This window comes from Neovison vison, chromosome 3, assembly GCF_020171115.1.
Source record: "Neovison vison isolate M4711 chromosome 3, ASM_NN_V1, whole genome shotgun sequence".
Classification (NCBI taxonomy): domain Eukaryota; kingdom Metazoa; phylum Chordata; class Mammalia; order Carnivora; family Mustelidae; genus Neogale; species Neogale vison.
Window position 1 is genome coordinate 39,027,245 of NC_058093.1, and position 144,179 is coordinate 39,171,423.

Consider the following 144,179-nt stretch of genomic DNA (forward strand, 5'->3'; position numbering starts at 1 on the left):
AATGTTACATGAAGTAATGGTAGGTCTTACAACTAGGGTGTGCTGGATTTGATGAAATACGGTATTTCTCTTTTTCTGGATCAGCAATCATGTAGGTAAAGCCTCTGGCATGGGACCTGAGCATAATATAGATTCAAGAAAAAAAAATGCTATTTTAACCCTATTACTTCAAGATATTAAAAAACATCTTCAGAGTCTCTGTGCATTGCTTGACTCCGTGCCTCAGACTCTGTATGCACCTTAGGATGAGTCCTTTCAGGACTTGGCTGTCTGGCTTTGCAGGTGGGACTGGAATTCAAAGCTAGAAGACTGGGGGAGGGAAAGGGCAGAGGGAATTAAGCAAGAGGAAAAATGAAAGATGAAATATTAATTGATCACCTCATTGGAACCTTACAAAGGTGATTAAAATGTAGGAGATGCTCGTTCCAAGCCTGGGAAAGGCAAATGATGAAGCCTAAGGACTGATTCTGCAAGGAGCAAAGAACGGCCAGAACAAATCATCCTTAGCCTCGGAGAACCAGACCTGAAAGACTCAAGAAACCATAACTTTGATTATTATAAGGTTGTGAGCTGAAAATGTACAACTTTTTCTTTTCTTTTTTCCTTTTAATTGAAAAGATAGAGACCATTGCTTGATGCAAAGCTCCCTATTGATTTTTAAAGAAATGGAAGAACACTGTTAGGTCCCTGGCAGCAGATCTGGAAAGAATGTCTGATTTTGACCTCTGGCTCAGAATCCAGCTGTTTCCCCCACTTATTGCCCATCACCCCAACAAACACACACATATGTGATTTGCTCAATTTGGATTTTATCAATTTTGGATGAATACTTGATTTTAATATTTGAATGTTTAGATTGGTTTTTGAAATGTTTTTGTAAAAGGATTTCATTACTTAATGGAGTAGGGTAATATTTACAGTAAGATCAAGGTTTGATCTGTATTGATCTGGAGGAGTTCTGCAGGAGGTCAAGTGTTTATGGTTTTGCAGGTCCCAGTTACAAGAATCAGGGAAGGACATTAAAAAAGAAGATAAATAAGCTTACCAAGACGTTTGTGTAAGTAGTGACTCAGGATGTTTATTACTGGGGGGAGAGTTATTAATGAATTACTCTAGGAGTAGAACTGCCCATTGTTGTGTTACCTTGATGGCTGAATAGAATTCATTTGAAAATGCTCCATTTTGCTTATGATTAACTATATGATTATATAAGTGTGGCAAATTCTGCTCAAGAAAGTATACAGCTGTATGACAGAATTAAATTCAGAAAATACAGATCATACAAAAATGCAGAACTGAGTTTTTGATCATAAGATAGCTTGGCAAGTAACAACATGTTTATAAATAATGTCTATGATGTCATTTGTCCTTTAATTTAATCAAGATGCCTTTTCTTTAGAGATAATTTTTGTCAAAACAGTCTGTGATGGAACTTACATTTGAAACACTGAGATGGAAACTGGGCTGTTTTGATGTAATTTTAATTGAAAACATTCCATAGTGTTAGGGTTAATTTGCTTGGTACTTTTGGTGGGGGCACACAATGATTATCAGCAAACTCAATGGGATTTTATGTTTTTAGCAGTATCTCATCTACCCATAACCTGGCCTGTGTTCTGGAGTGTTTTGTGGTGAAATCACCAAAAAATGGGGCTGGCCAACAGGACCCTTGGGGTCAGCCCAGGCTTACCGCACAGACAATAGACACTTAACGAAGATATTACACTGTTGATACTTTATATTTCTTGAAAGTAAGTTTTATCTCTTAATTTGAAACTTGTTTACTGCTTAGTCAGTACCTATCTCTCCTCTGGTTCTAGAAACGGCTGAAAGGGGCTTTGCACGGTGCTGGGGGTGGCTGAGAGAGGGTGCAGCGGCTTTGGAACCATACAGCCACAGGCACTGGGGTGGGCAGAAGCTGCACCGAGACTGTGACTACAGACATGGATCGTCAATGAAGAAATCAAGCTTCAGTTTGATAAATCTGATCTGGGCCATCTCCAGCACATTTTATATGCCTTATGTACCATTCCTCAGACACTGTGACAGTACAAATAGCATCTTCTGCTTGATCCTAAAATAGCTGGAGATACTGCAGCTCCTTCTTGGGGGTCCCTTCTGGCAAGTGGAGGCCAAGTGCCAAGTCCATCCGCTGTGTCCTACCTGCACCAACCCGGGCACGTGTCATGGAGTGCTGTCATCCAGGCTATGCTTGGACTGGAAAGAGCCTATCTTCTGCACCATTCTAGGTCTGAACAATCCTTTCTGGAAGGAGTGGGACTAAGCCACAGTGGCTGGCAGCTTCCCCGGGTTCTCTTCCACTGTAGCAGAATCTTGAGAAGGCTGAACTCCCCCAAGGCTGCTGCTGGAGTGTCGGGCTGGATGGTCCTGGTCCCCGGATCCTTTCACTTCTTCCAGAAGGTAAGCCACTGCACACACTGGCAGAGGTCACTGATCACCCTTCTGTGGGAGGGCAGGGATGCCCCTACTGGCTGGGGCTTATCCCACCTGGCACCCCAAACTGGTTTGTTTGGTTTTTTTGTAAGGAATGAACTGGGCAGAAGACAATGGGTTAATAGAGCCCTCCCTCTTCCTGCCTTCCTGACCAGCTCAGCATGCACTGCCTGGGGTGGGCCAGTGGCTTCCTATGTAGGTATTACAGGCAGTCCTCTTACCATACCTCCCTCACAGGTACACACATTCATACTTATGCTCACACAGGCTCATTCACCTGTGTGCATTTCACACTCACACATCCTCACTACCAAATGGGCAAACCATCCAAGGGATGGGAACCATGCATGGCACATTCCTCAGCTTAAGAGATATGCTCTTTTGCATCTACCCCTGCCAGCCCCCTAAGGATAATATCATTCACCAGGAATTAAGACCCAACCCTCCACCCTTAAAACCACAGGCAGAGAGGATCTGGCTACCTATGGGATTTCAGGTACTATCGTCTTTGTCATGACAGATTGCAGAGTGTCAAAGAGCCTTCTGAACTCTGGTCCCATACCAGTATGGACAGCCAGCCAGCACAGATGAGTCCCAGCTACTGGGGCGCCTCCCTGCTGCTAAGAGTGTGCCCACCAGCTCCTCAAATGCTACCCATAAACCCTGCTGGAAACCCGACCTAACCGCAAACCCTTGGCTGGCATCCCCCCCCCCATATATATATTCAAAATACTTGAGGTTAACTTGACCAGGTTTCTGTAATCAGCAAACCTATTTGAATAATAAAAATTTTCTGTTTACTGTAGGTATCCCAAACTCACTTTTCCATTACCACCTTGTCAATGGACCCCCTTGACATGAAAGGACTATTATTTGGACCCCAAAGTGAGCAAAAATTCCTCAGGAAACCATGGATTTGCTCTCTTCTGCCCTCATCCAAAGCTATCCTAACTCAGCCCACCCATGTCTGCCTGATGTAGAAGCCTCCCAACCATGTATACGGGCCCACCATGTTGCTAGGAAACTTCTGCTCTTACGCCTGTTTTTCATAGACTCCAGTTCTGTGTGAAGCCAATCCATGTCCTGGGGCTTCATGGCTTGGAGAGACAAACTCAGTGGAAACAGGCATTGGTGGGCCTTGAAGTCTAACCGCTGTGGATGGAAAGAACTCTAAGAGACAGGCAAACTCAGTTCTGGCCACTTGGAGTAGACACTGGACCTTTAGTGATTGGCATTTTCAAACAACTAGCCTAGGTAACCACTCAACAAAAACCATGTCATACCATCCCAAACCATAGGAGCCACTGAGGGCACCCTAACTTGAGGAAGATCCTCTATTATGAAAAAAATTGTAGCTATGATCAGACACCAGCAAAAGACTTGCTGTTAGTCAGCACCCCCTGGACCAAGTCCTGCATCATTCTGTAGGGAGTTCCAGGGTGCAGAGAATAGGGGAGACTTGCTCTACCATGGAGACCTCTCCATCATGTTCCCTGAAAAAAAGCCAGAGCACAGGTATGGATTGCTGCCAGGATGCCAACACAGAAGGATCCAGATGTCAGGTCTTCTGGCAGAACATGCTTCAAAGTCAAGGTGAGGCCCAGAAAGACCCTGAAGCCTTCTTTATCCATCTCAGATATCAGGACCCCCTGAAAAACTGGACTCTGTGATGATCTTGACCTCTTGAATTGCTGGTGTTATGGAAGTCATCATCCAGACCACAAGTGTGATCTCCTGGACCAGTTCCGCTTCCAGCCATCATAGTCGCTACTCGCCAAGGTCGGGTTCTAATCCACTGGGCCTCAGTTGGCACCTCAATTCTGGAGGCATAGTTCAAAGCTTAATATGTGCCCAATCCCTTTTTCTGTCCCTTGTTTTTGTTTTTAAAAAGTGAGCCTAAAAATCACTCTTACATTGCTATACACGGGGCTGATTTTCAGCCAGAATCCATCCTGCTCAGTAGGTGCTTGTGTAGTTCTAGTTGTTAAATATTTTTAATATGACCACTGCCTATACGTCAGACATGACCTACTCTTTGCCTCTGATGAGTTTTCTGACTTTGCCAGTCTTTATATGACCCAGAACACACACTTTGCACAGGAAGTTCCAATTTCCAGCACTGTGAAATGTCTCCCCAGTCCCAGACCACGATCCACTGGAGGACAACACAGAGAATGTGCAAGGACCCTGAGAATTCCCGGGGAGCCCCTGGTTATCACTGGCCCTGGGGACCTCACTCTAGACATGCTTGCTTCTCTCAGGGGACTCAGATTCTGGCACGTCGGAGGAAAACCTACCACAAACGTCTAGAGCCTTCAGGCTACAAGAGAGATAACTGCACAATGGTGGCATCATCTGGATGTCTCACCCTTCTCAGCGACATGTCCCTGCTGCAGTTGGGAAGGCCACTTTCTGGTTGCTGTAAAGTTGCAGAGGCAGCGGCTCCTGTCACATGCTGCCTTCAGACACCCCTGACTCTGCACATTCTACCCAGGGAAGTGTGGCCTTCCCTGCCTACCCCCACACTCCCCCAACAAGAAGAGGAATAAGAGGCGTCAGGGTTGGCTAAAGGCTTACATTTTATTTATTCTTTTTTTTATTTTTATTTTTTGGCCGGTCTTATCCCCTGGACTTTCTCTCTTTGGGGCCTCCCCTCTGCCCCCCACCCCAGCTTATAGATCTGCTCCTGGCATTTCTAACTTTCAGTATCACCCTTGATCTTCATAGTGGCCACTCGGACAGCTCCCCAGACCTGAGTGACACCTGTGCTCTGCCCGGCACCTGTCTGGGCTGGGACCTCAGATGTCACAATAGCATTTCCCGTTTTGGGAGTGTGTCTATGCCTAGCCGAGCTCAGGAAGATGTCAGACTGATTTCTTCCTGTCCCCCTTCCACAACTCCATGAGGACCTAAGGTATCTGGGGCCACATGTCCTTCTCTCAGTTCACTCATGTCTTGAGCTATTGAAAGGTGGATGCCCACAGGGTTAAGTCACGGGGGGCTGAACAGAGCCTCAGGGCGCATGTGGTTTTGCCTCAGGAGGACAATCAGGGGTGATGCACTGGCCGCCACCAAAGGGGGGGGGTTCTCCCTGGAGCTGCGACAGGCAAAATTCACCTGAAAATTAAGAAGAGAGCTTTGGGGTGCCTGGGTGACTCAGTTGGTTAAGCATCTGCCTTCGGCTCAGGTCATGATCCCAGCATCCTGGGATTGAGCCCCACATCAGGCTCCTGGCTCAGCAGGGAGTCTGCTTCTCCCTATCTCTTTGCATCTGCATCGAGTTCATGCTCGATCTCTCTCTCTCTCTATCTTTCTGTCTCAATAAATAAATAAAATCCTTCTTTATTCTTTATTCTGGCTATTTCAGTAAAAAGCACGTTAGTGAAGAACAACTCAAAGGAAAGGAAGGAAAGAGGCTTGGAATTTTACAGAGGCAGGTAAACAAGGGGGCGATCTTGGAGTCTTATGGGAGTCACAAGAAAGGATGGAGATGAGAGTTCTCTTGGAAACACTCAGGGCAGTGTGGTCCTTTGTGGTTAGCTGGTTTTCCATTTCCATTTCCGCCACAAAGTAGGGGAGGAGAGGTTTCATGATTGAGGCTGCACAGGGCTCAGATGAAGTTCAACATTGTCAGAACCACATTTTGTTCAAGAAGAATATTGTTACTGAATAACTCAGAGGTGGTCATTATACTTCCTGAGTGGGATAAAGCAAGGCCTTTTAGGAAATAGTCCCTCCAGGATTCTCGCTGGAGTCGTTCCTGCAAAATTGGTGAGCCATCTCTTAAGAAGTGGGGCAAAGGTCGGTGGTTTTAAGGTCCTAAGGATTGGCATCTTAAAAGAGGGATGCCCCAAATAGAGAAATAATGCTATAGAAATTACATCAGAGTAAGGAGCCAGGAATTGAACCTTGAGAATTAACCAGTCCAGTGGATTCCAGAGGTCCAGAGAAGAAAAACCCAGCAATATCACTGAGTTGCTTGAGGCCAAGATGGCCATGCTCTTGGTGGCATTGTCCAAAGTCTTCAAAAGCACGTGCGACCCAAGCATTCTGTCAGACTTCCTTAGTGACCCAGCAGCAGCTGGTTCAGGGAGAATTCTAGCCCATGCATGGTCAGCTGCGGTGCTGGGTCCGTTGAGGTTAATGCCAAGTTATGGGGCGTGCTTCAGTGACAATCGCTCTAGTCTGTGGTTGACTGCCCGTGCTTTCGGGGAAGCATCAGAGGAAAACAAAAAAACTATCTGCACATGACAAAATAAAATGGCTGTGGTTAACCTATTACTGACAATTTTCTGTTTTTTTAAAAAAAAAGATTTTATTTATTTGAGGGGTGCCTGGGTGGCTCAGTCATTCAGCGTCTACCTTCAGCTCAGGTCGTGATCCCAGGGTCCTGGGAACAAGCCCCACATCAGGCTCCCTGCTGGCCCGAAGCCGGCTTCTCCCTCTCCCACTCCCCCTGCTTATGTTCCCTCTCTTGCTGTCTCTCTCTCTGTCAAATAATAAAATACATTTAAAAAAATCTTCTTAAAAAAGATTTTATCTTGTTGAGAAAGAGAGAGAGCACAAGCAGGGGCACAGCAGAGGCAGAGGAAGAAGCAGGTTCCCCACTGAGCAGGCAGCCCAATTCAGGGCTCGATCCCAGGACCCTGAGATCATGACCTGAGCGGAAGGCAGAGGCTTAACCGACTGAGCCACCCAGATGCCCCATTGACAATTTTCTAAAGTGTAGGATCTCTTGGGTGTTCATAGCAGAAGCAGGACAACTGACAAGCACATTTGGTCATTTACAAGGCTATTAATCATATTAAAAAATAAACTTGAGGGGCGCCTGGGTGGCTCAGTGGGTTAAAGCCTCTGCCTTCAGCTCAGGTCATGATCTCAGGGTCCTGGGATCAAGCCCTGCATCAGGCTCTCTGCTCAGCGGGGATCCTGCTTCCTCCTCTCTCTCTCTCTCTCTGCCTGCCTCTCTGCCTACTTGTGACCTCTCTCTCTGTCAAATAAATAAATAAAATCTTTTAAAAAAATAAAAATAAAAAAAATAAACTTGATTCAGAAAGCCTTGTAGACAAAATATTAACACCATGACTAACTCTATTTTCAAAGAGGAGCAGATATTATACCTAACTTATAAAGGTAGATGCTTAACCAACTGAACCACACAGGCGTTCCCAGAATAAGTTCTAAATATGTACATATGAATATAACTCCACAGTTAGGTGATAGGACATCAAGTGGAAAAACTGCCTCCCCCGCACCCCCCAGAAGATGTTAGATTCAAATGAAGGAAGTTGTAAGTGAGTTACCATTTGGAGACCCTGCTGACTTTCTGACTGACAACATCTACTATGGTTGGCTACTCTCAGCTACAGCAGTGCCAAGAAACGTCAGGGCCAGTGAGGGCATCGGCAAAGCTCTGGCAATTTCCCACACAACGCACAGTTCTGGAAATCTGAATGCAACTACCTATTACCTATTTGACCTGGGACAGGCTATGTCGCTTCTCTTCCTACACGACTCATCAATAGCAACTGTTAGATAAACCCAAATATTTCCTAGCATTTCTCTTCTTACAAAATGAAAGAACAAATCATGTATGTTTTTTCCTTTGGGAAATCTCAAAGACAGTGGTAGGTGCAAAAGCTATCACTCAGGATCAATTTGGGGGCAGGCAAAACATCAAAAGTTGTCAGGATATTTGAATAACTGAATGAGGCAGGATCCCGCATTCCTGAGAAATAGTACTTGGCTACTTATTTAAAATGACAATAAAGGATTTAAAAAATAAACAGAAAGGGTAACATGATTGTAAAGATTCGTAGCTCCTTCTCAAGAGAGAGAATTTTGCTCTTTTTTACATAATCAAGGTCATCAGAAAGTCAGCATAAAGCATAGAAGGTACTGGTAAAGCACACAATCTTTGTTACCTAGGCAAACTAAGCAGAAGGTAAATAATCATCTAACAAACTCGTATTCATTTCCTATTGCTGCTCCAACAAATTACTGCAAATTAAAGAGCTTAAAACAAACTAAATATATTATGTTATAGTTCTAGAGGTCAGAAGTCCACAATCAGTCTCAAAGTTAAGATGTCAGCAAAGAGAGCTCTTCTTGAAGACTTCAAGGAGACAATCTATTTCCTTGCCTTTTCCACCCTCGAGCAGTCCTTTTCACTCCTGGCTCGAGGCCACTTCCTCCATCTTCAAAGTCAGCAGCACTTTATCTTTCAATGTCCTTCTGCTTCCATTGTTATATGGCCTTTTCTTCATTCTGACTCTCCTGCCTCTCTCTTATAAGGACCCTTGTGATTACACTGAGCCCAGAGGGTGATCCAGGATAATCTCCCCCATCTCAAGGTCCTCAATTCAATCTGTAAAATTCCTTTTGCCATGTAAAATAGCACATTCATGGGTTCCAGGGATTGGGTTGTGGCCATCACTAGGGGGCCATTGTTTCATCTACCACAAACTTCTTATGAAGGGCAGACCAATAATTTTCTCATTTTAACAGAGGAAACCAAATTCTAGTTTCCCATCAACCCTACTGGATGCCAAAGCTCTTTTTGAAAATCTTACAAATAAATCCAGCCAGCCAGCTTTAACCATAACAGATAAAATTATCTTTTCTAGAACCTTCTATAACTTTCAATATCCACCCCTGTGGAAAATATACATTATATGTTAATAAAAAAAAACTTTCAATATCCATTCCAGTTATATCCTATGCTTTCTTGTTTCTCATTCAAACAAACCAGCTGTTTTCCTTTAGGACAAAACCACTCTTTTTCCTTAACAAAAAACATCCTGCATAGCTCAGTTCCCAAAATTCCCCCTTATTTCACTCAGACCTCTCTCCTCTTTTTTCTCTATGGCAAAGAAGAAGCCTCCTCTGTTTGCTCATAAAGCCTCTTCCCAATGGAAGGACCGCAAGGTATCTGATAATTTCTCCTTCTTGCACCTTTAGCTTCTTCTTTAGTGGTTCCTTCCCATCAGCATTTAAACATGCTCATCTCTGCTCCCCTCAGGCCCTCACTTGACCAGCCCTTCTTCTCCACCTTCCTGTATTAGAAGTGCTACCTGTGCTTATTACTCCCATACTTTATCTCCTATTCACACCTAAACCCACTGCCATCTGCAGGTCTCTTCACCCATCCCTCCACTTGGTAGACCTCTCTCCAGGGTCAACAAGAGCCCCTTCCATTGCCACATCCAACTGATGCCTTGTATTACTTGATCCCCCAGTAGCTCTGGACAGTTGCCTAGCCTCTCTCTGGAAATGTGCTTGTCGTTTTCCTCCTGTCCTCTGATGGCTGCTAGATGGTGTCCATCTGAGCAAACAGCCCTATTGTCTAACCAGGCACTCATGTCAAAAGCCTGCTTTTCATCCTATGGTCTCCCCATCTATATCCATCAAGTCACCAAGTACCACCTTCTAAAAACTATTTTTTTTTCTAACTGATTCATTCCCCTTCAAGGCCCCTGCCACCACCTTAGCTGAGGCCCCGTTTTTCCCTCGGCCGGATGAAAACAGCCTCTTACTGATCCCACTACCTCCAATCTGGCCTTCTTCCCATCCGCAGTGTGCAGAGGGTCAGAGTGTTATTTCTGAGAAATACAGATCTGAGCTCACCATTCCATGGCTTCAAGTCTCAATGCCCACTCCTCCCAACTCACCCCCACTGCCTTTCTGTTGAAACCCAGCCTACTTAGCTGTCCTGGGGACCTTTGATTATCTTTCGAACTTTATCTGGTGCCAACTCCCCTCCTCAAATCCTGCCACTTGTAACGACAGGGATGGACCTCAAGGGTCCTCCACTAAATTAAATAGGCAGAGAAAGGCAAATACTGTATGTTCTCACTTAAATGCAGAATCTTGAACAGCTGAGCCCTTTGAAATGGAGAGTAGAATGATGGTTGCCAAGGGTTTTGGATGGGGGAAATGGAGAGATGGTCAAAGGATACAAACTTCCACCTACAAGATAGACAAGATCTGGGGATCTAATGTGCAGCATGGTGACCATAATTAACAATACTGTATTATACATATATACTTGAAAGTTTTTAAGAGACTAGGTCTTAAATGTTGTCACCACACACCCAAATCATTATTCGAGGTAAAAAATGTTCATTAACTGTATTGTGGTAGCCATTTTGCAATACACACGTGTCTAATCATCACATTGTGCACCTTAAACTTACATACGTTATGTGTCAATAATTTCTCAATAAAGTGGACGAAAAAATAGCAATAAAAAATTTCTGGGGCGCCTGGGTTGCTCAGTGGGTTAAGCCTCTGCCTTTGGCTCAGGTCATAGTCTCAGTGCCCTGGGATCAAGCCCTGCATCGGGTTCTCTGCTCAGTGGGGAGCCTGCTTGCTCCTCTCTCTCTGCCTGCCTCTCTGCTTACTTGTGATCTCTCTCTGTGTTGAATAAATACAAATCTTCAGAACAAATTTCTCTTTTAAAACTAAGCTCTATATCTGAGCTATTCCCATGCACTTCCCTAAATTTACCATGCTTTCCTGTTTTTATGGTGTTTGCATGATTTTCCCAAACATTTATCTCCATCTTCAATTCAATGGCCTAACTCTTACTCATGCCCCATGTCTCAGCCTTCTGTAACTGCCTGTTTACTTGTGTGTCTCTCCCGGACTCCAAGATCATTGAGAGCAGGGACTCTGCATTGTCCAACGTCTCATTACCACTGCTTATGTCCGGTAATTATGTGTTTTCAAAAAGTATTTGTTGAATAAATAAGGTTTCAATGAGATTTAGAGCAGGTCTGGTGTGTCTGAGGGAGTGGAAAGGGTAGGTGGATGGGTGAAGCAGTTACCCAGGAAAGTCACAGATGTCAAGCTTCAAAGGTAGAGTGTGGCCACTGCAGAGACCAGGGTAGGGCCAATTAAGTGGCTGCTGAAGTGGAAAGGAAGTGAAGGTCACCAGGGAGGGTGATATGAGGGAACTATGGTCCAACATATTAGATGAGTGGCACTAATGTTGCCCGGGAGAAGTCAGGCACTGGGTGGGGTGGGGAGGAAGCTGTGAGTCAGGCTTCAAAGTCCTTTCACAGATGGTGTGATGAAGGGAGGGAGGTGCCTTCCTCTGATGATCCAACTTCAGTGGAGGAGAGGAAAGGAAATGGAAGTGAAAAGACATTTACACAGGACCATCACTGATTGGTTTTCCTTGAAGATGAGGACCCCGCCTTAGGACCCTGAGATCTGCGGATGCTGCACTAGAAGGTGGGGGTGGGGGAGGCCCTCTGTGAAGGGGGTTTCAAGATGAAGGGGTAGAGGAATTTCTCAGAAAGAGGTTGTGCCTACAAATAAATACATTAGTGGAAAGGACTTTCCAGAAGGCTCCATAGAAGGACGCAGAGGGTGTCTCCCAGCATAAATTCAAGCAGTCAAATGTCATGACGCCTTCCACTGGGCTTCAGAATTTGTTACAAACCCTGGCTCCAGAAATTTCTGCTATCTTGCCATTGCAGTGGCTTTATCCCAGTTAAGAGATTAATCTGGAATCCTGATCTGACCCTTAAAACAAAGGAATCAAACCCCTGCATAGGGGATTATCAACCCCATGCATTCTTTTATTTTTTGGGGAAATTGGTTCCTCAGTTGTTTTTGTGGAATGTGAGCACACTAAAGGCTTCCTTTTCCCTTTGGGCCTACAATTAAAAGGAACTCTTGGCTTTACACACACACACACACACACACACACACACACACACACATCGCTGTGTGGTAAAGTCCTTATTAAACAAAGTTTCAAACTCAGATAAAACTTGGTAGTCCTCACACTTGAGACTGCCGGGCACCTCCCTTCCACCATTACCAGAGAAAAGCAAAGAGACAGCTCCAGGAATAAGCCACTCCCCAAGCCCAGGGCTTGCTCTGGATTTCTTGTCAGCTTATGTCTCTCTGAGCAGAGACAGCCCCTCAACAGCTATGGCTCTTCTAATGAGCTTCTAATATGCTTGGCATAAACTATCCTTGGTTAGGATGGACTTTACTTTTAACGTGCTGCCATTTCTTGTACCTGTTCACTAACAAGGTTAGTCTAGTTTTCTGTGTGTGTGTGTGTGTGTGTGTGTGTGTATACTAGATTAACTGAGGTTTGGCATCAAGGCTATTAATAAGAGTAAGACTAATCAGCATCCTCCCCATCCCACCCTAACTTGTTGGAAATGTGGGATAATGGACCACCCCCCCACCCCCACCCCGCAGGCCAATGCAATCAGTAACTGCATTTCGACAAGATCTTCCCAGAATGCCCGTGGAAATCATGGTCTGAGAAGCTGCCCCAGGCCTTGCATTTACTGAGAACTGTGCCTCACATAATCTCACTGCAAGCAACCTTGCCTCTCCCACCACCAGGACCTCTTTCTTTCCAGCTCACCCCCCTTCCTGTGCTGATTCCAACAATTTCTGCCCATCATTCCATGGATTCCAGCAGGTTTACAGGGACTCTCCTCTACCACTGCCCCCACCTCCTTGGCTCACCCCCCCACCATCTGGCTTGGATTCAACAGCTGGTCATTGTACAATACTACTTCCTTGCATATACATAACTCTCCTTCCTTTCCCTTTCTCTCTCCACAAAAATAACCCCAGTGGAATCCTACTCCCCACCTTCCTTTGCCTGCACCTGCTCAGCCAAATGTGGCCAGTGAAACACAGAACCACACTGATGACTGATCCTTCTTTACACCTTCTCCTCTTCCCTCAAGTTTCTGACACCTATTCCCTCTCCACACTCCAAACTGATGACCTTGCTTCCTGTTTCCATAAGAAAATAGAAGCTCTCAGAAGGACAAGTCCCCACATTCTGGTACCTCATCCATCCAGCTCCCTGTCTCTATGCCCACACCTCGTCTGCCCTCTGTTACTGTCTGTGAACATCGGCCTTGCTGGTACCTGAGGTACCCTAGTACCCTTGCCCTCTCTTCTTGCTCACTCAAGGATGGCTTTCCAGAAAATGTCCCTCCGCCCCACATACCTTCATTATCGAATTTTTCCTCGTTACTAAATCATTTCTATTGGCACTTCCATTCTAAAAACAAAACAAAATGAAACAAAACAAAACAAAAATCTGCTTTGAGCCTACATTCCCCTCCAACTGTCACCCTGATTCTGCTCCCCTTTAGAGAAAAACTTCATGAAAAAGTGGTCATGGTCTCTTCCTAGAGCCCCATTCTTTCTAGGTCTCATTCTTTCTAGAGACCATGCCAAGCAGGCTTTCCCACCTCCTCTATTTCAATGGCACTTACCAAGGCCACTAGTTACCTATGTGGTAACCAACACCAATGTCCAATTACCAACACTAGCCTTACTTGAACTACTGGCTGCATTTGGTGGCACAAATCCATCCTCCATCCTTGGTCTTCCAGCATGTAATGTTTCCTTCTCACTGCCACCCTGGCTCCTTTTCGCAGAATGTTTTGCTGGGTCCTTGTTATCTTCCTGTCTGACCTCTCAATATCGGAGGGTCTCGGGCTCATCCCCAGTCCCCGCACTTCACTAATACTCCCTAAATGACCTCACTGAGTCCTGAGATTTTACCTATTCTGTGGGCTCCCAAAGTTCTGTCTCCAGCCTGGACCTCTCCTCCACACCCCAGATTTCTATATCCAGTTTCCTAGTCGGTGTCTAACAGGCAGCTCAAACTTAATATGGCCCCAGATGTATTGAGTTCCTCCCTTCCTGCCTGCTTGTTTAAATCTTCATTTCACCAACTGTATCTTCCAATTGCTCGAAAAGCCAAAAACCAAAAAAGTTTGGAAATCAGCAAGAATCTGTAAGCTCTACCTTTTCAATGTGTCTAAAACTTGACCACTTCTTTCCTCTTCCACCGTTACCACCCAGGGCTGAGCCTGTCTTCTCTTGACGGGATTATTTCAAAGACCTTCTAACCAGTCTCTTGGCTGAAACCCACAGGCCCTTCAGGCTGGCCTTTACAGCCTTTTGAAGGCTCAGACCAGGGCCTTTCTCTGCTTGAAACCGTCCAAATAGCTTCCCATCTCATGCAGAGTGAAAACCATAGTCCTCACTTTGTTCTGTTTGGTTCCCCCTTCTCTCCTCCTATTTTCCCCTCTCCCCTCCCTCAGTGCGCTTGCCTTGTTGGGCTTCCTGGTGTCCCATCTCAGGGCCTTCATCCCTGCTGTTCCCTCTGCCTTTCCATACAGAAAGCTCACAACCTGCTTTCTTCCCGTAGCTGCTCCTGGTAGGAGCGCTGTAAATAACAGTGGCTTCCCTTCTCTTCCCTCCTTAGTCTGTGTTGTTTGTCTCCATAGCACCAGAAACCACCCAATGTCCTATATGTGTTGGTTTATTTATTGGCACGTCTCAGGAGCGGGGACTGCTTTGTTCACTGTCCTGCCGCCTCGAATAGCGGCACACAGTAGATGCTCGAAAATACCCGGTTCAATTACAAATTAAACCAAAGCAACAGAGGGAAACAAAAATATGTATGGATGGCATTTCTACGTAGCGGACTCTGCTGCCTGAGCTTTGCGATGCATTATCTAGTTCATCCTCATAAGCCTATCGTCCTGTATTGCTATACGTTGTGTGTGTGTGTGTGTGTGTGTGTGTGTGTAAAGAAACCTGGCACAAAGACATGAAATAATCCATTGGAGACCATATCGTGGAGCTGGAGTTTAAATCCAGACTGTTGAGTCCTATTAATCTGGATCATTCCATCACTTTCTGCACTCTGGCCCAGAGGATACTACCTGAGAGTTATCTGTTCCTCGCAAGTATGAAAGACTCTGTCTCCACAAAGTGGGCCCCTGGCATTTAGAAAAAATAAAGCTTTGTTAAGGGTTGAGGAAGTGGTCGTAGAAGGCGGACATAGGATTCTTCCAGGAAGAGTGCTGAGACAGCCGAGAAAGGCTGAGCACCAACACTTGAAGCGGCAGGTGAAAGAATAGCCCCCGCCGCCCGCCCCCCCCCCATACCTTCCCGTGCTGCTGCTTTTTCTCTGCGTCCCCTCCCGCTTCCGCCTAGGCGCGGACTCCGCTGTCGCGAGTCCTCCCGGCCGCTGGGGCGCGCCCGAGGCCGCAGGGGGCGTTGCGGCACCGCCCAACGTCGCGCCCTCCGCGGCTGCGCAGTGCGTACGTCAAAGCCGGGCTCAGGCCGGGAGTGGGGAGCGGCGAGGCCTGGGAGAGACTGATCCTCCAGCAGCCGGCGAAGGCGAAGGCGGCGCCTGGTCCCGCAGCAGCAGCCGCAGCCGCAGCCCAAGCGAGTGAGGGCAGCAGTGCAGCGGCCTCAGCGGGAGCCCCTGAGCCGCCGTCCGCCCGCGCAGCCACCGCCGCCGCCGCGGGAGCCGGTCGCCGGGAGCAGGAGCAGGCGGAAGACAACGGAGGGGCCGAGCGCCCGAGCCGCGCCGCGGGGACCCAGCGAGCAGCCCGAGGCGGCGGCGGCCGAGGACGGGGACGGCGACGACGCGGAGGCGGAGAGGGAGCCGCCCGGCCCAGCCCGGTGAGTGACCCCCAGCCCGGCCCTGCTCGCGGCGCAGACGCCCGCCCGGTTTCCGCCTGCCCCGACCCGTCACCGGCCCCCGGGCTGCCTCCATTTTCTCCGGTGGCGGAGGCGGCGGGCCCGCCTGGCCCGCCCTCCCTGCTCGGCTCGGCTCGGCTCGGCCCGGGCCGGGCCCCTTGCGGAGCCTTCCCTCCTAGTCCCCGCCGGCGCGGCTCCCAGCGGCCTGTGGCCGGGGCTCTGGGCGACCGGTGCTCTCCTGCCACCCCTCGCGGTTCTCTGGCAGGGCTGGCGATTGGGGGCGTCCGCGGCCGGAGTTGGGTGACCAGGGAGGTGCGGGTCGGGCCAGCTGTCACTCCCATAGCACACGGCTCTGGCCGCCTCACTCCTGGCCCCTGGTAAACTTCCTGCTGTGGGGAGGCAGGCAGCATCTTTTGTGATCTTCATTTGAGGAAAATGCCTAACTGACTTCTGGTTAGGAATTGTGCGGCCGGAGCGTTCCCGAGTTCGGTTGAACCAAGCCGAGCGCTGCACTGCGTGCTGGCACTCTGGTCGGTCCGCGCCAGAGGGGTTCGAAGGGGAACCGGGGCCCAAGGTCCCCTCCCCGAGGAGCTTACGCTCTGGTGTGGGAGATAAGACCAGTACGCAAATAACCTCGATACCAGGAAAGAGGTGATAAGTCCTGTGAAAGAACTACAAAGTGCTAGAAAGACAGCCGGGGATGACCGTACCGATCGATCACTTCCGCCTAGCAGAGACCTGGAAGGCTTCCTGGACGAGGCGGTGCCAAGCTGGGTCTTGAAAGCTCTGTGGGGTTTGGGAGAGAACGGATGGGGAAGAGACGGTATGAGGAGAGACAGCAAACTAGAGGAAAAAGATAAAAAGGCATAGTCTAGAAATAGTGGATAATTCAGTTGTCTGTGGCCATGTTGGGGAGTTAAGGGTAGGCTACAGAGGTATTGGGGGCCAGACCCTTGAATATTGTAGAGGAGCTATTTGAGTGGCATTCTAAGGTAAACTTAGAGCTCATTACTCAGTGACTCATGAGCCCGGAAATGTAAGCTAGGAGATATTAAGGCCGTCCTGTGAAAGAAAGAGAAGGAGGCCCAGTGAAGGGTTGACGTTCTGTGCCTTGAATATAATGCAGTTTGAGATCGATTTTGACAGCTACAAATAAATTCATGTCCAGGCTAAGCAAAGTACCTTTTGCAAAAAGCTTCATTTAGGTATCATGCTCTTAAGAGGTAATGGAAAGATGCGTGTAAAATAAGCTCTTTGCACATAAGGCAATTCTCTTGGTGCGGTTCACTAAAATGCATCAAAACCTCTCCCACGGTGTATTAGCTGGCTGCACTTTGGGATTACTGAGTTGATCATAACTTCTTCGAAATGGCATTTTGTAAAGCAGTCTAAATTGATGATTTTTAAAAATCAGATTGTTACTAGCATTCTGGTATGGCAAGTTGGACATAGAAACTTTTTAAAGAAGGGTAAACATTTCTTTATTTTCAGTTACATAAATATGGGAGAGTGAGAAGTGAAAATCTAGCTTGATTTTGTACATTTTTCCCCAGTTACTAGCAGATAATTAGCTTTACTCAAAGTCTAGAATATATGATTTGTGGAAGCAGCTCAGAACCCATGTTAGTTTCATAAACACTTGTTTGTTGTTTGTTTATATGATGAGTGAATGTCAACTTTTTTCAGTTAAAAAACTTACAAAGTGCAAGAAGTACTGGAAATTTTTAAAAAATTATCTTCTGTAATCTTACCACTTAGATTTGGTTTTGCATATTTCCTTTTCAGTTTTCTTATGTTTATTTTTTCCTTGCGTGATGAAAAAAACTGCATATATATATATATATATATACACACACACAAATTTTATTCAAGTTTTTTGTCATTAAGTATCTTTATGTAAAATATTTTTACCCAAGTAAGAGAAGTCTTAAGTGTATTCCTTTTTTCTGACAAGGTTGCATTTATCTCAGATAACATGCAGTAGTCATGCTTAATAACTGCTGCTGTGGGCTGAACTTTTTTTTAAAGGTGTATTTATTTGTTTTTTTATTTGAGAGAGAGAGTGAGAGAGAGCATGAGAGGGGAGAAGGTCAAAGGGAGAAGCAGATTCCCCGCGGGGAGCTGGGAGGCTGATGCAGGACTTGATCCAGGGGTTCCAGGATCACGACCTGAGCCTAAGGCTCAATTTAACCACTGAGCCACCCAGGCACCCTGGCCAAACTGTTTCTAAAGGTGCCTTGTTTGAAGTATATTTATTATTTGTAGGATTTAGATCCTATTGCTGATTGAAGAGAGGCTTTATTACTCAGGGTGTGTGTTGTCATCAGATATATGGAAGAGATCACACATCTCTGCTATATGAGTAGATGTACATTGTTTTTTAAAGATTTTATTTATTTGACAGAGGGAGACATGGCTAGAGAGGGGAACACAAGCAGGGGGAGTGAGAGAGGGGGAGAAGCAGGCTTCCTGCTGACTAGGGAGCTGTATGCGATGCTGGGAGGGGGAGGGGCTCGATCCCAGGACCCTGGGATCATGACCTGAGCCGAAGGCAGACATTTACAACTGAGCCACCCAGACGCCCCAAGTAGATGTACTTTTTAAAAAGATTTTCTTATCTGGTGTAGTATCTCCCATACACAGTGATACACCTCCCCATCCCACCTTACCCTCCCTGCCCTCCCACCTCTAAAAAATAGTCTTTATACCAGGGCTATCTATATAGGTTAATACTTTTTGATCATGACGTCACAAAGATGCAGGCTACATGTAGTTTTTATGTTGGTGTTTCGTTAGTAAAATACAGAATCTGGTGAAATAATTTGCTGCTATAACAAAAGGGACTTTTTTTTTCCATTTCAAGACAGTTCACTTTAGTTCATTAGCATTTCAGACTGCAGGTTCTTGCTTAAACTAGTTGGGTTTTTTTTTTTTTTGCTTTACATTCTAAATGTATTAATTCTCTGTTTCTGTTTCTAATGGAATATAAAGTGAGATGTTGAGTTAGATTGTATCAATTTTCATAAAGTTGGTGTAAAAGAGTAGTTAGGAAAGTCTAATGTAGGTATGGGGTTTGGCTTTATCATTTGGTTTTATTTGAATCTTTATTTTTATATTGCAAATGTATATACCACAAAGCATCCTTTATAATTTTTGAATATTTAAAGTTTTTTCTTTAACCATCTTTTGCAGTTTACAGATTTCTGTAATTATTACCATGCTTTCCTTAGAGTATTTTTTCCAGAAGAGATTGATTATTGATTAGTTACAGCTTTGCCATCTGCCATAAAAATACAGACATAAATCCACATCCACCTCCAGCACACAAAATATAAAATCCACTATAGGTAGAATTTCACTTCAGGTAGTATCTTCTGGTTACCTTCCTGGTGGTGTTTCTGTTTTACAAATCTACTTTCTCCTTTTCCACTGCTCCTTTTAACTAGGAATTTTATTTTATGGATGTTGTCTGGTGTTCCAGAAGTAGGAGTGTGTTAGGTGGATTAGTATGGATAACAGCAAAAATGTTGGTAAAACTTTGTTGTGTCATAAAATTGTGGGAAAGAAAATCACATTCCACCTCTATCAGGTTAGGTTGCTTGGGACTTGTTTTATTATTTCTAAAGATGTAAAGATCTTGTATTTGTATGAGCGCAGATTAAGTCAAGTAGCCTAAAAATTGCATAACAATTTAGTCATCAGTCTGTAGTTTGGTTTTTACTGGAAAGAAGACTGGTGTTGGGGCCACCCTTAATTAAAGAAGGAACTGAGCTGTATGGGAGTTCTTCCTCTGTTGTCTCATCATTCTGATGCTATCCCACCGGACCCTAGTCAGTGCCTTTATCAATCCAGAGTATGATGGCAGAGCAAAGTGAGGCAAACATTTCTACTACCAGCAGTTGTGGGAGTAGACCAGACTACTAAGTAGACAGGTAAATGTTTAATGTTTGTTCAAAGTCCATGTCTGCTTCTCAGGCCTTTCCAGGATGGTGAGAAGAGTTACTGCAAGATGGGTGACAGATGCAGGACTGTTTGTGATGAAATGAAGGTTAACAGGTTTTTGCCATTAGCATTTTATTTTGGGATTTATGTGTGTGCATATATGTAGGTATGATTCTCTACCATACTGAGCCTCCTGGCTCCACTGTGCTTTTAGAAGGGGTGAGGGAATGGCAGAATTGTGCTTTATTAGCAGCTGTGATGGTAAACTGGCAGAGGAAGGAAGATTGGCATGCAGGGAATTGCAGGAGGTCAGTCAGGTGTGAAGTGGCCCCAAAGGAGGGAGTAAAGACTGCCTGGCCATTTATGTAGGCAGTGTCCAGCACACACCTGTTCACATGATACAGTGTGTCTAACTTGAGATTTTGATACTCAAAGTACAGTGTTGTAGGTTTGGGTTTGCTTGTTTATATGTATATCCGCATTTTCATATGCATGGTTACAAAGACGGAGAAAGTCTAGTTAACTAGTATTTAGTAGTAGTCTGGTTTTATATAATAATTATTCCTTGGGAACATTATCCATCAGATCACTCCTTGAGGACTAAGGAGGTATGATAATAAAAACATCACAACACTTGGATTATTTTAATAAAATGTTCAAGAAACAAAATATACTTTTTGTAGCTTGATCTTAAGTTGCTGTTTTATAACTTTGTCTAACGAACTGTAGCTTGATCTCCTACAAGGAACTGTGAACACGCCCCTCATGGTTCTTTCCCTCCACAGTGCATTATCTATGAGCTGTATTTGGGCACAAAGAAGAAATACATTTCTTTCTACATGTCTGTAGTTAAAGCCCACTCCGGGATTTATTGACTTCTGAGTGGCATTGTTACTAGTGCTTCAAAGCACTTGCAGACTCCTTGCAACCAGACTCCCTGGATAGTTGAACCCTCACTGTCCTGTGGCCTCTATGATGTTAGACAAGTTCCTCCACTTCACTGTAGCTTGGATTTCTTGGGACAGGTGTGATATATACATCATATCTGAGAAAACTGTAGCAGAATTAAAGTAGTTACTACATCTAACATGCTCAGAACAGGGCCTGGCACATACGAAGTGCTGGACTTAGTAAGTTTTGTGATGCTGCTGATGCCAGACTGTTTCAGGGGAGAAGAAAGGTGAGAATTTTAGAGACCCTATTTCTGCAGATGGGCACAGGTCCACTGTTACTAGAGCAGTGCGTGATGAACCTTGAGCTATAACTGGTGGGGTTTTCTACAAAGTGGTGTCAACCTGGTCAGGGTCGCGTGACTTATTAGCCACGGGACTGATCTCAGAGCCTGCTTCTCTTCATTCTTGATCTAGTTTGCTTGAAAGAAATTAAGTTTTATACTTTATGCAGTAATGTCTTTTTGAACCTTTACACTAACATTTACAAAGATTATTTTCACATATTAAATCGTCTTTGGTGCATAATCCTTCTTAAAAGGTGTTTATTCGTGTTTATCATTTTGATGTAGCTGTCAAGTTTTTTAAGGGTGGTTGTTTGAGGTTAAAAGTTGGGATAGACAAAAACCCAAAATAGATCGGGGGAGAAAATTACCATTGAGTACTATGGAGTGTTGGACAGACCTCTGAGGTAGGTAGTTCTCTAGCATCATTCCAAATAGAAAATGAAAGTGGAGGGCCGTGTCCAAGGTCACACAGGCATTGTACAGTTGAGCTGGGATTTGAACCCAGATTTGCCTCACTTTAAAATGTGTGCGCCTTGGAATATGGTATTAAGTTTTATTTTCCTTAATAGGGTCTTGGTTTTTTCCTGACCATTTTTGATTTAGTACTTCAGAATTGAGGTTTGTAAATAAAGCTTAATGAGGATTTTAGTAGATTTCCAGACAGTAACCATGTTATAGTACAAAATGAGATGGTTTGTTCTACATACTCTGGTTGTTGAGAGCTGTAAGTAATTTGATTAGTGGTTTCTAGTTTTAGTTAGGCCAGTGTGTAGTGTTTATTTTTCATACTAGTCTTGTACAGAAGATGGGAGGCCTTTGTGACAGTGGGCAACACAGAAGCCTGGGGATTGGAAGGCCTGGGCTGGGTCCTGCCTGACTCAGTGACTAATCATTTCACTCTAAGCAAGTCACTCCACCTCTTTGGGCTTCAGTCATGCCATTATTATGCGAATAGGACCAGACAGAAAGTCCCTTTTTTTTTGCTCGTATTTTCAGTGATCCTGTGTGTAGACTTTTCTGACTTATCTTTTTTCCCCTTGTACTACGAACCTCTTCTTTTGTAGTCTTTAAGTCCGTTTCTTTACAAGGGCTTTATGGCATATAACCATTCTTTAACATTGTTCTGTTCTGGTTGGCCAGGTGCCTGGTCTTAGTTCACCATATGGTAGCTCTCTGCTTCAGGTAATGTAACATCACAGTATGTATTTTCTGCTTTTGTACTTAGGAATAAATGGTTAAGAACGAAATGTTATCTGCTTGTAAAGTACAAGCTTAGTAAGTCAAGTTAATGATTAACAAATCCTCAAGCTTTACATCAAATTCATTGTCAGCTTTTAAGTATATATGCTGTGAAGTTCTAAGAACTCTTCGTTTTGGGAAAAGGAAAAATATCACCAAAGGCAACAAGAGTGGAAAAGTGGAAAGCACCAAAATGTAGAATCACATTTGAAGACATGAAGAACATGTTTAAGATAAGTATTCATCGACTATAATTGATTCTAATCCGCTAATAAAGGTGGTATGCTAGCTTGGATCATAGGGTCATTTTCAGCTGAGGTTCTCTCACTGTTAAGAGATGGCAGCTGTTTGCCACCCCTAGTGTTCATAACTCCTAAACATCTATTATGAATTAATTTGTTCCACAAGCAGTTTTTATAGCCCATTATGCTGAGTCCTATTCTATAGGCCAGTTGCAAAGAGTTCCTACTCTAGGTAAACAACTCTTTCCCTCTCTGCTGGCATGTTATCAGCCAGTTCATTTACTTCTGAATTCTCCAGACAGGGAGACAGAACTCAGGTCACGAATGTGACCTTTACAGATCATTTGGTCCTGTATAGTATGGTTTTATTCTCTATTCATCTTGTGTTCATGTGTGAGTTTTTCTTATGTATCTAAGTTTTGTACTGTAGATAGTAATTTATTTGATAGAATAGATAGTAATTTATTTAAAATCTTTTTTCATATCTCTTCTCTTCCCTCTTCTCCCACCTGTGTTTTTAATTAGAATACTTGTTTCTGTAAATGCTTATTAAATGATAGAGATGTGTAATAGTCTGATAAAACTGCTCAGCAGAGATGAATAGTAACCAAAATGCCGTTTTCTGTGTATTTTATTTATCTCTGCTATATTCGTGCTTATTTCAAGGTTTACAAACTATAATAGCTGAAGCTTATTAGGATCTCCCTTTTTCAGGTCAGCTCACTTAAACCAGTGTTTCACAAATTCTGTTTTGTTCGACATTAGTCTTATGAGAGATTGGCTGTTGGTGAGAAAAGTTTCAGAATGAAATTTAAGTTTGGGAAAACATTGGGTTAAAAACTGTTAATCAGATTTTAATTTTTGGTAGTGATTGTGTTACTGTTTTTCATCAGAGTTTGTCAGAGTTTTTAGTAATGTACATTGTGGCTGTCCAGAAAGGAAATATAATGTGCAGTGTTTCCCAATTTGCCAAGTTTATTTGGTCACAAGAACACCCCCTCCACTCAAGAAACACTCCCCCCAAAGTCTTGAAGGGTTTCTACTGGAATACAGTTTGAGAAATCTTTTTTTTTTTTTTTTTTTTAAAGATTTTATTTATTTATTTGACAGTGAGAGATCACAAGGAGGCAGAGAGGCAGGCAGGGGCGGTGGAGGGGTGGGGAAGCAGGCTCCCTGCTGAGCAGAGAGAGAGCCGGATACAGGGCTCTATCCCAGGACCCTGAGACCATGACCTGAGCCCAAGGCAGAGGCTTAACCCACTGATCCATCCTGGCACCTTGAGAAATCTTATTTACAGACTTTTTTTTTTTTTTTTAAGATTTTATTTATTTATTTGACAGAGAGAAATCACAAGTAGATGGAGAGGCAGGTAGAGAGAGAGAGGGAAGCAGGCTCCCTGCTGAGCAGAGAGCCCAATGCGGGACTCGATCCCAGGACCCTGAGATCATGACCTGAGCCGAAGGCAGTGGCTTAACCCACTGAGCCACCCAGGCGCCCCCAGACTTTTTAATACCCATACATAGTGTGGAATTCAGAGAGCATTTACTTTTTGATTGGGATGATTACTTATGTCAGGTTTGAAATCCAACAAAGGTTGGGATAATTCATTTTCAGTTTTGTTAAGTAAAAGAATGAACACTTCAGATAAGTGGCCTTTTCAAGCCTTTTTTTTTTTTTTCTTTTTTTAACTTCAACCTATGGTGAGAAATTACATTTTTGATTAGTGACCCAGCACCATACATAAACACACTGTCAAAACTGTGAAGTTTCGCCAAACAATACTTGGGCCTTCTTGTGTACGATGTGTTCAAATAGTTTTAGTCCTGCTTTATTTTTTAATGTAATGAGCAACTAAAACAATGCACCATGTAATTTGAGAAATACTGAGCGATTACATGAGTTTATAAATGCCTAAGGTACTATTGGGAGAAGGCCCTGGAGAGACTGGTAGAAAATTAAAGCTCAGCATAGAGATAAGAAGAGGGGCTCTAGACTTGGAATTCCTGCATTTAGATTCTGGTGGTGTTTTTTTGGGTGGGTATTTAATGCCATTTTGCCTCAGCTTTCTCATCTGTAAAATAACAATAATAGAACCTGCACATAAAGTACTTGTGAGAATTCAGTGAGAAATGCTTTACATAACATGCCTGATATGCTCTAAGTGCCCAGTCCATTTTAGCTTTTGTGATAACTGAGGCTCTAAGACTCTCTGCTGTACCATACACATTTTCAGAAATACTTTAAGCCTTTGTAAGTGTTAAAGTGGCCTTCAGTGAACCTGGACTCTTTTTGATCTGTAGCTAGATGTGTCATTCATTGGGATATCAGCCTTCTGGAATAGTTTTAAAATAGTCAAAAGGACCCACTTAAAATTGTTTTGCCTCATAGTTGCAAATGGACTCACAATTGGTGATCTGTATGCCATATTGTTGTATATTTTTAAACTATTCTCTTGTAACGGTATTCTTAAATTTAGAATAATCTTGCTTTTATAATGTCATCAAGTACAGATATGTACATACCTACATCATTGATTGATTTGGCATTCTGGTAGTTTTAATTCACTAAAAGGAGAAGAAGGCAAAGCAAAAGTTGCTGTTTCTTGTTTTATGCTCATTTCTGCAGTTTTTAAAATTCCCACATCCTCAGTATTTCATATTGCTATTGGGAGTTTAATTTTGTGTCCTGACCCAAGAAAAGGGACCTTTAGAGGAGATTAGCAATGGTGGGGGCCAAATCTAGTTTGTAGACTGTTCACTGTTGTCCTGAACATAGCTTGGCCTCATTTACCTCACCTACTGAGGTGTTGGGTGTTGTCGGTCCCTGATTAAAGGTTTCTCTGTTTGTCTGTCTCTCTCTTTTTAAAACATTTTATTTATTTATTTGATAGAGAGCTAGTGAAAGCCAGAACACAAGCAGGGAGAGTGGGAAAGGGAGAAGCAGGCTTCCCGCTGAGCAGGGAGCCCACTGTGGGGCTCGAACCCAGGACCTGGGATCATGACCTGAGCCCCCAGGCGCCCCAACTGTTTGTCTCTTTTATTGCCCATTTGTCATCAGTAGGGCCTGGGGTTGCTGAAATGAGAGGTTCCATTTGGCATCGTTGGGGTATACCAGTTCAATGTTGAGGTAGCCTGAAGGTTCTCTATGTGTATGAGCAAAAAAATGAAGTAAAAACTAAAAATCGCTAACATAGCATATATATGTTAGTGGCTGGTATAAAGTTGAAAGCCTCTCTATCTTGACCTCATTTAATCCTTTAATAACCGTATTTTCATTCCCATATTTTTGGGCGAGTAGATGCAGAAAAAAGAAGCTAGATAATTGGTCTGAAGTCATACAGCTAGATTTGAAACCCTGGTCCCAGATTGTACAGTCTTAACCCACCAAACTCTTGCTTCCACCACAAGTTACTGAACATAGAATCAGACAGGAACACAGGGAATTTCTGTTACAGAAACATGAGGTCCAGTTTTCTGGTCAGGATGTGTGAGGTCCTAGGACACTGAGAGAATGTTCACGTTACTGATTTGCTTTCAGGGACCTTTGAGGAGCTGTGAAGAGAGGGAGCTGTGCAGGGAGATTAGAGATGCTGGTGCACTGTTTGTCCAAAGAAGGGAAAGATGGAATCCACAAATCATAGAGACTGAAATTGATGTTGATTGCTGGGGCATACTCTAGAAGGGAGTGAGTCCTTAGCAAAGTGTTGATTTCTTAGCTACCAGATATAGTTTAGTAACTATTTCCTTTCGTAATAGAATTCTCCGTGTCTTAGGTAAGGATGTAGGGAGGATACAGGTATCTGTAAAGATTCATAGTTTCATTCATACTTGAGATTATGTAAAAAATGTTAAAGTGTGTAAGTTGGAATATTTGCTAGGACTTGAAGTTATTTTGATGTTTTTACAAGATTATTTTACTTATGTTCATTGAATTAGAATATAAGCTGTATAAGGTGCTTTTCCTAAGTGCTATATAACAAATTAGTCACAGATTGAATGGCCCACATCCCTGTGCCTTGCCTTCTCAAGTAGGCAAGGCACTTAAAGGAACTAGAACTGTTAATTTCTGGTTTGTGCACACAGCATGGTAAATATTTTCTAGCTTTATATTGTTAAAATTATTCATCTCTGTTCTTTATAATTGGTCATACCCATTTGTTTACTCAAGAGCTAGTCTTGCTTTTATCCCTCAGCACTATGTAGTATGTGATTAGAACCTGTGTTGATGTGAAGAGGGCTGAACAGTAGAGTACATTCCTTCTTCACACAAGGTAAAACCCTCATGGGGGTGGTAGTGAGGGTAAGGCATGTTCATTTTTTTCTTGTTTGTCTTAGGAAGGCTGCCCCACTTTTAAACTTACATATGGTGAAGGAAGACAGAGATGAGTCTGCCTAGCATAGTACACTGTGTGCAAACACCCCATAGGTGTGTTTGAAAGGGCAAAACTATCTTTTACAGAGGATTTTGTTGTTGAAAGGAGGAAGGAATAAGAAATAGTAGGAGCAAGACAGAGGAGTACCTCCAGAAAGAATTGAACAGAGAAAACCGAGTCTAAATGAGTGTGTTATATACAATTTTGAAAGATCTAATGATAAAAGTGGAACTGGTTGCTTTCCAGAACTATCTTAAGAAGTGGAGCACTTGGGGCACCTGGATGGCTCAGTGGTTTAAAGCCTCTGCCTTCGGCTCAGGTTGTGATCTCAGGGTCCTGGGATCGAGCCCCATATCGGGCTCCCTGCTCCGCGGGAGCCTGCTTCCTCCTCTCTCTCTCTCTGCCTGCCTCTTTTCCTACTTGTGATCTCTTTCTCTGTCAAATAAATAAATAAAATCTTTAAAAATTAAAAAAAAAAAATGCAACGTGTAAAAAAAATAAAAATAAAAAAAGGTGGAGCATTTGAAGGGGTGCCTGGGTGGCTCAGTTGATTAAGTGTCTGACTCTTGGTTTCATCTCAGGTTGTGATTTCAGGGTTGTGAGATCGAGCCCCATGTGGGGCTCCAAGTGCAGCGTAGAGTCTGCTTCTTTCTCTGTCCTCCTCTTTCCTCGTTCTCCCCCCACCCCTCGCCCCATGTACTTTCTCTCTCTCTCTCTCTTCCTCTCAAATAAATAATTTAAAAAAAAAAAAAAGAAGTGGAGCACTTGAAAAGATTATTAATCATGGAATGTATTACATACAGTTTAAAGGCCATGGCCTCCCAGTCAAAAAAGTGAGTGGAGGTCTGGATCTGGATGATACAGAAATTATAAGTTCTCTTTAAAAATTTAAAGAGACTTTTCAGTAAATACTCATTTATTCTAGATCCTAGACTACCAAAAGATAACAAAATTATGTTTCAAAACTCGCAAAAACTCTTAGAAACCTGATAGAATATAAGAACAGCAACCTGGTAAGACATTACAAAGGAAGAATACTATGTTTCAGTTTCATTTATGGAAGTAGTCACGAAAATCCTAAGTAAAACATCAGCAATTAATTAAATAGGAAATTCTCTTAATTAAAGAGGGCAAATAACACCTAACACTTGGTATTTACTGTGTGCCAGCCATTCTAATTATTTCAGTTAATTTTCCCAATAACCCCAACAAAGAGGTTGTTATTGGTGTTATTATTACCTTCATTTTGCAGATGAAGGAGTTTAGATCAAGAGGTAAAATAATCTGCCCCAGGATGAATTGGTGGTAAGTCACAGAGCCTGGGTTTTCAAACCCTTGGGGTCTCACAGTGGTACATATTGCCCCCTTGTGTGCCAACATAACAATGCTGTTTGACCAGTTCTTGATTATGAGCCCTTTAAAAGCTGGTAGGAGATAAAAGAGTATCTGCCTTAAACCAACAGCAAACAGCCTACCAACGGGAAAGCTGTAGTAGAATTCCCCCTTGAAATAAGAAAGTGAAATAGGCATGTCCGGTAACACTTCTCATATTCTATACCACCCTGGCCAGTACAAGAAAACATCAAATAAAACATGTAACTATTAGGGAAAAATGGTGGAAAACTAACAATATGTGCAGATGTTACAATAAAACCTAGGAAACCCAACAGAATCAACTGAAAACTGGAAGTAAGAGTTCAGTAAGAGAACCATATACCACATAAAGATATGTAAAATTTGTAGCATTTTTTCTTTCTAGCAATATTCAGTTATAAAAATATTAGCAGAAAAATCTCATTATGAAACACCTAAGGTGGGAGGGATCTGTGACATGGGCATTTTCCTCTATAAATGCAGTGAATGTTAAATGATTTTAAATAACCAAATATTGCCAAGAGAGACTGATTTTCATCACCACTAATAATTGTGTGCAGGTGACCACGTGGCTCTGCTTTAAGTGGAGGGTGCTTTGCCCTCAGGGTAAATGAAATAGAAAAGTTGGCAGGTCATAGGGGAGGGAAGATAGCCACAGTTTGGTATGGGTGACCCAAAGCCCTGTTTGCCAGGGAAAGTCCGGGTTTATGCCTCTTGTCCCTACATAATTATTTATCGCATTTCCCTTCATTTGCCAAATTGTCCTGGTTAGGATGATGAATTATGTCATCTAACATTTGGCCGTTGCAAAACTAGTTGTTTCTTGACCTCCTGTCCTCAGTTTCTGGTGCTCAGGGTACAAGGCTGTCTGTCAGATCCTCAAGTTGCTTGGTTTTGAGGCACTAGTTCCAGAGCCATAGCAGCTACCTGGTCCCTCAGGAACCGAGAGGGCTTTTCACTCCATTTCCTTGAGTTGGTCTCTGAATGAGAGCCGTGATGTTCTATCTCTACAGTGTTCTCCTTTGCCTCAAGTCAGACACTGAGACTCTAAATGTAAACACCTTGTTTTCACCCAGATTTCATCTCTTCCACTCTTCCTCCACTTCTCAAGAACGACTAAAGAAGAGAAGGTATGGCGTTCTAGTTAAGTGGTTGTTCTTGGGTGCCATAAAACTTTTCAGGGAGGTGGTAACACCACTATTCAGACCCTTATATTTATGTAGTTTTTTAATCTGTATACTTTCTTTTCCATATTCCAAGTATTAGAGCAGTGGTATCCAAAAGGAAAAATCAGGATTTGACAAGGTCATCTTGAGAGCTCAGTTTAGGATGGCTAGGGGAAAAGTGCATTTAATTTGCATTTGTTTGAATAATCTCAAACTTTATTCTCAGTTTGTGAAAATAAACAGACACACCTGTTTTCACGTTGTTACTATTTTCCTGTTTCTTCCTCTGTCATTTAATGACATATTTCAGATCTTCAGCTGCAAATGCAGGTATGCGGAATACATCAAGAATAAAGACAGCGCCAGTCTTAGTGTCCATGAGGCCCGTCTGGGCCCTCTCAGAGGTTGAGAGGAGAAATGTCTGAGTCCTGCCTTTGTTGGAGCTGTCTTTCTGGGGCGCAGGAGTAGAGCAGAGATAGCTTACAGGTAGCCTCTGTGTTCCTTGGAATTCTTGTTTTTTCCAACAAGGTAGGGATTTAGTGAAAGCTTATCTCAGGCAGAGTCAAAACACTGCAAGTGTGGGAAAAGGTGACCGTGCCCCAGGGTCTTCACCAGCAGTTAACCAGGAGCACAAACTCCATTATGACCATGCAATCGCTCCTGCGTTTTGCTGCTTACTCAGACTCATTGTGCACATAGGTCATTCCCACCTGATAGCAAGCCTGGCCATCTGCATTTCATAAATGTGCTTTCATGGAGCGTCAGCCCTGCAATAGAGACTTTAAGGAGAGGTCTGCCTTCCCCTCTAGGTTACTTTGCTAGGACCCACAGGAGTGTGGTTCTTGCAGGACTGTAGCACCTCCCACTGTAGCTATGTTAATGTTTGGGGGTGGGGAGCAGTTGCCAGAAGGAGATGGTGCTGGGTGCAAGGTAGAATGACCCTCTGACCTTCACAACTGTGAGGATTATTGAGGTTCTTCTCCCGTCTGATTTGTTTTAGGTGCCCAAAAATAAGTTCAGATGAACTTCTTGGTTATTTGTCCAATCCGAGGCCACATATTCCTTCCTATTGTCATTTTGTCCCTTATCTCTCACTTTGGCCTGAAAAGCAGGCTCCTCTGGGTAGATATCCTCAAGGCCCAGAGGAGTCTGAAGGCCTGGATCACAGAATCCCAAAGGAATTCCACCCCTGACTAAAAGCTACTGCACTGATAGTCCTTCCGCAATCCCAGAAATACACCGGGAGGGATTGGAATGTTTGCTACCCAAGGGTGGAATGTTCTGCTTTGTTAATCTGCTTTTAGTCTAAAGTACCGGTATTTGATTGGGTGGCATTTTAGTTTCTCATCATTTGTAGTTTGTTAACATTTACCTTGTGCCCTTTGCCTGTCACCCTCCTTCCCCGCCCTTACCCAACTTGTATTCTTACTGTTGTTTCTCATTTCTGAGAAGAGATAGAATAGAATAGATAGAGTAGAATATAGAACAGAAATTTGAATGTATAGCTCAACCATTTTAATTTATGAATGGCGCCCGGCTAGCTCAGTCGGTAGAGCATGAGACTCTTAATTTATGAATGGTATTTTTAATATTAGTTGAATGGAATACATTTCATATAACTGATTAAAAAATATTTTTCTGTAAAGGCAGCCATTTAGAACTTAATGTCTTCGATGCTTCACACTTAGTAGGGGCTTGAAAAAGATGTTGAATAAACTTGGAAATACTTTTATTTATTCTTACTTACCAGAATGACAGGTACTGAATAGGCCTTGTGCACTGGAGTAGGGGCTGTTTGAGAGACAGTATTGAAGGCCAGGGCCATTGTTACACAGGTAAGAATTCTTTGACTATGAAGAAAAATGATAGAAGTACCTTATTTTACTGTACCCCATACATGCTGATTGCCTTGATACATTTTCCCTGTTTGACTTGATTTAGTAATCTCTCCCAGACAGAATGTCCCCTTAGCAGGGTCACCTATTTTCACCTAAACAGGAGAATTGATCACACAGTATTTAACAAATTTATCATGATGGTAAGGTTAAAAGCCACATCCTCATGCTAAAATTAGCTATTCTTTCATGTTCCTTGCTTTCCAGTTGAGGGAAATGGAAAAAGTTAGGGTAATAGTTCTTTCTCTTTTCTTCCCCCTTATGTCCCCTCCTCCTTCCCCACCTCACCCCAAACACATAAGGAACCAAGGAAAAATAAGGAAAGGTGAAGAGAATGATTCCCGGGGCAGGGTAAGTACATAAATAAAGACGTGTCTTTGACACTAGCTAGTCTCCCGCTGGGGCAGGCTTACCCACTGCCCGCCCCCCCAACCCCCAGCCTAGAAACACTTGTAGAAAGCCCTGTTTTCATTAACATTAACTTCCTGTTTGAACCACTAAGATGCTGACAGTTTGGCAATATGGCTAGCAATAATCCAAAGATTTGGGAAATAAAAACCAAGAAGGTAGATTCTTGAGGTCAGCGTAGAAATAATAATCTCTATATGGGGTTTTTTTTTGCAGATCATAGAGCACTTTCACAAATATTATAGTCCCCACATTCACTTGAGTTAGTAGATTCTTCTGCTGAAATAGTAAAGGAAACATGGAGTCCCACATTCAATACTTCTGTAAAAAGAAATGTGTTTTTAGTCTTAAGTAATTGCATCCATCATAGTGCTTTCTGAATGTTTGGGGGCCTCTACCTAAACCTTAACTTTTGGACTTCCTTGGATATAAGATGTTTTTGTTGTGTATTTTAGATACAGATTTCCGATTAAAAAGTAAGTTTTCCATTGTGACTGTATTGTGATGTCAACACTCACCTGGAAAGCACCACTCCATCAAGTGTGGAATGTTCTTTGGGCAATAAAAGAAGGCATGTGATTATTCTGTAAACAACCCTTGAGTTTACAGTGAGGTTTTTTTTTTTTTTTTTTTTACCTTCTGCCTTCCTCTTCACTTGATACTTTATTACCCACCAGAGCTTGATAAAATTACAAAATAATTTTTGTTTTCTTATCATAATTCAGATTGTTTCATGAAGCTCTCCAGCTCTCAATTGTAATACATTTTCTGACTCTGATCCAAGTTTATCCTATCTATAAAACGCAGCTCAAGAAGCATCTCAGTTTAAGTCTGAGGTCTTGAGCACCTAGTACTGTGCCTTTCCTCTGAACTTGCTCCTCATATCACTTATTTGGGCTTTTTCATACAGGGTCTGTGGCATGCGTTAGTCTCTATAGATTACAGTCTTTCTGTGTGTACACCTTGTCTCCCAGTTGTATTCAAAGGCCTGGAACAACAACTAGTAAATGTGTACCACAGGCTGAGGGGTGGAAAGGATGTGTTGACTCCTTAGGAGAAATCCTCTTTGAGTAAAATGTTTTACACAAACCTCTAAAAGGCCCAGGAACTGTGTATTCTGTGATTCTGAATACTTTCTGCTGGAAAAAGCCTATTCACACTAAATACCACTATATGGTGGCCTTAGTGCAGTTTAAAAAGGAAACAGATCTTCAGATCTCCAACTATGGTGCTGCAGCTCAGGCTGGTTTTGTGGCATGTTTGTGCTTTCATGGGCGTGTGGCCAGAACAGAAATAGCAGTGCTGGACCTTGAAGGAGAATTATTTTCCAGGTTTATAGATCTTCTAGATAGAAGTTTGAAGGTTTGTTTTTTTTTTAAGATTTTATTTATCTGAAAGAGAGACCGCAAGCACACATACGCGTTGGTGGGGAGGGGCAGAGGGAGAGGGAGAGAGTCCCAAGCAGACTCCTCGCTGAGTGTGGAGCCCAACATGGGGCTCGATCCCATGACCCTGAGATCATGACCTGAGCTGAAATCAAGAGTCAGGCGGTCAACCAACTGAACCACCCAGGCGCCCCTGAAGGTTGTAAATTTTCAAAAGGCACTTGTTTTTTCATCAGAATAACTAAAAAGAAAAAATAAAAATTATTTCACCACTCTCAGGTGTACCCTTTTATAACCACAGCATTTCTTTTACTTTTTTGATCTATCTTGACACAAAAATAATTTTCTAAAAGCCTTTTTTTTTTCCAGTATTTGAACTTTGTTTCCAATTTTCTCACTTGTTTACAGTTCCAGTTTTTAATTATACATTCTTTTTAGGGAATTATCATCTTTTTAAAAGAGCAGGATTGGCTTTTGCTTTTGCTTTTGCTTTTCTTATTTACTAAAACATGAGTGAAACCATGATGTTTGCCCATGATCATGTGGACTATGTTTACACAACCCTGCAGCAAAGTGAGCAGTAAATTTAACTAGAAGAAAAATGGATATATGATTTCATGCCTGAAGACTGATGGCTTCACATTTTAAAATGAGGACATTGATTGACCTTTTGTATTATTAAAATGCAGTATTAATTTGTAAAGAAATAGTTGTGACGTTCACATTTTCTGGAACTAATTCTAAAACTATAACAATGTCACTCTTAAATCCTGATTCATTTACATTTGTAAATGAATCAATGTAGATAAAATTAAAGATGGCACATCATATTGATAAAAGGCCATTAACATATTTATGGAACTAGTTAATTATTCATGTATTACAGATGTTTCTCAATAAGACTTTGTAGTATGTAACTAATTTTGAGACTTTTTTTTTAAGATTTTATTTATTTACTTATTTGACAGATCACAAGTAGGCAGAGAGGCAGGCAGAGAGAGAGGAGGAAGCAGGCTCCCCACTGAGCAGAGAGCCTGATGCCAGGCTGGATTCCAGGATCCTGGGATCATGACCTGAGCCGAAGGCAGAGGCTTTAACCCACTGAGCCACCCAGGCACCTCCTAATTTTCAGTCTTTTTTTTTTTTAATTTATTTGACAGACGGAGATCACAAGTAGCCAGAGAGGCCGGCAGAGAGAGAGAGAGAGAGAAGGAAGCAGGCTCCCTGCTGAGCAGAGAGCCCATGCGGGCCTCCATGCCAGGACCCTGAGACCATGACCTGAGCCGAAAGCAGAGGCTTTCACCCATTGAGCCACCCAGGCGCCCCCTAATTTTGAGTCTTAAGCCTAGTCATGAAATCTTTTTACCTTACAATAATTGGAAAAGTTCAACATCATGAGTAAGTTAGCTGTCATTAGTAAAAGAGCTCCTCAGATTGATTCGAAGTTTTACAAACTACAGATTCCATCCTGTTACTCTTTTGTGAAATCAGCTTAGCATTTTAAGAGGGAGGAAGGATACTGTGGGCTAGGACAGAATAAAATAGAATAGAGAGTAACATGGTAATTTTAGTAGGTAAGGATAAGTACTCTTCGGTGGTACTGTACGTGTGTGTATGATACTTATTTTTTATGTGTGAATATATGTGTGTCATATGGTCAGAGAACTCTGTAAGCTGACACTGCTAGTGGTAATACAGTTAGGTGGCCTGGTGGCCTTGTGGTTGTTTAAATGGCTGTACAAACAGTACAGATTGATGGCATGCTTTAATTGGAAAGCTTCATTATTTGTACTGTTAATAGGGAGTAAAGGAAGACCTGTGTGACTTGCTGATCAGATTCGTAGTTGGCAGGAATCTGGTAGGGAAAGCTAATAAGACACTGGGTAACAGATGTTAAAATCCAAGAAAAAAATTTGAAATATCCTATTATATACTGAATCTAAGATGGAAGTGCCTCAATAGGAAGAATTGTTCAGTCCTACAGGTATGTCCCAAAATGTAGAAGTATACAGTGGGTGAAGATGTGGCTCCCTATAAAACAGGTGGAGAAGACTTAGGTCAATTAAACTGCTCAGTAAAAAGCAGCCATGTATGTGACTATCAAAGCTCTTGGACTCTGAGAGTACATTTATGAAATATACAGGTGGGTAGTCTTGGCAGGTCAGATCACATATGGAATATAGGGTTCAGTTTGAAACACTGCACTCTTAAGGACGGTGACAAGCTGGAATGCCTGGAGAATAACGGGGGTCCTCTGAGTCAGCTCCCCCACAGTTCATCTTTATCAGCCACAGAACCCAAACTGGATAAATTGTATAGGAATTTTGCTACCAGCTATGCTCGGTGCAGTGCAGATTAAAGGTGGATCCATGTCTTGTGCACACTAACAGCTCACAGGCTAGTGTGGTGGTAGTAATTTACATAACAACATGTCTGATTAGGCTGCTCCGGGAAAGCTTTGGGTTTCTTCTACTGGAATCTCTCACTTTCCTTTTAGCCTAGTCCTGGATGCATCAGTGCTTAGGACAGGAGGAGACATCTCTACTGCAAGATATTCCTACCTCATGTTCACTGAAATTGCTACCGCGGTTTGATGGCATATTGTCGGTTTCCTTCTAATCCTGGTATTTGCCTCTGGCTTGCTTAGTTTGGGGTAAAGTCTAGGAACGAGAAATTGGTCACATCATGTTGGAATCCATGTCTAAAAGGCATCTAGGAGGGCCTAGGTGGCTCAGTAGTTAAACATCTGCCTTTGGCTCAGGTCATGATTCCAGTGGCCTGGGATCAAGCCCTACATCGCCTGGGATCAAGCCCTACATCGGGCTTCCTGCTCAGAGGGGAGCCTGTTTCTCCCTCTCCCGATTCCTCTGCTTGTATTCCCTCTCTCACTCTCTCTCTGTCAAATAAATAAATAAAATCTTTCTAAAAAATAAAAGACATGTCTATAGATTTATCTTAAAAATATTCTCAAATCATACATCTATAATTTTGAAAAATGTATTGTTTTGTGTTTATTTAACATTGTACTTACTTAACATGTGTTTTAGTGTGGTTGTATTTAAGAATGTATTCTCTGCTGCCCACCCTTCCAGATAACTTAATTAGTTGGTGATTAGCTGGAGTAAGGTCATGAACTCCTGTTATAGTGGATTTCTTGATTGGCTTCCCCACAACTAAGGAGTGTTAATATAAAAGTTGACATGCTTTGGGGCCTGGGTGGCTCAGTGCATTAAGGCCTCTGCCTTTGGCTCAAGTCATGATCCCAGGGTCCTGGGATTGAGCCCCGCATAGGGCTCTCTGCTCTGCAGGGAGCCTGCCTCCCTGCCTACTTGTGATCTATGTCTGTCATATAAATAAATTAAAATCTAAAAAAATAAAATAAAATAAAGTAGCCTTTCTCAAAAAAAAAAAGTTGATGTGCTTTGTCAAGTTGAATAATTTAGTGAGGTTTGTTAGATTGTTCTAGAACATCATTTCAGAGAAGGCTATTCATTGTTTAATTGTAAATTATGTCTGATACCTGTAAATATGAAATCTCGCATTTAATTCAGCATGTAGTTACAGGCCCAATAGAAAATCTGGACTTCATAAAGAAAATGGTTGTAGATAAAGCTGTAAGAAAATGATTTGTATGTTAAGTTTAAGAAGTTGAAATGCAAATGGCAAAGTAGGACACATACTTGGGGGAAAAAAAAACAGCCAAAGAGATGATATTGATAATTATACAGTATCCTACAAATCAGTAAGAAGATATACTCCAAACCCAGTAGACTAATGAGCAGTAGAGATGTAGTTTTACTAAGGAAATGGAAATGGACAATAGGCATGAAAATACATTCATTCTACCAATGATCAGCAATTCAAATAAAAAGAATTGCAAGGATGAGAGGTAGGGAGAAGAGGAGATCAAGAAAACAGCAGTTTTTAATCTGACAGATTGGCAGGAAACCAAAGGATTTCTAGAGCCTACTGTTGGTTAGCTGATGCACAGTTGATGGTAGTGTAAGTTGGCGTAAGCTTTTGGTACAAGTTGAGAATCTTCCATGTTCCGACTCTCAGACTGCTGCCTTACCTGAGTCACTCAGAATCTCCTTGGCTTCTTTTACTGCAATATCTGGCATCCACAACTGCACAGAATAGTGTATGGTCTTTTTGTGGCCAGAGCAGCCTGTTGGCTGGTCATTCTTCATGAGAAATTGCTCTCTAAGGTGCTCAGAGCAGGGGTCGGTTCTTCTTTGTTGATAAAGATTAAGAACTGACACTTACATTCAGTGACGGTCCTGACTCAGATGCATCTGGCTAGTAGAGAGAAGACAGGGAGTTTCTTTATCTTCTCTTGTTTTATGATTTCCTGGGACAACTGGCCTCATACCTTAATACAAAGTAAAGCTGGGCAGATCCTGCCCAGAAGGGAGGGGACATCCAGTCACCCATTAGAGATAAGACCTAAAGCTGTGACCTGAGTATTTTTGCTGAAGAAGTTATAAAACAGCCTGTCCTTTGGGGAAGTGTTGCATTGACCCCCTGCTGACTCAGAAAAGAGCTGTGTTGATCCAACAATTTCAGCTCTGAAGCATTATTTAAAAGACATTGTTAGAGATATTTTGCATGGAATTATTGATATAAAATACCAAGTTTTGCCAAACTGTATTCATACAGAAGGTTGAAACGTGAAGACATGGACCTTAGTTTTTTTGAACTCAACTTTATTTGTAATATTATTAAGCTGATTTAGACTTTGGTATTCATTTAGTCACAACTAGAAGAATAACATTTTTAAGAGCACTCCCTTTCAGTACACTTGAAAGGTTGTAGTTTAGTCCTGAGCAGACCACCTTTAAACAACAAAAGACATTTGAAAACTGCTCCTGGGGCCAGTCTTCAGCTGGGGTGAAGAGCAAATCTGTATAGAAAGAGCACACTTTTGGGGCGCCTGGGTGGCTCAGTGGATTAAGCCACTGCCTTCAGCTCGGGTCATGATCCCAGGGGGATCAAGCCCCGCATCGGGCTCTCTGCTCTGTGGGAAGCCTGCTTCCTCCTCTCTCTCTGCCTGCCTCTCGCCAACTTCTGATCTCTGTCTGTCAAATAAATAAATAAAATAAATCTTTAAAAAAAAAAAAAAAGAAAGAAAGAGCACACTTTTTTCTGCAGAAGTGAAGTTAGTACACTTCTTAACTCCTAAGAGTTACTTAGCTGTGTGTTCAGTTTAGTTAAAATACTTCCAACTCTGTCTTTAAAGTGAATTGTAGAACTGTTGGAGTGGGTGTTTACATATACCCGACCTTGCTCCAGAAAGGATTTGAGGTAGCTTGAAATATTCTCTTGTACCTAATTATCATAACTTTAGTCTTGAAAGTCCATAATGACTGCATGGCACACTGAAATCACCCCAGTAAAACTTGACTTGAGTAATATGATTCTCTCAATAAGTGAAATTTATCAGGAGGTTCCTGTTCATAAAATTAACACACAGCTTTTTTCTTTTTCTTTTCTTTTTTTAACACAAGCTGATGGTTTAAAACAAGTTTTTGTAAAATAACTTTTGTCTATAAATCAGCTACTAAAGCAAAGCCCTCTCCTATAAATGTGTATCTCTTACTTTGTTGCTCAAATCTAGAATGGATTTTATCATTAGAGAATATTTCATAAGCATTCATAATTTGACATTCCCATGTTTAGTTTGAGTAAAAGAAACTCTCAAGGATGAACAGAAAGCCAGTTTTAGAAGAACACAAAATTGAAATTATTTCTAAACATTACTTTTACTAAGCCCATTTCATTAAGTACTCATTCTGTAATTCACTTAAAATAAGAGGATAGAAAAGCTCATGGTCACTCAGACCTCTGCATGTGTTTGGCAGTCTTACTTGAACTTGGAAGGGTATATACAGTTTTCATAGCCTAGCTCTTTATGTGTGCATTTCTGATGTTTAATAGAAAAGGAACTTCAGTTGTCAGTAATGAGCAGTAAAAATCCATTCCAAAGTGTATGAAACTGAAGGATGGGCCAGTTTTTGTTTTGTGGGGTTAAGGAAGATTCAGGGGTATCTTTTCACATTTATTAACTCAGTAATCTTAGAAATTGCCTTTTGCCTGTTTGATCAGAATTTTAAAAATCAGTATTTCTTAAAAAGTCACTTGGTGAACATTTATTTCTGGATACTCTGATAATTAATACTATTTTGTTGTATGTTTTTGTAATCCTTGATCTATATGTAAGATGAAAAGACAGATAAATGCAAAGAGAATTTGGAGTCAAGAGATTTGCCTTGAATCCTGATACCCATACTCATTATGGGACCTCAGGGCCAGCCTTTCCTGTGAATCTAAAGATGTATAAGAAGTATTTACCATAGGAGTTCAAGAAGGTGGGAGGGATAGTTTTATGGATAGAAAGTGTTTATCGTAGTAAGAATACAGAAACACTAGTTTGAAGGAATGTTTGCATCCCTGTGTTTATTGCAACATTATTTATAATAACCAAATTATGGAAGCAGCCCAAGAATCCATCGATAGATGAATGGGTAAAGATTTGGTAACTATATGCAATGAAATATTATTCAGACATAAAAAAGAATGAAATCCTGCCATTTGCATCCTCCATTTGGATGGAGCTAGAGAGTATAATGCTAAGTGAAATAAGCCAGTCAGAGAAAGACAAATACCATATGATTTCACTCATATGTGGAATTTAAGAAACAGAGCAAGTGAACAAATTAAAAAACAAAAAGACACAAACCAAAAAACAGGTTCTGAACTAGAGAACTAACAGAAGGTTACCGGGGGGGGGGGGGGGAGGGTGAAACAGGTGAAGGGGATTAAGAGGACACTTGTCTTGAAAAATACACAGAACTGTTGTATCGCTGTGTTGTACACCTGAAACTGCCATAACATTGCATGTTGACTAAACTAAAAAAAAAAAAGCCTGTAGACACTGAACTAGAGAATATACATCACACTATATAATGCATAAGTGATCAGTATTGTTAAGTTTATTCTAATTTAAAATTAATAAAATCAGTCCATACGAAAAAAGTTTTGAAAATCCAAAAGAGGATAGTTCTACCATTTGTGCCTCGGTCTTGGGAACCCAGCAGTATTCCATGTTGGTAATCCATCGCACTTTAATCAGAATTTTGCCATGTTTATATTCTTGGCACAAACAGCATACAGATGGGCAAATTAGAGCTGCTCTGCAAGTAGGGGTCCGGCTTTGTGCATAGCAACAGGTAAATTGTAGGTGCTTTCCTAAGATTTCCTGCTCACTTCACCTACAAAACCATTTAAGTGGTGACCCCTGGCCCTTTTCTGGCTAGGTTTCAAATTAAAACTTTCAAGTTAACTCCTGTTTGTTTATATATCTGTCATTTCTGTGGCCTTCTCGGTTTTTGAGAAGAGTTTTTCAGTGTCCGTCAATAAGTGTATCTGGAATCCTGTACAAAGTGTGTAACAAGATGGTTAATAAGCCCCCACTGGGCTTCCTGAGTCATCGGGGCTGATATGTATGTAAATAACAAGAGCACAGCATCGTCAAGGTTTTAAAAGCTTCCGTGTGAGGAGGGAGGGAACTTGCACTGTGGGGTCTTCCTGGAGGGGCTGGCATTTAGACATGGGGTGGGGATGGGCCGGATGTTGGACAAGTAGAGAAGGGTGCTCCCAAGGAGGGGCTACCTGTGGTGGTATTGCAGTAGTTTTCCAAGAATTATTTCCAGGAGGGGCTCTTTAAGTCAGCTGTTGAAGGACTTGCCCATGTACTTATTCCTCTGTAGATGTGCTTCCTCTTCCTATCTGCCGTAAACAGAAAAGTTCATTTATGGAACTGCAGTGGACACAGTGAACACGTGTAGATTAGAACAGTGAAGTAAAAGAGCTGTGAGGCTCTGTAGAGGAGAATGGGTTGTTTTTATGTTTTTATGTCAGAAACATCCATTAAGTCTTTTGTAGTTACCCATAAATTTAACCTTGGACAGTTTGGCAAATAAAGGGACAAAGCAAAACACAATAGACATACCAATTAAAAGAAACATACCAATTCTTCAGAATAGGAACTTTTTATTAATTTTTTTAAATTATGAAAATGTTTAAGCATATACAAATAGAATCTAGTATAATGAATTTTCAGCTTCAACAGTTGTTAATGATTTGCTAGCCCTGTTTCATCTGTTCCCCCACCCCACCTTACTCTGAGGGGCACTTGGAATATCTTAAAGCAAATCCCAAATTACTTGTACTTTGGCATGTATGTTTCACTAAGGGCTTTTTTTTTTTTTTTTACCTACGATAGTCCATTATACTACCTGACAGAATTAACAGATTCCTTGATTATCTCTCCAGTGAATAATTTTTCTGATTGCCAGGATACCTCTTTGACAGTTGGTTTATGTGAATCAGGGTCCATAGAAGATCCTTACATTTGACTGTGTCTTGTGAGTCTCTTAATATTCTCTGCTCCCCACCCTGCCTTGTGCTGTTTCATCTGTTGAAGAAACCCAGTTATTTGACTTGTCCCTTGTTCTGGGCTTGACTTACTGCTTCCAGTGATGTTGTTTAAATTGTTGTTTATCCCAGTTTCCTGTGGACTGGGCTCTAGAAACTTGATTAGATTCAGAATTTTTGTTTTATAGTCGGGGAAAAGGAGATCAAATACTTATAGATGATGAAGCTTTGTGTTTCCTATTGCATTATGTTGTGAGACAGATTGATGTCTGGCTGTCCTATTTTTAGCAATAGACCAGTGTCTTCCAAATTTTCAGCTCCAGTGTTTCCACTGAAGTTCTCCATCACCCTTTCATCTAGGATTTTAACGATCATCACTGATGTTTGTTGCCTAGATGCTAGATTCATCAGGGATTACAAAATGGCAATTTTCCGTTTTTCTTAATGTTTATTAGCTATGTGAATCTTCTAGAAAGTACTTTTCCTTGTCACCTATTTGATTACCCTTAGACACGTCCTGTCTCAGAGAAGACAGGATAAATGTGCTGTTGCTCTTCTTTTATTTACCAGTTTTGGGGATAGAGAGTTGTTGCTCTCACAAACTGCAAGGTGACCAGTGGATTTTTTTTAGTACTATAGTTTTCATGGATTGTAATGTTTTACTTCTATTAACTATATTAAATATGTCATAATTTATATATTATATATATTCATATGTTTGTGTGTCAATTCATTGTGGTCATTTTTTTTAATGCCCAAATTATATCTTCTTAGGTCTATGAGAGCCTTTCAGATTGACTCCTGTGTCTTTTTTGTCACGAACCCATTCATCTTTGCTTCCTGAAGTAATTAACATGTCCCAAGCTCATCTTGTTTGTGTATTTCCTACACCTTCGTGGAGACCTGGTTCCTCTTACAAGGACTGAGCTTTATTAATTTTTTAAAAATGGCACTTTTGGAACACCTGGGTGGCTCAGTCAGGCTGCTGCCTTCTCATTTCGTGATCCCAGGGTCCTGGGATGGAGTCCCACATCGGGCTCCTTGCTCAGCAGGGAACCTGCTTCTCTCTCTGCCTCTGCAGCCTGCTTGTGCTCTCTCTCTCTCTTTCTCTCTCTCTCTCATTCTCTCTGACAAATAAATAAAATCTTTTTTTTAAAAAACACTTTTATCAAGAAAAAACAGTATTACATGCACATTATAAATACTTAACCTTAAAAATTTAGTATACAACTCATATTCTCACTACCTGTTACTAATCTTTGATATTTCTTTCTCTTAGTATATGTATCTGCACATGTAGATCACACATGGGATTGTTTTATACACATACACAGTATGTATATATTTGCACTTTTGTATCTAAAATATTTTCAGGGAGGAAGAATTGTGGGCATTTTTTCATTTCCATAGAAGTCTTCAGAAGCATTTATTTTAGATGACTTTACAGTGTTCAGTTATATTTACTGAAGATTTTTGTTGTTTTCCCCATTTTCCACTTTTGAAAATAATAATTCAGTTGCCATCCTGGCACATAAATCTTAAAGAAGCAGATTAAAGAAGCAGAGAGAAACATTTTTTAAGCCTACTGCTATGTAATAAACACTCATTATAATATGAAAGATACTGGTAACCTGATAGTGCATAGTTGTTTGAAGTCCCAGCCTTTCCACTTTACTAACTAGCTTCATGATATTTGAACAAATTATCCAGTATTTTTTTTTTTTTAATTTGACAGAGAGATCATAATAGGCAGAGAGGCAGGCAGAGAGGGAGAGGGTGAAGCAGGTGCCCTGCGGAGCAGAGAGCCTGATGCAGGGCTTGATCCCAGAACCCTGAGATCATAACCTGAGCCAAAGGCAGAGGCTTAACCAATGAGCCCCCCAAGTGCCCCCAAATTATCCAGTATTTTTGAGCCTTAGTTTATTTGTCTATAGAACAGAAAAAAATAAAACTTCTGTTAGGAATGAAGGATCAAAAGAGTTCCACTCTTTCCTTGAGGATCAAAAGAAATAGTTCATTCATTCTATAGATATTTCAAAGTATGTACCAGGAACTCTTCCACTTTCTGGGTCTACAACAATGAATGAGTGAAACCAATAAGGTCTTTGTTTTCATAGGACTTTTTAACAGAAAGGAGCAGATAAACATGTCAGTTTATGGTGATAAGTGCTGAGAGAGCAATGAAGAAGATAAGGAGAGGAGAGCAGGGCAGAGGTGCTATTTTGGAAACAGTGGTCTGGGAAGGCCCTATTGATAGGGTGTCATTTGAGTAGAAGTGTGAGTAAAATGAGGGAGAGAGCTGTGGTGATTTGAGCTAAGAGCTCTTCATAAACAGTATGGGGAATGTGCTTAGGCCTGGCCCGGGAATTCAAGCCAGAGAGTGTGCCTCAAGTCTAGAGCACAAGAGATGAGAACAGAGAGGAATGGATCACAGGGAGCCTTACGAGCCTTGGTTAGGAGTTTGGATTTTATTCTGAATGAAATGGGAAGTCATTAGCGGGAGGTATTGAACAGAGGAGTGAACACTGCTTTGTAATCATTAAGTGTCATATGAGAGACCTTATTTTAAATACTGCCACTGTTACTACTACTACAGCCTTCTGGTTTACCATCTAGGCTATGCAAGAGTGGCAGTTTGACTCCTGCATAGTGTCCAGTGTTGAACATCCTTAGCCCCTGGAAGTCTAGTCAGGGTATATTAATTGCAAAAGACACTCCAAAGTCTTGTATCTCTTGGGCACTTAATTTTGGTTTTGACATAGTTAATGATGAGGTATGTATTTGGTGGTTTTGTTCATTAACCAAAGGTTCAGTTGCTTCTTCAAGCTATTGATAGTTTATTTTAATGGAGCTAAGTCATTGCATCTTATTTACAGCTGAGAAGGGCATGTATCCTGTCCCTCCAGAAGCTGAATCAAAACTTTTAAGATGCAAGTTTAAAAAGAAAAATAAGATCATTAATTTTGTTATCCAGTCTGTGAATAATCTCTTTTTTTTTTTTTTTTTTTTTTTGCTCATTTTTCATTGTGGAAATAGTCACAAATCAGATTTTAGAAGGAAAAAAAAAAAGCCTGCATAACTATCCTTTATTACTGTTTATTCAGATTTGACCAAATGCAGATGGTGCGCTAAGCACATTTAAACGCATGTAATTTAATGCTTATGATAAGTTTTGAGGTAGCTATTGTTTTTCTCATTTTAGAGGTGAGGAAAAGGGGCTTAGAAAAGTCTGAGTAAGCTAAAGCACGGTGAAATCAGGATTTGAACGCAGGTTATCTTTAAAGCCGTGTCATTAACCACTGTGCTTTATCTGATTGCCCCGCACAACTGTATGGATGGTCTGGCACCTAGCACCACATCTGGCATGTTGTAGATATTCAGTATTTGTTTGAATTAAGGAACATGAGCCCTAGAAGCAGGACATTAGGCCTCAGAACTGGCTATCTAAAAATGGGTTCAGGTGTGTACAACATTTCACACTTCCCATGACTGCTTAATTAAGGTACTTTAACAGTCTTTGTAGCAATCATCTTACTGTGCGTGGGGTTTTTTGTTTGTTTGCAGTTTTTGCTTTTACCACCAAGTTTATGAGTCAGATCTTACAGGTTAGTATAGATTCCTGTGAACTCAACTGCCTAGGAATGTGTCATCATTCAGCACTTTTCCTTATTGTCCCTACACACATACACCCATATCCGTGCACATGGGAGTGTTGTCTTCCTCAGAGCAGGCGCCCCTGATGCCTTTAGTTTGTGGCGTATAGTGAGTGCGCAGTCAGTACGTGAATGGCTGCATGTCCTATGGACCACTTGACTACTTTTCTGTATTTATCAGTTCATAGGTGAATAGAATTAGTTACAGTTAAGAGGGGGTCACACAAGCCAGAAGCAGTCAGATGCCTAACGAGGGCAGTGCCTCGCAGTGCTCACTCTAACAATGTTAGACTTTTATTTTCCCCGTGGGTGTTCTGTATGTTCTTCAGCACTTTTTGAGGTGGAGCCTTATGCTCTTAGGAGATATTAAGTGACCATTTCTAGTATCATCTGGTCTCCATCTGTTTTGAAGAGAGTAGACTTCCAGTACAAAAGACCACAGATACAGAGCAAGTAATGAAAAGGAGAATGTATACCGAACTGTTCATACCCATTGTCTCTATAGGCTGTGCTGGTGACTTTCATGGTCTACCTTGTGTCATCCTTTAATATTTGAATTTTGCATAATGAATAATGTCACCATTTCTTTAAAAAGTAGAAGTTTAACTCTCAGTGATAGACGTAGGTGCAGCAGTAGATACAAAGACTTTCATTATTCTGACCCCCACCCCAACTCCCCCCCCCCAACCTCCAAAGATATAGAAGCTTTGCTTATGTGAACAAAAGCACAAAAAGTGTTTTTGGGGGCACCTGGGTGGCTCAGTGGGTTAAGCCTCTGCCTTCAGCTCAGGTCATGATCCCAGGGTCCTGGGTTCGAGCCCTGCATCGGGCTCTCTGCTCAGCTGGGGGCCTGCTTCCTCCTCTCTCTCCGCCTACCTCTCTGCCTACTTGTGATCTCTGTCAAATAAATAAATAAAATCTTTTTTTTTTTTTTTTTAAAAAGTGGTTTTTGTTTTTGTTTTTAATTTCTTGGTGGTTTCAGTGATCCTAGTCATTATGTGAACCAGATTTCCCAGAGCATCCCCTAAGGGTGATATTGGCCCCATTTATAACCACTGTCCTACGTGGAGGATAGTAAAGTTCTGCATTTAGTGTCTGTAGAGATTGAGAAATTGAGAATAGAGAGATTGAGAAAATAGAATTGACTGAAACTGTGAACTGATTATATATGGAAGAGCTAGCAACTAGAAAGAATCGAGTATGATGACCAGGGTTTGGGACTAGATGAAAGAATTCATTTGCCATGAAGGGGAACTTAAAAAAAGAAGTAGGGCTTGGGGATGAGTTTTGAGTTGCCTGGAGGACATTTATAGAAAGCAGTACTTGGAAATGTAGGCCAGTTGGTTGGGGAACATGATGGATTTCAGGTTACTGAAACCGTAGGTAAGGGTGCCTGGGTGGCTCAGTTGGTCATGCATCTAACTCATGGTTTCAGCTCAGGTCATGATCTCACGGTCATGGAATTGAGCCCCATATCCAGCTCCGCGTTCTGCACCATCTACTTCAGCTTCTCTCTCTCTCTCTCTCCCTCCCACTTGTGCGTGCGCTCTCTCTCAAATAAATAAATAAGAGTTAAAAGAAAAAGAAACCACGGGTAGATGAGATCAATCAAATATAGAGTAAGAACACAGCCAAGGGTGGAACCCGGAAGGACATCAACGTTGTAGTAAAGATGAGTCATTGAAATAAATGCAGAAAGAAAGGGCATTTGGAAAGAAAGGAAAACAGCTAAGGGAGAGCAGTGCATGGAAGCAAAGGGGTATACAGTGCTTGGTATTCACACAGACTCCTTTCCTGCAGCTTTAGCATAGAGTTCATAAATGTTGGTGTTAATATGAAACCAGTATATTTAATTATTCCTCGCCCCCACCCCCACTCCCAGTCGACTGCCTCGAATTTTCAAGTTAAATTTCCTGTGTAAGGCTTCTTTATCTTTGGGATAGATACAGCATACAGCACAGTTCAGCATCAGGAGCAAGCTTACCTCCAATTTGAGAATTGTAGGTGTATGAATGCTAACAGTGGCTGGTTTTCTCCCAATTGAATTAATAATTTTGGCTCAGCCTGAAGAATCCTGTTGAGATATATTATGAACCGAAAAACCTTTTTTTGAAGGGATGGAGGAAGTTGGTTGTATTTGAAAGCTAAATGGATTTTTCAATTATATGTTTTTGTCCATTTCTGTTCATGAACTCCAGTTATGTCCAAAATGTAGTTTAGGCAGTTTTAAAACAGTATGAAGAAATAGTTTGAACATATGGAAAAGTTGAGTAACAAAGAAAACCCAGGTACCCACTATCTAGATTTAAAAATTAAGATTTGTACCATATTTGCAAACATGGTACTCTGGCTTGAAAGTAGGTGGCATACTCTGGGAACAAAAAGAACATCAGTGTGGCTGGACCTCTGTGATAAAGCCCCGGGCACTAGGCCATGACTTGGAAATGGGTAAAGCCTAGGAGGGCCGTGGTAGGAATTTGGATTTTATTATAAGGGCAGTGCAGAATTATTGAAGGGCCTTCATCAATGGGCTCTTGTTACGAATTCCTAAAACTCCTTCAAATACTTGTAATGAAATATTGCTGATGGTAAAGAAGGAAAAGAGGGAACCTGGAAAGGCAGGCAGGTCCTTATGCTGAAAGGTATCTTTTAACCATCTTAATCTTTGTTTACCATTGCTTCTCCGCCCAGGTATCACCATACTTGGGATCATCAGTTCCAAAACTCAGACATGTGCCTGAGTGTGTTTCATCTCCAAGGATCTTGCTGAGGAGTGTCCACTTCTTGTTTTGGGTACTTGTTTACTAACTGTATTTCCTCAGAGTACAGTCTTACTAGTTTATATGTTCTGCAAAATTTGGCTGCGTAGTATACTAATTAAAAGGAATGGTTGTGTCATGCTTCCTCTTTTCCCTCACAGAAGCACATTATATCGGGTCTCTTCAGCAGCTGTACCCTTTCTGCTATGATGAGTATTTGGTTTATGGCAGAACTTTTTAAAACTCCCTTTGCCCTGGAAAGTCACTTCTTCAACCATTGAGCCAGAGCTGAAAATATCTCTGTTGCGTAGCACCGTAACACTTCCTGCAAAATACCATTAAACATTCCTACCCTCCACCCAGCATTGATTTGTAGCATCATTGCTATTATTTGCAGAGCACAAATAGGAAAGATTGTATTTTCAGAGGATTTGTTGTGATTGTGAATTCACTGTGTTTATGAAAAAGCAACCTGCATTAACCCCTCAAAAAAAAAAAAAAAAGTAATGGGAAAGAGTGATGCAAGATTTGTGGATATCTGTGCCTGTGAACATAATTTGTGTACCTAGTCAGGTAATCAGATAATGTAATAGCCACTTGGGATAACTCAGTTATAATTGATCTAAACTTCTTGTCATAGGAAAGATATTTAGATAAAATTTTATGCATCTTTGGATTTTGAGAACCTGTGGTTCTCTTTGGTCCTGTGATCAAACAGATTTACAAGCTGATAGAAAGATGGTAAGTTATATAGGTGATAACTTGGGTGTAAAGATTGGTGAGAACAGGTCATATCAAAACATGTCAAGAGGGGCACGTGGGTGGCTCAGCAGGTAAAGCCTCTGTCTTCAGCTCAGGTCATGATCTCAGGGTCTTGGGATCGAGCCCCACATCGGGCTCTCTGCTCAGCAGAGAGCCTGCTTCCTGTCCCCCACCCCACCCCTGCCTGCCTCTCTGCCTATTTGTGATCTCTGTCAGTCAAAAAAATAAATAAAATCTTTTAAAAAAAAATAACAAAAAAACTTGTCAAGAAATAACACACTTATTCATGTTTTCATTGTAGGCTTAACATTAGCGTTAATTTGCATGCTCTTCCCCCCAAGTGTGTGTTTATAAACAGACATGCAGGTCCCTGTATCTCAGACTTCAGAGAAAAAACATTCAAATACTTTATTCAAGTAAAGTCTTAGGCAAAGTCCAAAAGAAGTGTTAATGATGCTGTGCAGTGGAGATATTTTGTGTTGACATGGGGAAAAAAAAACTTGGGCAGAGGTGGGCAGTGGGCCCCAGGGACAGTTAAATATAGGAGATTGAAAGTCACAGTTTGAAAACCACTGACCTAAGTGCTCTGTAAGGTTCTTCTCAAAAATGTTACCTTTTGGTATCTTATATGAGGTTGTTTAATGTCTATGAACTAACTTCTTTCAGTTTATCTAGTAAAAGTTATTATATAAGTTCTGACACGTTCCCAAGTTAATTCCATTGTCTGTCTTGTTAGTAACTTTGTTTTTTCATGGTGACTTCTTGGAATAGTTGATGTCCTCCTTTCACATGATGTAATATTGTGGTTTATGTGGTTGAAATACTGTTTTCTGCTACCCACAAAAAATCAAGAACTTCCAGAAGTTCATTATTCCCAGGGTTTTATCCAGTGAGTTCCTTCATAGGAGATAGTCTTATCCAGGCAGAAAGAGTACACATTTAAACTGTTACTTAAGGGACTTGAGGATCTGCCTGGAGATTTGCTCAAGGCTCGGTCCAAGATTCTCTCCAACTCTGAGACCCTGACTGACTAAAGAGAAGGAGGTGTGTGCCCACTGGTTGCTTGGGAGGAAACAGTGTAAACAAACACTGGACAAGACCAAGAGAATGAGCCTGTTGCTAGTGCTGTTTGGCTGATCTCCTTACCTAGCTTTTTGCCTCAGTTTCCTCAACTGTAAAATAGAGATATCTATTAATGAGAGGTATAGTCCAGTGATTAAGGACACTTTGGATCAAGACAGACCTGAGCTGGTTTTATCGTTTAGTACCTTGAGACAGTTTCTTGACCTCATTAAAGTTCACTTGTAAATGGGAGTAATAATGGTAGTAATGTCCCTCAGGGAATTGTTTAAAAAGATCACATAAGGTGATGAATTAAAGTGCTCAGTATGGGGCCTGGCAGTACTAGTTGCCCTGCTCATCAGCACCAGCATGTTCCTCCTCAAATGAGTGGTTAGGAGAGCAGGTGATAAAAAGGTATTTTGAAAAGTACAAAGTGTTCTGTAATTCTAAGATATTTCTGCATTATCATTTCCTTTGATTATTTGTGGGTTTCTCAGTTCCTGCTCATTTTGAAAGTTCTTTCATAAAGTGACTTTCTCAAACACTGATTTTCTTCCCATGTTAGGATTTAAAAAGCATGTTTTTTTCTCTTGACCCCACTTTTTCTCACCAGTGCCTTTCTGTGTCCGCAGGTAAAGCAGGCAGAGCGCAGCGAGGCATCCATCGCTGCCGCCATGCCGTTCCCATTCGGGAAGTCACACAAATCTCCAGCAGATATTGTGAAGAACCTGAAGGAGAGCATGGCCGTTCTGGAAAAGCAAGACATATCTGACAAAAAAGCAGAAAAGGTATGTATTTGGCTTTATTTTATGTTTTCAATTTTTTGATTAGGAGCAAATACAAGACAGATTATGGGGTGATTTTAAAAGATCAATAATTCCCAATTTGGAGTTTTTAAAATAGAGTCCTGAAGTAGCATTTGCTAATGCTTAAACACCATATGCTTTCTTCTGTACTGCCATCTAATAGATTGATTTCTAACTTTATTCTCGGTTTTTCATTTCAGGTTTTCAAGTTTGTTTAAATTGGGGGGATGGTGGTTTTATTTTTGTTTTTGTTTTGTTTTCATTGTTGAAGTGGTTTATCTGATTCCTGAAATCACTGTTTCCACTGGTGGTTATCTTGGAGCAGTACCTCTCCTGGTTTCCTTTCCTCCTTTCCGTGTTGCCTTTATCCATGACTAGTGTTTCCCTCTACCCAGTCATCATAGCCTAAAACTTGGCTTTCATCCCAGTCTGTCTCCTTCTTTAAGATGTGATCTTTCACAAAATAGTATTAACCCCTGCTTCCTAAGGGATTTATGAATTGATCATGACATCCATTCCCACTTGATGAAGACCCTCATGACCTTTCTTAAGGACCTTAGGAGTAGCTTAGTCCTTAGTATTCTTTCTAAAATACCTCCCCTACTTTAAACCTTCCTTGCAGACTCCTCCCATGGCGCACAAGACCCTTCATGACCTGGTCTCTGCTTCTCTAGGTGATTTTCAACCCTTCTTCCCTTTATTCTGTGTACTCTAACAATCTCAGCTTGCCGCTGTTTGTTAGAGCAACTAAAGCAAATAATCAGCTATACTGTTTTTAATGCCTTTGTCTTATCCACCCCCTCCATTTCTACCTCCAACCCACTCATCTTTCAGAACCACCCTGTACCTTTCTTTTTTCCTAGATGGCTTCCCAGAGTACACCCTTTCCTTCCTCATCCTTACCCCTAAAACAAATCTCTTTTGGCTACCTCCTTTGGAAATGCCAGCACTGCCATCATCTTAAACATGATTTTGTTTGTGTCGAATTTTTGTCTCCCTTATTAGAACATGGGCTCTTTGACCCATGTGTTATCTCTGGTCCACTTAGCCCTCCACAGTACCTGACTCCCATGGGCTGGGACTCCCTACTATTAATTGAATGAGTGTTTCAACACTCATTGGAATGACATTTACCACCCTGTTGTTTGTTTTAGAAGGTTGTTTCCTGTCTTGGGTTGTTGAATATTCGACTGCTTAACATCTTTTTTAAGTCCAAGGCTCTGGTTTACATTCTCTTCTTGTGAAGAAGAGAAGTTCATACTCATGGGATTAAGATTTGTTACAGGCTATTCAGTTAGATCTTCCCTGGAAATTTTAGTCTCTCACATTCCCATCATAAGATATTGATAAATGTTAATGATATGATAAAACTTAAAAGACAAAAGGTCTGGTGTAACAGATGACAGCTAGATTCTCATATTTGTGTTTGCATTCAGTCTGCTGTCATGTGTTAGTTATTTTGGTTGAAATACATAAAGAAAATCTGGCCTCCTACAGATGTATAGGTAGGAAAAGGAGGTATATTTTAAGAAAAGGCTTTCAAATAATTTTGAATATTTTTTTATACCAAACCAAAATTCAACAATTGATAGTTCCTTGGTTGTAATAGAACCTGAAAGTATTGTGAATATACTTTTCATACTCTGTATTTTGAAAAGATCTTTTTTTTTTTAAAGATTTTGTTTATTTATTTGTCAGACAGAGATCACAAGTAGGCAGAGAGGCAGGCAGAGAGAGAGAGGAGGAAGCAGGCTCCCTGCTGAGCAGAGAGCCTGATGCGGGGCTCAGTCCCAGGACCCTGGGATCATGACCTGAGCCGAAGGCAGAGGCTTTAACCCACTGAGCCAGCCAGGCGCCCCTAATACTCTGTATTTTGAAAAGATCTTTTATCCATGTATGATTTTGTAACATTCATTGATCATTTAGAAAGTGTTAGATAACTGACATAGACCCATATCTTCCAAATGCTAACACATTATACAATATCAAAAATTCATATTTTTAAGTAGTACTACTAATCCCATCAGAAAAGTCTTAAGTATTGGGAAGTGATCTGCATTTTGTATTCAAAATTTAGATTTGGTAACAAATACTGTTGGGTGTTTCCTCTAAAAGTGACAGGTTTACTTCATTCATTTTCAAGAAAATACCTGCCACATGTCCAAGCCTGAATGATATGTCAGTTTTCTTTCAAGTAAAAATGATTTTCCATTAAAAAAGTGGCTTGTTCAGCTCATAGCTCAACAATTGTACAAGTATGTTTCCTTAAGACAGCCAGTTACACTTCCGGAAGGGTCAGAAGGTGCTTATGCATGCTCTCCATTTATCACACCAATGTTAAAAAGATATATGTGTACTCAAAGATCAAAATTTAATAAAATGAATATTTTGTTCCTGCTTCCTCCTGACATTCTTAAGTGAAACTGACTTTTTTTGTGTTTTTTTTTTTTTTTTTTTTTTTTTTTTTTGGTTAACTGAGTGCATGATTACAGTGATAGCTAGTACAGTTTGCTGTCCATGTCTTGACTCAGTCTCGGAGGTCATTGCTATCAGTGCAAATGGCAGTATAACAGAAAAAGGCAAATAATGTGTTGGTATTGATTGAAAATAATTTTGACCTCATGGTTCCCTTGAAAGGGTCTTAAGGGTCCCTAGAGGTCTACACTTTGAAATCTGTGGTGGCTAATGGAAGGTGTATATGTGTGTAGGTCAGTTGCATCAGGTAGGGGGAGTATCCTAATTTAGATGGGGTATGTGAGGAAGCTTCCTTGAGGAGGTGGCATTGGAGATGAGTTCTGTAATTATAGAAAACAAGTTTAAGACTGCCTGGATGGCTCTGTCAGTTAAACGTCCAACTCTTGGTTTCGGCTCAAGTCATGATCTCTGGGGATCAAGCCCCGCTCTCTCAATGCTCTCTCTCACTCGCTCACACACACTCTCTCACTCTTTCTATCTGTTAGAATTCATATCATCTACTTTACTAAATCAGTGGTTTTCAGCCAGGGGCAATTTTCCCCTTTATGGGACATTTGGCAATGTCTAGAGACATTATTGGTTTTAACATTGGAGGGAGGATTGCCACTGACATCTAATTAGTAAAAAGGCCAGACATGTGCTAAGCATGGGGCAGCCCCCACAACCAGGAATTATCTGGCCCAAAATGTCAGTAACACTGAGGTGAACTGCTTACTCTTTTAAACCTTAGCAAAAATAGACTTCCTGCTATTAGGATAAACAAAGCAAAGAAAAATAGTTGAATTTATGAAAAATTTCATTTCAGAGGAAAAGAACAATTCTGAAAGGCAATCCATGTAAATTATTTACTCTGAAATAGATTAAGAAGAGGGAGGAGGACCATGAATTTTCTGACACCTTGTTATCAAGCTTCAAAAGAAAGTAGCAACTGATGCAAATGGTGAAGAGGGAACTGAGATCTAAAAACAATGAAAAGATGAAAATCTCATCACTCGTTAAAAACCATGAGAAACAACTTAGACTTCACACTTCAGACTGAAAACTTGAAGGTAGTCCCAATAAAATCATGCTAGCTATGACTTAGTTAGCATTGTGCTGGAAATCCAGCCAGTACATAAAGAAATTGTTTAGAAATAAACATAAATCTACTATAAATAAACAGCGAAAACTACATTGTTGAGATATTCGTATATCTGGGTAGAACACAAGTAAACCAGTTTGAAAGTGAGAGTTCACCAGGGCAGCTAAATTGATAGAGAATTCATAGCACCCCTAAATGCCGATCAGAACTATTTAGAAATTGTTATATTTTAAGAAAGTACTTAATTTACAATAGCAACAAAAAAGTATAAGATGTCTGGGAATACTTTAATCAGGAAGTATGAAGAACCTATATGTAGAAAACTATAAAACCTTATTTGGAGGCACCAAAGAATACCTGGTCCATGTTATCAGCTGGCATACAGTTAAGATGCCATTTCTTCTCAAATTAATTTTTAAGCTTAAAGCAATTTAATTCAAATGCCAGTAAGATTTTTGTAATTTAAAAAATTTTCTTACGTTCTAGAAAAGTAAAAAAATAGCTACAAAGTTGTGGCAGGATTGAAGGAATATAAATTCTACTTTATTTTGAAGCAAAACACTTCACCATCCGCTCACAGTCTTTCCAACCGTAGTTAATAAAACTCAGTCCTTCTTGTTTTTCAGGCCAAGAGTCTTGCATCATGCATCACTCCTTTCACATTTCCCATATCCAGTTCATGAAGCAAATCCATTCACTTTATTTGGGGGGAAGAAAATTTAAAAAGCCAGAATCTAACCACGTCTCCCATTTTGCTAGTTACCACTTTGGTCTGGGCTACCATTATCTCTGCTCTGGATTACTACAGTATCCTTTTAACTGGTCTCTCTTGCTTCCCTACAAGCATAGTGGTTCTTTCCAAACATGAGTCAAATAATATTTTCCTTAGAGTAAAAGTCAGAGTCCTTACAAGGGTCTGAACTAAGTTCTGCAGGCCAAATCCTTTTCTAGGCCTGTTTTTATGAGGCTTGTGAGCTAAAGGATTGGTTTAAAAAGCAAAGAAGAATATGCGACAGCGATCTTATGTGGCCTGCAAAGCTCAAAGTATTTGCTGTCTACCCTTCAGCGGAAAAATACACAATGACCCTTGCCCTGGACAGTCAGGCCTGTGGCTTCAATGGTCCCTTCCCCAGGTGCTTTTCCCACATTGACTTCCTTTCTTTATACACTCCAGTCAGGCTTTTGCCTTTAAGCCTTTGCGTTTGGCTGTTTTCTTTTGCTTAGAATGTTCTTCCTCCAGCTCTCTGCTTGGCTTACTCCCCACCTTCAAGTCTTTGCTCAAATGTCACTTTTCACACAACGCCCTATTTAAGATTTTATTTATTTATTTGAGACGGACCACAAGCAGGCAGAGAGGCAGGCAGAGAGAGAGGAGGAAGCAGTCCCCCTGCTGAACAGAGAACCTGATTTGGGGCTTGATCCCAGGACCCTGAGATCATGACCTGAGCTGAATGCAGAGGCTTTAACCCACTGAACTACCCAGGCACCCCACACAACCCCCTATTTAAAATGCAACTCTCCTCTCTGGCATTCCTGTTCCTCTTGATCTTGCTCTATTTTCCTTTGTAGCACTTAACATTTTTAATATACGGATGATGTTTGTTTATCTTTCTTCCCCTGTTAGACTATAAACCTTCCAAAGACAGCTTAATAACTATTTGCATTTATTGAAAGTGGAATACAAGGCACAGCTAAATTGAAATGCTGTTACCTTATGACTCTTCTGAACTCTTAATTCCTACTGAATAGGATAAAACAGGTATTACTGAGAGTATGTAAAATTTGTATTTTGAGTTTATGACTAATAAGAGTGTATAATAGCCACATATCTTCAAGATTTTTATGATGTTGGCCAAGAATCACATTCCTTTTTAGTAGTACCACACATAGAAGTAGTGAGATAAATGACCCTTCTCAGGAGATCTAACCAATGTCTTCCATATAGTTTTATTTCATTAATTATCTTCCCCTGTAGTTCAGGATGCCCAGGGAACATTTTTAATGATTGGATGAATAATTATACCTAGTGGACATGATTAGTAGACCACTCAGAGCTTCTAGGCAGGGTTCTAGTGATCTGTTATAAGATACTATCCTCAACTCAAATCAAGTGGTTGATTTGTTGTTACTGATTTCTATGAAGAGAATTAAAGGGCTTACTAACAGAGTTTGTGAATGACAAATACTATAGAAGGATAGTAAACTCTATATGTAACTGAATCCAACACCAGAGGAGGGTGAGTTAGCTAGGGGTGGTGGTGCAGAGGTTGAAGGAACAGCATGGTCTTAACTAATAAAATGCAATACAGAAAAAATATAGCTTTGCACTAGAATCTTTAAAAACAAAAACAAAAAAACTACATGCCAAAGGAGAAAATAAAACAAAATCACTAAAAATACTTGATTAAACCAAAAGAAGGCCGAAAAAGAGGAAAAGGAGGGATTAAGGAACAGGTGGGATAAATGGAAAACAAACAGCACGATGATAGACTCAGATACCATAGCAGTAATCACATTAAATATAAATGGTCCCAATACCTCAATTAAAAGACAGAGATTGTTGATTTGAATTGATTTAACTTTATGTGCCTGTAAGAAATGAACTTTAAAGATAATGACACAGGGATACCTGGGTGGCTCAGTCAGTTGAGCCTCCAACTCTTGATTTCAGCTCAGCTTGTGATCTCAGGGTCATGATATCCAGCCCCACAACAGACTCCATGCTCAGTGTGGAGTCTGCTTGGGATGCTGTCTGTCTCCCTCTGCCCCTCCCCTCACCTGTACTCCTGTACACTCTAAATGAATGAATGAATGAATATTTTAAAGGTAAATAAAGATAAGGACTCAGCTTACAAGAATGGAAAAAAGATATGCCATATTAATACTTGTCAAAAGAAAAAAACTGGAGTGCCTCTATTAATATCAGGCAAAAGTAGATTTCAGAGCAAAAGAATATTACCAGGGATAAAATCATTTCATGATAAAACAAAGGTCAATTAATCCAAGAGATACAGCAATCCTAAATATTTATGCAACTAGTAACAGAGCCTTAAAGCAAAATCAAGCAAAAACTGATAAAATTGCCAGGTAAGTGAGTCACATTCACAATTTTAATTGGAGATTTTGGTACCCCAATCTCAGTACTTGATAGAACAAGTAAGTAGACAATCAGCAAGGATTTTCTAGTAGACCAGAAAGATACTATCAACTTTACCTGACTAATAGTTATAGAACCACAGCAGAACACTCCCACCCTTGTAACATATGGCACATTTTTTGTAAATGTAGACCATATTTTGGGCCGTAAAAGAAGTTCTAGTACATTTAAATGGATAAATTTATATAATATATGTCCCATGACTACAGTAGAATTAATTAGATGTAGTAAATTAATTAGACATCAATAACAGTCTTAGAAAAATTCCAGAATATTTGGAAACTAAACATCTGAGTAATTCATCGGTCAAAGAAATTAGAAAGTTGAGTGGAATAAAAACAAAACACAACATCGGAATTAGTGTGATGTTGCTTTTAAAACATGAGTTGGGGAAATTTTATAGCATTAAATGCAAATGTTAGAAGAAAGGTCTTAGTCCCCACCTTAAGAAACCAGTAAAAGAGCAAATTTAACAGAGTAAGAAGAAAGGAAGTAAATAAAGATCAGATCAGAAATTCATTAAATAAAAATCGGGGAAAAAACTCAAAACCAAAAAGCTTGATCTTTGAGAAGATGAATAAAATTGATAAAATCTAGCTAGGACTGATCAGAAGAAGACACTAGTCACCAGTATCTGCATTGAAGGAGTTGAAATCACCACAGATTCTACAGATATTAAAAGGGTAATCAGGGGATATTGTGAACAACTTCATGCCAATGAATCTGACAGCTTAGATGAAATGGATAGATTCTTTGAAAGACATAACTTGCCCAGGCTCACTCAAGGAAAAAAATAGATGACTTATATCCATTAAAGTAATTCAAAATTAGTAATTTTCTCCCCCCCCAAAAAAAATCTAGCCATTGATGGTTTCACTAAAAATTTCTACCAAACATTTAAGGAAGAAATAACATGATTTCTACGTAAACTTCTCTAGGAAATTTAAGAAAAAAATATATAACTCCTTCTCTGAGGCCAGGATTATTACCCTAATACCAAAACCAAAGACATTACAAGAAAATTATAGACTAATATCCCTTAATGAACATAGATGCGCAAGTTATAAACTAAATTTTAGGAAATTGAATCTAACAGTAGGACCATACATCATGACCAAGTGATTATTTCTAGAACCCATGGCTGGTTTAACATTCAAAAATCAATCAGTATAGTTGATTGTATTGACAAACTACATGTCAGTAGGTGAAAAGAAAGAAGAGGGGGGAAAAAAAACGATCCTGATGAAACTCTCAGGAAATTAGGAATAGAATTTCCACAACCTAACAAGGGGCATCTACAGAAACCCTGCAGCTAGCACTATATACATAATGATGAAAGGCTGAATCATGTATTTCCAAGAACAAGAATAAGAAAGGGGGAAAAAGAAAAAGGGATGTTTACTTTTACCACTTCTGTTCAACTTTGTTCTAGGAGTTTGTAGTGCAGTCAGGCAAGAAAAAAATAAAGGGCATGAAGAGGAAGATGTAAAACTATATTTGTGGATGATGTGATCATCTACATAGAAAAGCTGAAGGAATTTACAAAAACGCTAGTAGAACTAATACATAAATTCAGCAAAGTCACAGGTTACAACATAAATATACAAAGACAGTTGTATTTCTGTAATAATACAATGGAAAATCCCAAATTGAAATTGAAAAAAAAAATCATTTGGCGTAGTATCGAGAAAATAGAAAACATTTAGAGATAATCTTACAAAGTAAAAGACCTATACACTGAGAACTACAAAATCTTGCTAAGAGTTGAATGACCTAAATAAGTGAGAAATATACCTGTTCGTGGGTTGGAAGACTCAATATTGTTAAAGTGTCAGATCTCCCCAAATTGTGATTTTATAGATTCGTTGCAATCCTAGCAGGCTTGTTTATAAAAATTGGCAAGCTGGAAAATTCAGAGGACCTGCAATCAAAACAGATTGGAACAAAAACAAAGTTGGAGGGTTTACAGCATCTGATTTCAAGAATTCTAAAGGTGCAATAATCCCAACAGTGTGGCATCAGCATAAAGAAGACACATAGGTCAGTGGAACAGAACAGAATTAGAAATAAGCCTACATGTATATGGAAAATTTTTGGCAAAGGAGCAAATGCAATTCAGAGGAGAAAGGGTAGTTGTTTTCAACAGTTGGTGCTGAAACAATTTGATAGCTACATATGTGAAAAAAATGTTGGACCCATAACTCATGCCATATATGAAAATTAACTCAAAATGGATCACACAACTAAATGTAAAACCTAAAATTATAAAGCTTCTAAAAGAAAACAGAAAATCTTCTAAAGCTTCTAAACAGAAAACAGAATTCTTTGGGCTAAGCAAAGAATTCTTAGATCTGTTACCAAAACATACTCTATTAAAAGAACAATTAGTAAATTGGAATTGATCACCACTAAAACTTTCTGCCCTTCAAAAGACACTAATAAAAGAATGAAAAGACAAGCCATATAAGGAGGGAGAATCTTTGCAAAGCATATATCTGATATAAGATTGCATCCAGAATATATGAAGAACTCTGAAAACTTAGCAATATGAAAACAATCCTATAAAAAGTGGGCAAGAAATCCAAATATACACTTCACCTAAGAAAACACTCAGCTTTTGGATAAGCGCTTGAAAAGATATTAATCATTAGGGAATTGCAAAGTAAAACCATGAGGAGATACCACTACACACCTATTAGAATGGCAAAAATTGAAAACTCAGGCTATACCAAATGTTGGTGATTATGTGGAACATTTGAAACTGCAGGTGGGAATGTAAGATGGGAAACCACTACCAAAAACAGTTTAACAGTTTCTTTAAAAGCTAATTTTGCATCTAGCATCCCATTCCTGGGTATTTACCAAGAGAACAAGAAATACATGTCCACACAAAGACTTGTACATAGCTGTTCATAGCAACATTCTCTATAATAGTGTAAAGTAGGAAATAGTCCAGGTGTGTGAATAAACCAGTTGTGGTACATCCATAGAAAGGAATACTACTCAGCAATTAAAAAGAAGGAATTATTGTTGTACACAACAGCATGAAGGAATCTCAAAATTATTATTTTGAGTGAAAGAAACCAATCTGTAAAGAGTACATAAGGTATGGTTCAGTTCCTACAAAACTCTATGGATAGCCATAATGACAGAAAGTAGATTAGTGGTTGTTTTGGGATTGGCAGGGATGTGGAGGGTTAGGGTGGGGTTGGCAAAGTAGGGGACTTCAGAGGACTCTTAGTGGTGATGGGTATGTTTAATATGTCTTGATGAGTTCATGGGTATACACATAAGTTTAAACTTAATAAAATTGTACACTTTAAAATCTGTGTGGTTTCTTCTGTGTCAATTATAATTCAATAAAGAGAGTAAGAAAAGACGATCCATGGGCCAGCTGAGATGGAGGTGACTTACAAACTGCATGCCTTTGCCCTGAGAAGAGGTCATGTAGTGAAGTACCCAGAAAGACTATTGAAAGCCTAGGTGGCAATGATAGAAATACAGTATTTAAATTCGAAGTGACTATCTTCTGCTGTTTATAGATCAGTCCATACTTGAGGATATAGAGAAACTAGAATGTGTTGGGAGAGGAATGTCCATCTGGCACAGAGATTGAGAACTCTGCCATGAGGAATAATTGAATAATTGAATAATTGAATGATGGAGATGTGAAGTAGAGAAAGAATAAAATGTGAGCCCTAGGCTCTTAGTTAAAGGTTTTTAGGGGATCATCTTATATGAGGAAAGGGAAGGTTCCAGATGGTGGCAGGAGGTAGAATTAAAACCTGTAAGTGGAAGTAAAACAGAGAGTCCAATTTCATCTTGCTATTAGGAAAAATAATAGGTAGAAATTGGCTTCCCTTCAGGAGAGCAGATTTCTGTCTCTGGATATGTATTTGACACAGGCCAAGAGCCCACTTAGTTCTTGTAGAAGAAATACAAGCTTTGCATGGTTGACACATCCTTATGTTGAAAAAAACACCATATTTTGCAAGGTGCCTTCATAAAGAATAGCCATCCATCTTATTTTGAGGTATAATAGTTTCCTGTCATTATTCTCAAGATCCATATAAAGAAAGCTGTTGTTCCTAATATAACCAGTACAATGAGAATTCACTCTCGGCTCTGCCAAACCCATGGTGAATCTTTGCCTGTTTCTGCTTTACTCGTTATATCCATGGGCATTTTCTCATTCATTTCTTGTGATTTTGTAGACAAAATGGTAAATACAACATTTGAATGCTTATTCTCCCGTTTGTAATATGTTATTATTTTTTGCTTGCTTTATATGGTACACAGCTGCCTTATTAAGAATTGTATATAATAAAAATAGATTAGTTCCTTAGGTACTATGCCACACCTTTTTAAAAGAATTTGAAAACTACTTCCCTTACATTTTAGGGAAAAAATGGTTTATCTTACCATCCTTATTTTTAGGTAACTGGGACATGAGGGTGGAGTGGGATGGGGTGGAATTTGTTCTTTCATTGCTAACAGCCACATAAATCTGTGTATGTAATGGCTATTTACACACTCTTTGCCCACCGCATGCTATATAAAGAAGGTACATCTGCCTGTTCAGCTTATACTTGGGTCCCTTCATTGCTGTGAATACATGTGTTCACAGTGTTGAATGGCTGTATTCACTCATTTCATGAGAGGAATAAGTTTGCTCTATGTTGGCATATTTAAGAGGGGCAAAGGGAGTAGCCTTTTCTAGCATAGCCATTTGACAGTGACTCATGGTTACTCAACTTGTTTAGAGTAATCTTTGACACCAGAAGGTTATTAATAGGTTATTATTAGTCCATGATCTTTCAGCTTAGACTGCTGAGACATTTTCTTTATTAGAGAGAGATGTGTGGGTCTGTGTTTATTGGAGTAGGTTTTTTTTTAATTAACATAAGAATTCATGTGAAAATAGAATTGCTTTTATCAAATGTTTAGCACCAGCAATATTTTTCAGCTTTCTTTTAGATTCCATCTCACATCCTTTATCTTAATTTACTTTGATATAAAAACTTCCTTTTTTCGGGGCACCTGGGGTGGCTCAGTGGGTTAAAGCCTCTGCCTTCAGCTTAGGTCATAATCCCGGGGTCCTGGGATCGAGCCCTGCATCGGGCTCTCTGCTCTGCAGGGAGCCTGCTTCCCCCACCACCTCTCTCTGCCTGCCTCTCTGCCTGTTGTGATATCTGTCTGTCAAATAAATAAATAAAATCCTTAAAAAAAAAAAACAACTTCCTTTTTTCAATGAGATCATATAATCCCTTTTTGAGAATGAATTGATCTTTAAGGCATTAAATATAGATTGGTATGTATTTAGAGGACTCTTGTTTAAAAATGATTTCTTTTACTAAAGAGTGGGTATAAAGAAATTCAAAGAAAGAAAAATATAAGACAAGGGTTGCCTGGGTGGCCCAGTCAGTTAAGTGCCTGACTCTTGGTTTTGGTTCAGGTCGTGATCTAAGGTTCCTGAGATTGAGCCTCACATTAGGCTCCGTGCTCAGTGGGGAGTCTGCTTCCTCTGCCCCTCCCCTTGCTCATGTGTGTGCATTCACATTCTTGGGTGTGCACTCTCTCAAATAACTAAATCTTTATTTTTTATTATTTTTTATTAACATACAGTGTATTATTTGTTTCAGGGGTACAGGTCTGTGAATCATCAGTCTTAGACAATTCTCAGCACTCACCATAGCACATACCCTCCCCAGTGTCTACCCCCAGCTACCCCAACCCTCTCACCCCCCTCCATTCCAACAACCCTCAGTTTGTTTCCTGAGGTTAAGAGTCTCTTATGGTTTGTCTCCCTCTCTGGTTTCATCTTGTTTCATTTTTTCCTCTCTTCCCTTAATGAGCCTCTGCCTTCTTAAATTCCACATATCAGTGAGATAGATGATCATTGTCTTTCTCTGATTGACTTCTTTTGCTTAGCATAATACCCTCTAGTTGTTCCATTGTTGCAAATGGCAAGATTTCAATTTTTTGATGGCTATATAATATTCCATTGTGTTTATATACCACATCTTCTTTATCCCTTCATCGCTCATTGAACATTTAGGCTCTTTCCATAGTTTGGCTATTGTGGACATTGCTGCTATAAACATTCGGATGCATATGCTCCTTCAGATCACTACATTTGTATTTTTAGGGTAAATACCCAGTAGTGCGATTGCTGGGTCATAGAGTAGCTCTGTTTTCAACTTTTTGAGGAACCTCCATACTGTTTTCCAGAGTGGCTGCACCAGCTTGCATTCCCACCAACAATGTAGGAGGGTTCACCTTTCTCTGCATCCTTGCCAACATCTGTGGTTTCCTGGTTTGTTAATTTTAGCCATTCTGATGGTGTGAGGTGGTATCTCACTGTGGTTTTGATTTGTATTTCCCTGATGTGAGTGATGTGAAGCACTTTTTCATGTGTGTGTTGGCCATTTGGATGTCTTCTTTGCAGAAATGTCTGTTCATGTCTTCTGCCCATTTCTTGATTGGATTATTTGTTCTTGGGGTGTTGAGTTTGATAAGTTCTTTATAGATTTTGGACACTAGCCCTTTATCTGATATGTCATTTGCAAATACCTTCTCCCATTCTATCAACTATCTTTTGGTTTTGTTGACTGTTTCTTTTGGTGTGCAAAAGCTTTTTATCTTGATGAAGTCCTAGTAGTTACATTTTTGCCTTTGTTTCCCTTGCCTTTGGAGATGTGTCTAGCAAGAAGTTGCTGTGGCCAAGGTCAAAGAGGTTGCTGCCTCTGTTCTCCTCAAGGATTTTGGTGGGTTTCTGTCTCACATTTAGGTCTTTCATCCATTTTTGGTCTGTTTTCGTGTGTGGTGTAAGGAAATGATCTAGTTTCATTCTTCTTCATGTGGCTGTCCAATTTTCCCAACACCATTTGTTGAAGAGACTGTCCTTTCGATTGGATATTCTTTCCTGCTTTGTTGAAGATTAGTTGACCATAGAGTTGAGGGTCCCTTTCTGGGCTCTCTGTTCTGTTCCATTGATCTTTGTGTCTGTTTTTGTGTCAGTACCATAGTGTCTTGATGATTGCAGCTTTGTAATAGAGCTTGAAGTCTGACTCTGTGATGCTACCAGCTTTGCTTTTCTTTTTCAATATTCTTCTGGATATTCAAGGTCTTTTCTGGTTCCATACAAATTTTAGGAGTATTTGTTCCATTTCTTTGAAACAAGTTGGTGGTATTTTGATAGGGATTGCATTAGATGTGTAGATTGCTCTAGCTAACATAGACCTTTTCACAACATCCTTCCAATCCATGAGCATGGAGCGTTTTTCTGTTTCTTTGTGTCTTCCTCAGTTTCTTTCATGAGGATTCTATAGTTTTCTGAGTACAGATTCTTTACTTCTTTGGTTAGATTTATTTCTAGGTATCTTGTGGTTTTGGGTGCAGTTGTAAATGGGGTCAAGTCCTTAATTTCTCTTTTTCCTGTCTTCTTGTTGGTGTATAGAAATGCAACTGATTTTCTGTGCATTGATTTTATATCCTGCCACTTTACTGAATTCCTGTATGAGTTCTAGCAGTTTTGGGGTGGGGTCTTTTGGGTTTTCCACATAAAGTATGTCATCTGCAAAGAGTGAGAATTTGACTTCTTTGCCAATTTGGACGCCTTTTTTTTGGGTCTGATTGCAGAGACTAGGACTTGTAGTACTATGTTGAACAGCAGCGATGATAGTGGACAGCCTTGCCATGTTCCTGACCTTAGGGGAAAAGCTCTCAGTTTTTCCCCATTAAGAATATTTGCTGTGGTTTTTTCATAGATAGCTTTGATGATATTGAGGTATGTACCTTCTGTCCCTACACTGTGTAAATAAAACTTTAAAACAAAGAAAAATGTAAGACAAAATAATAAATGATTTAAGCCTCCCTTCTCCCCACCCCCACTAAAAAATCTGAGCTCTTTGAGGCATTTCTCAATAATAACTAGTCACATGTAAATTATAATAGATTTGATTATATAAACTAATGGTGAACAGAAGCATGGAAAATTCTGCTTAATAGATCATTTCAAAATTGTTTTTTAAAAAGATGACTTTATAAACAGTGATTCCCTTCTTAATTATGTTTCCTTGTGCCAAGTTTCATGTGCATGGTGATTAGTAGGACAGGCTCTTGGAAAAGATGACTTTACTTCCATTGTCATCTTTTGCAAAAGATTACCAAGTTGATTGAATCCACAGGCATTTTAGTGCCTTCATCTCTGTGGGCAGATAGATGGGCACATAGATCAGATTTTGTCCCTGTTCTTAAGGAGTTTATAATCTACTAGAGGAAATAGGCATATAAATAACATAATGTAGTATAGAGAGACTTAGAGGTATGCATGAAATTCTGTGGAACCAGGAGGATAATACAGTACTACTTGTGTCAGAGTATACAGCATTAAGATACAGCATTAAGTATGAAGTTGACATTTGAACTGGATTTTAACGTGTTGCCAGCAAAGAGTGAGAGGGAATGGAATGTGAAACAGGTTATGGTATGTCCAGAATATGGTGACAAGTTCAAGGTGACATTATAGGGGTGACTGGATAGAGGGGTCTGGTGGGAAGTGAGGCTACAGGTGTAGGTTGTGGTAGATTGAAAAAGGCCTTATGTACAATCTAAAGATACACTGAGGGAGCTGCAGAAATCTTTGTGGTGGTTGTTTTGTTTTAAATCTATTTTTAAACAATTATTCATTCATGGGAAATTGCAGGAAAGTATATAGGGAGAGCCCTTGGTACCTTTCCCCCAGTTTCCCCCAGTGGTGGAATGGCACATAATTATATCCAGTATCAAGACCAGGAAATTGACATTGATAAGGTCCACAGGCCTTGTTCCCATTTCATCAGTTTTCTGTGTGTGTGTGCAGCATGAGCCTGTTGCATGTGTGTAGCTGTGTGGTTTCTTTGTAACCACCACGGTCAAGACACAGAACTGTTTTGTGGCCACAAGGCCCCCCTTGCTATCCCTTTATAGCCACACCCATCTCTTCTCCCCCTTTCCCTAATCCTTGCTGGCAACCACAAATCTGTTCTCCAAATCTGTAATTTTGTTATTTCAAGAGTATCTATCTTATAAATAGAATCATACAGTGTATAACCTTTTGAGATTTTTTTTTTTTCACTCAGCTTAATTCCCACAAGATCGGGGCAAGTAGTCGTGTGAGTAATGATAATTCCTTTTGATTGCTGAGTTTTATTAGTCCATTCTGTGGATGTACCCCAGTGTGTTTAATCAGTCACCCGTTGAAGGACTTCCAGACTGTTTCCAGTTCTTGGCTATTAGAAATAAAGCTACTCTGGACATTTTTGTACAGGTTTTGTGTGAACGTAGGTTTTCATTCCTCTAGAATAAATGCCCAAGAGTACGATTCTTGGGTCATAAGGTAATCACATGTTTAGTTTGCAAGAAACCACCAAACTCTATTCCAGAGTTGCTGTACCACTTTTCATTCCTGCTAGCAATGTTTCAGTCAGAGGTGGGGTGAGATTGGAAGTGTATTGGTGAAGTTATAGTGGCAGAAGATGAACTTCGTGAGAGAACTCTGGTGACAAGGAAAGCTAAAGGATGAGGAGAAGCCAGATATGCAACTAGATTACTGAGGGAGAATTGAGAGGATTTGATAGTTGTATACAGCTAACTCTAGGGCCACATATCCTCTGGCCTATTTTCTACCCACCAAATATTTTCCAGTGCATGAGTCAATAAACTGCAGCCCAGGACAGCCCATTACCTGGTTTAATAAAGTTTTATTGGAACACAGCCATGCCCATTCATTGACATATGGTTTGTGGCTGCTTTCCTGCTACAGTGGCAGAATTGAGTAGTTGTGACAGACACTATATGATCCATAAAAAGTTTGCCACCTGCTTATCTAGAGAAACTTTGATATTTCTGATGAGATCGATTAAAGGAGGGATTCTTCCAGGGGCTAGGGAAAGGGCATGTTTGTGTGGTTTTTTGCTTTTAAACTTAATATTCCAAAGGTGTGCTCTAGAGAAGCCGACTGTGGTTTCAGGTGCTCCTTCTTCCTTTGTCCGTTTTTTGTTTTGTTTTGTTTTGTTTTGTTTTTTTAACTTTATCCTCATTTGTATGTTGGGATTCTATGTAAGACTTTTATTTTGAAAACTAGTGATGGATAGAAGTAGGGAGCAGGATATCAGTGGCCCCAAAAGGGTTTAAAAACCACTTGGGGCGTTTGGGTGGTACAGTTGGTTAAGCACCTGACTCTTGGTTTTAGCTCAGGTCTAGACCTCAGAGTCGGGAGATTGAGCCCTGTGTTGGGCTCTGCAGACAGTCTGCTCAAGACTCTCCCTCTGCCTCTCCCCTCCCACACACATGTGTTCACTCCCTCTCTCAAATAAATAAACCTTTAGAAACAACAACAACACTTATTTGGATGATCGCTGATGTTCCTTTCAACATTTAAGATACTCAGACTCCATATTGCAGCATCCCTTTAAATCTAGCATTTCAATTCATAATTCATTTTCTCTGAGAAAATTGGTTGGTCCCTCTCTCCTCCTGACTGACTGATATAAGAAATGTTGCCTTGGGCCGCCTGGCCAGCTCAGTCAGGAGAGCCTGTGACTCTTGATCTCAGGGTTGTAAGTTTGAGCCCCAGGTTGGGTGTAGAGATTACTTAAAAATATAGTCTCTTAAAAAAAAAAAGAAAGAAAGAAATGTTGCCTCTGTATTCCTGGCTCACAACCTTCGTCATCAAGTTCTTTCTCCTTACCTAAGCATCTATTTGCCAAAGCCCTGTTCATTTGAAGACATAGAGGAGGCTGACATCTGCAACCTCTCTCTCTTTTCCTGAGCACTCTGTAGGTAGCGAGGGGATGTGAGGCATCTGGGGGAGGTGTGTGAGAGAGCTGTGCTCCTTTCATTATGCCTAGTAGTTGTGATGGATTTCTGTATGTATCTTTATGTTTAAAGCTCCTTCTCATTCCACTAGCACGTGAAGTGACTACTGTTGACATGGTAGGATATCCTTACAGATTCTCATTCATATGTTCCCCCTCCCTCTCTCTCCTAGCAAATAAGTAAATGAATGTGGGATCATACTGTTCTGTAACCTGGTTTATCTTTCAATTTTAATGCTCACATCTTCGCATATCAGTATAGATCTACTTAATTATCTTTAAAGCTTGCCACGGTCTTCCATTTTATGGGTACATTATAATTGAACCAGTTCAGTGGGATAACTTTTCATCTAGTTCTTCGCTATTATAAATCACACTGCTTATACTTATATCTTTGTGTAATTATCCATTTTCCTAGGGTAAATTCCTAGAAGTGTAATGTGTGATTTATGGAGATTGCATCTTTTAGAGCTTTTTGATACACTTTGCCAAATTGCCATCCAGTTTGTTGGACCAATTTATTTTTCACTCACCAGACTTCTTTTAGAAGTCTTTACTGGGGTGCCAGGGTGGTTCAGTGGGTTAAAGCCGCTGCCTTAGGCTCAGGTCATGATCCCAGGGTCCTGAGATCAAGCTCTCTGCTCAGCAGGGTGCCTGCTTCCCTTCCACTCTCTCTCTCTGCCTGCCTCTCTGCCTACTTGTAATCTCTATCAAATAAATTAAATCTTTAAAAAAAAAAAAGAAGTCTTTATTTCTGGCAGGAGGAAATAAATACTGTGCCATTTTAACTTAATTATTATTATGAAGTAGAATATCTTTTTTTAAAGGGTTTTTTGCCTTTCAATTTCTGAAGCAGACATATCTATATTTTAAACATACTACTTTTGCCATGTTTATTTTTAAGTGTGCTTTATATTTAAAGTTGGGCTTACCTAGTAACTTTATTAAAAACTGGGTCGGAGAGTGGGCAGACCCGGTCTTCTACCGCACAGCCCCATGTCTGCACCTCTGAAGAGCCACCTTGTCATCTTTCACTCCTGCTATGAGGCCACTTTGAGATCTCCTGAGTAGTTGGGCCTTGTTGGGTCCAAGAGAGGAGTGGGTGAAAATGGCTATGAGCATTTCAGGGATGTGGTCTAGAAGCACTAACTCACTTATCAAGTGAGGATCTCCTTTTGTCTTCTAAAATTGTATTTTCACATCGCTATTTTGCATCTGAGTGGTTGCCACTAATGTTGGTAAAATAGTACAGTGATGGGTACTGTGGGAACGTTGTCCTTAAAGCAAGAGTTAACACAAAACCCGAGTTTTTGGAGGTCTTGATATAGGCCATTTTTACTAGTGTTTGGCTTGCTAATTTATTTTCCCACTTTGCTGTATTTCTTTTTTTTTTTTTTAAGATTTTATTTATTTATTTGCCAGAGAGAGAGAGAGAGGCAGAGAGAGAGCGCGAGCAAGCGAGCACAGGCAGAGAGAGTGACAGCAGAGGCAGAGGGAGAAGCAGGCTCCCTGCTGAGCAAGGAGCCCGATGTGGGACTCGATCCCAGGACGCTGGGATCATGACCTGAGCCGAAGGCAGCTGCTTAACCAACTGAGCCACCCAGGCGTCCCTGCTGTATTTCTTAATGGGAAAGCAGGCAGTGGAAAGGCTCCCAGCCTTAGTTCTAATTGGAGAAGTTATCATACAGATACTACACTTTAAAAATTTGAAGTAGTTCCTATGTCCTCACACTTGGAGGGAAAGAGCTCTAGTCTATAGCCTTGATATTGTTACTAGTGAAGTGAGTGTGAGATGTGAACTTGGGAATATTGGTTACTACTTAAGTTGATCCTATAATTTAAATGATTTAATTTAAAAAATATCCCTTGGGATATTAATTAAAAATGAAATGTGTTACCGTCAGTTGTATGTGGAAGTCAGTGAGGGTTTCTGGCAGAGGATTAAGGTGCCTGTCCCCCAGCAGTTAGCAATAACACTTCTCAACTCAGAGCCTTTCCCTGAGAAGTTCGGTCAAGCCCCGGATTCTTTTCTCCGTGACTCTGCTCCATGGAGTATCCTCAGATTCCCACATGTGTGGCTCAGAAAGCCTCAAGAAAACAACTAAGAACTTCGAGTTTCATGCTTCTTACCTCCATGAGGCAGCAGCGTGATCCACAGCAGCAGGCTTAGTGAGGCGTGATCCTTGTCACCTTCCAGTCAAGTGAGTGGCTGGTCATGAGGGGGCTAATGCTTTCACGTGCTTCTCTTCACGACCACATATTTGTAAAACAGTTGGCTGCTCTTAGTAGTCTGTGTCCATGAAACTTAATGGCGTCTGTGTCCCAGAACACCATGTTCAGCTGACAAAATGTCTTGGACAATTGAGTCAATTAACAAAATCATGAAGTCACATCGTGTATAAGTCACCATCATAGACAGGGGAGTGGGGACGGAACAAAAAGTGTAAGCAAGCCTTTTCCAAAGCCCTGTAATAAGGGAAGTGAGAGGTAGAGATGAGAAGATCTGAGCCTACAAGGTGGGGGGCTGAAACAGGGGAGCAACTGCTGTGGCATCAGAGGAGGAGAGCGGGGGAAGTGAGGGAAGGCTTTGTGGGTATGGGGCACCGAGGGTGGACAGGAGTAGTGTGAAAACTCAGGGTCACTTGAGGAGAGATAAAAATGTCAGGGTGAGAGAGTGAGGAGAGAGGATGGGGCGGTAGAGAACTGGGAGAGCCTTTATTTGGAAGTTGAGATCTTGAGGTGTGGAGCCTGCACATTCCACGAGGCCCACACAACTGGCAAAATTGCACGTGGGGGACTAGAGGCAAGGGGCCCTTTCTCTAGCACATATATAGAACCATCATCAGCCTTGGAACTCAGGAGGGATGCCTCTCACTTGTGAAGAAAAAGCAAAATAAGAGAGTAGATGAACTTTTTAGACTTATAAAATGATTACAAAAAGAATACCTTTCTGTCAGCTTCCCCAAAAGTTAACATTTTTCATAACCAGTCTAATGATCAGAGTCAGGAAACTGACATTTATATGATAATATTAACTAATCCATGGGTCTTTTTCAGATTTTATCAGTTGTCCTATTCATGTCCGTTTCCTGGCCCAGGATCCAGTTCTGGATGACACATCGCATTTAGTTGTGTCTTACTCTCCTTTAATCTGGAAGTGTCCCAGTCTTCCATTGACTCCTATGACCTTGACACTTTTGAAAAGTACTGGCCAGTTATTTTGTAGACTGTTCCTTAGTTTGGGTTTGGCTGATGTTTCCTCATGATTCAATGCAGGTGATGCCTTTTTGGCAACAAAATCACAGAAGTAATGCTGTACCTTTGGCAGTGCCAAGAGGCACGTGAGGTCGTGGTCCTGTTACCACTCACTTACTCTGTCACACAGTTATGATGGTGTCTGCATGTGAAAGAACTATTTTTCCTTTTGTCATTAACATGTCTCTTGAGGGGATTGGGCATCTTTTTTATTTTTAATTTTTTTGAGATTTCATTTATTTATTTGATAGAGAGGGAGAAGCAGGCTCCTGCCAAGCAAGAAGCCTGATATGGGGCTCAATCCCGGGACTCCAGGATCATGACCTGAGCCAAAGGCAGACGCTTAATCAACTGAGCCACACAGGCACCCCTTTGGGCATTTTTTAAAAAAGATCCCAAGTGATTCTGGTGTATGTCCAGGGTCGGGATGGAGGATGGCAGACGTACATCGAGATGGAGAAGTTCATGAAGTCTTTTTTTCTTTTTTTTAAGATTTTTATTTTTTATTTGAACTTCGGTGCCCCGAAGTTCATGAAGTCTTACCTCAACATGGAAGGAGTGAAGCTAGTTGTTCAGATAGGGAGAAGAGAGTGAGAGAGACATTGAAGTCTCTTGAGAAAAGTGGAGCAATTTTGAAGCATCTGTTATTAGGAGTTCCTAGTTGAAAATAATCCAGATGGAAGAAATGTTTCTGACTGGATTGAAGGCCATCGAACAGCATGAATTTTAGCCAACTAAGTGTACACAGTTTCCAGCACTTTCTCTATAGTGCCGAGAAACCTGGGAGCTGAGGTAGAGAATTAGAGAAAATTTCAGTGAAGAACATCCAACATTGTTTAGGGGAACAAGAGACTGTTGCTGTGGGCACGCACAGCACAGAAACATGCAGTCTTGGCAGGACAGGTAACACAGTCGTTGAGGAGCCTGGTGGATTAGGTGACACAATGGTCTCAGCAGCTTGAAAAAAGGTATAGTGCTTGGAGAAGTGGTAAGTGTGACTCGCTTACTCAGTAGGTGTGAAGGGACAGACAGGGAGGTGCAATAAGGAGGATGTGGTCAGAGAGCCAGAGAACGTGGTGACTTAATGCCAGCAGGCCAGAGATGGGGGACTAGGCGGGCTCCCTGATATGAACGCTGATAAAGGGTGCCAAGCCAAGCCTACACAGGAACAGACAAGTTTATTTGTTCTGTGTGCTATCTTCATTCAGAAAACACTTGCCACATCACCTTTTCTGGTGAAATACTTCTTAAGGTTTTCTGATCTTTTTTTTTTTTTTTTTTTTTTAAGATTTTATTTATTTGAGAGAGAGAGCAAGAGAGAGATCACAAGCAGGGGGGAGGGGTAGGAGGAGAAAGGCAGACTCCCCACTGAGCAGGGAGCCTGATATGGGACTCGATATGGGACTCCATCCCAGAACCTTAGGATCATGACCTGAGCCAAAGGCAGACACTTAACCCACTGAGCCACCCAGGTGCCCAAGGTTTTCTGATCATCTTTCAGGAAAATTTGGACATGTTTCTTTTTTTCTTTTTTTTTAAGGTTTTATTTAATCAACTTGTAATTATCTATGTAATGGGGAACCGATATCACACAAATAGTTGACGTACGCATAAAATTAAAAGCCATCAATTGAAATATGAACATACTCTGTCTCAGGACTGCTGATAATAAGGTTGATGAGTTTTAGTTTTTTATATCATGCTGCTGATTATCCTCTATAGATGGCAACTAACCATGGGTGTAAAGGAAAGTGTAAATTGTGAAATATACAAGGCTGAAGTAGAGCAAGTGAAAAGGGAAAGTATTCTACCCTGTCCTCACAGGCAGTCTATGCTCAGTTTGGGGTGTCTCGTTCCAGACTCTTCTCTGTGCGAACACAGGGGTTTATGTTCGTTGCTCACGGCTATTGCTCTGCCAGGTAGATTGCCTTTCATGCATGCACTGCATTTTTTAGGAATTCCTTGCCTTCATGGTATGATAATATCACATTTCCCCACATCCAGTTTTCATCTGGATGTTTTTTTTAATATCCTGGTGATCAAGATTACTGATTTTCAGCTATTCATCAGGCAAGTATGGCGCACCTGCCAGCACGGGGCTCCTGATGGAGTAGAAGGGAACACATTAATTAGAAATCACAAGGAAAAGCAGAATTACGTACAACTGTGAGAAAAGAAGTATGTGGCAGTGGTAAAGGTGTGATAGAATTTAGCAAGAAAGACTCCTCTGAGGAAGTGATCATTGAGCGAGAGATGAAAGAAGAATGTGAGTTGACCAAGAGGTGAGGCCGGGGCATGGGCCTAGGAAATCACATGTGCCACGATCCTGAAAGGATGCCAGTGTGACCAGAGAAGTGGCTTATAGATGGTTGGGGAGGAACTGTAGTGCAGGACATGTTAAGAAATTTTCTCCAACCGAAGAGCAATAGGTAATTGGAGCATATTTGAAGCAGAAGTCATGACAATCGTATTTATGTTAAGAAAGGATCATTCTAGTTGTGGTATGGAGAATGGATTTTAGGGAATTCAAGGAAATCAGTTAGTGGGCTACTTACAGTAGTCCAGGCAAGAACTGTGGGGATTCTGACATGGCGGGTGGTGGTATGGGGATACATGGATGGATTTGGGAGATGTGGTGAATTAGATATTGGGGCGGGGTGAGAAAGAGGGAAGGGTTAAGGATGGCTTCTGAGTTTCCAGCATGCACAAGAACATCAGTAGTAGTACCATACCGTTTCCTGAAGTAGAGAACAAGGGAAGAGTGTGAGGCATTAGGGCAAGATCATGAGTTCTGTTTTCAGTTGTGTTAAGCTTCGAGGTGCCTTGAGACATTCAAGTGGAGACATTTCAAGTGGGCTCTTGAATGTGAATGTACTAGTAAGAGAACTGGATTAGAGATAGGAATCTGTGAGGTATCTGCATTGAGGTGTTAATTAAAGCTGTGGGTGTGGATGACATCATTTTGGAAGAGATGATAGAATGAGAAGAATAGACCTTGTACCCTGCCTTGAGGGATTCCCAATATTTAAATGGCCTCGTCAAGAGGAATGAGTCAAGAAGGAGGCAAAAGGAGCAACCAGGGAGACAGGCAGGAAAAATTAGGGTGGTGGTGAGTCACAGAGGACAAGGGAGGAGCAGTTTTAAAAGAAGGGTGTAATCAACACCTTCAGCTGCTGCCAAGAGCTAACATGTACTAAAGACAGAGAATTGTATTTCCTGGCAGGCAGGTCTTTGGTGAGTGGCTAAAAGCTGTAAAGCGCTAGGTGGAGAAGCCCCATGGGACTGGGCTGGGAGGGACCAGGAGAAGATGTGGACTATAGCACACACAGGTAGATGCTTTTTAGAAGTTTGCTTAGGGTGAGCAGTAGTGGGAAAGGGCTCTGTTGGCCAAGGGAGAGCTTATTTGATTTTGTTAATGGGAGTCTTGATCATATTTGAAACTGATTGGGGAGAAAAAATCAAGTGAGAAGGAGTTGGCTGTATGAGGAGGTGAGAAAACAGACAAGTGAGTTCCTCAGAAAGGCAGAGGGTTTCCATAAGTAGCCCACTAACTGATTTCCTTGAATTCCCTACAATCCATTCTCCTTATCACAAGGATCTGCATAAGCAGGCGAGTACAGTGGTTAGCAGATAGGGGAGTGCCTTTGATGTCCCACCCCTCCTCAGCCTATAATACAGGTGACAGTACCATCTTCTCAGTGGGAAGAAGAGGGCTTTACACGTGGGTCCAGGTTGCTTTTCATCTAAGAAATACCATAAGTTGCTTTCTATTTCCTGGCTTCTCCCCCTTTTTTTAATAGCTTTATTGAGATAACTCACACATCCATTCACCCATTTAAACTGTACCTTTCAGTGGTTTTTAGTTTATTCACAGATAATGTGCAACCATAACCACAGTCAATTTTAGAACATTTCATCACTTCAAAAAGAAACCTCCTACCTTTTAGCTATCACCCCCCCTTCTTATTCGTCTTTTACTGTCAGAGCATAGAGTGTGGTCTGAATTCAAATCTAAAATCATATCATGATTTCAAAGAAGAGCACATGTAAGCTGAGGCATATGAAAGGTTGCCGAGAGCCTCAAAAGTGTGATCTAGCCAGAGATGCACAGGGGGCTGGGCCTACTACTTAGAGTCACTGGTGTTAAATCAGCAGATAACACACTCAGGAAATGCACTAAATCCAGGTTCTTCCCTGTCAGAGAAAATAGCTTAAGAATAAAGATTAATAAAATGAAATTACAGAAATAACCCATGTAATTAGTTTGTTAGAGAACATCTTCTGTTGATAAATGATTTTATATACTTGTCCCCCAAAAGCACATTTTGGAGTACTTAAACTTGGTATGTGGGATGATGAGCTGTATCAGAAACCTACGACATTCACAGAATTGGGCAGTAACAGCTGACCGGAGAAGGTAAAGATTCTGCAGACCACTGATACTGAAGAAGTTCTGCGTGGGATTGCTAGGATCCTCTTAAACGTTTATTTCTTTCTTTTTTTTTTTTTTTTAATTTATTTAACAGACAGAGATCACAAGTAGGCAGAGAGGCAGACAGAGAGAGAGAGGAGGAAGCAGGTTCCCTGCTGAGCAGAGAGCCCGATGTGGGGCTCGATCCCAGGACCCTGGGATCATGACCTGAGCCGAAGGCAGAGGCTTTAACCCACTGAGCCACCCAGGCGCCCCCTCTTAAACATTTCTAAAAGAAAATCCTAGTCATCAGAAATCAGCATAGGCTTAGGGAAAAAAGGTCATAGCAAATTAACTTAATTTCATTGTCTTATATTCAAGAAATGTGTAAGAAATAGTATATAGCTGACCCTCGAACAACACGGAGGTAAGGGGCACAGATTCCCCACACAGTCAGAAATCCACATAAAACTTTCAACTCCCCCAGAACTTAACTACTGGTAGCCTGCTGCTGCTGACTATAAGCCCTGCCGGTAACATCAGCAGTCACCACGTTTTGTATGTTACATGTATCGTATACTGTATTCTTACCATAAAGTCAGAGAGAGGAAAGAAAATGTTACTAAGAAAATCATAAGAGCAGGGGCACCTGGGTGGCTCAGTGGGTTAAGCCTCTGCCTTCAATTCAGGTCATGATCTCAGGGTCCTGGGCTCTGCTCAGCAGGGAGCCTACTTACCCCTCTCTCTCTGCCTGCCTCTCTGCCTACTTGTGATCTCTCTCTCTTTGTCAAATAAATAAATTAAAATCTTAAAAAGAAAGAAAGAAAATTATAAGGAAGAGCAAATATATTTCTAGTACTGTCCTGTAAAAATAAATGGGTGTATAAGTGGACTAGCACAGTTCAGACCCTTGTTGTTCAAGGGTCAGGTGTTATTTTATCCAGGTGTTTAACAAAAAGCCTTTGAGGGGCACCTGGACAGCTCAGTTGTTGGGCATCTGCCTTCGACTCAGGTCATGATCCCAGGGTTCTGGGGTCGAGCCCCATATCGGGCTCCCTACTCAGCGGGAAGCCTGCTTCTCCCTCTCCCCTTGCTTGTGTTTCCTCTCTCACTGTCTCTCTGTCAGATAAATAAATAAAATCTCTTTAAAAAAAAAAAAAAGTCTTTTGAATATGATTTGGAAATAGGTTTATATGTAAGTGGCTGAGTGACCATGCCCAAAGATTATGAGTAGGTCATGAAAAGAGCATGATGATTCAAAGTCATAATGATAGGTTCTGTTCAGAGTTATCTCCTTTTAGGTGTTTTGGTTAATGATTGAGGCCGTGGGAGGTATACTTATCAAATTTGCAGGTAATGCAGATATGAGAGTGATAGCTGGTATGTTGCATGTCCTTCAGAATCCAGAAATAACCTCCACAGTGTTGAACAATGGGCTGTTAATGAGGTTAAATAGTGGGAGGAGTTGAAGCCTTCATTGCAGGGTCACTCAAAGACCTGGATTCAAATGAATTATATGATTTAATTGCAAAAATTCTTAATGGTAGCCTCAGGCTACATTAATGTTTGTGACATTTATAGGGAAGTCATGGTCTAGTGTCTTCTACATCTTTCCATAGGTGGGACTGGAACATTAGCCCTACCTTTCTTAAAGGAATAGTTACGGAGGCTGAGAGGAGGTTTTCTGGAGAAGATCAGAGATGGACAGGCTGCTCCCTGATTTGGGGTGTTTCTTTGCACACTTCTCTCCGCTCTGGTATTCTGACTTGCGGATTCCCAGCTCTCCTGCAGGGCCTGGAGACCACCTGTTTTGCCTGCCTTCCCCCTCCCTGCGCAGTGGCCTGGAAACTCCAGGCGGCAAGCTGGGGCAATTGTGAGTTTTTCATTTGTTCCCCTTCTCGTAAGGGTCACTGTCCTGTGCTGTCTGAAGTTCAGTGTTTTAAATATAGTGTTTCATGTAATAAATTCCCCTATTTTGTCATCTTTTTCATGGGGGAAGGTAGAACGGGCTCTTGTTCCTCTCTTAGCCGGAAGTGGAGGCTCTTCGGTGATTATTTATTGCTAACATTTTAGTTCGGCATCGAGAGCTGCCTTCTGCTGTCATTCCCTTGTTCCCGCCACACTTTCCTCAGACAGACTCTGTGCTTCTCCCCTCACTCATCCCCACCGCATGCCATTCCTTTCCCTCAGTCTCCTCTTCCCTCTTTCTCACTCGTCAGTGGCTCTCCGTTCTCAGGGTCAGCCTGGCGGCCTCTTCCATGTCCTTTCCCTCCCACGGGAGGCAAAACTGAACCCTCTCTCTCTGTTCTGCTTCTGCCATCCTAACACAGTTTTCGGCATTCCAGCGTACCTGTTGTCACTCTGCTGGCCTTCCCTCCGCCACGCGTGTGTCGGTCTTCACATGTGTGCACACATGCGTGTGCTCAGCTCCCGAGGGCCAGTGTGGGCCAGACCCGCCCGAGTGTCTCTTACGGAGTTTTGGGGATATCATATGGAGAGAAGGTATGTAACAAATGGACAGATGCAGTACATGGTTTTTTAAAGGAGTTGTTTTTCTCCTCTCCCCCACATCAGGCCACTGAAGAAGTTTCCAAAAATCTGGTCGCCATGAAGGAGATCCTGTACGGCACGAACGAGAAGGAGCCACAGACAGAGGCCGTGGCGCAGCTGGCGCAGGAGCTGTATAACAGCGGGCTCCTGGGCACACTGGTGGCTGACCTGCAGCTTATTGACTTTGAGGTGAGAAGCCACTTCCCTTGCAAGCGCACTGCCTTCCTCATGGTCCTTTTCCTTGTGTTCTCTCCCTTGAAAGATCCCAAGATTCCATCAGGCTCTTGGCTGCAGGGTTCCTGCCGTGTGAGTGGGCGCCGGCTGCCTGCCCCATGAGCGGAGCCGGGCAGGGGTGCAGGGCCGCCTCCTCTCTCCCCACAGTGTGTGTGAAGTTTCTTAGGTATTTGTTGTGTCCTTTTGTTTAGATTATATTTAATAAAGAGCTGCTGCTTTACATAATTCACTGGCCTTGGGTTCTCAAGGAGTCCACAATCTAAAGAAGACTAGAATTTCTGGCTTCTCTTGAAAATTTTGACTCTGACAACGTTGAGCCTGCAAAGCCTACCTGGCCTTTCAGCCAAAATGGAGCAGCTCCCACCTCGTGGCACACTGGGGTGTGCTGCACACAGCAGCTTGCTTTTCTGTCTCAGGGCCTGCTTCACCCAGCTTTGGCTCCTGCCTGGCCCTGGGAGGCGTTTAATATCACTGCCCGAGCTTACACAGCTGAATCGTGCCGCGTCAGATGTTCAGTGAATTTAAGCGTGACAGTAATGGTCCTTGATTCCAGTCTGAAAGGTAGTCTGAGAAGGCTATACGGTAATGAAGGGCTCTAGCTTGGGTATGAGCAGGTTCCTCTGAGTCTTTGTCATGGGTGTGCTTTGTTTTAAGGCCAGGGTTTATCGTCCTGAGTGATCAGTTCGATGTCTGTCCAGGTGCTTGAAAAACCAGGGGAGAGGACTGCAGACGGGTAATCAGATCCAACTTGGGAGAGCAATGGGAGGGTGTGGTTCTAGGTTACTTGAATATAATTTTAATACTAAAGGACAATAAAAATTTACTTTGTAGAACAGATGATAAAGTTACTTCCCGTGTATAGATGATATCATGTATTTTTAATAGTGTATCAAATTCCACCAAAAGCAATTTCTATTTCCTCTGCAAAGTTGGGAATGCAGTGTTCCTTCTGCTTTGTCCACCCATCTCATTCCCTGACCCGGACACTGAATTTAATATTCATTTGAGACTCAAATTTAAGAGCAGTGTGTGCCCTTGATGTGTATTCTTAGAGATTGCCATTGCTTCTCCTGACCTTGCGCAGGGCACAGGATGGTCTCTGGCTCTGGAAAGGTCTCATTTCACTTACTCTCCTGCAGGCTTGTCAGCCTCATACCAGGTGGCCATTCTGAAAAATCTCAGGGGTTTGTTTTCGTGTGTTAATTTCTTGTGCAGTTTTCTGATTATAAGGTTCACTGTATAGCAGTAAAGTCCTTCTATTTTGTTTGGTACAGGATGATTGTATAGTTCTGATCTCTGAATTTCTCTATCTTGTGGTACTTAGAGCCTTCATTATTAATCTATATAAAATCTCTCTGAAGTAGGCCTCGTTTAATAGGGGTATATGTCTACTTGCCATGAAAGCTGAGCTGTTTACAGGATTCTTTCAGTTTTATTATACTAGCAGAAGGTAGCTTCTCTTCCTTCTATCACTGTAAAAGGAAATTATATGTATTGTTTACAACACGAGCATTTTATTTGAGGCTGCTTGTTCCATATGGGTGGGAATCAGATACCTGAACACTGTAAGCATATAGCAGGGTTTTATTTTTCATATCTGAGTCCATATGATCCGAAGGGCTAGAAATGGTTGAAATTATATGCAGTAAGATTTCACTTTGTGAACATAAATTGCTCATGTTAAAAACAGTATACTACTAAAACATAGAATTTGGAATTATAAATAAATACGAAAATTTAATATCTGTGAACATTTTAAAGTCAGATATTCAGTCATACTTACAGATATGCAATGCATTAATTTGAGTTTACTTGGGAGGGTGGATGGGGTCTTTGGCGGTTAGTCGGGTAAACATTTTAATGATTGTATTCCTAATAGGGCAAAAAAGACGTGGCTCAAATTTTCAACAATATTCTCAGAAGACAAATTGGTACAAGAACTCCTACTGTTGAATACATCTGCACTCAACAGAATATTTTGTTCATGTTATTGAAAGGGTATGTACAATGTAACAAAATTTATATTCTCAGTTGAAAAATAAAAAGGAAAGATGGTCTTGGGCAAAGACAAGATGGTAAATGTGGGAAAGTATTTTCTCTGTAGTTCAATCAGTTCATTTTTCCATACATCTTAACACATTTCCCTCCTTAAAATTCAGCCAATAAGCTAAATTCCCATATGGGAGTTAAAAGGTAGGTGAATCATGAGCCCTTAAATTCTCAAATCCTATACAACTGAAGGAAAAAAGTCTTCTGTGGTCTTACCTCTAGTCCTTAGATTTTAAAAGGTTTTCTGAACTATCAGTTAAATGATGTCTTTGAAGACGTCTTCTTTGGACAGACCTGCACACTGTGAGGCAGTAGAAGCTGCCTGGGAAGTAGAGCTCAGGTGCTATATAGCTTATCTGTGTTGTGTCAACAAAGGACATGTTCATGAAGTCTGCCCTTTGCTTTTTACCTGTGTGTGTCCACTCACTAACCCACTTAGTTGGTAACTCACCTTGCATCTTCCTGGAATGAATGACTGGGCTGATAAGCAGGCATTTATGGTAGTGTGTTACTATCAGCAAACAAACAAAAGCCAAAAAAGCCTGAAAACTTAAACAAAACAAAAGAAAACAAATCCTCTTCTCCCTCAGGAGTGAGCCTCCCTGATTGGCAAGGTCACCCCCTGTCGTTTTGCACAAGGGTTGTTTGCCAGCTCTGGGTCTGTTGTGCATCTGTTTGTCCCAGCATTGGTGCTGTTCTATTAAATTGGCGGACAAGCGTTTTACTGGCATCACTGTTGTCGTGAATCAGCCTGCTCTCCTACCCCTCGCTTTATAGCTTGCCTCCCTCTGATTCATATCTCTGCTGTTTAACACTTCCCCCAAGTTCAGACTTGTTTAGACAGAGCGTGAGTCAGTGCATGTGTTTGATGCCAGCATTCTATTTCCTTCTTTCTATTTCTAAATATCTATGTTGCTTCTTCAGATGTTGCCATACAAAACTTTTGGCATCTAATTTTTTGTTGTTACCAATCCAGAGTTGCGTGTGTAAACATGTAGTGAGTAGTTTGAAAATTTGGTGTTCTTAGAGCACCTTCCAGATGCCTTTGTGTATTTTTAAACCGAGTATTTACTTTCCCATAGAAAGCAGTGGTTATTAAAATCTGTAAATTAGTTTGCCTATATTTTCACTTGAAAGTAGCCAGAGGTATGATACAAATATTGTTAAACATCATGTAAAGTGAGAATTTTAAGGTACAATTTAAAGAAGAATTGAAAGCTCTCATGTGAGTGGGCCAGAGCAGAAAACTCAGTGAGGGGGGAGAAGCTTAGAAAATGCAGCTGGTATTGGTCTCCCCTTTTTAGCCTTTAGAGCAGAAAATGTGCAGAAAGCTGGAGGGAAGAAAATAACCAGCCATTTCCTACGCCTTCCCCAGCTCTACCTTACGTGTAACCCTTGCCTCCTCCTTTCCCTCCTTACACACATCCCTAGGATTTTTAGACATAAACGTCCGAGGATTTGTTTTTTACCATAGTCGTGATACCACATACAAACCCAATGTTATCTTATACTCAGTGTTCAGATGTCCTGGATTTTCACCCACAAAGCACCATTTTTCAGTTAGTTTGTTTAAATCCATTTCCAAGCAAGGTCCACAAACTGAATTTGGTTCATATGACTCTTATGCCTTCTCTTTTATTTCTTTTTTTTTTTTTTTAACCATTTACCTGTTGAAGCAACTGGGTCATTTGTTCTATAGAAAAATGACATATTTTGGATTTTGCATCACTGTGGTTTCATTTAGTGTGTTTCTTTGTCCTCTGTTCTTTTAAATTGGTGAACTAGTCATTATGAACTCAAGTCTGGGGGTAGGGGGAGTTTCCATATATTTGATGTATTTCAGTCCATTGCAGTCATTATGTCCAGATTTTTATATCCACATTGTGTCATCATTGGGCCATTGGGAAGCTCCTTCAAGTTGGTACTCATGTCCTTTTGGCAAGACCCTGTTAGTCTTTGACTGCTTCATGCTTTCTGGCACAAGATGTCCCTTGCTCATTTTGTACGGGTTCCTGCCCCAGACGTGGAAACAGCCATTTCCTCAAGGAACCTTCAAGCTCCTGTTTAAGATTTCTGTACCTTAGTTCCTGAGTTGAGACAGTTTGCATGCAACATGACCACCTGCATAGGCTGGAAGTACTTTGTTGTTAGACACCAGGGAGAGACTTCTGCTGCTGGTGTCCATGTGTGCTTGAACGTAATCTTGTTGCTAGCGTTCAAAGGCATCTGGAGGCAGTAGTTTTTCCTCTGGTGACTTGACGTTGATGTGTTTTCCTCCCTAGTGCTAACAGGCTGTGCAGCATAACTGTCTGCCCTGTACTCAGTGGTTTATGGCTTAATCATTTAAGACAAGCTTGACAAACCACCATCAAAACCTGCCCAACTTGTTGTACCAAACTGTCTTACTCTTGTCTTTCTAGTCTCCTGATTATTAAATTAAGGTCGGTGAAGGTGAATTGTACCATCAGCCATTTTGTGAGCAGACATTTTCAGGACCAAAGCGCTGGTCAGCATTCTAGTTGCTGGGCCACACGTGATAACAGAAGAGTCATTTGGATCTTCTTGAAGTTCTGTGATGAACCTGTGTACAACAGAGGGATAGCAGTGCTAGAGAATGAGTAGTATTGTAGGATTTCAGGGGAGAAAGTATTTAGTCAGTGAGGCACAAGGGTTGGTAAAAGGGGTGAGACTAATTATTGGAGTTCCAAAGGTTTGGAATTTGCATAGTTAGGAAAAAGGAGATTGGGTCCAGGGATAGGAATGAACATAGTGATGGGCAGCAATAAGGAAATAGGAGTGAGTGCTTGATGGCAGAGTGAGAGAGGATATTGTACGGTAGGAACAGATCTCATGAGGGGAAGCCTGGGCATTAAGCCCAGAAATTTGTCTTTGATTAGCAAGTAGAAATCATTTGGAACTCCTGAACTGGAAATGCTATTGATACCCCAGTGTATTGGGTAAATGGGTTAGACACAGCTTAAACAAAGATACTGGTCAGGGAGCTCCTGCCTTTCTCTAGGGGAGAGTTAATGCAACAGTGGGGACGGATGAAAAGAAATGAAACTAAAATATTTCAGAGAAGTCTCTTTAAAAAGGATGGATCGTGGTGACACCAAAGATGGGAAGGTTTGGATGTGCTGAAAGGGGAAAGGTATAAACTGTTCTGTCCAATGCAGTACCTCCTAAACACACTCCATCATTTTGCTTTAAATCAATTTAAATTAAATAACATTTAGAATTCAGTCCCTCAGGGGCGCCTGGGTGGCTCAGTGGGTTGGGCCGCTGCCTTCGGCTCAGGTCATGATCTCAGGGTCCTGGGATCGAGGCCTGCATCGGGCTCTCTGCTCAGCAGGAAGCCTGCTTCCCTCTCTCTCTCTGCCTGCCTCTCCATCTACTTGTGATTTCTCTCTGTCAAATAAATAAATAAAATCTTTAAAAAAAAAAAAAAAGAATTCAGTCCCTCAGTCAGGCTAGCCAAATTTCAAGTGCTCACTAGCCACATGTGACTAGCAGTAACTACCACAGTGGACAGCACAGGTATAGAACACTTACATTCAGATGAGAAAGTTCTGGAAGACCTGTTTTAGACCTGGGTATCTGAAACAAAATCGTGGCGCCAAGTTATAAAAATGAGGAAGCAGGGGAGGGTGGCTGTTTTGTGGAGGGAGATGAGATTTGAATTTAGATATGTAGTTGCTTCTGGTAGACTTTTAACTGAAGTTGTCCAGAGGCAACAGAAAATGCCTAACTAGAGTTCAGGAGCAGACCTGAGTAGGGGAATTGTGGAGCCCTGGTGGGAGCCATGAAGGTGTACAGGCAATCACGGGTAGGCTGGCAGCCGCGGAGGTAGGCCCTCAGCCAGGCAAGAAATAGGAACGGTCTGAGGGGCAGAGAGGAGAACTGAGAGAGCTTTTTCTTTTCCTTTTTCAAAGACAGAGATGCAAAGGTTGGCAGTGTGGGGACACTAAGTAGGGGTAGAACTTACGTTTTGAGAAAAGTTTCTTTTAGCTAGGAAGAGGTCTTTTGCAAGTAGAACATTGGGAAATGCAACGAGTGCGGGAGGGTTGAGGAGCCAGTACGTGGGAAAGACACGAAGCCGGTGCATGCAGCCCAAAAGGCAGTGGAGGGGCCGGGGGCTGTCCGCAAGGCTGGACCCCCATCAGAAGGGACCAGGCAGCGCAGCTGAGAGGAAAATGGGGCTCCTTCCTGATGAGGTGAGACACAACCGTGTGTGCGTGACTGATGCCGGGGTATCCCCAGCACCCACTGGGGGAGTCCTCCAGGCTCTCCTTGACAAGCAGACTGTGACCTCCTCAAATCAGGCTTTCAACTTTGTACAGTTCACGTTGCCAAGAGTCTTGAAGGTTCTCTTCTGACTATTATATTGAAACAATGAAGTATAAATGCTGTATATTTGATATACTGTTTTGGATATCAAAATGCTGTTTTGGATACTAGGAATTAGAGAAACCATTTTGTTTCATAATGGTTTTTGGTTCAGCTTTTGGCTTTTCTGAAGTCTTAAGAGCACCACACGTAAATCTTACCCCTATTTGGAGGTGTGACCCTAAATACTTCTCTAATCTTTTAGCTAAAATATGACATTTATTTATTATTTATTTATCGTTATTTTTCTTTGGCTTGAAGCATTTGTCACCAGCTAGTGTGTGCATGCCCTCTAGAGTAACTCTACCCCTGAGCAGTAACCTGCTCTGGTCACTTAATTAGGACACATCTGAAACTTCTTGTTCTAAAAATTTGAGCTGTTCAGTGTAAGAGGAGTTTTAAAACAGCAGTCATGGTTTGTTTTCTTTTTGTAGGTATGAATCTCCAGAAATAGCTCTAAATTGTGGAATAATGTTGAGAGAATGCATCAGACATGAACCACTTGCAAAAATCATTTTGTGGTCAGAACAATTTTATGATTTCTTCAGATATGTTGAAATGTCAACATTTGACATAGCGTCAGATGCATTTGCCACATTCAAGGTAACGTAAAACTATAGAATTCTAAATACCTTGTAAGTCTGATTAACTGGTTTGCTGTTTTTTTCCCCTCTCTAAGCTCCAAGTCTATACACGGCTGCCCTCTAGCGGGAAGAGAGAAGATAACGTTTTATGTGAGTCTGTGATTTAGGTGTATGCGGTGACTCGAGTCACCGCTTAAAAGGGGTGGATGAGTTCGACTGTAAGCTCTCTAAGTGTGGTTGGTGTGATCAAAATTACACTTTTCTGTTAAATTACCCATTAGGTGTGGTATATTGATACATGAACGTCTAACAAACAGGTTTTTCCCCTGTGTTGAAACATACTATAGGAGTTTCTTTGGTTAAACACCAGACAAAGTAGTTGTCTTCTGTTCAGGGCCGTGCTAATTTGGAATAGGCATGTCTTCAAGTACTAGAACCACAATCAGGACAGAGAGTTCCACGTTGTGGACAGCCCCAAGGGAACGGTGGACTGAGCTCTTCTACCTCATGCTCATCCCAAAGCTTGTTTGTCAGATGCTTGGGGGAAAGAGAGCAGAATCACCTGCACTATCCAGGGTACTCTGTAGCCTCTCTTTCCTGGATACCTCATCTCCCTGTTGTATATTTGTATAAACTAAATACACATCTGATATGATACCACTGTACAACACGTGCATTTTTGTTTTGAATTGCAAGGTTCTATGCTGTTTACTGTACATAAAGCAGCAATATTTATTAGCATTCTTCACAATGAAAGTAAGCTTTTAATTACATTCCCTTATATAAAATGTCTGCCCTCCTAAGTGAATATTTACTGCTACTTTAATCAGAATTTAATATAGTAACCCACAGACTACTTTGCTCAGAAACCATGAACACTGTTTTAGTGAGAAGTAGTCACTTTTCTTGTGAGGGTTCGGTTTTATGACGATAAAGAACCCTTGAGATAATGAGCACACACCTTGGTTCCTGGGTAAAATTTGTCCCTCACGGTGAATGAACACTCTTAAAACAGGATGAAAACCTGGGGAGCTGGCCATTAGGGTTTCTCATGGAACGAGAATAAGGTAATAGTGTAAGAGGTGCCCAAAGATTTATTTCCCGGAAGCCATTAAAGAGGATATCAGAAGCCTTAGGTAAGATCCTAGATATTTTTATGTCAATGTACAAAACAAAATGAATTTGAATTTGGTTTTATAACACAGCCACAAATGTGATGTCTTTTGTGTCCCTGCATTTTGGGGCTAGGACTCATACTTAGGATATATTTATTGGTGGAAGAGGATACCCCATTCAAAAGCAGCAGGCCTGTTTTGGAGAGAGGTACAGTAACCCTATGTGTTGGGAAGAGATCTGTGGGGAAAGCAAGCCATGAGCTGAGGGTGGCCACTGTGGGAGAGGCAGGTGGGGGAAGAGCAGAGGAGCGCACATCGGGGCCTGACCCAGGAGGGCGCGGGCAGCACAGCTGGCCCGCGGGTGAGAGAGCCTTGTTTACACGGGCCGGAGGGTTAGGCACAGTCTCTAACCGTCTTCGTTGGCCTTGCTGATAATTTCATGATCAGCCCTCAGTTAGAGCTGCTGCTTGGAGTTACATTCTCACCAGGGAGAAAGCAGTGGGGGAATCCCTGTGGGGAAGGCCGTCCTGTCAGGTCACATTAGCCAGAGAGGGAGAGACTGGACAGCGCCTGGCAGGTAGGTGTACTGAGGAAGGGAAGCTTTCTAGTACAGTGCAGGATGCCAAGGGTGGACTGTGGAAGAGGTGTGCTGAGAAGCTGCCCTGGCCTGTGTGTCTCAGCCGCTCCTGACCACAGAAAGGGAGGAACCTTTTCAAGAGGCCCCTGAACAGAGAGCTCTCCCAAGAAACCAAATCAAGGAGAGTCCAAACCAAGACAGCATGGGAGAGAGCAAGTGACACAGAGCTGTCAGGCAGACCTTCCTTCCCCACCCTTCCTAGAAGGAACCCAGGTCAGCACAGGGACAGTCTTATACTTCCTGCCGGAGGACTCTCCTCTCCTCGTTTGCTCGTGTCCTCTTTGAGAGACTGTGTCATGGAAAAAGTAGCCTAGATCTATGACTTGCACCATCCTTGAAGAATATGACCAGACCCATGTCTCCAGAAAATGCACCCTGCACATAAAAACTGTCAGAGAAATGCAGCTCATCCATAAACTTGAGTTTAGAGTCTGTGGAACAGGTGCTGAGTCTCAAAAGGAAATTAAAACTACCTGCTCCAGGGGCACCTGACTGGCTCAGTCGGAAGAGTATGTGACTCTTGATTTCGGGATTGTGAGTTCGAGTCCCATGTTGGGTACAGAGGTTACTTAAAAAATAAATATTTAAAAAAAAAATCAACAAAACTATTTGCTTTGAATGTGTCCACGATTTGCAGCTTGAATGACTATGTACTAAAATAGTAAATCAGTGGCCAAATGTTGTTCGTGTTTTCTTTTTTGAGGACTTAAGGAGATGGGGAGGGCGCATCAGAAGGCCAACAAATATATTTCCAATTTTTCCAGAATAAAAGAAGGTAGATTCCCCAGAGAGGCTGGTGGAGCTTGGAGCTTGATGTTATACCTGTGTAAGGTTCTAGAAAGTATTTCTAAAGAGATGATTTCTGAGCATTTTGGAAAGGAAACCATGTACCCACAGCCAGCATGGATTCACGAAGAGTAAGTTCAGTCCTATTAATCTCATAGTTGCAGTAGCTGAAGGGATAAGAGTGTGTGGCTGCTGGGTTCATTTCCCAGCTCTGCTGTGGATTTAATCTCAAGCTCTTAATCTGTTAAGTTGGGAGGTGATAGTACTAGTATGTCAAGGTTATTGTGCCTCCACACAGTGTGTGTGCAGAAAACAGTAACTGTTAGAATTATCCCTTTATGACCATAAGGATATACTGGATATTGAATAATCATACAGATTTGTTTTTATGGAATCGAGGAAAAGAAAGGAACTAAAGTTTCAGCGTAGTGATTTACATCTAAATGAATCCTCTATCCATAAGGTGCTAGAGAACGGACTTGCCATCACCCCGGAGAGAAAAATTTCTTGTGGCTTTTCACTGGGCTTTGTCTCAGCCCAGCTAAACATTGCTAATGACTTAGATAAAGGGTGAGGAGGCCTTCTTATCAAATATGAGGTGATAGCTGTGAAGGGAGAGATAGCAGACAGTGGTGATCCTAGAATAAGGCTTCACAGCGATCTGCAGAGGCCATAATGGAACAGGATGATGACTGAGGTCTTCCCCTTGAGGACCCAACTCTAAGGGATGTGGGAATAAGACATAATAATATATTTAATACTCAGTATAATACTTTCTAAGTGTAGTAGTTACTAAAATGTAGGCAATTTCATATCCGACTCAACCATCTCCTTTACAGATAAGGAAACTGGAGTCTAGAAATGTTGGGTGAAGTCAGGCTATAAATGGGGAAGCCAGAATTTGAACCCAGGCAGTCTGCCACCAGAGCCCACTCTGAGGAAACAAAATTCTGAATCCGTCCTGTAACATTAAACAGTGTGATGCTGCTGCCCCAGAGCTACATGCGACCACATAGTGTCTGACCTAAGGAGCTGACGATGGTCTCACCCCACTATAAGCCGTTAAGGTAACAACACATAAATGTGCTCCGTTCCAGGCACTACACTTTAAGAGGCACATAGACAAATAGATGACTTTCAGAAGACAGTAGATGGTGAGGGGGACTCAGAACCTGCCGTGTGAGGAGTGGTTAAAGGAACTTGGACGTATTTAGCCTGGAGAAGAGAAGACTTGGTAGGGACTTGCTGTGAGAGCACCACATGTATGTGAGGTGGGGACCCGTAGAAAGTGGGCAGAACCTATTTCTGTCGGCTCTGGCAGTTTCTGGAAATAACCAGGGGATAGGCTTGACTCCAGCGGAGGGAGAACTTTCTAACCCTTAAGAGCTCCGAAGGAGAACCACACAGTTGGGAGAATTGAGTCTTTTGTCTTGGGACATGGTCAAGCACCAAGGAGGAAAACGAGCCACACAACTAGCCAGGGCTCTGTGAAATCGAGCCCTGGGATCAGTGGCATTACCTCAGGGACCCCAGGGCCATCTCTGCCACTTGATGTTTGAGGCCCCAACTTACTAGCTTTTAAGAATCTTTTCAAATTCAGCATACCCTAAAAGTTGGCTGCTCATTCTGCTGGGCTCAGGAGATGACCCCTGCCTTCCTCCCAGTCCTGCCAGGGCCTGGGGTATACTAGAACTTCAGGAAGAAATCAGAGATCCTACTCCTTCCCTGCACTGGTAGCAGACCCAGCACCTCTTGGTCTGGGACTACAGGGCATTCTGGAAATTCTGCAGGTTGCTGACCGCTGACTGCATGACCTTTCCCCTTTGTCTTCTCTGTTGAGTTCTGTCCCCCACTGTGGTTTGAACTCAGCAGAGCTTTTGGCTTTAGCCCCGAGGCTGAGGTTCCTTCTCATCTCTCAGTAGGTAGAGGCTCTGCCCAAGTCCCCACCTCTTTTCCCTGCTTAGAATCCACCTTCGGGGCTGGCTCTTAGCAGTTGCTCCTTTCCTACAGATGTGTCACTCCTGTCCAGGCCCTGGTGTGTCCTGTCTTGACAAGGAGCTTTCATCCTGTGCTGTGTTGGGGTTTGGCTCCTACTTCAGCAGTCTCAGAGCACCCCTTCAGTCTCCCAACCCCAAGGCTGTGAGATTTGATTCCCAAATTGACAGCAGGTTCCTGAGTTTCCTGGTGTCTTGAAACCAGATGGTGATAGAATCTTCCCCAGATGGCGAGATGTTTGAGTCCCCCTTTTCCTGTCCGGCCCAGCTGTGAGGCTCTTGCTTCTATTTGAGATCTGTCCTTCAGAGTACTTTCCTTACTCAGAACTTCAATAAAAATCTGTTGTAGCACATATTTAGACTTTTGCTTTCTAGAGCAATATTTTATACCTACCTGTCCCTAATATCAACCCCAGTTGAGAGCCACTATCTTTAAGACCCCTGCCTTGGGCATTTTCTTCTGTCAGATTACGGCAAAGCCACAAACACTGGTTCCTTTTGCTGTACTTCCTTATATTGGTCTCCAGGATGACTTAACCACAGAAAAAGTGGAAATGACGCTTACTTTTGCACGGATCCTGACACACTAATCCCTTAATTGGCTTACTCATTTGTTCATTCAGCTCACACCTCGAGCCTGAGAGCCTGAGTGCCAGCCCCGTGTCAGGCACTGTTTTGTTAGGTGCTGAGGCTCCACAGTGAACGAAACAAACCCTTGCCCTTGAGGGTCCTGCGCAGGGAGGACCGCGTAAACAGACAGCAGTAGCATGGAGGAGCAAGGCCTTTAACAAGCATCCTTGATGTATTCGAGGTCTTGTGTACCTCCCTCCTGGATAGCTGACTCCCGGATAACTGACTCCTGCGGGCCAGTATGCTAAGATACAAATTCTCCTTTCCCTCTCTGCCCCCACCATCTCCTGCCCCATTTGGGGAAGCTTCATGGCATTTCTTTTCCGGCTTCTTGAGGATGTTCAAACGTCAGGTTTTCTAATTTTCTCGATTTTATCCCCAAAGGGAATTTGGAAAAAAATAGATAGGTCTTTCCTGGGCATATAGTACATACCCTATCCAGCAGTTTGAAAACCTGTAAATATTTGGGGTGGTTAGAAGCCTTCTTAAAAGCATACTTTGAAGATTGCTTGATGTAATATTTTCCCAAAACTGTTCCCTGCTTTTGTTGGTTCATTCATTTATCAAATATTAAGCTCTTACTATGTGCTGGGCATTGCATGGGTGCTGGGGATTCAAAGATAAGTAAAATAGACATGACTGTTATATATTTAGAACATAGAGTCTAGCATGAGAGAGATGGTAATCAGATAATCCCACAGACGTAAAGACAACTCTGTCCATGCTTCGGTGCTGGTAACCAGTCTGGAAGATTTCTCTTCAGCAGTGATGTGGAAGCAAGGTTCGGAGGTGGTAGTTAGCTAGGCTGAGGGGAAAGCCTGTGTGAGGAGGCCCTTTCAGGGAAGGGCAGTCACGGAGTAGACAACAAAAGAGCTCCCTGCAGGATCACTCGAGACCTGCCAGATCCCCACGAGGATGCCAGAGTTGTAGTGCTTTCAACGCGTGTTTGACCATAGAGCATTTCCTAGAGCATTTCTCAGGACTGGCATTACACTTGGACATACGTCAGGAAACACTAGTTCATCGTGACCTGGGCCACTCCAACATCAACAGCTAAGAAAACAAGGAGAGTTGGTTTGGAGAACAGGGATTATTGGCTCTAAGCTCTCCAGTGGGTGGCTCTAAAGGAATTGTATTCAATTCAGTAATTCACCAAGTAGTGACTGACTGTTTCTGCTGTCACATGTTCCATTCTCTTCCCAGCTGGTGAGACCAAGGCTAGTTCATTGCTAACTTCCAGGTTCTTAAAGGCAGGGACCACATCTTTTTATCTTTGTAGCCCCCGCACCCAGAACTTTACCTGGCACATAGTAGATATTTTCTGAATGAATGACCCTTGAGTTGCATCGTGGGAGGGCCATATGGGTGAGGCATAACCTGGAGTTTGTAGTCATGCGTAATTGGACTCTGAGACATTCTGAGGTTTGATTCTACATTTTTGCAGCCTTAGTCTGCTTACTTAGGAGCTGATGTTTATAAGGTGGTGGGGTTTTAAAAAATTCTGTCCCTGAGAAAAAGATTGCGTTAGATATGAAACTGAATGTAACAGAATTTAGGAGGAAGAAAATGGAACCTCCAACTTTTTCTAATGAAAGAGATTTCCTCTTTCTCCACCAGGAACAGTACCCTATTTGACATTTTACCACAATCATTTACTTTTATTTCGCTTTATTGCTTTATTCCCTTGTTTGAATTTGTATTTCTTTGAATTTATGTTTGTTTTTAAATTTTTCCTTCTAAGATTTATAGACCTGTGACCACAGTCATTACAATCACAGTTTCAAATTATTAATGATTTGATTCACTTTTACCTAGAATCAGCATTTTGAATATAATTCATGTTCAAATGTTTTTAAGTATAGTGATTTTTAACAAAAGTTTTTACCAGGTAAAGTGGCGTGGCATGTTTTAGGATTCTCTTTTTTGAAGAATTTGAATGCAGAACAACTGTACAATTGTGTCATTTCTTTCTCTAGGATTTACTTACAAGACATAAATTGCTCAGTGCAGAATTTTTGGAACAACATTATGATAAAGTAAGTATATGAACTAGTACCTTAAAATTATAAGTTTGGAAGCATCTGGGTCGTCCAGTCAGTTAAACTTGTGACTCTTGGGGCACCTGGGTGTATCAGTTGTTAAGCATCTGCCTTCAGCTCAGGTTGTGATCCCAGGATCCTGAGATTGAGCCCCATATCAGGTTCCCTACTCAGTGGGAAGCCTCCTTTTCCCTCTCCTACTCTCCCTGCTTGTGTTCCTCTCTCGCTGTCTTTCTCTGTCAAATAAATAAAATCTTTAAAAAAAAAAAAAAGGCATATGACTCTTGATTTCAGCTCAGGCTATGATCTCAGGTTCATAAGATCAAGCCCCATGTCAGGTTCTGGCCGTGCTGCCTGTAGAGCCTGCTTAAGATTCTCGGTCTCTCTCCCTTTGCCCTCCTCACACACATGCACACATGCACTCATTCTCTCTCTCTCACACTAATGAATTGTAAGTTTTGTACCAGAAATGAAAGACTTAAGTTAGATTTTTATGCCAGATACTTATTTTGCATATGTTTATAATGGTTTTATATGGTGCTATCTCATTTCTCTACTGAATTGAGGTAATAGAGTCTTACCTTGGTCAGGAGTAGAATTTTATCTTTTTGATTGACACAGTACCCTTTGCATCTTTTCTTGCTTTAGGAAAGGAAGTAAAAGTGCTTTGTTGCCGAATGACAATATACAATTAAGATAAAAAGAAAATTATTATAAGACTTAACTCTCCCTTCCTTTCCATCTGTTGCTGACATTCCTGTTGCTTCGGGGAGAGAGAAGGAAGGGGCGTGACCACGAGGGTGAGAAGAGCACTAGGCTAGAGGGCTCTGCTGCTGCCTTCTTGTGGCCATGACCAAGGCCGTTACCCCTGGGGGACTCAGACGTCCGTCCTCCTTTTAAAGTGAGGACAGTGGACTAGCCCAGCAGTAGGGTTCCTTCTGGTTTGAGCCCATGTCACACTGCCTGGTACTGAACTGGAAGTTCATCAACGATCCTGAGTGCTCTAGATCTGCACAGCAGCCCTCAGGCCACAGTGCCCGGGCTCTGCTCCCCACCACACCCATGAGCGCCTCCTAATGCTAGACTAGCTTAATGCCGTACTGTCCACAACTGGATGTGTCTGCTTAGAGAAGCTGGGATAGTAACAGTCTCCTTAAAATTCCCATCTAACCCATGAGATCTGGCCTAACTTTCCATTCTTCCACTGGTCGTTTGAATTTTGGAAATCGTAGGCACATTATGTTCATACTGTTCTTTGTTCACTTTGCTGTTCAACTAAATTGTAAGATTCTCGGAGGCAGAATCTGCGCTTTTGAACTCATGCGTGCTCCTCTCTCCCTCCCACTCAGTAACATCCATCATGCAAAGTTCAGTACATAGGGAGTCCCTCATAGAAGGCCTCACGAGTGGCTTAGACATTGCTGGTCCTCTGGTTTTTTAAGTTTTCCATTTGGATATAGTATGTTTCTTTGCATGTGTGTTGGTTCAAAGTGGGGGCCTTTTTACAGCAGTTAGAAGCATGGGCTCGGCATGAGGCTGCCAGGAGTCTGGCTCTAAGTCCCAGCCCCACCTTGGATGGCTGCCTTCATTCACCCTCTGCCCTCAGAATCCTCAGCCCAAAATGAAGGCTTGTAATAGCAGCATCTCTGTTGTTATGGGTTGTTGTGAGGACCTAGAACGTGTGTGTCGTGGGCATGATGGCGGCAGCTGGAACACGGTGAGCAGCTAGTAAACGTCGGCGGGTTGTTCGTGTTGCTGCCAGGTCTCAGGGATTCTCTGACTGAGCACACTGGTGTCTTAGCTTAAAGCCCACCGAAGGTACAAACTAACAGTGACATTGGTTTAGTTTTATAGTCAAATAGTTTCCTACATGTTATTAATGGATGACATTGGTTAACAGGATTTTAGGAGAATTTCTGGGAGGCAGCTGACAGAAGTGTGTAGACTGTGAGGTCAGATCTGAGGGATCAAAAAGGCGAGCAGGGGCCAGGGGTGCAATTACATAAGACTGTGTCACCAGAAGTCCTGCACACCTGGGCCCTGAGCTTCCTAATAACCAGAAGGATAGAGGGAAACAGAATCCATTAAAAAATCACAGCACCTGTAAAACAAAACACATTTCTCCCGTTGGCAAATCACAGCACCTGTAAAACAAAACACATTTCTCCCGTTGGCGTTCTCAGAGAAATTGGATCAGAGTGGGATGCAGTGGACGCAGCCCTCAGGATGACTGAGATGCCGAACTCAAGTGCAGTTAGTTCCCTGAGAGCAGATCTTGGAGGAGCCACAGTGGTGCCTGTCATCGCCCTGGTTCCTAACGCAGGGAAGAGAGTCGACTACCCCGGGGGGGCGGTGGGGGTGTGGCACGTGGACTGCAGGGGCACTCTTCAGTCAGTCCTCCGGCCAGACAGTCTCTTGTGCTTACGCTTATCAGGAGAACTGGGCCGCAGACCATCTTAACCTGCTTTTTCTGTCAAGAACTTGAGGGGTACATATTCTGTGTCACCGACTGAAGGCAGATCCAGTTGTTTGGATCATTGGTTTGATGATCCTTTGAGCAGAAGTGTGGGTTAACATCCTTCTCTGCAGAAGTCTCCGTCCCACCTCTGCCTAGACAGAAGCACAGGTTCTGGGTTAGCTCTAAAAGCAAGGGTCAGAAAACCTTTTCTGTAATGGGCCAGGGAGTAAATATTCGAGGCTTCCTGGCCATGCAGTGTCTCTCTCTCCCCTCTCCCTCTCCCTGTCCTCTCCTCTCCTGTCTGTGGTGCTGAGAAAGCAGCCATAAACAATACACAAACAGACTCATTTGCAGGACGTCGATGAGCATGGCTGTGTTCCAGCAAAACTATGAAAGCAGGTGGCAGGCTCGATCTGGCCCAAGAGTGGCAGTCCGCTAGCGCCTGCTGTATACAGACCCATGGGAAAGCATAGGCACAAACAGTTGGCAGCAGGTGTGGCCTTGGCCTCTGTGTTCCTCGTCTCCATGTCTTACCTCCTGCTTTGATGGGCTTCTGCTCCTTACCCAGCCGGTGACGCTGTGCTTGTTCATTTTATAAATGCAGTGGACACGTGTCACTTCCCGTTTTGTAAATGCAGCGGACACATGTCACTTCCTAAGTATGTCACATTGTGCATTCTCCAATCTTCACTCATGCAGTGTCCTTCCCTTTTTATCTCTGAAGAACACTTCCCTCCTCCCCTTTTCTAAATGAAATTGCTGCCCTTAGTCAAGATTGAGCCCAAGTCCCAACTACTCTAAGGACACCTACCTATTTGACAGTGCTGAATTTCTCCTACTCTGTTTTTCGATTATTTTCCCCTTTTGCTTGATGCACTGGAAGAACGGGTAGCTTTTCTCTGTAGTTGTGCTTCAGGCTCACTGAACTGTAAAATACAGAAATTTTCTAACACCAAGAAATGAGAGCTGACTCTACCTTGAGAAACAGTTGGAGGGTAGGAGTTCTGTTTTGTGCATACAGAGTTTGGATGACAGAAGACGACGAGATTTAAGCCATATGGACCTGGCTAGTCTAGCACTGGGTGAGGTCAGTCCCAGGAGCCCTACTCCTGGAGTTCATTCTCCAGAGCCCCTAAGGAGTTCTGAGCACCACTGGGGAGGGCTGTGTGAGACAGAAGGGCAGCTGGTGGCCTTTGTGGTGTTAGAAGTTCGTGCTCAGGGTGCCTGGGTGGCTCAGTGGGTTAAAGCTTCTGCCTTTGGCTCAGGTCAGGTCCTGGGATTGAGCCCTACGTCGGGCTCTCTGCTCAGCAGGGAGCCTGTTTCCTCCTCTCTCTTCCTGCCTCTCTGCCTACTTGGGATCTCTGTCAGATAAATAAGTAAAATTTAAAAAAAAAAGTTCATGCTCAAGGGCACCTGCGTGGCTACTTAGTTAAGCATCTGCCTTCAGCTCAGATCACAGTCTTAGGATCCTGGGATCGAGCCCCACATCAGGCTTCCTGCTCAGCAGGGAATCTACTTCTCCTTCTCCTGCTCCTGCTGCCCCTCTCCCTGCTCATACTCTCACTCTCTTGCAAATGAATAAAATCTTTAAAAAAAAAAAAAAAGTTTATGTTCAAGCTTTATAATGTTCTCTTTCAATCTTTAAAAATATAACTCCTGATACATGTTTTCTTGTCTTTTAGTTCTTCAGTGAATATGAGAAGTTACTTCATTCAGAAAATTATGTGACAAAAAGACAGTCACTCAAGGTATGACTGATTATTTTATGTGGTTTACTTCTCTTCACCCTGTGTTTGAAACTTGTCTTTGGGGGAAAGGGAGATATGCTGGTATGGGTCTTAGACCTATGAGAGGAAAATACATTTCCCCATGGTCAAGATTTTTGTGGAAAGGAAGGAGTTCAGGGGTCCACAGAGGGCACCTGCCCACCTGCCTGTGAATAGGGATACCAGAGTGGAATATACGGAGTTTTGAAGCGGTCTCTACCTCTTAGCAGTGCTGTATTTTACATTTGGAAGCCTATTTTTGACACTTAGAATCATCTCAACCAGAGGAAGGCCCAGTAGCTGTTGTGCTCCCTGGGACAGCACAGGCCTGTTTTGGGAGCAGGGGGGTCGCAGAGGGACATGAGCAATGAAATCTTGATCAACAGGCAGTTTTGGCTGCTTTGTATCAAACTGGGATATGGACAGTTTCATCTGAAATTTAAATTTCAGATTTAAAACTCGGGAACAGGGTTTGGCAGACTGTAGCTCATGGGCCAGATCCAGCTCCCTATTTTTGTAAATATTTGTTGGAACCCAGATGCATTCATTTATTTACATATTTACATATTATGTTTAAGAAGATAACAGATTTGAACGGTTGCTACAGGACCATATGGCTGGCAAAATCTAAAAACATTTCCTATCTGGTCCTTTACAGAAAGTTTGCTGACTGACCTCTGCTCTAGAAAATTCTCAGTGCAGTTCATAAAAGCATACCTCTCACTCTGTCAGTAAGTGGTCCTGACAGGAACTATAGATGGAAATCACAAAGGATTTGGGGGGAAAATTCTAATTCCATTTATACTTTTTGCCATGTCCACTTTAAATTCTGCTCTGCTCGGAGTTCTTCTTATCAGAGCTGTCTGCATTCATCCGATCAGGCCTGCATTCCTGCTTCCTTTCCTGCCATGGGGACATCACTCGTGAAGACCTTATCTTTCTGTGGGAACCGACTAAAAGACATCAGGAGTGTCTTTTGTACTTTGTGTCCTTTGATAAGAACACTCTACCATCCAAATTCCAAAAAAATCCTTTCTATCAGACCAGCTACTTCCTCCTTTTCCCTTAAGGCTGTGACTCCTACAGTGGGGAACCAGTCATAACCACAGTTTGGAAATGAGTCGCTGAGGAAATGATCTGGTCGGGCTGGGGCACTTCCCACTCATTGCTGCTGTTCAGGCCTTGCCTCCCAGCCTGGCCTGTAGTTCAGCATCCAGGATCCTTAACCTCCTCCCTTCCCTAGGAGTGCTGGCTGGCGATGGCCAAGAATAAGTCCAAGCTTTTCATCTTGGGCGAGGCAGGGGTTGGTGAATGGGCTGCGGTACTTCTGGTGGCTATTTAAGGACATTTTCTTCCCGGTACACCAGTATGATGTAATATATATTTGTAAGGTTCATGATACAGTGTAGGCTCCCCTGTGATTGTCCACACAGTAAAATGGCCTTCTGTCAGCAGCCCCTTTCTATCGCAGGGCCAAGATGCCCTGTCTCCCCAGCATCACACAGATGTGAGCAGCTGGATAGAGCCAGCGTCTTCTAAGGCCAAGGACATCAGGCAGGATTACCCAGGGTAGTAGCTTCCAGGGCCAATACCTCTTCACAGGATGGGGAGCAAGGTAGTTTATTGGCAAATCAATAGACTTTGACCAAGTTCTGAATTTTGGTGCTGCTTAGATAAGGAGGAGGGCTTTCAAGACCTTTCTGCCACTTAGGAATTACCAGCATGAAAAGGAAGGTTAAGACCGCCAGTTGCAAGACCTTAGTCATGGACACAAAGCCAGTCTTCGGCTCCTACAGTTTCGTAACACTTCGTGAACGCATGGAGCTATTTTGAGGACCAGTTGTACTTTAAAAATGAATTTTAATTTTTATTCCATTTTTTGAAGCTACATTGGCATTTATTATTCCTGTATTTATTTTATCAGCAAATGTATATTCCCTGTGCAATACCTCAGACTTTTATTTTTATGTCTAAAGAAATGTAATGAATTTCCAGTTACCGTCTCCTCCAGATAACTAAACTGATAATCTCCAGATAACCAAATGGGTCATGTTCTGTATTTCTTTGATAGAAAATGAACACTAGTAAAGCTACAAACCTTCACATACTTAATAGTAACTTTAGAGTCTTCGTAAGAGTCAATACTTGGTGGGTCTTACCTTGAAAGTTGTATTATTTGTGATTCAGATTGATGTGAAGCCTGAACTTGAGCTTCTGAATTCTTCTTATAATTTCTTTAAAAACCCTAAGCAGAATAGGTTTGTTCTCCTGTGCGTCAGGGTATTTTTTAGTTCATGTGACGACATGTTGCTTATCTAGAGACCAGTCTTCTGGCAACTTCCAAATATCTAGAACATAGCCAGGAATCCAAAAAGGAATTAACTAAAGCAGTAAATCCATAACTGCATTCATGCATTTTGCTTCCCTTGGACCTCACCCCGTGTCTCTGTTCAGACTCAAGTCTAACGTGCTTTGCACATATTCATGCTTTTCTTCCTCGCTGCAGTCTCATGAGATGTAGGAACTAGGGCTTAGGGAAAGTGAAATAATGTGCTCAAGATTCCAGAGCTCGCAGGGAGCAGAGCCAGCATTGGAACCCTGGCAGGCTGATGCCGGGGCCTGGCCCTCTACCACTCTGCTTCTGCCGCTGTCCACGAGGACTGCAACTCGACCCCTAGCCCCATGGGTCAGGCACGCTAGACCCGCAGTAGAAGCTGGCCCACTGCCAACACGAAGGGGTGACTGGGAACTAGAGCAGGCAATGACAGTGTGAAAACCAAGAACTGTTAGGATATAATAGACTCTTTCAAACTCAGCAAGCCCTGGAGACAGGCTCTTTTAAGCTTAATTGATGTCATTAGTGATGAGGAGGAGTCATTAAGAAAAAATTGGACTATCTTCAGGATACTTTGCTTAAGACAGAAAAGAGAAATACTCATTTTTTTTTTTAAAGATTTTATTTATTTATTTGACAGAGAGAAGTCACAAGTAGACTGAGAGGCAGGCAGAGAGAGAGAGGGAAGCAGGCTCCCCGCCAAGCAGAGAGACCGATGTGGGACTCGATCCCAGGACCCTGAGATCATGACCTGAGCCGAAGGCAGCAGCTTAACCCACTGAGCCACCCAGGTGCCCGAGAAATACTCATTTTTATAGACCTTCCTGAAGCCGATACGCTGAAAGCATGACTTTCACAGGCTTAAGGGTACCCTGTGTTCCACCTTTGAACCTGGAACCCTCTGTCCTGGGAGGTCCAGATCAATAATTTTTCAGTTAGGCTAAGATTTGTAGTTAAATAAGAATTATCAACAACTTACCTTCTGACCATTTTCTTTGATGGGTTTTGTGGGTTTTTTTTGTTTTTTTTTTTTTTAATGAGATAATGTAAATGCATCTTTAAAGAGTAGCTCTGACAATGTGCCTTGGACTGTGTCAAGAGCAGAGAGCAATGCTGGACTTCCCGTAGGCTCATCCCCGGAAGAAAGGCCTAGGTGTTCGAGTGGCAAGTAGTGGACACTCAGTGATTTTTCAGTTATAATTTCAGTTCAGCTCATCGGTCTTCTGAGTACCTGCTAACAAGACTCTGTGCTTAACAAAGTGATTGTAAGATGAAGTTTCTTTTTAAACTTTGCTTTTACTTGAAATCTTGATGATAATATAAGAGTTAATTGTTTAAATGTCTTCTCAGCTTCTCGGTGAACTACTTTTAGACAGACACAACTTCACAATTATGACGAAGTACATCAGTAAACCAGAGAACCTCAAATTAATGATGAATCTCCTACGAGACAAGAGTCGTAACATCCAGTTTGAGGCCTTCCACGTTTTTAAGGTAGAGTGCTAGAACTGTAAGCAGTATTTTCCTCCAGAGTTGTTAATCTCATTTCCTTGATCGGTTATTGAACTATTATTACTCACCTAATTTTGGGAATCTAAGTGACCCAACAGTCAGTGTTCACATTTGTATAGTATGACATTTAAATAGACCCAGAAACAGGGTATATCATCTGGACTGGGGACCAGAAAAAGTGTATTATGGAGGCATGTCAGTTATCTTTGGCATAGAATATTACTAATCACAAAGTAAAGGGTAATCCATTCCTTAATCCTTTTCTTGGAGGTTTCAATACTTAAAATCCATTCTGGCTTTCTGTGCCTAGATATAATTTCTGCCCATTTTTTTTTTTTAAATTTCTGCCCATTTTATTCTAAAAACAGTCTGTATTTAATACCAGCTACTGAATTTCAGAGCATGAATGAATGCATCAGTCCTTTGGACTGACACATGGAATCTTCCCCTTCACAGACACACGCACGCACACACATGCACACCCCTCTTGTCAGATGACGTCTTCCCAAGCAGCAGCCTCTGCGGCTGCCTTGACCGCGGACTGCCAGGCTCCCATTCTCTCCTGAGCCTGACACTGGTTTCTCTCTTCGCAGGTGTTTGTAGCCAATCCCAACAAGACGCAGCCCATCCTAGACATCCTCCTCAAGAATCAGACCAAACTTATAGAGTTCCTCAGCAAGTTTCAGAATGACAGGACCGAGGACGAACAATTTAACGATGAGAAGACCTATTTAGTTAAACAGATCAGGGATTTGAAGAGACCAGCTCAGCAAGAAGCCTAATTTCCAATCAACATCTAAAATAGTAAATCCAAATTCAGCATTTGCTGTTAGCTATTCAGCATCAGGCGCTCTTTATCGGTTCATGAGGAACTTTACTGCTAACCTGCTGTTAAGTGAACGGTTTTTCATTTTACCTTTGTTTTTTTTTTTTAGTCCAAGTTGGAGAACGTAGCTGCTGCTTTCTTGCACACTAGAGCACACGTGGACTTTCTCTTGATCTTTGTGTCGTTTCAGGGTTCAAGGACTCTGTTTGCTGTAGGAGTTCTGAACGTGGCTAGTTTTCTGGAGGCAGGTGTATAGACGGTGGTGTGGGTTGGGGAAGAAGGGGATTGCTGTTAGCAGATGAAACCTGCGTGTTTGCGTTGATCTCTGAGCATGGCTTCTTGGTAAGGTTGTACGCCTTCACTAAAGGATGATGGAGCAGAGTTGTATTTGAAACGAGAGGGCAGCTGTATCCGAGATGTGAGCTTTTTGGGTGGATAAAGTTGATGTGCAAATAAACTGATAGCAACTTCTTGAAGGTGTGAAGCTTCATAAGGTCATAAGGAAAAATGTATATATGCTTTTCACAGCTTTCTAGAATTTTTTGACATTTGATTTTCTTGAGACTTGTAAACCTGGGTATGTTGAAGGGTATTTGTTAATTTTACTCTTTGGAAGGTATTTTAAACCAGTAGAGCTAACAGTGACACCTTGCATTTCATTTCAGCAATGCTTACAGGTTTCTTTTGTATATAATTCTTAGAATGCTCATTTCTTTTAAATGATTTAATTTGTACAGCAGAGGAATGTTACTGTATTAGTATGTAACTATTACCTAATATTGAGTTTTTGCAAAAAAAAAAAATGAATGCTCATATGTAATTGAAATACTTCCGATCACATGAAAATGCTGATTTAACATTTAAGTATCACAGCATTAAAAGAAAAAATGGAAACCAATCCTTCGTATTCAGTTACCTACTGGGGAGCCGTCAGTCAGTTGGCTACGCTTTCCTGCGTGATGTTGGCCTTATTCATTTAAATGAGTCATGAATTTGCCAGATACGAATGACCCCGATTATGTTAAATAACTGCTGATTCTCCATGTGTGGGGGGAGCCTCTGTAGAGCACCTTTTCCTTTGTAGAATAAGTAATCCAGTACAATAGTTGTGAAATTGAGTAATTAAAACTTTGGCTTCTCTTAGGAAAAGAAGAGTCCCTAGTCCTAGGTGTCCCATGGGGAAATTTATTTTTTTTAATGTCCTGTTCCTTAATGCTGCAAATGATCAGTATTTATGAAGTAACTGATTTTGCACCACTTTTTGTTACTGTGACCACGGCAGAACAATGTCTCCTAGAACATACCTGTGTAAAGTTACTAGAATGGTATCTGTTCATCTTAGTAATACAAGATCACAACTAATAACTTAACAAATCAGAGTTTGCCAGTTCGAATTCAGCATGGCTGTAGCTGATTAAGAAATTTATATAATTACTCTTTGCTAGCCTCTCTCACTAATTGAATTATTTATCAGCCAGCAAAATGAGACGCCCAGTGGATGTTTTAAGCATGAGGTTTTCAGCCCTCATAGGAATACCAGTGGGGAAAATAGCTCCAGGAAACATAGATGTGTTTTATTCCATCTCATTAAAAAGGCAGCCTACGTTATAACCGGTTTTTCTGAGGCTGTCTTTTCTAAAAATCTGTGTAAAATAATTTATGTTTTTCTGTCGTACGTATGGAAAGCAACCCAAGCTCCTCAAAATGAAAATATCCAAGATGTTTAGGAAGGGAACTGCAGATTTCACCGTGACAGAGTGTTCTGGTTCTTGTGGTCTCGTGCTTGGTATCTGGGTTTAGCATGAAAACGTTAGTCACACCAAGTGGAAGAAAGGTTTCCTTCCTTGCCAAGCTGGTTCTTCAAATTTGAAACAGCTTCCACTTGGGGGCGGCTCCGGGGCACTAGCGCCTCCGTGTGGAAGGCAGTGGGGGTGCAGCCTGTCAAAACCCATATGCCTCCGAAGCACTGGGATCTGGGCCGAGTTAAGACTTGTTTTGAGTTAAGACATTTTTAAGAAAAATGTGAAAACATTCAAAGTTGAAAAGTTGCATTTGAAGTTATAAACATTTAATATATTCATATTACCAAAACTATTATACTGGAAGTGGTTTCTTTTCGTGTTATAAAGGTTTAATTTTACATAAGTCAGTTACAGTTACTCATTGTGATTTTTAACCCTTTAAAAAAAAAAGTGGAGATGTATACAGTTGTTAACAATGCCATGAAAGCTTTTCTTTTCTCCTGAGGAAACGTAAATTTCTTATCAGAATATCTGGCTGGCCCTGTAATTTAAATTAAAATAAAATTTTGGAGAAACAGCATTGTCCATTCTTACGGTGTCTTACAGATAGCTGTATTTGTGTCTGTGAACAGCCCCAGCAGGAGACACATAGGCACAAATCTTGTCACAGAGTAACCGGAAACAGTTAATGCACATGCCTCTCCGAGTCTTTTTTCCTATTCCCAGTTTTATTTTTGGTGTCAAATGTGACTTTCCCTTATGTGTTGGGGCTCCCAGGTCCCTGGCCCTGCCTCTCACAGTTCAGAGTTGTCACCCCTTGTCGGATGGCTTTTTTAGACCCTAGCATTTGGGGAGTGGGTCCTTTCTCCATGGCTCTGTGACCTTTTATTGTGAACGTTCCAGGGTAAAACTGGACCACAGGGCAGGAGGCTTACAGATATCAGGGTGAGATTGCAGTGAAGGCAAGAGAGCGCAGAAGTACCAGAGCGACCGTCTGTCCCCGGGCCGCCTGGGCTGGGAGTGCTCATTTTAACCTTGGTCTGTAAACGGGACCACCGTTCTCTGTGGAGATGGCATGGGACATGTTCTCGTCAAAACACTTCATATGAACAACATCTTACTTACTGCTTATTTCTTCCAGGTAGTTAAGTCTGTCATCTCCAAAGGTGACAGGGTCCCATAAGGTCAGTACTTGTGACTTTGCTCTTTCTCTGATGAGACATGAAGAAGTGGCCATGCTGAGGGCTGGCCTCATGCGGTAGCGCACATTCCACTTCTTACCAGTCACCATTCAGGTGTCAGCTCCCCACGGCAAGAAAAACTGAGTCTCAGGCTGCTCAGACGTAATGCGTAGCTTTCCCCCGATTCCTTTATTTATATATATTATTTGTAAGGACCAAAGAAGATCATGACTCTAAAAGTTTTTAAGGGCTCAATGCTCGATGCATTGTTCATTCAGGAGACAAGAGCCACTCTGAGATAACGAGCCATCCCTCCTGAGAATTCACTAGAAATGCCCCAGACACACTTCCATTCAGCTACTGCTTCCATAAGGAGTGTTCTCCCCTTGGCCATTTGTGTCCTTAAAGCAGTTCTCAGAGCCTGGTACCCTCTCTCTCTGACCATCCTGTTTCTAGAAGGTGTGAAGGACAAGGTAGGACACTCCACACTGCAAGCTCAGAGCCCTCTCAGCTGACTGGAAGCTAGCTGGAAGCCAGCCACACGGAAAAACCTCCCTCAGGAGCAGTCTGGACACATTCCACTTCAGCTCTGCCGTGACAGGACCATCAGCTTCCGGCTGCCAGTGCTTGCCTCACTTCTGGTCGACCCGCATTCCTCCAGCAGGCCCCAAGAACCCAAGACACAGTTAACAGGGACAGAAGTTCTCAAGCCCGCCCTCATGGAGCCTTGTCCCTGCCCAAGTGCACGCTGATGGAGGCCGTGGTGATCTTTGCACAAAGCCCTGTGGCTTCCCAGCTGACACGAGGCCTTTGTGTTGTGTTTATTCGCAATGACCTCTACAGCCCCGCTGATGTTTGGGTGCTCAGTGTGACCAGATGGGAACGGACGTCCAGAAGGTGGAGCACGTGCCCGAAGCCTCGGGCCCAGCGTGTCCCTGGAGATCTAGGTCCCCGAGTACATTGACCACCGGGTTTCTAGGCAGGAGGTCGTGTCCCCTGTAATTTGTGAAATAACATTTTTCTAGGTCGCACTTCAGGGAGAGCGGACACTGGAGATTGGGGAGAAGGTCTATATTTCTCAACATTCTCCACAAGATGAGCTTTAGCTCCTTGGTAATAAATGTTTATCACCTAAGTACTTGGTGTTCTGTGGAAATAACATGGTCCTGTTCTGTTTTTCAGTACCTGGTCTTCCATTTGGTGGAGATTCTACAGGGCAGTGGACAAGGCTGTGGGAGGAGCCTCGGGTCAGCCTAGGGGAAGCTTCCAGACAGGCTGGGCCCCCAGCTGGCTCCCTCTCCTTCCACCCTGGTGGGTGGCCAGCATACTCCCTTCCACACTAGAGAGACATTTGCATCTCCCCACCTTACGAAGTCTCACCTGCATGGAGAAGGCAGTGAGGGTCCCCTTGTGCCAGCCCTACTCCTAAGCCAAATAGGACCTCCTCTTGCTCAGTTGAATCTCCGCGTGGTCCTAAGTTCTCTCTCCCCAGCCTTCGGGCAGCCCCCACCCCGGGACCTCTCCCCGGATGAGGAGGTTGGGGGGACGGGTAGGATTGAGTGCCCACCCACTCCAACACAAATACACTAAGGACCCAGCAGGGCCCAAGCCCACCTCCTTAGCACACTTGTGCCCTCAAAACTGTTTATTGTGGCCCAGGACACCGAAAGGGTGGCCGTTAATGTCCCCAGAAGCAGTGCTCACCGCAGCGTCCTCACCTGACCTCAGCTGGGATAGGTGCTGCCCAGCAGAACCGAGCTCCCAAACCACGATGTTAAGGGTTCCAGGACGTTTCTCTGTCAGATTCTTTCCCTCCCCTGGCTCCCGTCCCACTCTGTACCAGAACTTCCTGGGATCAAGTCCCAAATAAATGACCAGCATTTGAACCTTTGTCCTAGGCTCTGCTTCTGGGGAGACACAAACTAAGACATGCCATTTCGTTCTTTCTCCTAACGGAGAGGCATGTGGTCAACCGTGTCACACACACGGCCTCTCCTAGAGGAGCGGCCATGCTTGCTGCCTGCCCTTCAGGGCTTCCTGTCCCTCTGGCCTCAGCATTGAGGAGAGGCTGTGGCCACAGCATGTGTGTGTCAAAACCTGACACTGGGTACCTGTGACCCAGCGCAGGCTGCAGACCCAGGCCCCAGTCAGCCGAAGCCTCCAGATACTTATCTTTTTAAAAACAGCTACACACGCCAGGCCGCCACTCCGAAATTATTCTTCCTGGTCATCAAAAATATAGCAAAACTGGAAAGTTCCCGATTCCTTCATGCTCTATCTCCTTCCCAAAAAGACTTTTTTGGAAAAGTGTGGCATATATAACCCTACGAAGTGACTGCACAGTTGGGAACTGGGGCCAGGGTTAGTAATTGTCTGGGTTTAGCTAAAAATTCACCATAATGCTAGAGGGTCCTGTGCTGCTGGTCTCAGACATGCTCCCAGCCAGAGGCAACCGCCGCCTACCTGGCCTCCAGCTCCACCCCGCCCCCACCACAGCACACAACTTTAATTTTTAAAAAATCCATTGGGTGGCAGTAGAGCTCCTTGTTGCCAGCAGCTGCTGAGTCTGGGGACCTTGCATTGCCAGAGGGGCAGAGGGGCATTCCGGGAGCACAGCCGGACCTGGGACAAACCCCCCCCACCCCGGTGCTGAGTCCCCACCTGCCCAGATTCCAGAGTGCCCTTTTGAGGGGAAAAAAAAGTGGGCAGTCAAGAGAGGTACATAAAGAGCAAGAGGGAGGTCTAGATGCGTCTTTCATACACACACAAACTGTGATAGAGACAGAAAAGTAGGAAGGGTCCAAATTAGGTAGTAGGTATATGGTTGTTTTGTTTTGAAGCAGCTTTATATTTTAAAGAATTTTAGATTTACAGAAAAAATGCAAAGATAGCAGAATTTCCATATTCCCCACACGTGATTTCTCCTATTATTAACATCCTAAATTAATATGTTTGTCGTAATTCATGGACCAATATTGATGTGCTATTATTAACATTTCAAGTCCATATTTGACTCAGATTTCCTTAGTTTTTCCTTAACGTCCTGCCCCTGTGTCGGATCTCTCCCAGGACCCAACGTGACGTTTATTTGGTCCATCGGCTCCTCAGATTCCCTTTGTTTGCCAAGAGGGGTATTTTGTAGAATCTCTCAAAGGTGGGATCTGAACTTTTTCTCCTAATTAGAATGAGACTATGGGTTTGAAGAGGGAGACCACCCAGATAAAGTCCCGTCCTCATTACATCGTATCAAGGGTGCACACAGCCCCATGACTTATCACTTGATGTTGACCTTGAACATCTGGCAGAGACCCTGTTGTTGGGTTTTTCTGCAGTAAAGCTGCTCTTCGTTTTCCCTCTTTCTTTCTTTCTTTTTTTTTTTTTGTTTCTCATATATATATATAATTTTATTTTATTTTTAAATTTCTTTTCAGCGTAACAGAATTCATTGTTTTTGCATTTTCCCTCTTTGGATTCTGTCCTCAGGTAGAAGTCTTAATGTCAGCCCATGCTCCAGGAGTGAGGATCAGGCTCCACTTCCTTGGAAGCAAGTAGCAAGTATCTACACGGATTATTTGGAATTTTTCTGCATGAGAGATCTGTCTCTTCTCCCCATTACATCATTTCCCTTGTAAACTTCCCTTGTAGAATTTTCTGTTTGCTTGAAATGTTGGGAGGAGGGGGATACAAGCCCCACAGACACTGCTGAGCTCCAGGGGAGGGTCCCCATGTTTTTAAGGGGACTGAGCAGCATGAATCACACCTTCTCTGAGTTCACTCTCCCACTGCCTCGTGGGTGCCCAGCCACAATCCCAGATGCGCAGGCCCAAACAGGAACTCAGGGAGGCCCACCCGCCAGGACCCCAGCTCTGCTCTCATTCCTAAATTCCTGCCTCATCTCCCAACCGTTCCTCCCTTCCTGTGCAGGGCAAATCCTGCTTGTTCTGCCTTGAAGTGCCTTGGTCTCAAGGTTGCAAATGCGCCATCCTCGCAATGATTACAACAAGCCTTCTAAAATCCCAAGAAAGCTCTTTTCCCTTCTTAGGAAACAGACTTGGAGATTCAATTGTGTGATGATGCCATAGAGAATCAGTGTTGATTTAATGTGTATTTTGTGGTGACTGGCAGGTAAATATTTGCTGACCTTCCGCATCTAAGTCCTCCTGAAGCACCCACGTCAACAGACTCCCCATGCTTCCAGAGTTCCTGGTTAATCACCAACAATCATCATAACACTGAGTGATTACCCAGTGCTCTGCAAGGGTTAACTCAATCCTTATGACTCTGAGCTGGGTAGGTTCTCTGGGATCCCGACTTTACAGATGGGGAAACAGAGGCACAGGGAGGATCAGCCCCTTGGCCAAGGCCACATAGCAGTAGGTAGGAGAGCCAGAAACCGACTCAGCAGGCAGGATCTCTTTTCTTTAGTCTGACCCTCTACAACGTCTTCCCATGGCCTGTCTTCCTCCAAAAATCAATAAGCCGATAGTTGTGGCCCAGTTGTCACCAGCCGGACCGCCAGACCTAAGCTTCACTGCTCACCTGCTTGTTTATACCCATCGGCCTTTCTCCCACATTGTTCCGTAAGCTCTTCTTTCCAGCAAAACACGCGACAGGCATAGCATCGCATGAAGGAACCAAAACTACCCTTGAAGAATGACTGCCCAGAAGAGCTGGGGCAGCCAGTCCGAGCTGCACACCGCCCCACCACACCCCCCACTGATGACTGAAGCCTGTGCAGGGGGACTGAGAGTGACCCCTGCAGTGACTCATTTACCTTTACCTTGTTATAATACTACCCCCCTCCAGCCCAAGGGGGAGCACAAGCCTCACTCACATGACAATGTTTGCTTAAAACACAAGCCTCCCAAGCCTTCTCCACACACGAAGATAAGGCTCCTCTTCCTAAATATTCATCCTCACCCTAAATAAGGGAATCCCATTCACTCTCACTATGGAGTCCCAGCCTCGGACACGATTCTCCTTGATCTCTTCATTTGTTGCAAATAAAGTTTCCATCCCGTGTCTGTTTCAACCTGCGACTCACCAAGGAGCAAACTCCAGATGGCTCAGTTACGCAAGGAACCAAGTCGAAGGAGATCTCAGGATCCCACCCATTCTGATCAGCTGTTTAAACGAAATGCACGAGAGGAGTGGCTACTGCTCCGGCACTCACCGTCCTCATAGTTGGGAGCCCTGTGGCTCTCTGAGGTGCTCCCAGCTCCCAGGTGGTCTCTGGTCTCAAAAGGTGTTGTCCTTGCCACTCACCCAGGGGCTTTGTTCTGATCCAGAGGGTGTGGGATGGGGCCCGAGACTCTGCTTTTCTAAGCAGATCCCAGATCCCAGGGTGCTGCGGCCCCGGGAACCACAGGTGGAGAAGCCAGACCGGCTGGTGCTCGGACTTGGCTGCAGGTCCTCCCGCTTCCATGCAAATGAACAAGGAGCGGCCCCAGGCAAGCCCCTCCTTCAGGAGGTGGGCCAGCAGTGGCCCTGGGTGAGGGCAGCTGTGATGCCAGGCCTCAGAGCCCATGATGCCCAGGGCCACCAGAGAGAGCTGGGAGGCAGGGCATGGTGTGGGCCCATCTGGGGACCAGAGGCCTGGGTCAGGTCTGGACCCAGCACCCAGAGGTGGGATCCTGAGTCATGTGGCCCCTCAGAGAGGGTGTGGGTCTGAGCTGGGCTCCCAGTTTGCTCTCCATCCCTCTCCTGTGTGTCACAACTTGTGTTTCTGGATCTGTCCTTGTGCCCCCGACCAGGAGCTTCTGCCGATCAGGAAGATCAGCGGTCGGACATCAGGCAAGCTCAGCTGAGAACAACACCCCTACAGGGGAGCCCGCTATGGGCCTCTAGGGGTCCCATCATTCTTACTATATCTAGGTTTGTATATTTAATCTGACCACGTTACAGCAGGTGGCAGGGAAGCGTCCCGGGGACGAGTGCCCACAGAACACCATCAGGGCCACTGCTCCGAGATCAAGTGAAAGACCAGAACCCACATGGGCCGGTAGCTTCGGTCCTTCCCACAGGTAGACCAGGTGCTCACATGTGCTGAAGACCGAGGCAGCTGGCTGCCCACCCCTTGCTGGGAGCTGGGCCATCAGAACCGCTGCGCCCGTGCTGGCCGGGATGCCCTGAGACATGGCCAAGTTCCGAGGATAAGTTGGCACCCAGCCTCCCATTGGACCTTCCCAGAGGGCCTCTGCCCCACGGCCCGTCACCAGCAGAGGCTTGGGGGCGAGAGGGTCATTCCTGAGCTGCCGCTGAGGCCCTCGGAGTCTTGCCGGTGGAAGTCTCCCGGGCCCACACGGGGAGAGTGATCTCTGGGTCCTGTCCTAAATGCAGGCGGGAGTCAGGAGCCTGGGTTCCTCCAGGCGTGGTGGTGATCCTGGAGGTCTATGCATCCTCATTCCACAGGGGCCTGTTTGAGGCCAACTGAGGCCCTTGGGGAGCCTGGGAAAGCCCCGGAGGTGCCTCAGGGAGAACAAGCTGCTGGCTAAGGGGTGGGGGGCTCTCCAGAGGGCTGGGGACATCTGGCAGCTTCCGGGAGTTCCTCTCCAACTCAAGGCAATGCTAGGTGCAGGCTGGGGGATCCGCAGGAGCCTGGATGAATTAGTTGTAAGAGGCCTGGGGCTCTGGTGGCTGAGCTGAGGGGAGCTTTTGTGGAGAGCTAAGGCAGTCTTCAGAGCCCAGAAGGACTACCTGGTCTGACTAAGAGCAGTCCTGGCCCGGATGGAGAGATTTTGCAAGGACAAGGGGAAATCAGGCAGATTCCAGAAAGTGGAGAAGGTTCGTGGGACAGACTGGAGTCCCAAAGAGCCCCAAACACAAGAACAGTTCTCTTGGCCCAGAAATTCCCTCCTCTGAGTTTAGCCAAGAAAATAGGGTAGAGGATGGTAAATAAAAGGAAAGTAGATAATCCCAATCACTCGTGGGGTGATTGGATTCTGGGACTCTTCCAGAATCTAAAGGCAGACATAAAGATTTACTCAAATTGGCTATAGACCCAACTATAAAAAGCAAGATTATGAAACTCCCAGAGGATAACCTTGCAGAAATGACCTTGGATATGGTGATGATCTTTTCAATATAACCAGAGGCAGCACTCACGGAAGACATGACCGATAAGCAGGACTTCGTTAAAATTAAAAACTGCTCTGCAAAAGACATTATCAAGAGAACAAGAAGCAAGCCACAGACTCGGAGAAAGTATTTGCAGAAGACACATCTGACAAAGTACTATCGTCCAAACTTTACACAGAACTCTTAAAACTCAACAATAAGAAAACAAAGATCCCAATTTAAAATGGGCCACAACTTTATTAAGACACCTCACCAAAGAAGGTATTCCAGTGGCAAAGACCCATAGGAAAAGATGCCCCACATCGTATATCATCAGAAAATATACAAATGAAAACAACAATGCAATACCACAGCACACCTATCCAAATGGCCAAGATTTTTAGGGCGGTGAAAAGAACTGACGGTTACCTGTGATACATTTGCCCAAACCCACAGCGGGCACAACACCAGGAGGGAGGCCTGGCACAAGCCGTGGGCTTTGGGTGCTAATGGCACATCGCCGTCGGTTTATCACCTGTAACAAATGTCTCACTCCGGTGGGGGACGTTGGTGGTGGGGGATGCTGTGCATGAGCGGGGGGCAGATGGCATGTGGGAAGTCTCTGTGCTTTCCTCTCAATTTTACTGTGACTCCAAGATGGCTCTTAAAGAAAGAAAGCTGGGATGCCTGGGTGGCTCATCAGTTAAGCAATTGCCTTTGGCTCAGGTCATGATCCCAAGGTCCTGGGATGAAGTCCCATGTTGGGCTCCTTGCTCAGCGGGGAGTCTGCTTGAGATTTTCTCTGTCTCCTGTTCCCTCTGCCCCTTCCCCTACTCATGCGCACGTGCTCTCTCTCTCTCAAATGAGTAAACGAGTCTTAAAAAAAAATAGAATAGAATTTTTAGAAACCTGGGGACTGTCAATAAAGAGCTGGAAACCACCAACTCTTAGACTTAAAATAGGGCTTAAAAACAGAAAAAGAGGGGTGCCTGGGTGGCTCAGTGAGTTAAGCCTCTGCTTTGGCTCAGGTCATGATCCCGGGGTCCTGGGATCGAGCCCCGCAACAGGCTCCTTGCTCAGCAGGAAGGCTGCTCCCCCATCTCCCTCTGCCTGCCTCTCTGCCTACTTGTGATCTCTATCTCTCTGTCCAATAAATAAATAAAATCTTTATTTAAAAAAAAAACAGAAAAAGACATATCAAAGGGAAGTCTAAGCATTTAGAACAAGTGGGGCTGATGGCTAGCATTAGCGGAACCACTCAGCCTTCAGAAGATGCAAGAAAACACAGCCACGTCCCTGCAATGAAGACAACCTTCAAAACACATGAGAAAGGGAAAAGAGAGCATTGGGCAATACTACAGATGCTTTGGATGAGGACCACGATGGTCAGGGATGCACGAAGCTGCTTTCCCAAGTAGCCAAAGAAGGGAAGGGGGGAGTAAGTGAGCAGATTAAACAAAGGGAAATGTTAGAAAACGGAAGAAAATCAGATCACACCTCCAGGTAACTACTTGCTAAGGAGGAGTAACTGGGTGGAGATCTCGGGGGATGACAGCTTGGGTGGTGGGGCTGGGGACCGTAAGGAACACAGCGGAAAACGGACACTTCTGGACGAATCCAACGGACTCCCAAAGAAACTGATCCGTGCCCCTCATCAAAGTGTTATTTCAAACCACTTTAAAGGAAATCAGATGTACACTACACTGGCTAAGGAAGAGGAAATCATCGGTGTCCTCATTCGTAGTCTTCAAACTTTGAAAGCTTCACTGATGTTCGGAAAACACGGAAAGGGAGGGACAATAGCACCAGCAGGTATTTCAAGTTCTTCTTGATTTACAGCGAGACAAACAGATGAAGGCTCACCAAATCTCCAAGCTACAGGGAATTTGCCCTTTAACGTTGGAGGAGAATCTCTCCAAAGCAGATGGCAGGACCGGCCGCGCTGGACAACCACAGAGCACGAGCCAAGATGCTGTCGGGCAAATTCCAAAGGATGCCAGGCTGTTACTGAAGCCAGCTTAATTCCCATGAGCGAGAAAGACTCACGGTGATGGGTTGAGAGCTCAGGTGGAAAACCAAACCAAACCAAACCAAACCAAACAAAAACAAAAAAACCTTGAGCACTTAAGAAAAGAACATTCATACATCAGACAAAAATTATTGGGGAAATACGCACGTATTTCGAGGAGTACCCTTACAGCCCCCATATTCCACACGGACATCTGGACATCCTCTGCAGAAGGATGGCTGGAGAGGGTTGCCCGATAAAAGGCAGGATGCCCCGTTAAACTGACAAATGTCTCCTCACCCTGGTGACTGACCACCAGCTCCGACGGGAGGGAGCCATGTTCATCACGTCTCTGACATGATGCGGTAAAGAATGACGCTTGACCTCTGATCTTCCTCCTCCAGACCCCTAACCCCCATCTGATCATAACAAGCACATCAGACAGACCCCTTAACGGGACATTCTACAGACTCTCTCAAAACCATCAAGGTCATCAAAAACAGGGGACGTCTGAGAAGCTGTCACAGCCAAGAGGAGCCTAAGGAAATGGAAAGTCTAAATGTCATGTGGGATTGTGGGTGAGATCCTGGAACAGAAAAAGCACATTAGGTAAAAATTAAGGAAATCCGAATAAAGCATGAGCTGTAGCTAATAATAATATATCTATAGAGATTCATGATGGTAATAAAAGTACCATCTCGGGGTGCCTGGGTGGCTCAGTGGGTTAAAGCCTCTGCCTTCGTTCGGCTCATGGTCCTGGGATCAAGCCCCACATCCGGCTCTCTGCTTAGCAGGAAGCCTGCTTCTTCCTCTCTCTCTGCCTGCTTCTCTGCCTACTTGACCTACGTGATCTACGTGATCTATTCTGCCTACTTGATCTACGTGATCTCTGTCTGTCAAATAAATAAATAAAATCTTTAAAAAAAAATACCATCTCCATGTGAGATGTCAATTTCGAGGGAAATTGGGTATGGGGTGTATGGGAGGGAACTCCTCTGTCCTATATTGGCAGTTTTTCTGTAAATCTAAAACTGTTCTAAAATAATGAAGTTAATTTTTTTTTTTAAGTTACTGAGGGTACAGGAGATGTGAATAACGTTACCAACCAACCTGCTATAATTGAAATTCATAGAACTTAAGACCCCAAACTGCACAAAATACACATTTTGGGGGGCACCTGGGTGGCTCAGTCATTAAGCATCTGCCTTCCGCTAAGGCCATGATCCCAGGGTCCTGGGATTAAGCTCTGAATTGGGCTCCCTGCTCAGCGGGAAGCCTGCTTCTCCCTCTCACTCCCCCTGCTTGTGTTCCCTCTCTCCCTGTCAGATAAATAAAATCTTTAAAAAAACAAAACAATACTTGCTTTTTCAAGCACACATGAAATGTCTGTCAAGATCAACGATACACTGAACCACTGAGTGAGGCTCAACAAATCTGAATGAAAAAGAATTTAAAATTAAGAGTATGTTTTCTGAACACAACGGAAATAAATTAGAAATCAATTGCATAGAGATAGCTCTCACACCCCAAACATGGGGGAATTAAAGAACACTTTTCGCAATAATCTTCTGTCAAAAAAAAAGAAGAAGAAAAGAAATCACATGGGAAATAAGAAAATATTGTAATATAAATGAAAATTAGAACCTAACATATCATCATTCCAACCTCTGGCTTCTTCATCCAGGTGACCTGATGTAGTCCCACAACTTGAAATTCCATCTGGATCCCACATTTTTATCTCCAGCCCAACCTGCTTGCAGAGTTCACATATCTAGCTGCTACTAGATGTCTCTGGATACTTCAAGAGCATCTCAAACCCCAGAGAGCTAAGAAACACACCCCCTCCCGTTTCCCCACCACACATCTCTTTCCTTAGGGTGCAAACCCAGGAATCATCCTCGGGAATTCTCTCTCCTCCCCACCTCCCCACGTGTCCAGTCTCTCTCCATGTTCTTCTGCCTCTACCTCCAGCCCATCTTGAATCCACCCACCTCTCCCTCTCCCAGAACAGAAAGCCCGTATTTGCAAACATTTCTTATAGAAGTCATTTGTGTCAACCACCACACTTTCTTTCAAATTTTATTCTAAAGATGACATTAATCTACATGCATGAGTTTGCTGGGGCTACCATAGCAGGTAGGGAAGATGGTCTTGCTCAAGCAGCAGAAAGTTATTTCCGCACAGTGTCAGAGGCCAGAAGTCCAAGATCAAGTAGTCAGGGTTGGTTCCAATGGTGGCCTCTCACCTTGGCTTATAGAGAGGGCTGTCTTCTCCTTGTGTCTTCACGTGATCTTCCCTCGGTGTCCCTAGGTTCTAAGGTTCTCTTCTTATGAGAACTCCAGCCCTATGGGATTAGGACCTACCCCAAGGACCCCATCTCTTCGAAGGTCCGATTTGCAAATACCACCACATTCTGAAGGACTGGGGATTCAGAATTCAACTTGTGAAGTGCGGGCACAATGTTGCCCAGTACACTATGTGTTATTGATTCTTAGACTTGCTCTTTTATATTGACAACAGCAATTAGAGCCAAAACTTTTGTCATGAAGCCAGCCTGAAAGCTCCAGGCCACAAGAGGAATGCCTCCCACACGCAGGCCAAAGTTCCAATATCCACATTCCCCAAACAAGGGCCCATTTCTGGACCTGCAGACCCCACTTCCTCACATGACAAACAGAACTTCACTTGTTCTTGTGGCTGAAACTTAACCGTGATCTGAGACACATTTGAAGGAACGCAAAAGCAACAAAGACATATCCCACTCTTCTCCTAATTGAATGTTGCCCTCTATAATACGGGATTTGACAAGACGGGATAATACCTAGCCCACCCATCTTCCCGCGCTGACTCATCCTCCACCTTGCCCCTCCGCGACACCTCCTCCGAGAAGCCCGCCCTGACCTCCAGCCCCTGCTGGTCACCCCTAACCGCTCCCCCCGCCCCAGCTCTGTTCCTGCTTTATCTTTTTCAAATTATTTCTTTCCCTTGGAGATAGTCACATTTATTTACTTGATTATTTTTGTCTCCTTTCACTAGAACAGACGATGCGAGGGAACAGTAGGGCGCTTGTCTGTCCTGGTTTCCGTTTGAACCCCGCAGCCTGGCCCGGCAGACAGCTTGCTTGCATCAGCGGATTTGTAGTGAGTAATAAATAAACAGCTGCCACATTTTCAAGAGTCGATTTGGCTTTCGGGTGACTTTTTCACGCTCATCTTCCAAAGTGTATTTTTGCTGAATCCAAAATATTGGAAATCGTATGGGGGGTGACTCCAAAGTCTGGCAAGGAGAAGAAATCCAGCCAGGCGATGCTTGGGGGGAAATTGAAAGGTTGTGGAAGCGCCGCTCTGGGAGTGGCCACCAGGGGGCGCGAGCGTGTCGTCCCTGCAGGCGGCGGAGGCGCCAGCTCTGGACTGGGGCGCGTGGAAGGGGGCTGAGATGGGGGACGCCGAATCCAAGTTCTCCGCCGCATACGCGCCTCTCACGCTCTCCAGGTGTCCCCGCGGCTGGAGGAGGGGCTCGACCTCCGACAGTGTCCCCAGGAAAAGGGCTGACCGCGAAGGTACTTTCTTCACGAGAGCACCTGCGAAAACCCAATTCCTCGGAATTCCCTCCACGACCTGCGTAAAGAAAGGCACAAAACTCTAGTGGGGGCCGTAAAGCTTCCAGTAAATGGAGGGAGAAACTGTATTCCTGTATGGGAATATGGAGTCTCCCCCAAATTAAAGCAATGCCAACAAAAATCCCTCAGAGTTTTTGCGGGCAACCAGAAAATCCATTCTAAAATTTGTCTTGAGAAGCCAATACAATTGTCAAGAACTTAAAAAAAAAAAAAAAAAGTACTGACTAGTGATTTTGATGTTCTCTCTACATAACAATGCTAGAAGGAAATATTGGTGACCATATAAGCTTAAGAGGAGTCTTTCTAAGGGTACAGGTAAGGAAGAAATCATAATCGGAAATGTGATGGATTTACATATCAAAACAGTCAAGAATTCAATAAAGAGGTAGATGTCAAAATGGAAAAATACCAAAGACTTCTGGTGGACAGAGCTAGTATTCTGAATATATAAAGGGATCTTCCCTGTTTTTGGTTGTGTTTTGTTTTGTTTTTTTTGAGATAAACACAGAAATGAAAAAACGGGGAAAGAACACAGGCAGGGCCTCACCGAGTGGGGTCCGGAGCCCCGTGGGTAGGGCAGTGAGGTTGATTCCGAAGGAATGGGGAAGTCCGCGCGGAGGCCGGGCAGGGGCCGATTTAAGGTTGAAAGTGCGCCCTCTGGCGACTGTGGCGAGAACAGACCTTGCAGGGCCCGCAGGAGACCCTGCCAAGGTCCCGGTGAGAAGCCAGGGAGATGCTCCCGGTGGAAGATAGCGGGGATCAAGGCGGGAGAAGGGGTCCGACTGCATGAACTTTGGAGACAGAGCCCAGGGAACATACTGATAGATGCAGCGCGAGGTGCGAGGCAACAAGGCGAGGAGGACTTCAAGCTTTGACCTCAGCTGCCAGCGGGGAGCTGTCCAAGCTGAGGTGTGGTGGGCTGGGGAGAAGCAGGTTTGGAAGAAAGTGCTTTTTGGTGGCAGGACTATGAGCGGCACAGCGTTTCTGGAGGGAAGATTGTCAATGTGTGTCAAAATATTTTGCCAGACTCAGGCCATTTTAAACCAGCAGGCCCACTTGTAGCAATTTATCTCGGGAAAATGGCAATCTAAGAATCAAGAGAGCACATTGCATACAATTCCCCTCCCGGCTGCTCTGCTCCTCAGAGCAAACATTTGGCAAAACAAGTATTCTTCAATCAATAAAACATGGCACATCAGAGAATAGAATTCTATACACCCGTTAAAATATAATCTGTATTTGCTGTCGTGGGAGGGTGTTCAGAACACTCAGTTAAGTGAAAAACTATATAATTCCATTTTGACAAAATAAACTTTGTGAGTGTGTACATATGCCATTAGACTGAACCTGGGAGAGTAGACACGATTGCATACATTAGGTGCCATCAGGAACAAGGCTGCTGTTGCTGGTCAAATTGTGTCCCCTAAAATTCATATGTTGAAGTCCTAAGCCTTACAGTACCTTAGAATTTGACCTTATTTGAAAATACAATCATTGCTGATGTAATTAGTTAAGATGAGGTCATTGGGATGAGATTATAGGTGTCCTGATAAAAAGGGGGAAAGAGGAAATTTGAACACACACACGGAGAACACCATGTGAAGCTGAGGATTGAGATCAGGGTGATGCTTCTACACACCAAGGAGCACCAAAGATGACTAGTAAACCCAGCAGAAGCCCGGGGGCAGGCCGGGAGCAGACTGCCCCTCACAGTGTCAGAAGTAACTATTCTTTATGGTAGCAGGGTGATCTGGATTTCCAACCTCCAGAGCTGTAAGACTATCCATTCCTGTTGTTTGAGCTACTCAGTTTGTGGGACTCTGTCGTGGCAGCCTTAGCCAATGAAGACAGCTGACTTTCTTTTCTTTCCAACTTTTTAAAAGAGAGAGTGTGTTCTGCATGCCTGAGTGGTGGGGGAGGGTGGAGGGAGACAGAAAGCATCAAGTAGGCCCCGCACCTGCTGCGGAGCCCCAAGAGGGGCTCAGTCCCCCCTACCCTGAGATCATGACGTGAGCCAAAGTCAAGAGTTGATCCCTTAACCCACTGAGAGGCACCCAGGTGCCCTAATACAGCTGACTTTCCATACTGTCTGAAATTTCTTCAATATGCAGTTAATTTATCCTCTGAAAAACAAAGTATTTCTACTGTAAATAAATTTGTATTAAAAAGTAAGTCTTGGGGGCCTGGGTGACTCAGTTGGTTGAACAGCTGCCTTCGGCTCGGGTCACAATCCTGGATTCTCGGAATTGAGTCCCACATCGGGCTCCCAGCCCCACGGGGAGTCTGCTTCTCCCTCGGACCTTCTCGCCTCTCATACTCTCTCTCACGGCCCTCTCTCAAATGAAATAAAGAAAATCTTTTGTTAAAAAAAAGTGTCCGATACAATGTGATCTAATGGGTAAAAACAACTTGCTCCTCAATCTATTTCAAATTTGTCTTCCCGTTGATATTTGTATTTTCTGAGCTGTATTCTGGAAAGTGCAGATGCAACAAGGTCACTCATTGTTGTTGTTGTTTTTATTATTTAAATTGGAAAAAAAAATAGAAGTCCACCCTGCTGAGGAGGCTGTAGGAAGGTAGGAAGGAAGCAGCAGGAGTAGCAGCGTGGGTGGGCTGGAAGCAGGATGACTTTGAGAAAAGTAATGAGGATGTCCCCAACGGCATTGTTTATACTAGGGAAAAAGTGAACGCAGCCCAAACAGTCAGCAGCAGAAAGTTACTTAGGTTCCTATAACTACCTCCAGGTTCTGTGCTATTTGTTCTCTCGTTGAAGCCTTAATATTAGGATTTAATCATCATCACCTATGAGAGAGTTTGACCTGTCTTCCCTAATTTGAACATGAGAAAAGGAAAGTTCATCTTCGGTAGCAACAACAACAACAACAACAAAAAAGTAGTTGGGAAAAGAAGAATGGAAAACACATGAAGAAAACAGAAGGAAATTAATTTTTTTAAAGGCAGAAATAAGGGCTCCTGGGTGGCTCAGTCAGTTAAATGTCTGACTCTTGATTTTGGCTCAGGTCATAATTTGTGGGTTGTGAGATCGAGCCCCATATCAGGCTCCATGCTCAACTGGGAGTCTGCTTAAAACTCTCTCTCCCTCTGCCCCTCTTGCTCTCTCTCTCTTAAAAAACAAACAAACAAACAAAAAAACCTTAAAAAATAAATAAATGCAAAATAAAGTAATTAGAAAACAAGAAAAAGCAGAATTGATAAACCCAAGAGGTAGTTCTTTTCAAAAATACATAACTGGCAAATATCTCATTTTAAATTATTTTAATGAAAAATGGACAAGATATAGTATCAAGGTATATGTTTTTACTTATCAAATTAGAGGTTACCTTTTACATGATTTCACTAAATGTTATTAAGAGAAAGGTGTAGCCACTTCTCTCAAATATGTCTGATGATGAATTGAAAAAAAAAAAAAAAAGTTTCCAGAGAGGAACCAGGCGACGTGTGTAAAAAGCCCGTGAGAGGGGGACAAAGATTTACACACACGGAAGCTGGTGAATCTGGAAGAATTATTAATCGTGCCATACACATTTGTTTTATATTCCTGTGGGAACATTATCATAAATTTAGTAGAAATACAATTCATCATTCCAGAGCTGTGTCGATGGGTCAGCAGTGCAGGTGGGCTCTGCTCTTTCCTCTGCACCCAGTCAAAAGCAAGGTGTGGGCCAGCTCGAGCTCCAAACCTGGTGGGTCCAGGGCTGGGGGCAGGGGAAGGCACTTCGGGCTCATTCAGGTTGTTGGCAGATTTCAGTTCTGTGTGCTGGTTGGACCGAGGGCTCTGTCTTCCTGTCCTCAGCTGGGAGTCTGGCCTGCATTCCTTGTCACGCAACGCCTGCCCCATCGTCACCCAGCAACAGCATTCCGCTCCTTCCATGCTTCGGACATGAGTTCTCCTTCTGCCACACCTGTCTCCCTCCAGCCAGAGAACGTTCTCTGCTTCCACGAGATGCAGTGAGATTGGGACCATGCAGATAATCCAGGATGGGTTTAGTAACTTCGTTATTTCTGTGAAGTTCCCTGTATCATGTGGGGAAGGTGCCAAGGTGGTGCGGGTGCATTCTACTTACCATGGGAGAAAATACTGCAATAATTTTAAAGAGAAAAAAAGCGAAATATTAATCAGGGTTACTCAAACTTGGCACTATTGACGTTTTAGACTGGATGATTCTTGGTTGTAGGACAATCCTGGGCATTACAGATTTAGCAGCAATCCCAGCCTCTACCCACCAGAAGCCAACAGCACCTCCCCCACCCAAGCTGCAAATGTCTACAAACACGGCGAAATGTTTCCCGAAGGTCAAAATGGCCCCTGGTTAAGAATACTCACATACTGGGGTACCTGGATGTCTTTGTCAGTGGAGTAAGCAACTCTTGATCCTGGGGTTGCAAGTTTGAGCCCCACGCTAGGTGCGGACATTGCTTAAAAAAGTAAAATCTTGGGCACCTGGGTGACTCAGATGGTAAAGCATCTACCTGCCTTTGGCTCAGGTCACGATCTCAGAGTCATGAGATCGAGCCCCGCATCGAGCTCCACACTGAGTGTGAGCCTGCTTGAGGAAATTTTTCTCTCCCTCACTCTCTCTCTCTAAAATAAATAAATAAATCTTTAAAATAAATAATAAAATCTTTTTAAAAACTAAAAATAGGACAACTTGGTGGCTCGTCTGCCTTCAGCTCAGGTCATGATCCAAGGGTCCTGAGATCGAGCCCTGCATGAGCCTCTCTGCTCAGCGGGAAGCCTGCTTCTCCCTCTTCCACTCCCCCTGCTTGTGTTCCCTCCCTCACTGTCTCTCTGTCTGTCAAATAAATACATATAATCTTTAAAATAATAAAATAAAGTAGAACACACACATACTTCACAGACACAGATACACACAAAACAAGGTCTTGATTCTGTAGAAAACACAGCGCACACTCATATGAAGAGAGAGTAAAAAACACTGGGTGGAAAATAACAAAGTATTAATAGTGGTTATGTGGGTTTTGTCATAATTGTCATTTTATTTTCTTATTCTTTTCTATGCTTTTCAAGTTTGAATAGCTATTGCTTCTAAGCACTATTTGACAAAGCAATTTCTCCTCAAATGGATTTTCAAACATGAAATCTGTGTCTTTATTCTTGGGAGAAGTTCTCCTTGACAGCACTTCACGGTTCTTGTGTACTGCTGAATATGTGCATCTCTATTCATAACTGAAATTTTATTTTTCTCATTCATTTGTCAGACTTTTGTGTCAGAATGTATCATCAAGGGGCACCTGGGTGGCTCAGTGGGTTAAGCCTCTGCCTTTGGCTCAGGTCATGATCTCAGGGTCTTGGGATGGAGCCCCACATCGGGCTCTCTGCTCAGCGGGGAGCCTGTTTCCTCCTCTCTCTCTCTCTGTCTCTCTACCTGCCTCTCTGCCTACTTATGATCTCTGTTAAAAAAATAAATAAAATCTTTTTTTAAAAAAGGAATATATTATTAATACCTAAAATTAATGGAAGCATTCATAGAATTAGCTGTTCCTTTATTATGAGGGAACAATCTCGTTAAGTGGTCTGGCTATTCAGACCATTTTTTGAGATAATTGCTTTGAGAACTTTCTTCGGTAGTTTCCCTGGTTATAGGGCATTATGAGATTCTGCTTCTTCTTTGGTTCATGTTGGCCATTTACACTTTCCTCTAAACTCATCCCCTTCAAAGTATTTATATTTATTAGATATGATTGCATGTAAAATAATTTATCATTTATAATATTCACCTTTTCTATAATTATATCTTTCTCAAGGAATTAATATTTTTCTCTCTTATTTATTTATTATATCTTCCATAGGTTTGTCTCTTTCCACTGATTTTTTCAGAAGAACTAACTTCTCATATTCTTAGCAGGTATAGCAATTATGGAAAACCGTATGGAGTTTCCTCAGAAGATAAAAAATAGAACTGTCATATGACCACACAATCCCACTACTGGGTAAGTATCCAAAGGAAATGAAATCAGTGTCTCAAAAGATAATCTGCACATGTTCAGCACAGCCTTATTTAAAATAGCCAAGACATGGAAACAACCTCGCTGTCCATCGATGGTTGAATAGATTAAAAAAAAAAAAAACTCTATATACAATGGAATACTGTTTCGCCATAAAAATGAAGAAAACCCTGACATTTGTGACATCGATGTACCTGGAGGACATTATGCTTAGTGAAATAAAGCAGACAGAGAAGGACAAGTCCTGTATGATCTCATTTACACGTGGAATCTAAAATAGTAAAAACGCAGAACCAAAGAGCAGAACGGTGGTGACCACAGGCAAGGGGGTGGGGACTGCGGAGGTGCTGGTCAGAGGTACAAACTTTCAGTTCTAAGATGAGTAAGTCCTAGGGATCTAATGTGCAGCCTGGTGACTAGTTAATAATACTGTGCTGTATACCGTAAATCTGCTGATAGAGTAGATCTTAAATGTTCTCATTACGCAGACACAATGGAACAACGTGAATGGAGGTATTAATTAATTTGATTGTGGTGACCATTTCAGAATGCATATATATATTAAATCATCACACTGTACACCTGGAGTGCAAACGATTTTCCTTAGTCCATGACACTCAAGAAAGCTGGGGAGGAGAAAAAAGATGTTGCAAAAAAATATATATATATATACATATACACATATTTACCAGTTCTCCCATTTTTCCATTTTTCCATTAATGTATATCCTTCTCTTTTCTTCAGGTTTGTTTTGTTGTTCCCTCCCTAGATTCTTAGTGTCAATCCTTAAGTCATTTACCTTATTTCTATTTTTTATAATCTGATTTTTTTTTTAGCTGAATTTATTTTTTTAGTCATCTCTACACCCAGTGTGGGGCTCAAAGTCACAATCCCGAGATCAAGAGTCACGTGCTCCTCTGACTGCCAGGCGTCCCTGAATTCCTTTTTTAATACTAAGGACTCTTACTGTTTTGTTATGAATTCTTTCTGCAGCAACTGTTGATTCCCTGCTTCCTTTGCTCTTTCTTCTTTAGTAATAGAAATTTACTGAGCTCATTGTCAAGTTAAAAAGACTTCATTTCTCAGCCTCACCTCTATTGGGAGTAATTAGAATTTTTCCTAGTTGACAGCTGCCTCTGTATTTCGTACATGGTATTTTCGGATAGGTAAACATATTAACTTTTCCATCATGACTTCTTGCCTGGTACAGGTAGAAAATCTCCACTTTACAGTCACTAGTAACTTTGTCAGCTAAATTTCAGTATAGTATTTTGTTATGCTAAAATCTGTACTCATCATTCTTTTTTCTTTTAAAGTTCTTGGCAACTGCAGTGACAAATTTTGGAATAGTATTTCTGCTTGTCTGCAAAAACCTATTAGGATTTTAATTGGATTTGCTTTGATTTGGAGGCGGATCAACGTTTTCATCATCTTCCCTTCCAAGAAAATGGTTTGTCTCTCCATTTTACTTAAGCTTTATGCCTTCCATAAAATATTGTGCCTTTTTTTGCATAGGTCATAAAGTTTATTCCTAGGGATGTTACATATGGAGTGGCTCTCTTGAAGGGAATGTCTTACCCATGATATCGCTGATGGCATGTGTCCCAGTGGCTAGGTTGGTGTGACACTGTGTGGGAAGTTTTTCAGTAGGGTCATTGCAGGCCAGTGTCGGCTCCCAGCAGTCCCATCACTGGGAGAGTCTGAGAAGCTCATCTGAGGGGGTCCTGGAGTTAGAAGGGGATGGGGATGGAGATTCAGTCCCAAGGGGTGTATCGCCACAGCCCAGACACTATACTACCTCTCTCCAAAGAAACACTTTCCGTCAAAAGATTTTCACAACACAAATCCAGCCCTGAGGGTCATCCCTAAGACCACATGTGGGACGAAATAATAAAAGAAAGAACTGGTGGAAGATTCTGAGTGGAAAACAAAGAGCTCTGTTTGCCACATCTTCGTCAGGGTGGCTCTTGTGGAACACAAGCTCGCTGCTGAGAAAGCCTTGCCTTCTGGTCTGTGACATGGAAAAAACACACTAAAAAGGAAACCCAGTTCCCAGGAGGTGCCCAGCAGTAATGGAGGCACACATTCACTGAGGATGCATGGAAGAACGAAACGCAGCTCCTAAGAGCCCCAAAATGGCAACAACCCAAGTGTACCCTAACTGCAGATGGGATATGTGCATCAGGATGCACAGTAGAACACCATGCCCTGGAGAATGAACCAGCCCTCAGGACCCTAGGCAGGGACGAGCCTCACAATCATGATGTTAAGGATCCTGGACAGAAAAGAGTACGTGCTGTGAGATTCCTATAGATTGAATTTTTTAAAATCGGCAAAGCACCTTACTGGGAAGGAAATGAGGATACTACTTACTCTTGGGTCAGGAGTAGTGACAACAGGGGTGTGAATGTTCTGTTTCTTGATCTGGGGGCTAGTTACATGTGTGTGAATATTTTGTTTTGTTTTGTGAATATTCACTGAGCTGCACACTTGTAACTTAAGAATATTTCCGTGTATATATTACATTTCAATAAAATGTGTCCACCACTCTCCAAAATTATCTCAAGCAGCAATACTCAAAGTTTTTAGACTTGGGACCCCTTTAAACTCATAAAAACATCAAGGATCCTAAAGATCTTTTGTTTATGTGGGAAATACATTTAATGATAGTTAACATATTGACAATTAAAACTGAGACATAGATGGAATATTTATTAAGTCATATAAAAATAACAGTATAGGGGTGCCTGGTGGCTCAGTGGATCAAGCTGCTGGCTTCAGCTCAGGTCATGATCTCAGGGTCCTGGGATCAAGCCCTGTATTGGGCTCTCTGCTCAGCGGGGAGCCTGCTTCCCCCTTTCTCTCTACCTGACTCTGCCTACTTGTGATCTCTCTCTCTCTCTCTCTGTCAAATAAATAAATAAAATCTTTTTTAAAAAAGTATAAACCTATTACATATTAATATAATAATATTTTTATTTTTTAAACTGTATTTTTCAAAGCAAAAAAAATCATAAGAATAATGGAGCCACTTTACATTTTTGCAAATATATTTAATATCTAGCTTAACAGAAGAGAGCTGGATTCCCCTATCCTGCTTCCAATTGTTATGATACATGTCACATAACTTACCAATTACTCTACTGAGAGCATGAGATTGAAAAAGGCAAATAACATCTTAATATTATTAGAAAAATAGCTTTGACCTCCAAATTCTCAGAAAGAGTTGTGGGGATGCCCAGGGGTCCCCAAAACACACTTTAAGAACTACTGATCTAAACAGATTAAATTTTTTTGAAGGAGGAGGCGTCCAAGCTCTTACAACTTTAAGCCGAACTTATGTTCACATCATCGGTCCCTTATGAGAATTTTCTGGTGGTGAATAAACTCCCAAGAATATTTGCCTCACCTGTTCTTCCTTCACAGGGCACAGTGATCACCAGGCCACCTTCAGTTCTGTACTCTGTGCTGAAAGAACCCAGGCAAAGGCCTTGGTCTAGGGCTCTCTCTTCTGGCCTGCTGAGCATCCTGACCTTGCACACTTAAATGTCACCACCTTGACAAATTAGAGGGCATGGATAAATTCCTTCAAAGGTGCAATTTACCAAAACTGACATAAGAAGAACTAGAAAATCTGAATAGCATTATATCCGTTAAACAAATTGAATTCATAATTAACATCTCACCCATAATAAAAATTCCAGATACCTGTGCCTTTATTGCTGAATTACATCAAATATTTGAAGGAAACAACAACACCAATCTCACTTAAACTTTCTCAGAAAAAAAAAGGATGGAAGACTCCCTAATTCATTGTATGAAGTCAGCATAACCCTGATACCAAAAACTACATTTGCATTACAAGAAAAGAGAGACTGATAGTCCTCATGAACATAGATAAAAAATAAAACAAACAATGACCAAAAAAATTTAACAAAATATCAATTCTAGTTGATTCCATTGACAAAATATTGACTCCTGTAATACATGGAAAATAATTATGATCAAGTAAGAATTATCCAAGGAATCCAAGGCTCTTTTAATATTCAAAAATCAATTAATACAATTTATTTTATTTTATTTTATTTTATTTATTTGACAGACAGAGATCACAAGTAGGCAGAGAGAGAGAGAGGAAGGGAAGCAGGCTCCCCGCTAGCTAAGCAGAGAGCCTGATGCGGGGCTAGATCCCAGGACCCTGGGATCATGACCGGAGCCAAAGGCAGAAGCTTTAACCCACTGAGCCACCCAGGCTCCCCAATTAATACAACTTTTAATAAAAGATGAAACTCATATGGTCACTTCTATAGGTGAAGAAAATATATCTGACCTAATGTAATACCCATTCATAATTAAAACTCTCAGCAAACTAGGACGGGACGCCTGGGTGGCTCAGTTGGTTAAGCAGCTGCCTTCGGCTCAAGTCATGATCCCAGCGTCCTGGGATCGAGTCCCACATCGGGCTCCTTGCTCAGCAGGGAGCCTGCTTCTCCCTCTGACTCTGCCTGCCTCTCTGTCTGCCTGTGCTCACTCTCACTCTCTCTCTGATGAATAAATAAAATCTTTAAAAAAAAAAAAACTCTCAGCAAACTAGGAAAAGAGAACTTCCTCAATATGATTAAGGATATTACAGGTTGAATTGTGTCTTCCAAAAAGAGGGGTTGAAATTCTGACAACCTGTACATGTGACTATATATGGAAATAGGGTCTTTTCAGATATAACCAAGTTATGGTGAGGTTGTTATGGTGGGTCCTAATCCAACATGATGGGTGTTCTTATAAGAAGAGGAAAGTGTCATGTGAAAACAGAGGCAGAGGCAGAAGAAAGCCATGTGATAATGGAGACGAAGATCAGAGTGATGTATCTCTAAGTCAAGTAATGCCAGGGTTGTCAACAAATACCAGAAGCTAGAAGAGGGAAGGAAGGATTCTCCTCTATAGGGATAAGAGGAAGCATAATCCTACTGAAACCTTGATTTTATTTTATTTATTTAGATCCATTTATTTATTTGAGAGAGAGAGAGTGTGTGTGTGTGTGTGTGTGTGCGCACATGCACACAAACATGTATGGGGGGAGGGGCAGAGGGAGAGATTCTTAAAGCAGACTGAGCTCAGAGCCTAACATGGGGCTCAATCCCACAACCCACAATCCATGTGATCATGACCTGAGCCAAAAGCAAGAGTAAGATGCTTAACCGACTGAGCCACCCAGGGGCCCCTGAAGCCTTGATTTGAGACTTAGAGCTTCCAGAACTGTGAAACAATACATTTTTTGTTTTCAGCCACCCAAGTTATGGTGTCAGCCTGTATATTAGCCCTGGTAATAATACAAAGGGCATCTATGAAAAACCTACAACTAAATTACATTCATACTGAAAGACAGAACATTTTCCCTCCTAAGATGAGAAATAAAAATGAAAATGTCTACCCTTAACACTTGTATTCGACACTACTAGAGTCTGAAACAATAAGGCTAGAAAAAAAGTAATAAAAGTCATAAAGATTGAGAAAAAGGAGTAAAATTGTCTTTGTTCTCAGATGGCATGAATATATATTAGAAATCCCAAGGAATCTATAGAAAAACACTGTGACAAATAAATATATTAAATTTACCAAAAAAAGATCAATTTTCCAAAATCAATTGTATGTCTATATACTACCAGTAAAAAATTGGAAGATGACATAAATAATAAATGTAATAGCATCAGAAACATAAAACACTTAGGCATAAATCTAATAAGAGACACTTAAGACCTCTGCATTGAAACCTGCAAAACATTGGTGAAAAGAATTAAGGAGGAGCTAAACAAAACAGACAGATATCCCATGTTCATGGATTTAAATATAATATTGTCAAGACATCCGTTTTCCTCCAAATTGACCTCTAGATTCAACTCAAAGCCAATTTCTATTTAACGGGTTTTATTTTGTGGAAATTGACAAGCCAATTCTAAAGTTTATATGGACCTAGAAGGGCCAAAATAATCTTGGAAAAGAAGAAAAAGATTTATACTACCTTATTTCAAGACTTACTAGAAGTTTACAGCAGTCCAGATAGTGTGAATTGGCATAAGGGTAGAAAAAAAAAATAGAAGAATGTAACAGAACAGAGTGCAGAAATAAGCCAACATAGAAATTATTGACCAATTTTTACAAAAGTACCAAGGCAATTCAATGGAAAATGGAGTTTCCATTGCATTAAACAAATGATCCTGGAACATCTGGATAACCATATAGAAAACAAAACAAAACCTTAACTCCTAGCCTACACTAGAATAAGAAAGACAACTAAAAATAGATCATAGATCTATATGTAAAGCCTAAGATTTCAAAGCTTTTATTAGAAAACACACTAAATGAAACAACTTCAAAATTTCAGGGTGAGCAAAGATTTTTTTTAGAGAAAACACTGAAAGTGCTAACCATAAAATTAAAAATTGATATGTTAAATTGTATCAAACCTATAAACTTCTGCTCATCGTAAGACAAAATCAAGAAAATGAAAAGACCAGCCACAATCTGAGAGGAAATATTCATAATAAATAGATATGACAAAAGGCTTATATCCAGAATATACAATGAACTCCTACAAATCAATAATTAAAAAGACAATCTAGGGCGCCTGGGTGGCTCAGTGGGTTAAGCCGCTGCCTTCGGCTCAGGTCATGATCTCAGGGTCCTGGGATCGAGGCCCGCATCGGGCTCTCTGCTCAGCAGGGAGCCTGCTTCCTCCTCTCTCTCTGCCTGCCTCTCAGCCTGCTTGTGATCTCTCTCTGTCAAATAAATAAATAAAATCTTTAAAAAAAAAAAAAAAAAAAAAAAAAAAGACAATCTAACCTCTAAAATGACCAAAAGACTCGAACAGACATTTCATAAAAGAAGGTATACAAAAGGTCAAAAACATAAGAAAAGGAGCTCAACATCTTTAGTCATCAGGGAAAATGTAAATTAAAACCACCAGATGGGGGCACCTGGGTGGCTCAGTCAGTTAAGGGACCAACTCTTGATTTTGGCTCAGGTCACAATCACAGGGTTATGAGATTGAGTCCAAGTGGGCTTCGTGCTGGGCGTGAAGCCTGCTTAAGATTTTCTCTCTCCCCCTTCCTCTACCCCTCCCGCCTCCCTCACTAAAATCAAAAGCAAAAAACAAAACAAAACAAAATAAAAAAGCCCACAGTAAGACACAACTTGTTAGATCAGTTAAGACTATAAAATCAGACTGACTGACAGTACCAAATGTTGGTGAAATTGTAGAGCAACTGGAACTCTCATACATTGCTGGTGGGAGTATAAAAAAATAAAATTCCACTCCTAAGCCGTAGTATACCGAGGTGGGGGCAGGGGAGTGTGAGTGATACGCCCCAGGTCAGGCAACAAGGGGGTGTGATATCTGCAGAGAATTTAAACACAATAATAAAACCAAGCCGACTAAACACTGGTTCACTTTATTGGTGCCATGTGATAAAATACACCTATCTCCTGGAGTGGACTGTTCCTGCCTCACCTTTGTGATGTTATTACTCAAGAAAAATGAGAACAAATGTCAACGAAATATGCTTTATTTCTTTATAGCCTTTATTCATTATATCTGAAGACTGAAAGCAACCCAGATGTCCATAACCAAGAGAAGAGACAGACAATTGCGGTATATTTACAAAATAGAGTGTTACTCGGCCATAAAAAAGAACAAAGCATTGTGGGTAAATGTCATAAACATGAGACTTTGGCAGGTGGAAGGTTGAATGCGATTAGGCCCTTGGTTGCGTGTTGCATCGTAGGGCTTTCTATCTTTTGCCACAGGGATTATTAACACAATGACTGACATGCAGGGGCTCTGGGGAAACAATTTCTGAGTGGAGGAATGTATGTTGGCGATGCTGTGTGGGAATCTAACCAAGGGCTGGGACTTAACTTCTCCAAACACCAAGATTCAACTAGGAATTCTTGGAACTGGTTGACTCAAGAATACATAACCCCTTCCTCTCTGGTCTTAACCAAATTCATATGCCTCCAAACCATTTTCTTCCACTTTCCCTTTCCCTGTCCCAGTTTCCCAGGGTGGTAGCCTTAGCATCAGTTAAATCTTCCTTCTCAAGCTGTCTGTCCTCAAGGCTGATAGATTCATCCCAGATCTGACCCAGGATGTTGGAGTCTGGGATGTGGACACCTGGGGCTCAAGGCAGCCACCCAAGACCTGACAGGTAGTAGGTGTCAGTGGAAGCCTTGGGACTGTCTTTAACAAGCTCAGACTTTCCTGCCTTCCCCGGTCAACTGCAGAACCAAAAGCTGGTGTTCAGCCCAAGGCTATGTGTGGGCTGCTGGATGTTGTCCACAGTCCAGTCTGGGCCAGGGACAGTAAGGAAAGATCTAGAGTTTGGGTGCCAAGAGAAACTCCAGTAACCCAGCTCCTGGTCCTACATAATACCACGGATGCTTTGCAGGGGCAGAGTCTTGACTAGAACCCAAGCCTCCAGTCACCCACCACGCAGATCTTCCTGCCACACCAGGCCCTCCTGGATAGGGGAGAAATGAGCAACAGTGCTGGTCCCTCACTGAACCTGCAGGCTGCCCTAATTTCTCTACTCCCAGCAGCCTTAGCACACATCCCCCTAGACCCTCAGGAAGGTTCTACAGGAGTGAAAAATGAAGGAAAGAGGATGATGGAATATGAAAGAGATGTGGATGGATGCAGGATGCAGGCAGGTAGGCACCTGGACTTGAAACTTCCTCCTGGGTCTGAGACAGGTGGGAGGAGGGAGCAGCGGACGCACCAGCGTTTCCAAAGAGGAGGGTATGAAGACGGGGAATTTGTCTAGAAGCTGTATTTGCCAGACAAACACTCTTTTAACAGAGTGTCGTGGGATCGCTGGTCTTGGCGAGGCAGCTGGAAGGTATAAGGCTGTGAAAGGGATTGAGTCCATGCCTGATTGGACGGACGGACGGACGGACGGACGGGTAGATGGATGGATGGATGGATGGATGGTGGGCGGGTGGATGAATGGAGCGAGTGAGTGAGTCAGTGAGTGAGCGAGTGAGCGAGTGAGTGAATGTGCGAGCAAACCTCAGCAGTCCCTCGGTCGGAGCGACGCACCCCGCAGGGGTCACTGCGCGCCCGGGGCGGGACGGGGCGGGAGGAAGGGGGCGCAGACGCTCGGGTGGGGGGCGGGGCGGGGCGGGGCAGACTAGAGGCGGGGTTAGGGAAAGGGACGCGCACACCAGCCAAACTTCCGGTGCCTGCAGATCGCTGAGCGGCGGTCGCACAGATAGAGACTACACCGGCAGAGGCTGCACGGGCCGAGGCTGCAGGGCGGACGCGCGGCCGGGCGCAGCCATGGTGAAGATCAGCTTTCAGCCTGCCGTGGCCGGCATCAAGGGCGACAAGGCCGATAAGGCGTCGGCGTCGGCCGCGGCGCCGGCCCCAGCTGCTGAGATCTTGCTGACGCCCGCTCGGGTAAGAGGGGCCGGGGGACTCAGGCTGGAGTCGGAGGCAAGGCACGCCCAGCCGGCCCCGGGAACTATTCAAGGCGTATCGGGGTCCCGGAGCCGAGACCGGAGGGAGTGAGGGTCCGGAATGGGGCCTCCATCCCAAAGTGGGGAGGGGGCTTGGGTCCTCTCCTAAAGCGGCAGCCGAAAGCAGAAGTCCGAGAAGTAGGAGGGGTCTGAGTTGCTGGTCCCCAGGTGGGAAAGCGCTCGAGGTCTCTTCCAGATGTGGAGGGGCCCTAAGCGGCTGGCCCCAAGATTGGGGAAGGGGCCGGTAGGAAGAAGTTGGGGGAATGCTGGTGGGGGGTATGCGTCTGTTTCTAATCAAGAGGGAGGGGCCGAGAGTCGAGCCCCGGGTGGGGGATGGGAGGAGGGTTGGACGTTGTTTCCCCAAAGTAGGGAGATGGGTCAGGATTGGTGGGGAATGGTTGGGGGTAGGGGGGGAGAGTCTGGTGCCAACAAAGTGGGGGAGGGGCCGTTGACTTCGTCCCAGACGAGGGCTGGGAGTATGCTGCTGGTCTGCACCTGAACTGGTGGACCAGAAAGTGATGAAATGGAAATAAACCAGGATCGGCCCGGTTGCATGTCTGGGATTCGAGGTTTGAGGTTCGAGGTTCGAGGTTATGAGGCCAGGCCCCCGGATCTCACTCCACCCCCTGCCGTCTGGACCTCCTTGCTCCCCTCTTCCTGTCCATGCTCTCGCTCTGGCCTGCTCCCTCCATCCCGGGGGGAGGCTCCTTCACTGCCCTGGTGCCCTCCCGCATCCCGGAGGCTCTTTGTGGGGGCTGGCCTCCGTGCACCCCGCCTCCTCTGGCGTCCGCCCCCTCCTCCCCCTTCCCGCCAGTCGGGGGAAGAGAAGGCATTTCCGCCAGTGGAAAACTGTCTGAGCTGCGTGGTGTCTGACCCGGAGAGGGCAGGACGCGTGGCAGGCAGGAAGGCGAGGCGAGGGGAAAGGTGGGAGAGCTGGTCCAGCCAGGCTGAATTGTACTCCGGCAAAGGTGTCCACGTAGCCATCGTTTCGGCGCTCTTGGGGTGCACCGGGCTGTCGCATCTAGATTGGACTTCCAAAGTCTTTGTCCACTCCCCCTCTCTGCCCGCTGCTAGCTTCTGATGAGGCTTCCTCAGCGCCAAGGTCCCTCCCCAAGTTTTGTGGCTCAGATTCAGCCTTTGCCTCAGATTCAACCCGGGTTGGGGGAGTGGTGCTGCAGGGGAAGACCTGGGCCCTGGCCAGTGAAAGAGGGGACACTTAAGAGGGGCCTCGGGGGTGGGTGTCACATCCCCAGCAAAGATGCAGTGAGGAATGCACAGAGGAGCCAAAGGCCGGCTCCCCTGCCCTGGTGTGGTCACTGCATCATGGGGGACTATCTAGGCTGGTCCATCATGCAACTCCATCTGCATCCCATGTTCAGGTGGGCTGGGAGCATTCTGTATTTGAAAACCGTGGTCTGCTGCTTTAAAAGTTTGGAAGCCTCCTTCCACCCTTCACCCTTCCTAGGAACCAGCTTCCTGCCCTGTCTCAGCCCAGGGAGGGAGCAGAACGATCTCACAGGAGTGGCACACTGTCCATGCCCACTGTGTGGGTGGGCCTGGATCATGCCCGCATCCCCTGGGTGCTAACTGACAGCCAGCTCCTGGCGCTGATAGTCAGCGTCCTCTCTTCCCCTCACCCAGCGTGAAATGGAAATATCAACATCTTCCCGGTGCTGTTTGTAATGGCCAGGAGCCTGCTTCCCAAACCTTCTTAGTTGCGCAGGGTCTCCTGGTTGTCTTAATTTGGCATGGAGGAGCGCTGGGGGCCCAGGAGGATTAAAATTCTGGCTCCTCTAAGACAGAACTACTTATCAGTAAATGATCATAGCCCCCCAAGGCCCCAAGGTGATACAGTGGGGGCTTTGGGTGTGACATGTTGGTTCTGCCAGTCGCCCACTGGAATTGGAGCTGGAGAAGGGGGAAGAGATTTCACTGCTCTGGGCCTGGTGTGCCCTCACGTGGTTAAGAGGCACATCCATCCCCCCCACCCTGCCCCACCCCACCTTGACCTGGGAGCCTGTGGTGGAGAGCACAGCAGGTGCCCAGCTTTCCTACCTTAGGGCACTGAAACAAAAGGCAGGTGGGACAGGTGGGCCTGTCACCAGCCTTCTCCTTTGTCAAGAGCATTTGAGGTTTGCCCCATGCTGATGGGGATGCAGAGGAAAGCTTATTAGAAGGTTTCTTCTGGCCAAGGGGAACCAAGGGCCCTCCCTGGTTACTGAACTGGACTCAAAAATCAGATCTAAAGCACCAGAAGGACTACTTGGTGAGCCGATGAGTTTGTGAATGCCCTGTGGATGTTCCAGGAAAATGTCCACCTGGGCACAGCCCCGGGGGCTGGGGTGAGGCGGTGGCTGCCAGCTCACAGCAGGGCTCCCCCCTGCTTCTGAGCAAAAAACTCCAATACAAGGAGGATTCTGTCCCCAGACCTGCTGCTGGAAGGAAGTGCCTCAGTGGGCTGGGAGGGGATGGGGGTGGGGACCCAGCTGGGCCTCCAGCTGCCCACCCTCCCCTTGGCGCTTGCCTCAGAGGTAATGAGAAGCCTGCGCTGATGGGCTGATGGGCGACTGGCGGGGAGCCAGCCTGGAAAGTGGGCTGGCCGAGAAGCATCCTCTCAGCACGCGCTGACTTGATCCTTCTTCCCCTTTGGAGGCCTGCGGCCGGCGCTGCACCTCTTTGCCCAGCTCCTCCGCTCTCCCCTCGATCTACCTGCGGGTGCGCCCGCGCGCACGAGTGCGTGCACACTCAGGCAGCCAGGTGTAGACTTGTGCAGACTGGACTGGGCTGGGGGGCTACAAGAGGAGAGAGACACTTTCAATACCGTCATCTCTCCAGCACTGGCTAGTTTTCTCCTTGGCTTTGCCTTTGATTCCTGGCTTCTGCATCGCCCCCTCCCCCCAGCCTGCATACCTGGGGATCAGATTTCACTCTCCACGTCCCGGCCTCAGGCCCTTGGCGGAGGGAACCGGGTCTCCCGGAGTGGTCGGGGGAGGGTCCCCTGCCAGCCGGGAGGGCGGAGCTGACCGGGCTTGGAAGTCCTGCCCCACGTCCCCAGTACCCGCTGGCTCTGTGGGTGAGCTGAGGGACTATTGTGGGAAGGTGGTCCTTCCCCCCCCCACCCCCGTCCTGCGCTGGGGTGGGGTGGGGGCTTCCGTCATCCCCTCCCTGGCCTGCCCTGGGCCTTCCCAGGGGCCCCTGGGCTTTCGAACACACCACACCGCAGTGGCTCTTCTCTTCCCTCCTCTATTTCCTTCTCTTTTCACTCTTCTGGGCCGGACCCTGCATGTTTCAAGGCTGTCAGCAGACTGCCGGGGAGGCTGAGTTCCTCCTAGAAAAAAAAAAAAAATGTTTATGGTAAAATCATGGAGGCGCAGCCAGGCTCCCACCCCCCCAACACACACACTTTCCAAGTTCTCTGTCCCCCAGGAGAGCTCTTCCAGCCTCCAGCTTTGCCGCTCATCCTTTGGAGCCTCTCTGTTCCCTGAAGTCTCATCTTCAGTGCCAGGAAGCAAGTGGACTCAGAGCAGTGGGAGGTGTGGGAGTTTTCGGGGCCCCCGCACACGACAGGAACGGGGTTCCATGATGCCCTGTCGGCATGTACCCCGCTCTGTGGGCTCCGATGTCCCCCCACCCCCACCACCTCGACTCAGTGTGTCTGTCTGTCTGTCTGTCTCTCTCTCTCATACACAACACATTAGTGACCTTGAATCTGGTCTGCAGCCCCGGAAGCGAGCTTCTGAGGGGAACTAAAGCTGAGAAGGGCAAGGCAAAAGCCCCTCCCCCTCCAGCTGTGGGCCTGGGCTGCAGCAAGTGCGTTCCTGGCTCCCCGCCAGCCTCCTCCCAGCCGCCTGCAATTGTAGTTTAATCTGCTTGCAGTTAATTTGGACATTGTTACCGAGGAACTGTAGCTGGGGGGCTCCTGGGAGTCCGCTGAGTTAATGCTCCAGTTGGCTGGGCTCCCCTTAACGGCGGTGGCCCTGGCTTTGGGAAACCATTTAATGAGCGCCATTGCAGGCCTCAGTGCAGGGGCCGGGGAGGCTGGGCCCCTCTGGATCCTGGACGGCTGGCTCACGTGCCCCACACGAGTGCATAGCCAGGCACTTTGCTCAGAAAGCCCTGTTGCCTTGGAAACAGGAGGCAGTGTTTTTCTACTTTCTAAATGGAAGCCCCCCCCCCCCAACAGAGGCCTGGCTGCTCCCTGTGGGGGGTGGCATTTCCCTGAGTGTCCGGCATGACAGGTGAAGCAGCTGGGGTGGGGGGATGGTCTCAGGAAGCAGGCCTCTCCTGGGTCCTGGGTGAGCCAGGCCCGAATCCCCAGGTTCTCTGTTGTGTGGTGGGGGGACCCCATAAGCAATGGGCCTCCTGGGCATGATTCAAGGGCCCTCCCTCCCGTGTGGACATTGGTGTCTGAAGCCCTTTTTGTCTCAAAGCAGGGACATCCATGGCTCCCCGTCTGCCTCCTGGCAAGGTCTAGTCCTGCTTTCCCTTCCAGCCGGCTGCTCAGCCATGAGGCCTCTGGGATCTGGGCCCTGTCTGTGGGTGGGGTGTGGGCTGAGGAGGGGAGCAGGGCAGCTGGGTCTCACTACACAGTGGGGGGTGGTCAGCAGTGGTGGGATCAGGAGTTGTTAGTCCCAGACACGTGAGGCGTTTGTCCAGTGCACATCTAGGAAAGGTGGGCAGTCCTCAGCCTTCCCAGTGACACCTCCCAGAGTAAGGACGCAGGGTAGCATCCAGAGACCCCCTGGAGGCCATTTTCTCCTGGGCCGGCTGCCTAGCCACCACCATGTCCACCCCTTCCAGGCCCTCAGAAACACCCCCTCCCCACCCCCCACCAGAAGCAGAAAGGCTGCCTTCAAACCAGAGGCCTTGTTTGTGAACTTCGTTGGGGTGGACTCTGAGGCTCTCTTGCTGGTGGCCCTTGACTTTGTTTTGTTTTGTTCTTTTAAAAGCAGCTCTTACAAGCTTGCGTCTCCAGTTTTCCTGAATGCAGGAGCAAAAGCATGGCCAGTGTGCAGCCTCAACAGCTGTCCGAGGCCACGGCCCTGCAAAGGAGAGGCTCAACAGAGAAAGATCTACTATTTTATCCAGCACTTCATCCTTGACAAAGGGCTTTCGTGTTCTTTGTCTCCTTGTGTTCTTTGTCTCCTTTAATCCCTGCGTCTTCACATTTCCAGAGAGGCTAGGGTGGGGGGCTGCAAATGCTCCCCTCACAGGGGAAGGGAGTCCCTGCTGGGCCCTCTCTCAACTTCTGGTCCCTCCTCACCCCACTGCAGGTGAATGTCCCACCCCCAGGGCAGGATTCCCCGCTGATGCAGGCAGCCTGGCCTGTCTCCCAGGTCAGCCATGGTTCTTTAGGACTCACTCGGGACTCTGGAGGAGTGGAAAGACCACCATCGCATCTGCAGGAGCCCCTGGTGGGCTTGCTCCTCATTGGGCCCCCCTGTGGTAGCAGCTGTCCCCATGGGACCTTGGTTAGGGAACCCCAGGGTGCTGAGCAGATGCCAGCCAGGTAGGTGTCTCTCTGGTCTTGAACTCAGGCAGGGCTGGGGTCGTGGGAGCCCCAGCACTCAGGTAGTGAGTTCAGGGCAATGGGTTTGGCCTCCCACCCCTGCCAGGCAAGTTCCCTGGAGGGCAGACGGAGGTGTTGGGGACCACAGTGGGCTGGGGCACCTTTCTTGCCCCATGTCTCCGTCCCGTGGTGCAGAGGCTGGGGGCTAGCTAGCTGGTCTGGTGATGGATGTGCCGGGGGGCGGGGGTGGAGGGGCTCCAGGGGTTTTTGTCCTTTTCCTGGGTGTGGGTGAGTGGGAGAGCCCCAGTCAGGGAGACATCTGCCCCTCTGATGGTACGCCCCATTGCTCCCGGAGGCTTGGGCCCCATACCCTGTATTCTCTAAGCCAGGGGGCCTTAAGGGATTGGGACCTGAGCAGCACAACAGGCCCCGTGCCCCACCCACCCCCCAGGCTAGGCCCCCTGTGCTGTCCTGAGAGATAGGGGCCTATCTGTCCCAAGTCACTTGGACCTGAGCTGTGTCCCCAGCCCCCAGGGTAAAGAGAGAGAGAACTAATGGCACAAAGGGGGCTAAGCAGGCAGTTGGCATACATACGTGGAGAAGCTTCTTGTTCCAGGCTGGAACTTCTTCCCTTACCCCACACTGCCTCCTGGAGCTCCTGGAGGCTGCGTGTTCTTGGGACTGGACTCTTCTCTCACCCTGACTATTTGGACCCCATGGAGGAAGGATTGAATGGGGCCAGTGGAGGCCGAGGCGGGCAGGGTCTTCTACAACAGCTCTCAAGATGGGGGAGGGCAGGGCTGGGGGGCGACAGTCACAGACATGAGAGGTGGCCGAGGTCACGCAACTCCTGAAGGGCCTGAATCATGACACAGGCCAGTCCTGCTGGTCAAGCAGTGTTCCTAAGTCGACACGCACACCGTGCTCCACCAGCCCAGATGTGTGTGGCCCAGAGTAAGGTCCTTTTAACTTGCTGCTTCTTGGCAACCCCGAGGCTACTGTCCCGAGTCTGTCTGGCTCCCCGCAGCAGGTTTTTTCCAGGAGCCTCCTGCCCTGGCCTCCCTGGCCACGTTTCCCTCCTGGCAAAAGTGTCCCAGCTTCCGGAAGCCTCCATACTCCACTCTTCAGGCTCCACTCCTGCCAGCCTGCTTGAAAGGGCTGGCCAGTTGCCAGCGTGGGGCCGTGGCTGGCCCCCTGCAGGCTGAGCTATGCCCACGGGGATGGTGTGCTCAGGGCTGCCCAGCTTGAGGGAGCCCAGCACAGTGCCCAGACCCCATGGGCCTCCTGCAATGCCAGTGAGCGCTCCCTGCCACGGCCTTCTCAGTGGAGCCCAGAAGCCACCTCCCATGGCCCCAGTCCCCGTCTGCCCTGTGCACTGCCACCTTTGGGTGGCTCCGAAGCCTTCCCTGGCTCCCCATGGCCCAGAGCAGCGGCCCCCAGCCTGCCAAGTGCATCCCGATTCCTGCAGGTTCCTGGGTCTGGTGCAATGATAAGGCCATGTCTGTGCTTCCCCCATTCTGTGTTTAAGAGAGTATACTGTGACCACAGCTGGGAGATAATGAAGATAATGGCCCGGGCAATCCAGCGGGGCCTGCTTGGTCCTCGGGGGTCATTCTCTGCGGCTTCCATGTGGGTCTCTCTCAGTGTGTCTTTACCTGGGAGGAGACTGGGGAGGCCCTGGCAAGGCATTCCTTCCAGATGATGCTGTGTGAGTCCCCCGCACTGCCCTTCCCCCTCCCCCACCATCATCCCCGCCACCTCCCCTCAACTTTCCCAAGGCTCAGTCCCGGCCAGCACAGAGGAATCTCACTTTGGCAAGGGGGCGGGAGGATTCCGGGAGCTACAGGACCACCATCTGTCTGAGCCGGCCCTGCCACCCACAGGAGGAGCGGCCCCCCCCGCAGCGCTACAAGAAGGGGGGCTCTGTGGGCGGCGTCTGCTACCTGTCGATGGGCATGGTCGTGCTGCTCATGGGCCTCGTGTTCGCCTCCGTCTACATCTACAGATACTTCTTCCTCGCACAGGTGAGGCCAGGGAGGAGGGAGGCACTGGGCTCTGGGAAAGGCGGTGTTTGCAGGGAACTGCGGGGAGGTGGCAGGAAGGCAGCATGGGCAGTTGAGTACCAGGGGCTTGGGGCTTATAGGGGAGGGGCAGCAAGTGACCTGCCCCATGGGTGGAAGTGGGTGCCCAGCCAAGCCCAGAAGCCCTGCATCCTTCCTATATGGGGCTGCCCTGGGAATACACCAGCCCACCTGACCCCTTGCCTGGTCTGGGAGACGGGAATGGAGCCCTGTCCCCTTGACTCCCACGGCCCCTGGTGGACTATCCTTACTGTCTTCAGACACAGCTGAGGCCCAACAGGGAGCTCTCCCAGGAGCACAGTAAGCAGTGGGGGCGCCGGGAGGGGAATCTGTGTCCCCTTCCCGCACTGGCTCCCTGGAATGTTTTCGCCAGACACTCAGATCCAGTAGAAACTAGAACTCTGGGATCCCTTCAGAGCCAAACCTTGTGCCCAAGGATCATGCTTTAAGGACTTCTGTTTTTTGGACGTTTATTTGGGTTATAAAACAAGGAAGGTAGACCGTGGGTTAATGGACAGATTGCCCACCACCTTGTCCTGCAAGGTGACCTCCACTGCCCGTGAGAGTATCCCAGGTCCCCAGTTACATGCTCCCACAGCCGGTGAGGGCCTGCGGATGGGTGGAAGAAGTGGTCACAGTCGCGGTCACAGTGACCTTGCAATCAGTCAGACCTGGGAGGGAGACGGGGGCCACCAAGGTAGATCAATTACAGCTCAAAAGAATAACGGTAAGGGCAACACACAGGGAATTCCAGAGTGACAACGGGGCTGAGAATTGCCAGTCATTTATGACCCAAGTGACCCCTTCCCACCTTCAAGCAGTGGTTTTTAACTTAGTTACTTCATTTTTTCCATGATAGAAATTACTGAAGAGTTTTTGTATTTCATGTGATTTTGCCCTGGAAACCTCAGCTCCTGCACACCTGCTGCCTTCCCTTCCTTTTCGTCGCCCCCTTCCCCATCGTCCCCCTCCACAGCCAGCTCCCCATATGTTCCTGGTTCTCACTCCCCTGCCCATGGGCCCTTCCTGAGGGCTCCTGGTCCCCTCTGTTCCCAGCTCCAACCTGTGCTCTCCTGGGACCCCTCACCCCACCCCATTGGCTGGAGAATGGGGGCACCTTGGAGCAGCCTCCGAGTCTGTGCCCTGGACAGTATGATTCATGTGTGATGATTCACACAGACACACACACACACCCAGGGAGAGCTCACACGAAAAAGGAGAAAGGGCAATTCCGCTGATGGCAGGCCTGTAATCCCTGCACAGATGGGCGGGGGTGGGGGGGGATGGCTGGAAAGGGACAGGTGGGCACAAAGGTCCACGGGCTCAGCTGCTTGGCCGCAGTCATGGCACACGCCTCCCCACCCTTGATGGGACGTGGGGGGGGGGGCAATTCGGCCTGCTGTTCACATAGGGGCACAGTGTTTGCCAGGACTGCTCAAGAGGCACAGGGTCCAGGGAAGGTGGTGGGACTGGTGTGAGGCTGGCTGCCTCTCAGTGACTCCCCTGGCTCCTGAGCGCCCCACAGTTCAATCTGGGGCTCCTTTGTTTGCCCGGAGAGCCAAGGAGCCGGTCTACCTAGGACAAGGCAAAGCCGGCTCACCCTCCCTCTCCCTGATTCCCCATGTTTCTCAGTGTCTCCATCCGTGAAATGGATCTCACTGCCCCAGCCTTGCCACTCGCTGAGGCCCTGGGCTCGTTGGCATGGTGGGGTCTGCAGGGTAGGAAGGGTGGCTGTGCCTGCAGCGAGGGTGCCGTGTGACCGGTCTGTCTCTCCCCTCCTCAGCTGGCCCGAGACAACTTCTTCCACTGCGGGGTGCTCTACGAGGACTCCCTGTCCTCCCAGGCCCGCACACGGATGGAGCTGGAGGAGGACGTGAAGATCTACCTCGAAGAGAACTATGAGCGCATCAATGTGCCCGTGCCCCAGTTCGGCGGCGGGGACCCCGCAGACATCATTCATGACTTCCAGCGGGTGAGGCCAGCCGGGGCTGGGCCAGCCGTGGTGGAAGGGTGTCCTGATGACCCAGAGCCCCCCTTCCGCCAAGGGTCATGAGAAAGGAGAACGGGAGCAAGAGGAGAAGGCCAGTGTCCCCAGTACCTCCTTTGAGTAGGTCCTGTGTGGTGGCAGGCACTGCGGGTTAGGTTGTGCAGGATTTTAAAGACCCTACTTTTGTTCGAGAGGCGTGTTTACCGCTGGACATGAACTAGCTGTGGTGGGTTTTGTCCTCGGCCACCTGACCGCTGCAGACACGGCCATCACGGGCTAAGCCAATGTTCTCTTTAACAGGGTGTTTTGTGTTGACGTTTTCCAGAGGCGTAGCATGCCTCCTGTCAAGGACATTAATCGTATAGCTTAGTGGCTACGTGGAATGCCCCCCAGAGCAAGATTTGGATTTGTGCCAGCACCCCAGAAGGTTCCCTTGTGCCCCTCGCCCCAGCCCATACCCCCTCCCCAGACATAACCATCTTTTGTGCTTCTTCTTTTTTTCTTTTTTTTTTTAAGATTTTAATTATTTGGGTGAGACCACCAGCAGGGGTCGGGGGAGGGGCAGTGGGAGAGGGAGAAGCACACCCCCCACAGAGCAGGGAGCCTGCAGATACTTCACCCACCCTTCTCATTCCTGTCGCCAGTGAGAAAGTCTTGAGGCCAGTGAGACACGGGCTCTCCAGCTGTTTGTCCCCGCCACCCGCGTACTTGCCTCCCAGAGCTTCCTAGGAATTCTCCAGAACAATCCCTTTGCTCTGTGTTCTGGACATTCTTGTTGCTGGAGCCCATGGGGAGCTAGGGACCGAGCGCCTCTGGCTGAGGGTCCAGGCTGTCCGCAGGGGCTATAGGACCTCACGGGGTGATGAAAGACACACATGGACCATTACTGTCTTCCACAAACCCCAGCTCTGGGACCCCAGGAGATGAGCCCTTCTGACAGCTGAGGCGCCGGGCACTTGGTGTTTCTCATGTAGCGCAGGGGAGCTCCCGCAGACACGGGCAAGGCGGGGAGCGAGCATCGGGGGCATCTCCTGCTGGCACAGTGGCCTGGTACCTCGGCTGGTCAGGGGCCTCCCAGCCCACCAGGGCCAGGCCCTTGCCTGCAGAGCCTGACCTGGCCGCTCTTTCCACCCAGGGGCTCACTGCCTACCATGACATCTCCCTGGACAAGTGCTATGTTATTGAGCTCAACACCACCATTGTGCTGCCCCCCCGAAACTTCTGGGAGCTCCTCATGAATGTGAAGGTGAGCGGGAGCCCTCATGGCACCTTGCCGCGCTCCCCTGTGGACGCCAGGCTTGGGGCAAGGGAGGTTCCTGCGGGGGGGGCTTGCTGCCAGTTGGGCCCGGCACCCCAGATCAGCCCGTGCCCCTCCATCTTCCTTCTCCCACACCCCAAGTCAATGCCTCTCCTTTCCTTCTCCCTACCACTCTCTGCCTCCCTCCCTCTCTCGTGAAGGGCCCCGAGACCAGCTTCCTCAGCCCCCTAAGTCATGCCCCACTTTGGCAGTACAGAGAACCCCCACGTGCAGCACTGGGGCACAACCGGAAGCCACCTGGAAGTGTCCAGAGGGCGAGCCATGAGGGCTGTGGATGGGGACGTGGGGGTGTGGATGGGCATTTCAGGTGGCAGGGGACTCTGAGGGAGCAGGACGGTGGGCAGGGGAGCTG

The 144,179-nt window shown here is 43.9% G+C and overlaps 2 protein-coding genes across 2 annotated transcripts in view; both read left to right on the forward strand.

Annotated features, from left to right (window-relative positions):
* Positions 1-15,707: 15,707 nt before the first annotated feature.
* CAB39 (calcium binding protein 39) lies at positions 15,708-104,147 on the forward strand. Its single transcript, XM_044241827.1, has 9 exons — positions 15,708-15,933; positions 50,516-50,671; positions 78,502-78,666; positions 80,591-80,709; positions 85,581-85,749; positions 92,869-92,928; positions 97,072-97,137; positions 100,841-100,984; positions 101,596-104,147. The coding sequence occupies exons 2-9, from the start codon at positions 50,558-50,560 to the stop codon at positions 101,782-101,784; spliced, it is 1,026 nt and encodes a 341-aa protein (XP_044097762.1). The 5' UTR covers positions 15,708-15,933; positions 50,516-50,557; the 3' UTR covers positions 101,785-104,147.
* A 28,504-nt stretch (positions 104,148-132,651) lies between these two features.
* The window catches only part of ITM2C (integral membrane protein 2C), a 13,448-nt gene continuing 1,920 nt past the window's right edge, over positions 132,652-144,179 (forward strand). The window contains exons 1-4 of the mRNA XM_044241828.1: positions 132,652-132,873; positions 140,325-140,465; positions 142,306-142,494; positions 143,645-143,755. Of these exons, the coding sequence (XP_044097763.1) occupies positions 132,754-132,873; positions 140,325-140,465; positions 142,306-142,494; positions 143,645-143,755 (561 nt within the window). The 5' untranslated portion in view covers positions 132,652-132,753. The remainder of the gene's footprint in view (positions 132,874-140,324; positions 140,466-142,305; positions 142,495-143,644; positions 143,756-144,179) is intronic.

Bases quoted from the DNA above. Each gene is read 5' to 3' on its own strand.
- CAB39 (XM_044241827.1), top strand. From the start codon at position 50,558: ATGCCGTTCCCATTCGGGAAGTCACACAAATCTCCAGCAGATATTGTG. The intron at 50,672-78,501 runs GTATGTATTTGG...CCCCCACATCAG, and splicing joins CTGACAAAAAAGCAGAAAAG to GCCACTGAAGAAGTTTCCAA. The intron at 100,985-101,595 runs GTAGAGTGCTAG...CTCTCTTCGCAG, and splicing joins AGGCCTTCCACGTTTTTAAG to GTGTTTGTAGCCAATCCCAA.